Raw genomic sequence first — 137538 nt, 5'->3', positions numbered from 1 at the left:
TCCTATACACTACGAATTAGCAGAAAGAGAAATCAGGAAAACAATTCCATTCACAATTGCATCAAAAAGAATAAAATACCTAAGAATAAACCTAACCAAGGAAGTGAAAGACCTATACCCTGAAAAGTACAAGTCACTCTTAAGAGAAATTAAAGAGGACACTAGCAAATGGAAACTCATCCCATGCTCTTGGCTAGAAAGAATTAATATTGTCAAAATGGCCATCCTGCCTAAAGCAATCTACAGATTCAATGCAATGCCTATCAAAATACCAACAGCATTCTTCAATGAACTGGAACAAATAGTTCAAAAATTCATATGGAAACACCAAAGACTCCAAATAGCCAAAGCAATCCTGAGAAGGAAGAATAAAGTGGGGGGGATCTCACTCCCCAACTTCAAGCTCTACTACAAAGCCACAGGAATCAAGACAATTTGGTACTGGCACAAGAACAGAGCCACAGACCAGTGGAACAGAATAGAGACTCCAGATATTAACCCAAACATCTATGGTCAATTAATATACAATAAAGGAGCCATGGACATACAATGGGGAAATGACAGCCTCTTCAATAGCTGGTGTTGGCAAAACTGGACAGCTACATGTAAGAGAATGAAACTGGATCATTGTCTAACCCCACACACAAAATTAAATTCAAAATGGATCAAATACCTGAATGTAAGTCATGAAGCCATAAAACTCTTAGAAAAATACATAGGCAAAAATCTCTTGGACATAAACATGAGCAACTTCTTCATGAGCATATCTCCCCAGGCAAGGGAAACAAAAGCAAAAATGAACAAGTGGGAATACATCAAGCTGAAAAGCTTCTGTATAGCAAAGGACACCACCAATAGAACAAAAGGGCATCCTACAGTATGGGAGAATATATTCATAAATGACAGAACCAATAAAGAGTTGACATCCAAAATATATAAAGAGCTCACGCACCTCAACAAACAAAAAGCAAATAATCCAATAAAAAATGGGCAGAGCTGAACAAACAGTTCTCCGAAGAAGAAATTCAGATGGCAAACAGACACAATGAAAAGATGCTCCACATCACTAATCATCAGAGAAATGCAAATTAAAACCACAGTGAGATCTCACCTCACAGCAGTAAGGATGGCCACCATCCAAAAGACAAGCAACAAATTTTGGCGAGGATGTGGAGAAAGGGGAATCCTCCTACACTGCTGGTGGGAATGTAAATTAGTTCAACCATTGTGGAAAGCAGTATGGAGGTTCCTCAAAAAACTCAAAGTAGAAATACCATTTGACCCAGGAATTCCACTCCTAGGAATTTACCCTAAGAATGCAGCAGCCCAGTTTGAAAAAGACAGATGCACCCCTATGTTTATTGCAGCACTATTTACAAAAGCCAAGAAATGGAAGTAACCTAAGTGTCCATCAGTAGATGAATGGATAAAGAAGATGTGGTACATATACAGTGGAATATTATTCAGCCATAAGAAGAAAACAAACCCTATCATTTGCAACAACATGGATGGAGCTAGAGGGTACTATGCTCAGTGAAATAAGCCAGGCAGAGAAAGACAAGTATCAAATTATTTCACTCATATGTGGAGTATAAGAACAAAGAAAAAACTGAAGGAACACAACAGCAGCAGACTGACAGAACCCAAGAGTGGACCAACAGTTACCAAAGGGAAAGGGACTGGGGAGGATGGGTGGAAAGGGAGGGATAGTAGGGGGGAGGAGAAAGGGGGCTTTATGATTAGCATGTATAATGTTGGGGGGGTGCACAGGGAGGGCTGTGCAACACAGAGAAGACAAGTAATGATTCTACCACATCTTACTACACTGATGGACAGTGACTGTAATAGGGTATGTGGGGGGAACTTGGTGATGGGGGGAACCTAGTAAACATAATGTTCCTCAAGTAATTGTAGATTAATGATACAAAAAAAAAAAAACCCAAAAACAAAAAAAAAGAAGTAATTGGGGGAAAATGTGTCCCTGAGAATTTCCAGACTCCTGGCAGTGGGGTGGTGCTGTTGCCCTCATAACATGTAGAATGAGGCTTGAGCCAGTTTGTTTTAAGATTAAAGGAAAATTAAACATACAGATCAACGAAATAGAACTGTGAGTCCAAAAATAAAATTCACACATTTATGAACAAAGGATTTTTCTTAAGGGTACCAAGACAATGCAATAAGGAAAGAAGAGTTTTTTTTTTACCACATCTTGCCAGGACAACTGGATATCCACATGCAAAATGATGAATTTATAATCCTTGCTCATACCATACACAAAAATCAACTCAAAATAGATCATAGGCCTAAATGTAAGCACTAACACTGTAAAATTCTTATAAGAAGACATAGGGGTTCATCTTCATGACATTGTGTTAAGCAATGGTTTCTTAGCCATGACAGCAAAAGCATAAGCAACAGAAGATAAAATTGAGAAATTAGATTTCATCAAAATTTAAAATATTTGTGCTTCAAAAAACACCATGAGAAATGTAAAGGACTGATAAGGAATTAGTAACCAGATCTAAGTCCGGGGGAGAGGAAACCCGGGGCAAAATACCTCTAAAAACCAAAATTAGTCAAAGGGAGAAATAAAGTTTAAAACCCATTTATTGCTTACAAACTGCAGTCCAGCGCAGTCTCCCTCCCCTCCTCTGGAAGAAGCAAGCCAGCCAGCAAGCCCCTCCCCTTAACCTCTCAGATTCAGACACGCCCTCAATTGCCCAGGTAATTACCCATTGACATGTAGATGAACTTGTCTCCACCCCTGAGGATATGGAAAATGTACTAAAGCCAGGCAAGATATTCTGGAAATTTACAATTTTACCCATACCAGAATATACAAAGAACTCTTAAAACTCAATAATAAAAAGTTATAAAACGGGCAAAGGATCTAACAGACATTCCTCCAAAGAAAATATACAAAATGTCAGTAAGTATATGAAAAGATGCTCAACATCATTAGACATTAGGGAAATGCAAACCAAAGCTACATTGAGACACTACTTCACACCCATTAGGAAGGCTATAATAAAGATGGACAGTAAGAAGTGTTGGCAAGGATATGGAGAAACTGGAATTCTCATTCACAGCTAGAAGGAAAGTAAAATGGTGTGGCCACTTGAGAACATAGTTTGGCAGTTCCTCAAAAAGTTAAACATAGAGTTATCATTTGAATTAACAAATACACACCTAGGATTCTACCCAGAGAATTGAAAACATGTCTACACAAAAACTTGAATGCAAATGTCCATAGAAGCATTATTCATAATAGCCAAAATGAGGAAACAACCCAAATGTCCATCAACTGATGGATACATAAGTTGTGGTATATTCATATAATGGAATATTCAGTCACAAAAACCAGTGAGGTACTGATATGTGCTACAACATAGATGAATCTCAGAAAGATGTTGGGTGTGTTAAATGGTAAACTAAGGCATATTAAATTTTTAAGAGTTTATTTGAGCAAAGATCTATCTGAACTGGGGAGTGCCAAACCAGAAGTGGTTAGGTGTGCTCTACCAGCAGGAGCTAGGAGAACAACTTTCACAGAGAAGATGAAGAAGCAAAGCAAGGAAATTATTTGATTAGCTATAGTTTAAGCACTTGCCTTACTTGGTGGAAAAGCCTAGCTGGCTCTTTGTGATTCATTGTCTTTAGGTTTTGATTTTTTAACCTGGAAGCATTTCAGGCTTAGGTTTGGTTTGCTTACATAGGCTAAGGTATTAGAACCACCTCAGTGTAATGCCCTCACTTTTAATTAATTTTACAAGAGGAAGAAGCCAATCACAAAATAACACATATTGTATGATACATATGTATCCATTTACATAAAATGTCAAAAACAAACAAATTGATAGAGACAATGTTAGGGTCCAGGCTTCCGAGGCTTCCCCAACAAACTACACAGGCATAGAGATGTAAATTCAAGCAAAGTCTTTATTCAGCTAGCTAGCTGAGGTCCAAGTCAGCCCGATGCAGCGGGTCTCAACAAGGACCCCGAGCACTCAGAGCCAAGGGTTTATATAGCAATTTCAAAGCACTTAACTCATAGCAATTTTCTATAACTATACATTATTCTTGCAAGACATATATCCTGGGGTTAAGCAAGGGCAGGGTAAGACTACTCCTCAATGGTTAGGGAGGTTCTGCACGATAAGCTTGGTATGTAAGATTTACTGACCAAGGTTAGCTGACCAAGGGTCACAGCTGCCCACCACCCGGTGCTCATGATTAACTTGTTTTTCAAGGCCTTACCCAGGCCCAGGGTTTGTTTGTTTTTTTGCTTTTTTTTTTTTCTTTCCTCTGAGTCACACTCTCAGAAAATGGTTTCTAGGTTTCTAAGATGGCTATGCTTATGCTAATTTACTAATCTTACTAATGCTTAGATTCTACATTTCCCCACTTTCCTTTGACCATTCCAATCATGGAATGTTTGTTTCTTCCTGCTGTGTGAGTGAATGATACTGCGGTCTCAGCATTAGCACCTGAACAGCACTCACTCTTTCCCTAACAAAGGCTATTAGCCGGTTTAAGATACAGGGACCTAAAGTGAGAAGCAGTATAAAAATAAGCAAGGGCCCTGCCAGGGTGGATATCAGGGTTGTAAACCATGGGGATTTAGTAAACTAGGATTCAAATAGCCCTTGGCTGGCCTCTCGCTCTCTCTTCCTTTGATCTGGTCTCTCTCTAAGTTTAGACATTGAATCTCTTACTATTCCGGAATGGTCTGCTGTTAAGGTTTAGCTAAGTTTTATTAGTTCTTTTTCCTGACTCTTAATGCTCTCTGCACTCCTTTACAACAAAAAGTAGATTAGTGGTTGCAGGGGTGGGGGTAGCAGAAGAGGGAAGGGGAGTAACTGTAAGGGTTGGGATGATGAAAATGTTCTAAAAATTAGACTGTGGTGACTGGTGCACAACTCTGAATGTAGATTTAAAACCACTGAACTGTACAAATGGGAAAATTGTATGATATATAAATTATATCTCAATAAAGTTGTCAAAAAAATTTTAACAGGATTATTTGAAGCTGAAGGACCTGGAGCACTCTGATAGGCCTAGACCCTTGTGGAGACAGTAGTTACTAAGATGGGCTCAGCTTTAGCTTTGTTTTGGTCTATATGTGCCCCACTGTGCTGCCTTTCTAAAGATGACCTTCAGCATTCACTATTTCCTAGCCCCAGACCTGGACACAGATTACGAAGGCTCCTGGGCCCTGCATTTCTGTACCTGAGGACCTATCACTTCATTTAGTTACCTCTCAAATATGTATATGTACACTAAACTCCGTGAGCACTTTTAGGAACTCCAAGAAAAACAGGATGCAATTAGAACCCTTGAGAATTTGCGGCCTTGCAGGAGAAATAAAACACAAATAACTGCAGTTAAAAAGCAGAATGCAGTGAGTGCCACAAGGGGGTGTTGTGGGAGGCTGGAGAAGTCGCTTCTGATTTAGGAGACTGAGGGCTTTACAAGATGTGATTTAGATGCTGGCTAGGATTTCAGTAGAGGCAGGGGGTGGGGAGAATTTTAGGGGAATACAGAAAAAGCAAAAACATTAAGGTGGGAAGACAGAGGCATGTCTCGGAAACTGTTCTGAGTTCAATCCAGCTGAGGCAAGGCAAATGTAAGGAATGGAACATCGATACAATTTAGGAGCTCTTGAAAAAATAACACCGTTGTAGTTTTTACTTTTTCCTAGGAGACAATAGGAACCCATAGCGAGTTTCTGGATTGAAGGGTTTTGTTTTTTTGCTTGTTTCCAGGTTTATAGCCAGGTGTTTGATTAGAGGGACCAACATTTAGGCTAAGAAAAACTATTTACACATGGCAACATTTGCAAAGTACCACTTCAGCATATTATCTCATTTAATCTCCATAAAACCCTATGAAATATATTGGTGCCCCTCCCCTGCTTTTCAGCAATGAAGAAACTGAGGTCAGAGAAAATAGCCGACTTGCCTGGCCTCACCTGCCTCAAAACTGGGCCATCTCATCCCAGGGCCTCTCTAACAGGCAGGGGCTTCCTCACAGATCTGGGCATCAGAAAGGTGATTCTCACAGTGCTACGTAAGATGGATAGTGGGAGAATGGGGGCAGGAGGACCAGAGGCAGGGAGTTCAGATGGAAGGCTATTGCAGGACATGGGGCAATAGGTTAGGTGTGCCTGATTAAGGTACCACGGGCAGGAGTTGTAGAATGTTATTAATGAGAATAAAACTCAAAGGGACTTGGATTGTCTTTGGTGAGTCCAGGAAACCCTTAATTTGCCTGAACTCTTGGGGCTGGATCACCCAAAAACCTTGGTAACTTGATATGCTTCCAGACCTGGGACTGAACATATATACCTTATATGGAAGCTAAAGCATATGAACACAATGACCTGTTAAAAGCATTTATGAAACACTTTGTGTTTGGAGGCAGTTTGTGACTCAAACACAGGAAAACTGACCCCATTCTTTGTCATATCCTTTCTTTCTTATCCCAAACGGTCTTATCAAACCTTCTTACCATTGATGGCCCTGCCACCCAGCAAACTTGCTTCTGAATGACTGTTAGCTCTTTCCCAAACTCCAGCCCTTACGCAGAAGAGAACAGCTTGCCAGCACTTAATGTATCCAATAGCAAGCCTATAGTTTGGGTGGGGGTGACTGTGCCAGTATGCTGTGCGAGGGGCTGTATTGTTAGAATAAAGACATGGCCTCACTAGGTAGCTGACTTGCAGTGATTGAGATCTCTTTTTGGTGTGCAGGCTGCCATATGCTTGCTTAAAAATGGATGTCATAACTATATATAAATGTAGACTCCTTGTTGAGGCATGGCTCATACTGCTGCAGTGATGGATCTGTTCCTAGCCAGGCAGCTGGTTGCTTGCAGATCTTTGAAGACTGGCTTCTGCCATGTATGCAGGACAGACAAGCTGAATATTGTACTTGCACTGAGCACTCCTCTAGGTTTCCCACTCCCTACCAGCCCATTCTCTCCAGTTTCTATTTTAAAGGCTCCTTTCTAAGACAGGAGCCTTCAAAAAAAATTATTGTAAAAGTGATGTTCAGAAAATAAAATGTCACTGTTGAATAATTTTAAAAAAATTATACCTGCACTGCATCTTACTGCATGCACCCCTGCCCACTCTCCTCTCTGGGCTCTGAATTTCTTCATCTTGGCAGTTCCAAATTCTACCCATTGATCTCCCCCAACTGCTGGTCTGGATGAAATCCAAGTCCCAAGCCCTAATCATTTTTTCCTGAGACACTCTAGCCTTCCAAACTGTGTACCTGACCAACTTTTTTTTAACAAGTTTCACAAGCATGAACACGGTACCTGCCATGCACTCATTTCTGTGTCTGGGGTGAGGAGCATCTCCAACCACAGGCTCTTTGAAGAGGCAGGCAGCTGGCTGAGGGCAAGCTTGGTGAAGGCTTGGAAAGCCAACCCCTGCCAGAGAGCAATATGCCAAGGAACTAGGAAAGAAGGCACACACCCATGTCCCCATCACTCTAGTACCTCAGAACCCCCTTGGGGTTCTCTTCAGTTCTCCCTCCCACCCTCCCCAGACCGCAGGTAACCACTTTCCTGACTCTTTTCTTCATAGTTTTACTGCTTATGTATGATCTCTAAAAAATATATTGTGCAGTTTTGAGAAAGTGAGTAGCCAGCACAAACCCAGTTGCAAAGAAGGGGCAACATGGTCCAGTAGACAGAAGTCCCAGGAGAAGGTCAAACAAGGCAGAGTGTCTGCATCGGAGGCTGGCTTCAGCTTTCATGAGTGTCTACCAGGCCACTCTAAGGCTGTGGGTGGGCAAAGCCACAAAGGAGGCTCTGGATACAAGGGTTCAGGGCAGTGGAACATCCAGCAGATGTTGTGGTATAGACCTGTACAGCTTCTTGGGAAGGGGTACATGGCAGGTGTTTTTGTATTGTTTTAAACTCCTTTTGGACTCTAGTTTTTTTTCTTTTTCCATCTTTGTGCTAAAATAAACATAAAATTTACCATCTTAATCATAAGTGGTGTTAAGTACACTCATTCTCCTTGTTTCCCTCATCTATCTCTATAACTTTTTACTCTTCCCACTAAACAACTCGCTATTCTGTCCTTCCCCAACCCCTGGCAACTCCATGCTACTTTCTATCTTTAAGAATTTGACTTCTGTAAGGTACCTCATATAAGTGGAATAATATATTGTCTTATTTTGCCTGACTTTTTTCACTTAGTATAATATCCTCAAGGTTCATCCATGTTGTAGCATGCATTAGAATTTACTTCTTGTTTAAGAATGAATATTCCACTGTGTGTATGTGTGTGTGTGTGTGTGTATACACACCATATTTTGTTTATCCACTTAGGTTGCTTCTACTTTGAATAACAATGCTTTAAACATCAGTGTACAATCTCTTTGGGACCTTGTTTTCATTCTTTCTGGTATATACTCAGAAGAGAAATTGCTGGATCATATGGTAATCTGTTAAATATATTTGATGAACAGCCATACTGTTTTCCATAGTGGCTGCACCATTTTACATTCCAAATAGCAATGCACAAGGGTTCCAGTTTCTCTACATCCTTGCCAATGCTTTTCTTTTCTTTATTTTTTATAGTAGCCATTCATGTAGAGTGGTATCTCATTGCGGTTTTGATTCACATTTGTCTGCTAATTACTGATGTTGAGCATCTTATCATGTGTTTATTGGCCATTTGTACATCCTCCTTGGAGAACTGTCTATTCAAGTCTTTTGCCTATTTGAAAAATTGGATTTTCTTGTTGAGTTGTAGACCCCCTATCAGATAAATGATTTGCCAGTATTTTCTCCTAATCCATGTTTGCCTTTTCACTGTTGTGTCTTTTGACGAACACTTAAAATTTCGATTTGATCTAATTGACTTATTTTCTTTTGTTGCCTCCGCTTTTGTGTCATATCCCAGAAATCACTGCCGAATCCAACACCGTGAAGAATTTCCCCAATGTATTTTCTAAGGATCTTATAGTTAAATTTCTTAAGTTTAGGTCTTCGATCCTTTAATTTTTGTGTATGATGTAAGATAAGGGACCAACCTTTTGTTTTCTTTTTTTCTCCCAGCATCATCTTTTTGGAAAGACTATCCTTTTCCCATTGAATGATTTTGGCACCTTATCAAAAAAAGGGGGGGTTATCTCCATCCTCTCTATTCTCCATAGTTTTATGTGTCTGTTTTATTCTCAATGGTTCTTAATAACTGAGAAATATACATGGTGTCTTTATCCTTGATCATCCATTTAACCTTTATCAAATAAATATTAGTGTTTCTCTCCCATTCCTTCTCTCCCTGCTTCTTCCACCTCCTCACATCACTATTCAGCTTCAAAACTGTAATGACCATTGTAATGACCATTTCATTAGATGACAAATATCTGTAATTCCAAACTTTAAAATTTAAACATCAACATACTTCTTCCATTGGCCCTGGTATCAGTTTGTACATTTATTGGACCTGTTTCCTGGGTCATTTGCTTCATTCCTTCTTGACCAATTCTTCATTTTTCCTTCCAAAGTGCTGCATACAACACTTGAGGTAATGAAGAATTTTTAAAAGCCATAGTCATGGACTTGAACATTCATCTGCAGCTACCTATATACTGTTATATGCAGTTACATTCTGAGTGATTTTTTTCCCAGTAGTTTTTTCCATCCTCTATGACAAGTCTATGGAAAACATTTATGATGACAAGCTTCATTCATCTTCAACTCATAGGCTCTGTTGCACTCCGAAGAGCCCCGTGATGGGCCCTGTGCTTTGCAAAAGAATGATAGTTCTTTTGCAAAGCACTCTTTTCACTGCATAGTCTCTATTTCCTTCAGACTGCTTTGTAATGAATTCAGAATCAGTTGAAATATAGTGGTTTAATTATGCTCATCTATACAATAAAATATTATATATTACATTTATGAAAAAGACTAATAACATGGAATCATCATGATACATTTTAGTGTAAAATGGTGTTAACAGTATTAGAGTATTATATATTGTTTTTCCCATATTTCATATTTTATTGTGAAAAATTTAATCACAAAGAAAAAGTTGAATTTGAAGAACACTGCCTTAATCTAACATTAACATTTTGCTATACTTGTTTTATGATGTTCCTATCCATGTATCCAACCCTCTATCCATCCATCCACCTTTTTTGATGGATTTGATGCATTATAGACATCAGTACATTTTCCCCTAAATACTTTAACATGAACATCTTTTTTAAAAAATCTTTATTAAGGCATTATTGATATACACTCTTATGAAGGTTTCACATGAAAAGACAATGTGGTTACTACATTTACCCATATTATCAAGTCCCCACCCATACCCCAGTGCAGTCTGTCCATCAGTGCAGCAAGATGCCACAGATCCACTCTGTGCCTTCTCTGTGCTACACTGTTCTTCCCATGATCCCCAACACCATGTGTACTAAACATAATACCCCTCAATCCCCTTCTCCCTCCCTCCCCACCCACCCTCCCACACCCCTCCCCTTTGGCAACCACTAGTTCCTTCTGATGTAGTATGTGTTCACTGAGTCAGCTGCTATTTTGTTCCTTCAGTTTTGCTTTGTTGTTATACTCCACAAATGAGGGAAATCATTTGGTACTTGTCTTTCTCTGCCTGGCTTATTTCACTAAGCATAATGTCCTCCAGCTCCATCCATAACATGAACATCTTAAGAATATATTTGCTCTTTTGAGACAAAATTTACATGTAATGGAATATACAAACCTTAAGTGTAAAATTCTCAGAGTTTTGACAAATGCATATACCTATGTAAACTCAACCCACTACCAACTTATACATTATCATTCCTCCAGAAAAGTTTCCCCATGCCCTTCTTAATCAATCTCTGTTCTAATCACTGTTCTAATTTTTTTCAATTATAATTTCACAGAGAAAAAGAAAATCTGTGAAATATTCATACTGTTTTACCACATGCCAGGCATTGTTCTAAGTGCTTTATAAATATTAACTCACTCCTCATAGCAACCCTTTGAACAAGGTAATATTATTCTTTCCATTTTATAGAAGGAGAAACAGATATAAAGTGACTAAATACCTTGCCCAAGGCCTCACGACTGCAAAGAGTGGAGCTGGGGCCCCATAGCCCACACTCTTAACCACTCTTCAGCCTCCATGTGGACATTGTTTGGACCTATGTAAACTCCAATATGCTGATGGCAGTTACCTAGGGTGGTGGGGTTGTGGCTGATTTTTGCTGTCTTCTTTCTGCTTACCTACATTTTGTAAGATTTCTTCAGTGAACACATACTACATCTCTTGCTTGTGCACCTAAAACTTCAAGCTACTTAAAAATATTCCAGATACAGGCCAACACTACTGTTTTCTAAGTCACAAAACCACTTTGGCATAATCTCTCTCCTCACTCACAGCCAAACCCTTGAATATTGCCAGGCTGAAGTATGGCCACATTCTGTGTCACAATTTATTTTCCCAAGGTTCACCTTCATGTAATATCCATGTGATTGATCACTTCAACCAAAGAACACACAAGCATCCAGTGTCACAGGGAACTATGTCTGTTAGTTGGCAGATGTCAGCGTGGGTGGATGAGAGGCAGGAAGTGACTAATCCAGCAAGGGTTTCTGAATGTTTAGTCTTCTTGAATTAAGCATAAATTTCTCTAAAGTTTAAACGTGTTTGCTCAAGATGTGCTCTGTATTTTAAAATTAATAGAGTACTTTATGGTGCTAATAAAGATAAAATTCATTTTTCTTTTAAAAAAATTTATTTTGAAGTAATTTTAAACACATATGTACCCTTTATCCACATTAACCAATTAACATTTTGCTGTATTTGTTTTCCCATTCTCTATTTCTCTAATGCTGTCTCCTGAAATAGTTAAATTAATAGGTCATGCCTCTTTACCTCTTAATACTTCCGTTGATTTTTTTAATAAGGACATTTTCTTACCTAACAGTACTACAATGCTATTTCCATATTCCAGTTTGACAGTTATCTCAATAATGTCTCTTAGCACTTTTCAGCTTCCAAGATCCAATGCAGGATTCTGCATCAAATTAATTGGCTTATCTCTTTAGTCTCCTTAAATCTGGAGCTATTCTCCACCGACCTTTTTTTAGTCTTTCTTGACACTGTCACTTTGAAGAATATGTACCAGTTACTTTATAAAATGCCTTTTGATTTGACTTAGGTTCTCCGTGATGTGTGTTATACAGTTCATGCATTCTGGGCACGAATGTTCTATGAGCGATGTGTTCTTTTCAGTGCATCACTCCAGGAAGCACATGATGCTATTAATATGGATCTGCTGGTTAAATTGGTGACTGCCAGGCCTCTCTGTTGTGAAGTTAGTACTTTTCCTTTCGTAATTAACGATCAATTTGTGGGGAAATAGAATGCCATTCTGACCATGTGTTTACTTGATTAAAAATGCTTCTGCATTTTGGAATGTTTATTTTATTTAAAGGCTTACATATTTAAGAAAGGTATGAAAGGCTGAAAATCTGTGTAGGAACTCTAAAAAGCTCTGGGAAAAAAATGCTAATGAAATGCAAGAAAAAGTAAAGAGACCAGCATATGGGAAGAAAACTATAATGATAAGGAAAAGAACATTAAGGAGAGAGAAGAATGGTAACCAGTAAACTGAGAGTAGGAAGGGAGAACAAATGGGAAATATGTGTATATAGCTGAGACCCCTGCTGAGAAGTTTGAACCTGTTCTCATACCTCTCACTTCATCTAGTCCAAATACACCAACAATGTCATAGTTATAAAAAAAATGCTCAAATAAATATTTGTCAAATGAATGAACAATTCAGTATGACAGACTTCAGACAGAACCTGCTCAGGGCCTTTAAATCCCTATTTAATGGTATGAGTATCTGTTGGTCTCCCAATAATACAAGTGCTACATCTGAGAAAAGACTGTTAATTGTTTTTCTGAAGACACGTATGAGAAGTCTTCAATCAATATGCTTTGATATGCTATTCAGATTTATTATGCAAGAGTGGTACGTTTTATGCATTGATAGTAGCTCACCTATTAATAATACTCCTCCATAAAGCATTCCTGGCTGATGGAAAACAGGACAGCAATTTTCTACTTTCCCTTATGTTCATACAAGTCTGTCCACACAGGCTTTTCATTGTACAACAAGCTTCACAAACTATTTGCAGTCAGAGCAAGATTAAATTTGGGGCATGTGATAACAAGAAATTGGTGTGATGGAAATATTCCAGTTGAAAAAAATTTTTTTTGAAATTTGTGGTTGAGAAAATGGCTTGTCTTATAGTTTATTGCATCACAGTCATTTTTGCCTAGTTATCCTGATATACCATCTATTACCCCATTTAAGATCTAAATATTTATTTGCTTAGCTGATTCTTGGCCACAGACCCAATACCTGCATCCTCTTGGTCAGGATTCTGTGTGGATCTAGGTTTGCTTCCTATTAAGTTATTCCCAAGTTCCAAACAGCCTCTGCAAACAAAGAAGGTACAGTGCCTAGCCCACCCCAAACACTCCTATTCTCCACAGCTGGAACATCCTTGTGTCATTCGTTCATTCAAAAACGGAATTGCGTTGTTGAATTTTGGTCTGTGCCTTTAGGTGGCTCAGTTTCATTGGAGAAACCAACAGATAACCAACTACCCAGGATGCAGTTCATGTGGTAAGGAGATAAGCAAGCCCAGGAGGGGCAGGTGACTAATTCGTGTGCTCTGAATATATGGGTCATTCAATCTGCACATCAACCTTAAAAGGGAAACTTTTATCCTTGTCTTTATCAGATGAGAAGGCAGAGGCTCAGGGAATTTCAGAACTTTCTAGATTGCAGTTGGCAGTGGGACGAGGCTGTGAGGCTTGGCTTCCCTGATCCCCTTTCTCCCCCGACTCCAAGCTGCGTCCGCGCGGCAGGAAGGACCGGCAAAGGAGTTCTCTCAGCGTGCTTATGGATGGCACCGGGGCGCGCGGCGGGCAAGAGGGCCGGGTTTGGGGCAGGGGGACCGTTTGCGCGCGAGCTTCCGATCCTTCGGGCTCGTCCGTCCTCCGTTCCGCCCGCAAGCCTTCCGGGGACCTGGCTCTGCTGCCTGAGACTCGTCATTTCCAGATCCTGTCTGCGAGGGTCCTACTTCGGGGGCCACCGTGTCAGAAGGCGCGCCTCCTTCCCAGCCGTACCGGAAGCCGTAGTTAGAGTGACCCTCGCGGACGGTCTTTCGATGACGCGCTAACGAGCACAAAGGGAAGGGCTTTCTTTCCAGCGCGACAAGGAGAGCTCAGAGGTGCCCGGCCCAGGGTGCAGCAGGGCCGCAGCCGCCCGCTGGGCACAGGCGCACTCGGGGCGCAGCGGCGACGCTGGCTCAGATGCGCATTCTCAGGCTCTACGCGGACCCGACCTCCCAGCGGCTGGCAACCATGCGCGCCCGTGTCTGTGACCCCAAAACTTGCCCGCTGCAACCGAGGGGTCCCCGGGCCGTGAGCCTAGACGGGACGGGAGGTTGCGGGCGCATCCGCGGCTGCGGGCATAGCGGCGGAGTGAGGGGCGGAAGGAGGCCGCCGGCGGCAGGGTGAGCGTACCTCCTTTCCGGGGTCTCCGGAACCGCGAGGCCGCCGCCCGTCACCAGCCGGGTCCCGGGTGAAACACGCCAGCTTCGGCGCATCTGCTCATTTAGGAAACGCATTTTGAGCTCCATTCAACTAAGAAATACCAGAGCTTTGGGAACGCAGTCCATTCTTACATGCGACCAGCACTTCCTGCTTTGTTATGTTTATATTGTGAAACTAGTAACTGCTCACTGTTAAATAGTTCGAGAAAGGTGTAGGAAAAAGTAAAAGTCCCCTCTATCAATCCCTTAACATCAGGTCCCTGTAAACCTTGTGGAATCCACCCCTTGAAATTATTTCCTAGGCAAAGGATACATATACCAATAATGGAATTAAACCACGACATGCTCTTGTAATCTTCATTTTTTTCACTTAATATGTTATGGTCTGCTTTCCATCTTAATGTAGATTTGTTATATATACCATATTTACTGTATTTTTATAGGTTTATTAGGTAATGACCAAAATATGAGTGTAAGATGTATGTAGTGACTTGGTTTTGGTTAAAAATATTGGAAGCATGTGGGTACACCACAAGAATCTTTCACAAAAACTTTATGCTTTGTGTATCATTAAATAATATCTCACAGACCCATGACTCAGCCTTTCCCAATGATTATAATTGTTTTTTTCATTCATAATCTGTGTGGGTAACATAAGAGTTCCTGTGGCCAGGATTCTCACCTAGCCCTGGTTGACTAGTACACTGCACACCTGTGGGCAGTTTGACTCTATATAAAGAGCTCCGCTCAGTGCTCTGGGCGTGACACAGTGGCAGGGCTGCAAGGCTGCAGGAGAGCAAAGCAGAGGCTGGAGTGGTGGCAGCGCCAAGGACAGAGGCCCAGAGGATGGCTGCGCAGAACAGCTGTGTGGGATGGCTGTGCTGACAGAGGGGCCCAGAGGCAGAGACGGGCTTGCTGCATGCAGACTTGCTCTGAGTGAATGGGATTCTAGTGACCTGCCACCTGGAAATAAAGTTGGTTATAACCCTTTCACCCCAAGAACGTTTTGCTGTCATTTTCTTTGGTCACATTGAATCCATAGTGAACTTGCCTGGGGCTGAAACCCATTGGCAAGACAATCTGCCATTCACTCTAGCAGTGGGATTCTTATGCAGCCTCTTCACATCTTTTCTAAAATCACCTGTGACAGGTCTACTAATGGCTCCCCTGCTTTCTAACATGATCAAAATACTCTAGGCTTGCCTGACTTTTTGGATGTCCTGATACACATACTGTGATCCTCCAAAGAGTTCTGATTCTTTTTAGAGCACAGAAGGCCCAAGTCGAGTGTTCAGAATGAGGCTCCACAGGTGTTCAAATGTAGCAGACTGGGTGTGCACTCAGACTGGTGCTTGTCCCTTTGGCAATGACATATGCATCTTCTGTTGATCTTCTCTCCTTTCTCCTCCCTGCTCTGTGCCCTGGGGCAGTGACCTAGCCAGACTGAATCAAAGGGCTCCCTTGTCCTCGACTTCCAGTTGTTTTAGCCAATTGGAGGCATCAGCAGAAAATGAGTCTTCAGAGAACTCAGCTCTTCCTGGGGGCCCCAAAGGGTTGACATCATCCTCTCCAAATTCTGATGAGGACTCACTCCCTCCTGCTCAACCTTAACACAGAGGTGGTCTCCCAGTGGACTGGCTCCAGGAACAATAACCACCCCTTGCGGTTTTCCCCAAACTCTGAAACCCTTTTGTTCCTTTATTAAACTCTCCTCAGTTACCCAGCATGAGAATGCCAGCAAATGCTGGGGATCCTAACAGATATCACAGGATTCAGGGTGGTTTTTAAAAAGCTGATCTTTAAAACTTTTCTGTATTTTCCAAACTGTTCACAATGATCAATGTTTTATTTTTATGAGTTTTTAAAATGTTATCAAGAAGCATATAAATCCTTTTGCTGAGGGTCATCAAGCAGCTAGAGTTCCAGGGGCACATTTTTGGACATACTGATACAAATCATATCTAGAAAATACTCCCCAAATTGTAACACTTACCTCTTGGTGGTGGGTGTGAGGGTAGCTGCTTCTGTTCCTCCTGTATAGTTTGTATTTTTACAAGAGCATGTGTCACTTTTACAAAAATGAGACTTTAAAAATAAATTTCTGGGGAAATAAGCACATTTTAATGCTTAAAGGCAAAGGTCAAGTTTTTTTTTTCCTGTAAATGGCCAGATAGGAAATGTTTTAGTGTTTGCTGGCCAAGAGGCAGAATCGAGGATATTATGTAGGTACTCACATAAGACAAAATAAATTTCTACAAAATTTTTATTGACAAAATTGAAAATATAATACTAATAATTGAGTGCAATATTTTTTGGTAATACAGGTCTACTAATAAAAAGATATTTCTTTTTTGGGAAACAACGTGTTACTTAATTGGGGCTCAAAGTTAGTATATGAGATATTATATGTTACTTCTTTGAAAATGTTTTCCGATACAGATAGTTACTGCCAAATATTGATATATTGGTCCCCAAGCACGTGATTTTAATTAAGCATATTCATTCTTATAATAGATTCTTCTCTTGATATTTGCCTTTCAGTATGTCTTTACACTGAGATTAATCATTTCTAATTAAAGATTATGTGGGAGATTCTCAAATGATTAGTTAAATGGATTTTGAAATGTCGAACTGTCCTTTTCACTTGCACTGATGTCTGACAAACTGCTAGAATTGTAGTTTGAGCTTAGAAAATATATCTGCTCCAAACTGATGTGGGAATTGACATTTTGTTTCTTGTTTTATCTTTTGACAGCAAGGGAAGTGTATCAAGCAACTTGATATTACTTGTGATTCAAAGTTTGTTGAAATGACTTCATCACAGGAAAATTTCACATATAAATGCCATTTTGCCTTGTAATTTTAGGTTGACTACATGAAGAAACAGTATCAAGTCCACAACAAAAGTTAATTTCCAAAATCATTCAGTGTTTGATAATAGTAGTAGAGGACAGTTCTCATTTAGAAAAATTTCAATCTCAGCTCCAAGCTCAAAAAGATTAAACTGATATGGTAGAGCAAGATATTCAGCTTCTATTTCTGACAAGAATTCATAGAATTGATGATTTCTAAGTTCATGAGAGTGAACCAAGTCCACTATTGATACTAATGATTCCCTAATACATGATGGATTCAAATATTTCCCGCAAAGTATCTACCAATGAATAAAATACAATCATAGGTTTTAAATACCTTACATTTTCACAGGCTTTGTAAATTTGTCCATCTAAGCTCCACGTATATTTTACTACCTTGTAAACATATTAGCAGATTCCACTTCAGGTTGTGTGGAATTAGTGTTTTCTCAGCTTCTTTGAAATATTCTTGCCTGTAGTTGTTCCATGCTGACTATTCATAGAGTCTAATTCTTTAGCAACTGCAAACTCTGCACTGGCTTCTTGAATAAACAGTAACAAAAGTTATCAGCAGTATCTATTGATTCATCAAGCCAAGGAAAGCTACTCAAAATCACTGGCCTTGTTTTTAATTGATCATTGATGTCTCTTCCAATGTTCTCAAGTTTGAGCAGCTGTTCTCACCCAAAAGGCAGTCTTAAACAAATTTTAGGTTTTGTGAGCCAAGAGGTATAATTGAGATTACGTGGGTTCTTACTTTCTATGTACTTTTTTTTAGTGATGAAAATAAGTTCATATGGGGGAAGAGCTACCGTGCTGCCTTGCTTGGCAAGGGTAAATCTCACCTCACTGCAATTCAGTTGTTAAAATGAGTGACTACTGCTCATGTCATTTGTGCACAATCACAATTAACATGAGTGACCAGATGTTCAAATGATTTGGTTTCCCATTAATCCCACTGACTAAGCCAACAATCACTTCAAATCATGCTGAAGAAGAAATATCACCAAAAATCAGATCAAGAAATGTCCACTGATAGAGGGCTTTTTGTTGATTTAAGTATGATCTTTAAATCCATTACTAGTTTTCTAGCTTGCAGTCTTTCATTTGGTACAGCAACTTCATTTCTGTGGGGACCATTGACTTAGCAAATGTCTTCTAACCCAGTATCACTTTCAAAACAAACCTTGATTTGACCATGAATACATATTTTTAAACACATGGCTTTTAACACCATCATTTTTACACTCTGAAATATACTGTCATGTCAGAAGTAAAAAAATAATACAGAATTTCATTATCACTCTGTGGTTGCACTAAGGCATAGTAATAGTAGCCTGTGGTCTATTCTTCCTCAGGCAAGTTTATGAAAAGTAATTTTGGAACCTCAGTCATGGTCAGCCAGAAGACAGTCTTCCCTCCTCGGTCAATAAGTAAATCAGTATTTTTGAAGTACTGTTTGAGTTGTTTGGGGCCTCCCTTGCATTGCAACTGGATGAGAAGATCTGAAACTTGTTTGTCTTTGAGCAGAAGGACTTTAGTATCAAGAAATCATCGCTTCCTTTTCTTCTTGGATAGCTAACACAGTACCTAAAAGCTGGGGCTCTTTCTGATACTCTGAAGGTCCTTTTCAAGAAACCCATTCCTCTGGAACTTCTTAGTGTGTCATAAGGCTTATCCAGTCTCCATCTCACTAACAACGCTATCCTCTACGTTTAGGATTCTTATTCTCGCGTAGCTAGTAAGTTGCAAGTAAGGCCTCAAGCCAGGTCTGTTGGTGCAGTCTGGTCTTTTCCCCAAAGGGGCTGGTGAAAGACACCTGAGTCTGGACACGGGCTAGGGTTGAGGCAAATTAAGAATGCTGGCAACAGACCTCATCCCCTGTACCATCTGCACCGGACCAGCCGGAGGTGGGAATGACGTGTCGACCCAACTCCGGTCAATTCCTAGTTATACCATCCCACCGTCATCCTCACTGCAAGTGCATTCTAAATGCCAAAAGTATCCTCCACTGGGCCGAGCTGAAGCAGACGGCAGGCACGGCAGTGCCCCCTCGTGCCACCAGAGAGGGGTGAGCCGCTGCCGCGCGAGCGCCCCTTAGCAGCGAGTCTGTGGCCGCAACCCCTCCGCCGAGCACGCCAACGCGAAGGAGCCCGCGCGGCAGCCAGAGCGCGGACGACGCGAGGGGGGTCCCAGGCCCCGGGTGCTTTCCAGCAGCAGCAACCCGGCCGGATTAGGGGGCGGGGCGAGGCGGGGCGGGGCCTGGACGGCGGGAGCAGCTGCGCGGGGTTGGCGCCCTTGGCCCCGCGCGCGGACTGCTATGTCCAGGGGCCTGCCGCGCCCAGGCGTTCGAATTCTCGGACAAAATGGTGTGTTCCCAGGAGGGCAGCGGGGCCATTCCCGCGGGCGGACCCGGAGAGGAATGCGGCGCCCCCACCCCGCCGGGAAGAAAGCGGGGGCAGTCCGGCCGTGCTGTCTCTTTAAGACGGTGTTCCTAACACCGACGGTGAGTAACCTGGCCGCAGGTCCCCGGAGAAACCCTAAGGAGGAAGGGCGGATGGGAGCTCAGATCTCTGGGCGTGGAATTTGGGGAAGTTATGAATGGGAGGGCACCCCGCTTTGAGACAAAGCCCCCAGGTACTTCGTGAATTTTCACAGGGCAGCCTGAGAGGGCGGTGAGACTAAGCAGGGCCAAGTTCCAAAGGGAGGAGAGTCCCCAACCTGGTTTCAGCGCCCACACGGCAGGTCTTCACGATCTCGGTAAGCCCAGTAGCTCGTGAACCAGTCGCATGAATGCAGGAAGCTTCTGGCCTCTGTGGTGGATGGGAAGCCAGAGGAAGCCAGGCTGCTGGCTGTCAGGTGCCCTGTGCACCCGGTTCATCACCAAGGTTCCTGAGCTGCGGTGGAGCTGTGCAGTCCACGATGGGGCATCCTACAGCGCCCTGAGGACCTCAGAGAGCACAGCAGGAAGCAGTGGAAAGGAGGGTGGCCACACTGGTGGCCGTTGGGGGCTGGTGCCCGTTGGGGGTTGGCCCAGTAGGCAGGAGGGAGGAGGAGAGGCTGAGTGGTTTGATGACACAGGGGAGCAGAGGATTGTGAAGTCAGAGGAAGTGGGATATTACAGCTGGGGCCTGGGGCTGGGTGGCAAAAGGAAAGGTGTTGTCCAGGCACACCAGTGCTTTGTGCCGGTGGTAGGGAGCCTCAGGGATCAGCAGGGTACACCTGGTGCCTGTGGTGGAATGATGAGATGGGTGAGGCCAGTCTACCACAAGGGCCCCCCTCCCCATCCTACACAGGAATGAAATCAATCCTTTGTCCACACTCTGGAAGCCAAAAAACTACCCACACCATGTGTCAGGAAAGCTGTAGGGAGACTGAGTGGCACGCGCTGCTGCCCCCTCTCCCAACCTGCCTCCCGGCAGACCACCCTTGGCTGTCCAACCCAAGCTCTATGAGCTTTCTGTCCTTCCTGAGTAGTTAGCTGCCAGGCTTTGGGGTTCCAGGGCTCTGGGGAATAAGCACTGGAGAACAGATGAGTCCTGAAGATCACCACTGACCCCCACCGTCCTCCTTCTCCCAGATGCAGAGGCCTCCATGGCTGTGATAAGCCTTCTGTTCCTGGCAGTGATGTATGTTGTTCATCACCCCCTGATGGTCAGTGACCGGATGGACCTGGACACACTGGCCAGAAGTCGGCAGCTGGAGAAGCGCATGAGTGAGGAGATGCGCCAGTTAGAGATGGAGTTTGAAAAGAGAAGGCGAGCAGCTGAGCAGAAGCAGAAGGTAGAGTACTTCTGGAAGGGAGACATATCAAGTGACCAGTTAGTGCTGGGGAAGAAAGACATGAGGTGGCCGTTGCAGGCTGAGGGTCAGGAGGGGCCGCTGGGCTGGATGCTGGGAAACCTGTGGAATGCTGGCCTCTTTTGCCTTTTTCTCATCTTTGAGCTCCTGCGACAGAACATGCAGCATGAGCCAGCTTTTGACTCCAGCAGTGATGAGGAGGAGGAAATCCGCATTATGCCAGTCACTTCCTACAACTGGCTTGCCAACTTCCCCTCAAGGGAGGCCCTGGAATCCTTTTACAAACACTATGTCCAGAATGCCACTCGTGACCTGCCCTGCACCTGTGAGTTTGTGGAGAGCTTTGTGGACGACCTCATTGAGGCCTGTCGGGTGCTCAGCCGCCAGGATGCCCAACCACAGTTGGAGGACTGCCTGGGCATCGGGGCTGCCTTTGAGAAATGGGGAACCCTCCATGAGACCCAGAAATTTGATATCCTGGTCCCCATTGTCCCCCCTCATGGCACTATGTTTGTGCTGGAGATGAGGGATCTGGCCCTAGGTCACCGCTGCGGCTGTGTGCTGGTGGAGTCAGAGTGTGTGTGCAAGCGTGAGAAGCTTCTGGGGGATGTGCTGTGCCTGGTGCACCACCACAGGGACCATTCGGCCCTCTTGGGCAAGTGTAGCAGTTCCATCAAGGCGACTCTCTGCACTGGCTCCCACCTGGACATGTGCAAGACCATACAGTGGTTCCAGAACATGGTGGGCAATGCCTGGGCCCTGGTGGCCCACAAGTATGACTTTAAGCTCAGCCTCCCACCATCCACCACCTCCTGCAAGCTCAGGCTGGACTATCGTTCAGGCCGCTTTCTCTCAATCCGCTTGGTCCTAGGGGTACAACGAGAAGATACCTTGGTCTACCTGGTGAGTCAGGCCTCCGACCAGGAACAGCTCACCAGTGTGGACTGGCCCGAGTCCTTTGCCGCCTGTGAGCACTTGTTCCTGAAGCTGGTAGGGCGTTTTGCTCCAGAGAACACCTGTCACCTCAAGTGCCTCCAGATCATTTTAAGTCTCCGGGACCTTCAGAGCCTACCCCAGGGAGCATCCCGTCCCATCCTCACCTCCTACCACTTCAAAACAGCCCTCATGCACCTCCTGCTGCGGCTGCCTCTGGCAGAGTGGCAGCATAGCATGCTCTCACAGCGGCTCCAGGACATCCTCTGGTTCTTGGGCCGTGGCCTCCAGCAAAGGTCCCTCCATCATTTCCTCATTGGTAACGCCTTCCTGCCTCTGACCATCCCAATCCCTAAGACATTTCGGAATGCCGAGCCTGTCAATCTCTTCCAACACCTTGTGCTAAACCCCATGGCACATTCACAGGCACTGGAAGAGTTCCACAACCTTCTGACCCAGATGAAAACTCTGCCCTGTGCCCCATCAGCTGGTGCACATTAATGTAAAGGCCGTTAAAAAGGGAGAAGGGATATCTGATTCCTCAGGCTGAAAAAGAGTTTGTCTTTGTCAGTGGGGGCTGTGGTAGATTAAGACACTTAAAGGAGCATGTTAAGTGGTAAAAGAGGATGGGGTCCAGCCTGCAGAGCCTAATCAATGGTGGATCTTCTGAGGTTTTCTCTTCTGACTTGACTTTCATCATGACCCAGAGAGGGCCCAGGGGAAGCAGATGTTATGGGAGGATCTTGCTGCTCAAGAGTAGAGATCTAGAGAGGGCCTGTGAAGTTGTGTTTTGCATCTACACTGGAAGTGAAAGAGAACCAGAATACCTCCATTCCAGCTCATTCCTTTTTGTGAATGACTCCTAAAACACTCCTTGTAAACTGGTTTCCTTGTTGAACTGTTAGCTTAATTCATATCGACGCTGACAGCACTCTATTTTATCCCAAATACTGTGATGGTAACTTCTCATATTTTGGAATATAATTTTTCAGATATTCATTATTTGAAGATATAACCAAGATGTCTATTTTCCATTTTCTTAATTTAGCCCTATTTTCATGTGATATATGAAATAAAGCCATTTTTATGCATCTGAAAAACTCCAATACTAACCAAATAATTTATTAGCATTGGTTCACAAATATTAAGTCAATAGTCACCTGTCCCATAATTGAGGTAATTATTAAAATTAATGAAATAGCCGACACTTGAAGACCACATCGTGCTTGGAAGCAATATTATAAAACCCTTAATAAGGACAATCTTTGGGGCTCTGAGATGAAGAGTTACTGTTTCTGTGGGGAGCCACTTGTTTGTTAAATGAAAAAAAGGTTAGCTACCATGAATAGCTGTGTGTTTTCTCAGTCTGGTAATGCCTTTATATTCTCTCTTCAAAAACGACAAAGGAATTATTTGAACTACATTGGTGGTTCAAATTGGTGGCAAAAACAGGGTCATCACAATCCAGGCCCATTGCCAGGGCGGAACAGGAAGGGGCCATGAAGCAGTCCAATTCTAACAAAGTTGCAATTTGGGAGTGAGGATGGGTATATTTTTCTCTTCTTTCAAAACTTGGGGCCCCCTGAGGTGGAGTGTTAAGAAATGTGACTAGTTGTGGGTGTGGTTGTTCTGGAAATACCAATGCTGTTCCTACCCTGCCTGCCAGGAAGGTCTGCCTGGGAGCAGGACCAGGCCCCACATTTAACTTGACTGCAGGGGGTTTAGATGCTGGCCTTATGGGCTTTGGTTGTAAAATCCATATCTGCTGCAAAAGTAAACTACAAGGGTCACAGAAGCTGATGCCAGCTAATAATTTGGGGCTCCCACTGCACAACTGCTGCCGGGTTCCCAACCTGTCTGCCGGGACCTGCCATGTACTTGCTTTCAAGCTAAGATGCAATAATGGTGGTTCTATGCTGCTCAGATTTTGGTGTTTTATAGACATCCATATGCTTTTTGTTTAGAAAATAATTTGCTGCTGTTTTAGTTCCAAATCAATAAAGGATGCTATTTTCTCTGTCAATTGGAATCTGTGCAATAGCACACAAACAGCAGATCAGTGTTCTTACATGCCTGTTCCCAAGAAGTTCATATTACCCTGATCGCTTCATCTAGTACATCCTGGTATTTCTCAATGTACTTTGAACCAGTTTGCCCTGAGGTTTCCCAGTGGCATGGCCAGTAGCCAGGAAAGAATAATTCAGAATATTATGGAACACCTAAGTTACTTATTTTCATGGTGCCCCAGACAAAATATCACCCACATTAAATGATCTTAGTGGCTCCAAACAACACACAAGCTCTAGAAGGCATAAGTAGAGAGGTGGTATGATGTTCTAGGACTGTGTGCTTTCTAGTCTAGTAAGAGGCAAGAAAGAAAATGTAGTTATGAGCAGGCCGAAGATTACAAAGGGAACAGTCAACGAAGCCTGGGTGGGGCAGAGGGTGTTAAGAAACAACATAGAGAAAACAAGCAGTAATGGAAAGAACAGAGCTGTAGTGCTCTGGGAATACTCTTACAATGAAAGGGGAAGTTTCTCCAGATATTTAGGAAGCTGAGCTTCATTCTAAAACAATACCTGGTTGGCACCCAGGATGTGTATTAACAGTTATAGTAATGAAATATTTAGTGCTCATTGAGCATTGCCAATGGCCCAGGAACAGTTCTAAATGCTTCGCATCTGGTAACTCATTTAATCTTCACACTATAACCCCATGAAGTGGGTGTTTTATCCCCTCCATTTTACCTGTGAGGAAACAGACACAGAAAAGGTACCCAGCTTCCTCAAGGCCATATAGCTAGTAAATGGCAAAGCCTGGAAGAAAGTACCTCTCTTAGCACCCTTCCAGCATGGCCTTGGGACCAACACAAGATGTAGGGGTCAAAGTGCTTTGAAAAGCAAAAAGCACTGTATTAATTCTAAGATAATGGGTGGTATGTTTGGAAATTCTAAAAGACAGAAATTGTTGGCACTTAGCCCAGTCTTTAGGAGGTCAGGAATTTCGTATCACATACACAATTTAAAGGCATTTGCTCAGAGGCCAAAATGAATGCAAAGCCATTTCTACTACATGCCTGTTGAGCCCCAATGACTCAATAGTTCATACCATGAACCACATGAGATAAGCCAGCTGAATGCTGGAAAGTCAGGGCAAATTTGAAGCCAAAAGATTGTTCAGGTAGCCAACTGATAACACTATTATTGTTCCTCACCTAAACTAAGGCTGTTTGCCAGTCATTATGGGGAAGTAGAATCCTGGTGAGTGAAATGGGGCAAGGGAATGGCTCCAGCACTGTTTTTCTGGTAGGCAAGTGATAGGGGAGGGGCCCCACTACTTTGTTTTTACAGGGAGGAATTGAGTTTTGCATACTACTGATAAATCATTCAATCTTTTGGCATCCTCTGTAGTCCTAACTCCTCCAAAACAAAGATAGCATTTAGAGCCAGAGGTGGAACACCTGCCAGCAGTGGGTGGAGCTGGCTCTGCCTCCCGGCAAAATGGAGCCCCCAAGCCATCAGCTCAGGAGGCTTATTACAAGCACAGAATAGCTTCATGCCTCACCTACTGAGTCAGCTGGTAGCCTCCTTCTGCCCCTCTGCCAGCAGTTCCAAGCCAGTTCTTCAGGGGCTCCTGATTCAGTGTCTCCTACCACCCTCCCAGACCCCACTGCTCTTAGTTGGTGCACACATGGAATTCAGGGGGTCACAACCTGTTCCCACTGTTCTCAGATGCACTTAGCACAGAAAGAACAAGTGAGATGACAGGGACTCTCCTGCACACTGGGCCCACATACTCACAAGGGTTTAACCTACCACTGAATTCTTCATAAAGCCCAGTGAAAGGGGGTAATCTCATCAGTCTTTTATAAATGGGGACGCAAATGAGGCCCAGGGAGGCTATGATGCCCAATCCAGGATTTAAAATAGTCTTCCAACTTTGCTCATTCAGTACACATTTAAGTACTTGCTGTGTCCAGGACTAGCACCAAGTCCTGGGAAAACAATGGTGAGTAAAGACATGGCTTCATCCTCATGGAGATAGACATGAAAGTCACCCCAGCAGATGTTCAACTGCAAAGGTGAAATTTCTACTAAAGTCTCCAGTTAAGGACACTTGAGCAAATCAAGGAAGGCCTCCCTGAGAAGTGACATGAGCTGAAACTTGAAACCTGGAGCTATCTAGTTGAAGATGGGGATGAAGAGGATCCTGTGGAGGGTATGGCATGTGCAGAGAATGTGGACTGGGAGCTGCTGCAGTGGGGTGAGGCTGAAAGAAGGTCCAAGGGATTGGAGGGTGGGGAGCAATGGAGACAAGGTACAAGGTGAAGCTCGAGATGCTGTGGGGACCAGACCCTGCAGGGCCTTGCAGCTCACTTTATAAATTCCCAGAGCAATGGGACTTCTGAAAGATTTTAGACTTTAGGAAGTGATAAGTTCCTTATAAGTAAGAATAACAATTAGTCAGCAACTACCACCTGGGACCCAATTAGAAGGGGCTCAGAGCAGGTATGGGGCTGCTACAGATCAGCAAGAAGGTAATGTGAACAAAATGGAGAGAAGGGATTGAAGAGACTTTTAGGAAGTAAACAGAGCTCAACAATGGATTGTGTGTGGAGAGAGTGGGGGAGAGGGAGATATGGAGGATGGCTCCTGGGTGGCTGGTAGAAATTCACTGAAATCAACACCATAAACTTGTTTTCTTTCTTCCATCCCACACTGTTTTACACTGAAAATATGAAGACGGTCACTGAGAGAACAAGTTTGTGCAAAAAACAAGTAGGGTTAAAAAATGTTTTTCACAGGTATTCAACTTTTTGGTTGCCAAAGTGACTGTGGGGCACTGACGACATTTAGTGGGCAAAGGGTGTCTGGGTTACTATACAGTCCTACAAAGAGGGCAAGGGTCCTATGAGTCAATAATTGTTTCACCCTTATTGCTAATAGCACCCTTGAGGAGAAACTATAAAATGCCAGCTGTGTGTTTTAAGAAATTATAGTATTTTCTAGGGGTATTTAGGGGAATTGCCTCGGCCTTTCCTCCGGTACCACAGTTGGGGTTAGATGCTGAATGAAAACAGCCAATGCGAAGATAGGCAACAAATTACACTTTATTTAAAACCTTAAGTTTTTTTTTTTTTTAAAGCGGGGCGGGGAGATACACAGGGAACTTCCCTGCATTAAAAACAACGGCTTCATTTACAAATGTACTCATAACATTTTTACATCTGTCCTTCTCCCGCCTGGAATGCTCCTCATTCCCATGTCTGCTCCCTTTTATGTTGCAAACCCCATCCACCACTTTTACCTCCTCACGGTACAGGTCCTCACATTACAAGTCAGTATGGAAAACTGACCTTGTTTTCTGGTAGACTGCCTCTCCATTTGCAAATTCGAGAAGCAGAGCCCTCGCCCGCCCAGCTCCACTCCGAGTCCCTAGCGCCCAGTTCCGCTTCCAGCACTCGAAAGGAGAGTGTTTTTAAACTCTCGCTGGGGGAGGAGGGGCCGGTGGTCCAAAGACTCTCTGCAGTCCACTCATAGCACCTTCCCCGGAGCCCTCAATCCTGGACGGCTCACTTCCGCGCTGCTTCTAGACGGTCCTTCAGGCGAAGAGGAGCTACGCGGTCTGCGCAGGCGCGCCTCTGGCCCCTCCCACGGGGGACGTCACCGCGGCCGTTACGGCGCTCGAGCGTCTTGGCGCGCGATTTAAATACAGCTCTAGAGACGCGGAGAGCAAGATGGGACCTCCCTGCCCAGGTGAGGAGTGGTGGCGCGTTGCGCGGCGCAAAGGGCACAACGCGGAGTCGTACTCGGGGCCAGCGGGAGGGCCTGAGCGGAGAGTGCAGGTATTTTCGGCCTTGGTGGCCTTGTCAGCCGGTGGAAGGAGAGTCAGGCGCCGGGGTGGGGGAGGGGCGGGTAGTGCGCTCCGCCAATCAGGTCGTGGCTTCCGCCCGCGGCGGGAGCGCGCGTGGGGTCCGTCTCACTCCTGTGATTCCCAGAGCGGTGTGGGGTTCTTTCTCTCGAGTTCCTATGCTGGGCTGGGTGTCTCTTAAATAGGTGATTTTCCTGAAATGCATCTTAGTTCAAGGCCATGGAGGCGTTGTGGCTACCGCTGTATGCTTAACACGCATGCATTTTTACATTAATTCAATGTGTATCGAGCACTTTGAGCGAAACCCTCTGTCAGGTGCAGAGATGGAGCAAACCACAAAAGAGAGAAGATCCCAGCCTTTTGGAGCTTGTAGTATATAAATAAACGAAATGATTACAGATGAGGCTGAGTGCTGTGATGGACAATAGCAAAATGGGCCCCTTTATTAATTTCTTCATTTTTAAAAAATTTGTAAACTTTTATTCGCAGATTGTTAAGATATATCCGATGAGAACGTAAATGCCCAACTACAGGAACCAGTTAAACAATGGTGTTTTTGTGTAGCAGAATATTATGCAGCCTTTACATACCATATTTCTCCACAGTTCAGTCATTACTGGATTTTTTATCATTTCCATTTATTTTTGCTCGCTTAATAGGTGTACAGTAACGTATTAATGTCATTTTATTTTTTAAATATTAAATTTTTCCGATATGGTTTTTTTTCCTGAATTCTGTGTAATTTATTTTTTGAGGTACATACAACAAAATGCACAAATCTTAGTGTTCAGATTAGGAATTCAGGGGAGATCTTAAAGCAGAGAGTTGGGAATGTGTTTCAGGCAGAAGGCACAAAAGCCAAAAAAATAACAGGGGCAAGCAGGAAAGAGCCTGGCTTGGACTAGGACCAGAACATTGTGACTAAACAGTGAGTGCGGTAGTCCAGGTAGGCAGGGCCTTTACAGGTCTTGGTAAGAGGTTAGGAAATTTAGAGTTAAATTTGGAATATGGTAAGTGACTTACCTGAGACACAGGTGAAGGGGTCAGTAAACACTTGGATAAGAGAGTTTGACAATTAGGGGGTGATATGGACCACTCAGGGTGGACCATGGACTGAGAAATAAACTTGCACATCATCATCATACAGATCATGAACCATAGTTGTAGGTGAATGTGACAAGACAGTTCTCATAAAGTGGTGGAGATGGCAACCAGAGCACAGGAGGTTGAAAAATGAGTAGGAGGTGAGGAAGTGAATGCAGAAAGTGTTTTTAAGCTCACTAACCATTTGTTGAGTGAACGGATGCATGATGACTGGCAAGAGAGAAATCGGAGAAAGACTGTACAAAGAATTAAAGCATGCCTCTAATTCCCTCTTGAATTTCCCTCTTAAACAAGTTCCTCCTTCAGTGCTACCTATTTCTGTTAAGATCGCTTCTCCCACGGTCCAACTCCGTTCCTTACCTTGCAGTGCTCAATCTCTAAAAATGGATCTTGCCTCCTTCCTTTCCATTTTTTACTTTTTGTGTGTTTTGATCAGCTGAGAGTTATGTTAATCATACTCTTCAGCTGGTGGGAAGCAAGTTCTTGTATTTTATTCCTTTTTTTTTCTGTTTACCACTCCTGTTTTCTTCCTCTTACGTGGGCAGCCATTTAATGTTAATTGTGTATCACTTTATTTTTAATGTGTTCCAACTAAATATGTGTCATATTGTGCATTCTTTTTCTTGTATTGCCAATTCTGAACCAGCTGAGAGATACTTTCTTACCATTTGTAGGATGAAGAAGCAAATGCTCAGAACATTTACTTGATTAAAATTTCTCCAGCTATTGAGTCTGGGGTTTGAAGCCAAGCCTTCTGATTCTTAAATCTGAAAAACTTCCCTGCAACCCTCCCCCCACTACAGGACTCTCAGTTCTTCATCTCTCTTCTAATGATGATCCTGTTTCCTGCCCTGCCATCTTTGCTATAGCCACCCAATACCGTAGTTACACCCTAAACCTTGTTGTTATCAATAGCACACCACTCTGTCATCATCTTAATTTTAAACACCCCATTGCTCAATGCCACTCCTGTCTTTCCAACTCACTCTCGTGTTCCCTGAGTCCAACAGTCTTCTTGACCCAGCAGATTCTGCTTATCACTCTCCCTCACCTCTGGCCTTATTCCCCTCCTGACTTAGCTTACAGTCTGTGGACAATCAGTGTTCTCCTTCACTCACCTGTAACCCCTTGCCCTCTTCCTGCTTCCTCACACTTCCTTGACAAAAATCACAACCCTAGTTATCTCCAACTCTACCTTCTCTGCCCCAGGTCCTACTTACTCGGTGGTCTCAGTGGGACCCTAAGGGCTGCCCAGCAGTCATGCTGTACTCCCTGGTTCATCCACTCGGGCTCCCAGGTGACTGTTTCATACCTTCCTTTCTCTCCTGATAACTCTAGTACCTCCTCTTAGGACCTCGTCCTTAGCTGTTGAACTTTTGGTTTTTATTCACTTCCTATTTTACTAACAAAATAAAAGCAATCAAAAAAGAACATCCACAAGACCACCATTGTACCTGCTCCTGCACCTCTGCCTGTGTTGTCTGCCTGCCTTCCTGTTGCTGTGGAGGGCTTTCTGTGCTCTCAGCAGAGGCAGCCCCTTTACCTGTTTGAGGACATTGTTAAGCACCTTCTACCCTTTCTTCAAATGATCTCTCTGAATAATGGCCTCTAAAGATGTCCAGAACCGGGTAATGTGTTATCTTACATGCTGAAAAGGATTTTGTGGATAAAATTAAGGATCTTGAGATGGGGAGATAATTTAAGATCTTGATGGGCCCAGTGCAGTCACAATGGTCATTATAAGGGAGGGTCAGAGTCAGAAGGATATTTGATGACAGAAGCAAGAGGTTGGAGTGATGGAAGGAAGAAACCACAAGCCAAGGAATATAGGTGGCTTCTAGAAGCTGAAAAAAGCAAGGAAACAGATTCTTCCTAAAACCTCCAGAAAGAATGCAGCCCTGCTGACCTGATTTTAGACTTTGGATGCCAGAACTGCAAGAGAATAGATTTGTGTTCTAAAGCACTAAGATTACAGTGATTTGTTATAGCAGCAATAGGAAACTAATACAATTTATTTTCTTCATTCTGCCAACCTGGGTTTTTCTTTTTTCCATCTCAGAATTATTTTCTTGACATCACTTAACTTTCAACTGCCTCCCACTCAGTTCTTCATTTTATAGCATAAGTGCTGAAAACCTTGTTTCCATTTGTTGTCTCCAGTTTCTCTTCTTCCATCTTTTCTTAAATCTGTGTCTGATGGACTTTCTCCTCCCCCTGCTACTTTAGGAAAACATCACCTGACTTTTAGAAAACACCACATGCTCCTAGTTTTCTCCCTGTCTCATTAGTTGCACAATTACTTCTCTGCTGCTTCCTCGTTCTTTCCTTCTCTTTAAACTTTTGAAGTATCCTAGGATCAGCCTTCTGCTGTTCTCTATGTATACTTATTTATTTGGAGTTTTCTTCATCTAGTCTTATGGCTTTGAATACCCTCTGTATGCTATGACTTCCAAACTTATATTTCCAGCCCAGAACTTTTCCCTAAACTCTAGGCTTAAATATCCAGATGTCTACCAGAGTTGGTTAACTAGTAAACATCTCAAGGCTAGCAGTCCAGAACTGAGCCCTGATCTTGCGTCCTTTCTCCTCACACATGCTTCTTCTGTAGGCTTCCACTTTTAGGTCATGGCAACTCCCTGTTATCAATTGTTTGGGGTGACTTTGGTGTTATCCTTGATTCTTCTGTTTACTCTCATGCCCCACATTTAATCCATCAGGAAACCATCTTGGCTTTATCTTGAGACTATCCAGGGTCTGACCACTTATCATTCCTACTGCTGCCTCTCTGGTCTGAGGCACTACCATCTTTTGTCCTGGTTATAGTAGTCACCTCCTAATTGGTCCTCTTGCTTGACAGTTCTTGCTCCCTTGTCAGTCTCTTTTCAGCATGACAACCATAGGGATCTTGAAGCATAAGTTAGATCCCTTTGCTCCTCCTCTCAATCACCATGCACTCACTTCCCTTCTCATCTGCATGAAAGCCAGGCCTTACAGGGAACATAAGTATGGCTCATACATCTCTACTAGTCCTTTCCTTATTCTGACTAAATGGTGTTCCTGCTCTACCAGGCCCAGGAGAGCCTGACACCCTTGCCTCTCACTTCCGTACCCTCTCACTCCATTGAGCCACACTGGCTCCCCTCACACACGCAAGGTATGTCCCTGCCTGTGTATTCCCTCTTTTTCATTGTAGCTTCTCCCAAACATCTGCCCGTCTTGACTCTGAGGTTACCTTCTTGGTGAAGCTTTCCTAACCACTGTATTTAAAACAATCACCCATAAAATATTTTTCCAAAGATGTTTAGCCTGAATTTAACTAAGACAGACCTAATTCCAGTTTATAAGAAATACAAGGGCTACAGGAACAAGTTAAATGATATTACAAGGAAACATTCAGACAAATCCAGAATGTGGGATACTATGCAAAACTTTCACTTCCGTTTCCTAATCCTCATTTCCCTTCTGTGCTTTACTTTTCTCTACCTTACATGCTGGCTGCCTTCCAGCTTCTTATTGTGAAAATGTTCAAACAGGGAACCTGAAAGATGAAGGCAGTAGACAGCTTTATACTCATCACTATTGTTAACAGTTAACAGATCCAACAACTGTTAACAGTTTGTCATATATCCTTTATTCTCCCTGTTGCAAACATTATATCACATCACCCCTTAATTATTTCTCATACATCTCCAAAAGTAAGGATATTTTACATACCATAATACCACTATCACACCTAAGAAAATAAAAATCAGTTCCCTACTATATTCTAAATTTTCCAGTTTATCCCCAAAATGTTTATAGCTATTTTTTCTGTTTGACCAAAGATTGGCCAAAAGTTTGGACATTATTTTTGGTTATTGTGACTGGTTTCTTAATTGAGGAGTCCTACTTTTTTTTGATTCTGACTTTTTTGAGAGATGAATCCAGTTGTCTCGCATAGTATCCCACATTCTGGATTTGTCTGAATGTTTCCTTGTAATATCATTAAATTTGTTCTTGTAGCCCTTGTATTTCTTATAAACTGGAATTAGATCTGTCTTAGTTAAATTCAGGCTAAACATCTTTGGCAAAAATATTTTATGGGTGATGCTGTGAATTTCATATTCTGTCCTATCAGGAGATGAATTAGTTTCAAGTTGTGTCATTTTTTGAGAGGCTACATTTGATTGCTTGGTTAATGTGGTGACTGCTACATCTTTCTTTGTAAAAGACATTTTCTTCTTTGTAGTTAACAAATACTCTGTGGGTGATTCTTTGGAATATTCTATTTAGTTTAATATTTGTGTTTATTCTGTGCTCGCCACCCCCACCCCTCCAGCTAGAATTAGAAACTAGCCTGTCTAACTTGATAGGCCATACCTAACTCTTATCTCAGCATCTCACCTCTCTTTTGCCTGGCATGTGGTTCTGTGTCTGCTTGTGAGCTTACCAGAGGCAGCAACATTTTCCTTCCCACTTTTAGGTCCCATCTAGTGCTTTAGGTTCATAAGAGCTACATAGTGGGTATTTGTCCCAGATCAGCAAAAAAGCATCAGAAACCCATCATCCTTCAAGAAACCGAAACTATAGAGGTTCTGGCCACAGAGCTGGAAAAGATCTTGGTGGGAAGTGTGCAGTTAACTTCCACCCCTATAACAGGCCCCAAGCCCTTTTGAATATAAGAAGTATTCTCTGAAGGTTTCTTAAGCAAGTGTTCTGTTCATCACGGTCAGCCACAATGAATAACTCTTCTTCAGAGATCCGTGGCCACCCCCACAGTGTCTCCTCGCCTTCAGAACGGGTGTTCTCGATGCCCCTGCCCAGGAAGGCCACCCTCAGTACTCCTGGCACTCCAGTCCTTGAAGACTTTGCCCAGAATGATGATGAAAAGGAGCGGCTGCAGCGGAGGCGTTCCAGGGTCTTTGACCTACAGCTCAGCACAGACTCACCTCACTTTCTAGCCTCCCCCTCCAGCAGGTGAGGGGGGCTGGGCTGCCTCCCTGGGGGGCCATCTTGACATGGGTTACAAGGGTCTGGCATCTACACCACCTTGTGGATTTGGGTCTAGATTTTGAAAAGTTAGAGTGTCATGGATCCTAGCTAGAGGTTTTGCTTTTGTTTTTCATTTAGGAATACTGATGTTTCAGCCACAATTCCTAAGTTTACAAACACACAGATTACAGAGCATTACTCCACCTGTATCAAACTATCCACTGAAAATGTGAGTATCTGCTTGTTTATCAGTGAAGATTTTACAACTTGAACATAGGAAATCTAGCCTTGATGCTGTAGAGAATGCAAAATTGATGATAATTGCGTGCTTTTGTTCTCCAGCAACTCTTAATGCTGGTGTTATTCAGTATGGTTTTACTGTTTCTTATAGTCCTTTGGTGCACCCTCTGACAGATTGCCTGCCACCTGCAGTGTACCTAAACAGCATGGCCTCGGGGTTAATAATGTGAGTTCTGGAGCTGCACAGTATTTAGATAGTAGAATTGTGGAGCTAATTGTGAGCTTGTGAGCTAGCCTGGGTTGGAATCCTGTCTCTGCTGCTTACAAGCTGTGTGGCCTTGGCAAGTCACTCAGCAGTCTACTGCAGGGTCTTCTTTTGTAAGAGTAAAATAGTCCCGGCCTCCCAGAGTCATCCCAGGGGTAGCTGAGTCTCCTTGTGTGCAGCGCTTAGAACAGGGCCTGCATACAGTGAACACTCAGAAATTGTGCTGTTACTCTCTGGGCACTGGGGATGAAGATGCACATGTATGATTTAGCTGTGTCACCAAGGGCTCGTGGGAATTGATAACTGTGGTAAGATGAGAGATATTTAAAAACAGCTTCCTCTATCAGGATACCATTATTTACATGAGCCTAGACTATATAAATAACCTTTCTGCAATTTTCTGTTTTCAGAAAATCACTACCAAGAATGCTTTTGGCTTGCACTTGATTGATTTTATGTCAGAGATTCTTAAACAGAAAGACACTGAACTGACCAACTTTAAAGTAAGAAGGATATCCACCTTCTCTTGCTTCTGAATTAATAAGGATTATTTCTAATTTTTAGCATAGCACAATAATTGAACTCTACAACTACACGAAACTTCCTTGTTTAAGACATTTTATTAGATACTTTACTTTCTTACCTAAATTGATGAAATATGGAGAAGGTGTTTCTGTTATGTTTTGTTTATTCCCTGTTACTCTTTGGGGAATCTTCTGTCATTTTTTTCTTAAGGGCAAATGAATGTTCTATGAAGTTTGCCATGTTTGCTGGTTTAGCAGTTCCTTTTTATGCATCCCCTTGAGTACAGCTCTGCGTGTTTGACTAGGTGGCTGCTGGCACTCTGGATGCCAGCACCAAGATCTATGCTGTGCGTGTAGATGCCGTCCATGCTGATGTATACAAAGTCCTTGGGGGACTGGGCAAAGATGTACCATCTCCAGAAGAAACAGAGAACCATGGTGCAGGTAGGTGCAGTAGAGAACCATGGTACTTTATTTAAGTGACTTTGTTAAGGGTGTAGCAGGTAGGTATTTGAGTGATATACTGGAATAAAGTTACAAGAAATCGATGATCTCATTCTGCTGAAGGCATGAACATTTTCGGAATTGTATATGAGAAGACACTCAAATACTAGAGTTGTTTTTCCTTGAAAAAGAGAAGGACCTATGAAACCTTTTAGACTGTGTTCAGGCAAGATTGAGTAAATATTACCCCTTAAAGATCTTCCAATTTGGGGGTCTTTAGAAACTGACTTCTATTAGATACCAGGCACTTAATCTAGTTGTTTAGTTTCTCCATAAGCTTGAGGTTGGATGTGCCTGTTGCTTTGAAAGGATGGCACTTGTTTCAATTATGATCACTTTTGAGAGTTTTGAAGAATTTGAATTAGTAAGTTCAGTTACATGCTCCAAAGCAATCCTTGTAGTAACACAGTCTTACTCCTTTTAGATGAAAGTGCTGCTGAAGCAGGAACAACCAAAAAGGCTGCAAAACCAAAGAAGAAGCACTCATACAAAACCATTGAGCAGAACATAAACAACCTCAACGTCTCCGAAGCAGATCGCAAGTGCAAGGTGAGGAACTGTGCACAACGGTGTGGTCTCTGACTATTCAGAGCCTCGGGCTGACATGCGGCAGGGCCAAGCCTGCCTTGCTTGTGTTAGCCCTCAAGGGTATCTGCATTACTGTCCTCTAGCTTTACAGTGAAGACTGGAGAGGGTAAGTGCTGTTTTTCCCTCAGTATTTCAGAATGATTGAATAGAAAGATGGCAACTAAGAAATCTGATTGATGAAATATTTATTTTCTTTCATAGTATATGCAGCAGCGATGATGATCGGTAACATTTACTGTGTACTTAACAGCACTGTGCTGCCTGAAGCCTGTGACCTGTGAATGCATTTAATCCTCACAATGTCCTTGTAACGTTTTATGAGTAGGTAATTGAGGTGCAGAGCTGTTCAGTAACTTACGTAAGATGACACAACTAGTAAGTAAACTAGGATATGAAGCTAGGTGTTCTGGCTCCAGAGTCCTTCATCCTAAACAACCTTATGATCTAGCAAATCTAAGGAATCTACTTAAAAGGAATGGTACCAGAAGCCTCATTTATAATTAGCACAGTTAAATAATTACTTAAAAATTTTTAATTTAAATGTAGTTGATAAATAACACTGGTTTCAGGCATAAGGCATAATTAGATTTGACAACTGTATAGTTACTAAAAGCTCACCACGGTAAGTGCTGTTACCATCTGTCACCATATCTAGATATTACAGTATTTTTGACTATGTTCCCTATGCTGTGCTTTCATCCTTGTAACTAATTTATTTTATAACTGAAAGTTTGTACCTCTTTATCCCTTTCACCTATTTCACCCATCTCCCTACCCTCCTCCCCTATGACAAACACCAGTCTGTTCTCTATGAGTCTGTCTCTATTTTGTTGTTTTTTTTTTTTAGATTCCACCTGTAAGTGAAATAATTTATCTGTCTTTGTCTGACTTATTTCACTTAGTGTAATGTCCTCTAGGTCCGTCCATGTTATTGCAAATAGTAAGATTTCATTCTTTTTTATGACTGAGAAATATTCTATTGTATACATGTATCGCATTTTTATTCATCTATTGATGAACACTTAAGTTTCTTCTGTCTCTTGATTATCATAAATAATATTAGTAAATAATATTTAAAACAAATAGGTGTTGCTACAATTTTTTTTTTTTTTTTTGCTATTAAAAGCAATAACTCAGTGAACAGTCTCATATATACTATCTTTGCATTCTTTTGGGAGTATACCTGTAAGAAAATTCTGAATCATGGCATTTCCATTGCCCTAAAAAAATGTAGTATCAATTTACTCTCCCACCAACAGTGGGCTAGATTACTTCCTTCTCTTACCTCCGCAACATTTACAAATAGTAAGTAAGGTACACCTTACCTTCCTGCCAGTTACTAAGCTATCGCTGCTCGCAACCAGTAGGTAGAAAGCAAGCCAGGAGAGTGTGTTATTCAAATGAGAATGTTTCAGGGAGGAAGGAGTGATCAACCATGTCAAACGTAGTAACCTGAAGCCCCTGGTGAGCTTGGAGAAAGGCCCTTTGGGGCTGAAACTCAGACCTTCAAGGAAGGGGTACTGTTTGGCTGATGCTGGTGTCCTTGAATTTGGAATTGGGGCTTGTGGGCCCAAGACCTAGACCTTTGAGAGGGCGTTCTGGTTGGTGCTGGGTTGTCTCAGGGGCACACAGTGAGGCTGGTTTTTGTGAGTGTGAGAAAAAGTGCACATTGAATTCAGCTATTGCTACAGGTAGGACCTTTTGCATCTGGGGTGAAGACCTGCTGCTGGTGGCAGTCACGGGATCAGGAAGCCTACAGAACAAAGCAATTCCCTTCTTCTAGACTTCAGTCTCCCTCTAGTGCTCCCTGTTGGTGGAGGCCAACAAGTAGCTACTGGCAAAGCCTAAATGTGGTCCTAGATCCAGCATCACAGAGCAGATGATAGAGGGTCAGCCAGCATGCCTTTGTGTCTTTCTCCAGCTATCCTTAGCTATGAGTGCAAGAATGGAGTAGGCAGAGAGTTGGTTTTAACAACAGATTGTGTTTAGCTGAGTGAATGTGATACAGCTGGAGAGGGGCACTGGAGTTCAGAGCATGTGCAGGGCAGTGGTTATAATCATCGCTTATGGACTTGGGGCTGGTGAGGGGCTGTGTAAGGCCACTTGATCAGTAGATTGTAGCACCCAGTAGGGTCAAAGACTTCTTGGCATTGGAGAGAAGAGATGTTAGTGTGGAAAGGCAGGAGGTGGTTGTCGGTGAAGGGCACTTAGAATTGAGCATATGGAGAGGCTATGGTCACAGTTAATACTTCAATTCAGAGAACAGGCAAGGGAATGGAAGGCAGAGGTGGTGGGTCATGCTGGGATCTCAGAGTCCTGGAGTTCTTAGGGTGAAGCCTAAGACCTTTGAGGGAGAGGATACCAAGGAACTGAGAGGCCAGAGTACTAGATAGATTAATATATGGATATTGAAAGCACCAAAAACTACAACAGCAGTAAAGTCGGAGAATTGTAATGAGCCAAGAAGCTCATATTAAAATCTCCCCAAAAGGGGGTAGGCCAGGGATTGGAAGATGATTGTTGTAGATGGGCAGATGGTAGTAAAGTCTGATGTGTGTTTAAAGCTGATGGTTTTAGGAGTTTGGGAAGGAGAGTAGTCTAGAAGTAGCAATGAGGAGCAGAGAAGTTGCCTATCTCACCTCTCAGCCAGTGGTGTGAGAGCTGCAGGGGAAGGAGGGCCTTGGATGGGTACCGTGTTCCATTAGAGCAGTGTTCCTCAGCCTTTTGTCATTATTTTCTCCCCTTCGGAGCCTTAGATATTTTGTTCCTACCCTTCTCGAAAATAATAAGGAGTCAATTTTGTCAGGTAGGGTTGAGCTTTGGAGAGCCACAAAGTATTGTAAAATTTTTTTCACCCTCTCCCAAGAACCAGTTTTCATCCCCTTGGAAATAATAGCACCCCCACTGAGAATGAACATGTTAGGTTAAGTAGATGGAGAGAACTTTCAGGGAAGCAGTAGGAAATATAGGGAACTTTGCTGATGACTGACTGAGTCTAGAGGGCCCTGGGAGAAATATCGGCTGTTAGAGAGAAGAGGGAGATGGGGCAAAGAGGATGTCAGAGCTGTGTAGGGTTAGAGCCTGTGCAGTGGAGACTCCTGGGGGCCTTGGGGCCTTTTCTATGTGACTAGTAAGTAAATAAATAAGTAAAGGGCAATAATGAGATCAGCCTTTGTGATCTCAACAGCATATAGTAGCAGTGAGGCTGAGCTCCTGGGGTGGGGGTGGGGTAGGGGTGAGGGGCCTTGCCAGGTTCACTGGGTGATGGGCAGTTCTGCCTTGTGCTTTCTGGTGTCTCCAGCCTATGTTGGTGTGAGGACTGTGTGGATGGGCAGGGAGGGGCCTGAGGGAGGTGGAGCTACTAAGGCTAAGGTTGAAATGGGACGGCAAAGGCTGGGGGCACAGGCACTTTTGTGGGAGGGGGTTGTGTTCTTTTCCTTTAACTGTGTGTTAGCATTGACCTTGGGTATTACCAGAGTTAGAGGCAGATGATATAAATTGAGAACCTGGTTCTATCTTAGCTGTGTGGCCTGAGAAGAGGTTCTGAATCTAACTTTGTTAAACTATAAAAAAACAGGTTACATGGGTCCCACCCCCGTACGTGTTTTGTCTTAGTGAATCAGTTCATGCACAGTGCTTTATGCATAGTAATGTGTTGTACACATCAGAAAGGGAGCCATAAAATCTTGTCCTCCCTCCCCTTCTCCCTAATCTCCATGTTTTTTCCCCTTCTCAGATAATCTGCATATTTGTTTCACTGTCATTCTTGCTTTTTCTTCTGGTTCTACAGTGAAATATTCAATTCAGTATGGTTGGAAATGCTATTTTCCAAATCTGGGGAGCCTGAAGAGGCTCGTACTAACCAGCGTCTCGCATTGTTACAAACAGAAAATGAGGGCAAGCAGCACAAAATGCAGGCAACCCTCTATGCCATGGTTGCCAGATTGTGGTATGTTTATGCCAAGGGAAACCAGGGTCTTGATGAAACACCAGGTACCCCAATCCTGTAAAATTTCTTTTGTTCTGTAATCTGCCATAAATTTGTAATAGTCAAAAGCAGGGAAGATGAAAAAGAAGCAGAGATTGTCACTTAAAATTTGAAGTTTCAACTGTTTATTGAATTTGCACTCTGTTGGAGGTGGCGTGGAGATCAGAAGGCAAATGTTCTATAGGTGTGTCTAGGCCAGTGGAGATCATTTGTTTGTGTGTGAGCTGGTCTGTTTGGACACAGCTCTGCTGTGTGCAGAATGCTTGCTGTCATGGGAGATTCCAGCCTGATTATACTCTAGTTCTTTATACCACAAGAGCACAAATAGACACAATGCAAGGAAGTTAAGGCATACACTATAGGAAGTCAGAGTGGGTGGAGGTCAGAGTTTATGGAAGAGGTGAAGTTTAAACTGGGCTTTGAGGGAAGGGTTGGTATTTCCCAGGTGACTCTAGGCAGAGGCATAAGCAAAGGCCATGAAACAGGAAAGTTCTAGTTCTTTAGGGAGCTAGACAGTGTATACATTTGGCTAGAGCTTAGGATTTGTTCATAAGGCAGAGATGACCCTGGACTTTACCATCCATCTGTTTTTACCCAGGCCTCCTTTTACTGTTTCTCTTCCTTGCTGTGGACCCTTCTTTCATAAGGTCATCTACCCAAACTATGCAGTCAGCAATAATTTGTTTTCCCATTAAATTACTCAAAGATGTCAGTCAGATCACATGGAAGAACTATTGTTTTTACAAGGGCATCTTAATTTTTTTAGCTTTAATGTGGGTCAGTGTAAAGTTTCCATGTTGACTCTTTGTAATGCTGAGTCGCGTTACCTATACAAGGCCTCTAGGGGTGTGGGGCTGCAGGTGGGAAGCTGTTGACTGGTTAGCATTTGAGGAAGGGAATGGGAGTAACAACACTGGAATTTTTAGGACAGGAAATGAGAGAGACCAGAGATAAGGGTCAGCTCAGGTGAGGGCTGTATTGGTGCCAGGGGACGGGAAGGGATAAAGTGTAGGGATGCACTAGAAGCAAAGCCCACCAGGTGGTGCAGCTGGATAAGGGGAAGGACACAGGGTGGACGTGGTGGTGATGTGCTGCTCTGGGGCTAGGAAGATGGCGAGATGGGCTTATACTGGGGAGGCAAGGGGAGAACCTCAGTTCTGGTGAGTCGTACTCAGAGCTAAGGGGGCCAGGAAAACCACCATATCTGCACCTATCCAAGGCCCCCTCTCCATAGTAGCCATGTCCTAAGATATCAACAAGGCTTGGGAACCTAGGACCCAGACCATTTCTTGTCACAGGGCCACACACTCCATCCCCAGCAAACCCTCTGAGCACAGCTTCATGCCTCATCTCGAAAGGGGGCCAGGAAGTCAGTGATGGGCGAGATCTGGCCTTTATTGCAGGGTTCTCCTAGATGCATCCTGTAAGCACTGCCACCAACCATGTGCGTGGAACACTCAATTTTGCGTTGTGCTCTTCTAAATGTTAGAGATACATCAACCCATTTACTTCTCTAAACCACAGGCAAGTGGTTTATCTGTCATTCCTTTCATCAGATGAAAAACCAAATGCACAGAAAGGCTTTTTAAATGTTCCTTAGTTAATGAAAGTGCTTGCTCCTACCCTCTTTCCACACACATGAAGTACTTTGCCCAGTCGTCGTTCTTACTTAGGCCCTGTGCCACCTTTAGGGTTGCTGTCGTGGTGCTGTACCACTTCTGCTCCTTGACCCGGCCTTGGGGACCTTTGCCTGCATCTCTTGGTTGTGTTCTTCCAAATCCTTGAAAATATTTCTGTTCAGAGGGATAATGGGATCTTGTGAACAGATCCATCACACAGGCTTTTTAAGTTAGCAGAATTTGTCATGATAAAATTCTATTAAAGATAGCCACTTAAATGGTGACTGCTGGAAAGAGACCAGCAGAGGATACTGTGTGGGTATATTGTAACAAACAGATGAGCATGGCATAAGCTTGAGCAGTATACATTTACTCATCTGACACATAGGGCCTTCCTTTTGAACTGATCTCTGTTAGGGATTTTACCTGATCAGGAAGAAAACCCCTCCCTTTTGAGCATGTATAGAGACTTTTCAGTCCAGATTTTATATTTCCTTTGGCTACATCCCATAATTGTTCAGTTGCCTCCTGGTTTTGTACTCAGGTTGATCCCATGTTTCAGAAGACTGCAGCCTCGTTTGATGAGTGCAGCCCATCCGGCGTTTTTCTGTCCACCCTAAACAGCTGTGACTATAGAAGTGAGCTGCTCTTTCCTGCTGACCTCCAAACTCTCTCCACTGAAGAACCTCTTGACTTGCCAGATTTAGGTTGGGTAGAAATGACAGATTTAAAAAGTGAGTACATATAATGTCGTTCACCAGAGCATTTCAATCATCATAAAAACCATAAAACCATGGGGTATGGTAAGCCCATCATGCTATTATGTTGCTTATTTAAATTCCCCGGAAGATTCCTCTGAAATAGCAAATTGGGCATCCTTTCAGGGGAAGCCAACTTTCTTCCTCTCTGCAGCATGAAGTGTGAAACAGTAGTAGCTGATGCTCACCACTGCCCTTGATCTGTATGTGCCTCCTCCCTCAATGTCCCTGTTAGCAGCCAATTCTCACAGTCACATATTGGATCCCTAGGCCAACCCTGGAGTGTCAGAGTTTGGACTCGAGAAAGGGACTTTAAGAGACTTTCATGGAGCCAGAGAAGCCTTGTTCTTATTAGTTACTAATACAGGAGTCCTGAGGAGAAGAGGGCATTGTGAATTATTTCAGTCATCTGAGAATAGGCCGTTCTGTTGTCAGCCCCTTATATTGGCTTGACAAGGGCTTTAACCCTCCTAACCCATCAGGGCTCCCCTGAGAATGTTGTGACAGGCACAGGTGGATATGAAGCTCAGGCACGAGAATGCAATAGCTCCCTGTGTGTGATCATCTTTGTGTTAGGTGACATTGATCCTCCCAGTTGTGACCACATAGATGTGCTGCCCATTCTCCTTTCTATCCTTGTCTCGACTTTGCTGAGTATAACTGTTTTGTGCTAACAATCCATTTTCCAAGTTTATGCTTTCAACTGGAGCTCTAATTCTCTGAGGTAGGTAATCTGTAGCTAGTTTAGTTGGGGACTAAAATAAGTAACATTGGATGGTTGGAAGGTTTTTCATTTCCCTTCTATAGCATAGGGCACAGAGTCCATTTCAGAATCAAATGTCTCTGCTTCAGGCTTCTGCTCTAGTGTTTTACTAATCCCCAGAATGCCAGTATGGAGCCTACCTCTGCATGGATGTGCACCTGTGCATCTCCTCTCCCTAGAGAGCATCTGTGACACAGACATTGGCTGCCAGCCAGCCTCTCTGCCAGAGAACAAGAGATGATTGTCTTTCCTCCACTGTGCTGCTCTGGTCGCTGAGGGGTGAGGATTCCATCCATTTCTAACCCCTCTGCCATTTTCCTGTCCTCTCCAGCATCCTTGCAGCAGTGTGTGGAAGATTGCCAGATCTGCCCATCCCTGGCTGGGTTCCAGTTCACCAAATGGGACAGGGAAACACATAATGAGGTGTGGTGAGCTTTTGGACTTCTAAGGGCTGTGGGCATTTCTCCAGCAGCTCATGGTTTCAGTGAGATGGCCCAAGATAAGTTCTGCCCAGTGGGAACCAAAACTGTGGCATAATTTTTATTTAGCCAGGAGTACAGAAAATATTTCTTTTGGCCTTTGTGTAGGGACTAAAACCTGGGGGCTAGGAGTGGAGTTGTGCACTCCAATAGGAGCATTACGTAGCTCAGTGAATTTGTGGGTCAGCTTCATGGCCTCTTCTCTGCTTCCTGATGGTGAGGCAGCCCAGTCATTCCTGGGTGCATCTTATTTTTTTATAACATTTACTCTTGAACATCCCCGTGGCCTCTGGTCTCTTAGGCTGCTATCAAGCTCAAGGAATTTCCTGCTCCTTGGGGCTGAGTCCCTTGGCATAGAATTTCCTGAGAAATTGTCATGTGTAAAGCTTTCCTCTGTGTATTTTTAGCATGGCCCCCTTTAGCCTATTTATTACTGCTTCCAGAATAAATGGTCTCCATGGAAAACTGTTTAAACACTTAGTTAATGGATACAGATTCCTGTTTCATGTCTTACAAAACATGCCTAACGACAATACAGCTTCATCCTGTGCCACACAGTGTAAACTTCCTCAACGCTCTACTGTCGTGAGAACACGGGCTCTGGGGAAGTGGGGAGGAGAAGGCTGGAAACTGGAATTTAGGGAGGAGAAGGCACACCCCGGGCAGCTGCTCCTCCAACAGTGACAGTGCTCATGGGAATGAAAACTAGAGAACCCTCTCTCCTCCCCCTCCAGTCTGTGTCAGCCCTGGTGGACAAGTTTAAGAAGAATGATCAGGTATTTGACATCAACGCTGAGGTAGAGGACAGTGACAGTGGGGACTTCCTTGATGGACCCCTGGAGGACGACTTTGATGCCAGTGAGGAACCGGACCGCACCACAGCTGGGGATCACGCAGAGTTCAGGAGCCAGAACCAGCCGTGCCACGTCCACAGCTGCCAGTAAGGCTCAGAATGGTGGAAAATGTTCCCATAGGAGTTTTCCATCAGTCCCATCAGATTTCTTGCTGGGACAATCTGATTTCATCTCTGATTGGCTGGGCTGGTTTGCCCTGTCATGCATAGTGGCAGAGCCATCCTGACTTGGTGGAGTCACACCTGCCTTTGAAAGCTGGTTCAGCCACTTACTGGTTATAAAACTGGCATTGTAGGAGTTTGTGAGGATGGAACTAAAATATGTCAAGTGCTGAAAAAAAGCAGCTACCTCGGCAGTGGCTGTTACTGCTCACACCTTGGTAGCATGGAGCACACTCCTTCTCTACGCACTGCAGGCATCTGGCTTTGGCTGAATCGCTCCATATCTATTAGGGGTAGAAACAAGCTAACATGTTGTTTATGGGAAAAAGGTGGCCCTGTGTTACCAGAAAGGCAGACTGGCCATGAGCAAAGCGGGGGAAACAATAAGTAGATAAAATTGAGTTTATTGGTCAGGAGGAGAGCTGGTAGGGCTGGTCTGCAGTAAATGAAATTTTGTATTGCTCTAGTAAGCATATAAGAAGACCCAGCTTTGTTGTCCGTCATGATATGTGCTTAACAGATTAGTATTTGAATTTTGAATACGATTTGAAAGCAGGATCTCACATACCTGTAGTGCTGAGGGCCTCTAAAGGTTCTGAATGGGCCTGTGTGTAGGAGATGACACAAGATGAGAATCAACAGTCTCTCTGATAACTCCTGTGCTGGTAACAGCCTTGCAAGCCTGACATTGTGGGCAGCCAAGCTGGTTGAGTAGGGGCAATACCTTAAAAGTTGTCCAGTATCATTTCCCATTGAGGTAAAAGTCCCTTCAAGAGCTTTGCTTGATTGTCTCCAGGATAAGAGATTGCTTTCTTGAGCTCGGTTTGTTTGCCCATGTGGGAAATGATTAGATTGATGATACAGCTTCAAACTGTAGAAATTGAGGAGCTAATTAAGCATTTGGTACCTTGAGGTAAAAATTACCCATGTAGGCCCTTACACTGTCCTCTCCTGATTGATACTGTTAATACGCCTATGATTTGCCTCTGCTCCCATCCTATCTTCTACAAAGTGAGAAATGGTAGGCAGGTTGGTGGGATGAGCTCTTTTAATATCATCTTCAAATGTCAGAGAAGAACTATTTTCCTAAACAACGTGGTGACATCTGAGGAACTGATGTCACAGAGGGCTTTAGTCACTTGCATTTTGTTATAACCATAGATGGTTTGTTTTGAAGAAGTTTTGAACAACTAACTTAATTTTTCTCCCCAGTTTCAAACAGAACAGAATATTAGAATCCACCTTCCCAGGTGCTTTCAGGGCAGGGGGCTTAGCTTCCAGTCTAAGGTTTTGTCTTGAAATTCCCTGTCCCTGGCATGGTGCTGGCCTTTCCTGAGAGCTCAGTAAATCTTTGAACTGAACAGACTAGATTCTGCCATAGATAGCTGTGATATGTGGGGAAGTAGTGTCACCTTTTTTGGCCTGTGTTTCCTCGTCCATTAAATGAAGGGTTGGGATTAGATAATAGTAATGTTTGATATTTATTGAGCTCCTTATTTTTCTCTTTGTGCTGGACACTATGCCAAGTGCCCTACCTGCATTATTTAGCATAATTTACACAATATATAAAATGAAATTACTTTATCCTTGGCAACAGCCTTTATTTAGGTCCTATTATCCTCATTTTATGGATGAGGAAACAGGCTCAGAGAAATTAAGTAATGAGGTGGAACTGGATATAGCCCAGCACCTTTGCCAGTTCTGGCTGCAGGTAATGAGCTTTGGCTAGCAGTCTCCACCCCAGAGCATTTAACTGAGAATCTTAGAGGCCAGGCATTGCATCACTGTTTCTCCAAATCTCCCCCAGTGATGGTGCTGTGCACCCAGGGTTGCAAACACGTACTATAATGAAAGGTCTTCTCTAGCTCAGGGTGGAGTAGAGGCAATGATGAATTATAGATACCAACCTTATTTGTCCTTGAATGGCAAATCGGGTCTTGAAGAAAGCCCCCTCACACATTCTGGTACATCGCAGAAAGGATGAAAAACCAGTCCAGACAATGGCACAGCATACATTGACAAGGATGGGACTGATAAAGTACTTGGGTCTAAGAGCAGCCCGGACCCACTCCCTCTGCCTGCACCCATATGTTCTCGAGCTGATCTCTGTGGTGCAGGCGCTTGCTGTGGTTAAAGACCTAGTCTTTGGTCTTAAGACACCAGCTCTATACATGCAAGCATGAGGCACTCTGCTGCATGCTGAATGATAGGCAGGAACCAGCTGGGAGGAGACCTTCCACCTGCAGGTAGTAGTGAACTGGTGCTGAGTTGGAGGAGAGGCCCTGTAGTTGGGGTAGGGGAGTAGGAGAAAGAAAGAGATCCTCTAGAGGGGTTAGACGAGTTTGATGGGGTTCAGGCCTTGAAAAATGGATAGACAGTGGATTAGCTTGGTTGTTGAGGGGGAGGTTGGGACTAGTAGGGTTCCTGCCACATAGCATTGTGTATTACAAGAATTATTAAATGGCTAGTGTTTAAGCCTCCAGGGCCTTAGTCCAGCCATGGCTCACAGACTCAGGGAATAGAACCAGGCTCTTTATACCTTTGCCTATAAGTTCCCAGCCCAACTTCAACAGAAGAATATCAATAAGAATTGAGTGGGGATACTACTGAAGCCATCTTCTTCCTCCCTCTGGAGTTCACAGTGCAGTACAGTTGTTAATTAATAGACTGGGCATTCTACAGACTAAAATGTGAATTTTTCAGTACTTTTAAGATTTTAAATTAAATTTTAATAAATACACAAATATAATTTCCTGGTTTTTAGAAAAAGATTCTGTAGATAGAGGCAGTCTCCTTTAAAAGCTTTTTTAGCTTATTCTGTCAGCTTGCTATAAAGAGGGTTTATATATGTGGCTCAGTACATCATTTGAGGGACGTAAATTGGAATAACACCTTACTCACTTTTAGTAGGAATGATGACAGTGTTCTTGGAGCCCTCATTTATGGAAGGATAAGGAGAATGAATGAGAGATTATTATCTTGTGTGGCAGGAAACCTTGTATGTATGTGGAAAGATCCTGAGGCTGGAATTCAGAGACTCGTAGTTGGAATGCCAACTACTCCCAGCTCTGGCATTTTACTGGCTGTGCAGTCATATAAAAACTTAATTTTTCCCTACTGCTGTTTTCTTGTCTCAGAGTGGAACACTTGGACTTTATGAAGTGCTTTGATGCCTCCTTATATTGTTGTAAAATTAAGAGAAGCAGAAGTACTTTGATGAAGTAAAAATGAAAGGATTATTAATGATGAAATATTTATATTAGACTTACTCTTAGAAATGTGGCTCATTTGTGGGTAGAGTCTTCAGGTGCATCACATGTTGCTTTACACGTAAACACATGATTGTATTGTGTATGTTGATATGTATGTGATTGTACATGTAAAAATGATTTCATGTGTGTTACAGGGAAGAAATGATTCCTCTCGGAGACATTAGGACTATGTGTCCCCTTCTATCCATGAAACCTGGAGAATATTCCTATTTTAGTCCCCGTACCATGTCAATGTGGGCTGGCCCGGATCACTGGCGCTTTAGACCCCAACACAAACGTATGTACTTCTACGTGGAACTTGGAGAGCAGAGATGACCATCTAGTCAGCATTTCAGTCAAGGAAGGGAATGGCAGCCTCTGGCTTGGGTGTGCCCCAGTAGGTTACAGAAGTATACAGATATGCCAACCTGCTGGCCAGACAGTTAGTGGATCTGGCCTGGGATGAGGGGTCATTTAAGATTGAGACTCTGAGTGAGAAGAGTGAATGCCTAGAGTCAGGAGAGCTGGGCTTGTGACCTTCTACTACTGCCTAGTTGTCTAGTACCCATGTGACTTCAAGCAGTGGCCACAGGTAAGAAAGACCACTGGGCTCATGCAGCTACACTCTGTATAAAACCAAAGTCCTGTGCCAGCATTCTGTGTTTATATTCTCTCTTTGAAAAGTAGGGATTAATTAGCATATTTTTAATCATGTTTTAGCAAAAACGCAAATTTTGAGTGAAGAATAAAAATTAGGTGTCTGGATTGCCTTTCCTAATGCTGTTAATGATGCTGAGACCCAAATGCTATCTTGTGGTTGATAAGGCTGTCAGTGCATCTTGCAAAATGAGTATATATTTTGTCCACAGAAGTGAAGTGTTGACATCTATATTCATTTCTGCAGAAGATGCTTCCTCACAATCAGGGAACAAAAGGAGGACCACAAAGAAAGATTTTGAAATTGACTTTGATGATGATATTGACTTTCATGTATATTTTCAAAAAACAAAGGTTTGTGCTACATTTATTAACACTTGTGCTTCCTTAAGTTATCTTCATCTCTCTTCCCCTTTCACATATGATTTTTAAAACTTGATTATAAATTCAGACTTAGGGTAAATAGATGGTTTCATTTTCCCTCAATCCCTAGAAGAATTGAAAAATAGTGCCAAACTCAGTGGCAGAGAGAATTCAAGTTTAGACTATGGAGAATGTCTAGCAAAATCACTGTTTTACGCAGAGCTAGGAAGTGATGATAGACTAGTGCTGCCCAAACCTTTCCTAAGCTCCTAAAAAAAAATATTTTAACCATTCTTCAAGATGCCTAAACCACTTTTTAAAAAAAAAATTAATAGGCTGCCACTGTTCTGACCAAGTCTACTTTGGAGAGCCAGCATTGGAAAGCCACCACCCTTCCTACGGATTTCCACTATGAGACTGATAACCTTGTCCAGCTGCATCTCAAACCAGGCACCAGGGTAAGATTGTTCATGGTTCCTTCCCGCTGCTGCTGTTCCTGAACCTGGTGATGGTGTTGGAGGGGTCAGGTGCTCCTTTGGGGAAGAGCCGAGTGTGAACAGGAATGTGTGTCAGCCAGGGGACATTACAGGGAGATGAAACGGATAGGGCTGAGCTGGAGGATTGGGGGGAGCTTACAGGATGGATGCCCACTGGAGATCCAGAAGTACCTCACCTGGTGAGAACGCTGGATGGACACTGAGGCCTGCGTGCTGAAATGCTAGGGGGATAAACAAAATCTTGTGTTTAGGTTGAGGTTTCTATAGGAGGTTAGTTATTTCTTGATTCTTTCACTTTCTCATAGACATTGTAGGTTCACTAGCCAGATGCTTTCCCAGACCACGTTGCCTCCCTTGGGTCAAGGTGTAGACAGGAGCCCACTGTGGCCTGAGGGAATGCAGATGCCAAGCATCTGAGTGTGCCTGCCTCTTAAGCTTTCTGGCCCACACAGTGTGCAGTAGAGATGAACAGCAGGCCACTGGCGCTGCACCTAGTCACTGATATACTGAATATCTGCCTGAACAACATCCTCCGAAATAACTAATGGATCAATGACCAAATAAAACAGAGATAAAGCAATATATAGAGACAAATGACAATAATTCAACAACACAAAATCTGTGGGATGCAGCGAAGGTGGTGCTAAGAGGGAAGTATATTGCTATAGGCCTACCTCAGGAAAGAAAAATCCCATATGAACAGTCTAAACTCACAATTAATAAAACTAGAAAAACAAGAACAAATGAGCCCCAAGTCAGTAGGAGGGACATAATAAAGATTAGAGCAGAAATAAATAAAATCGAGAAGAATAAAACAATAGAAAGAATCAATGAAAGCAGGAGCTGTCCTTTGAGAAAATAAACAAAATAGATAAACCCCTAGCCAGACATATCAAGAAAAAAAGAAAGTCTACACACACAATCAGAAATGAGAATGGAAAAATCACTACGGACACCACAGAAATACAAAGAATTATTAGAGAATACTATGAAACATTTAGTGAAGATCTAATACACACCCTCCTTAAAATTTTCCAAAAAGTACAAGAGAAAGGAATACTTCTAAACTTATTTAATGAGGCCAGCATCACCCTAATATCAAACCCAGGCAAAGACACCACACAAAAAAATTATAGACCATTATCCCTGATGAACATAGATGCAAAAATACTCAACAAAATATTGGCAAACCAAATTCAAAAATACATCCAAAAGGTCATCCATCATGATCAAGTAGATTTATTCCAGAGATGCAAGGATGATACTGTTAGAAAATCCATCAACATCATCCACCACATCAACAAAAAGAAGACATCAACAAAAAGGACAAAAACCACATGATCATCTCCATAGATGCAGAAAAAGCATTCGACAGAATTCAACATACATTCATGTTAAAAACTCAATAAAATGGGTTCAGATGGCTAGGACCTCAACATAATAAAGGCCATATATGACAAACACACAGCCAACATAATACTTAACAGCAAGAAGCTGAAACCTTTCCTCTAAGATCAGGAACAAGACAGGGATGCCCACTCTCCCCACTGTTATTCAACATGGTACTGGAGGTCCTAGCCATGGCAATCAGACAAGACAAAGAAATACAAGGCATCCAGATTGGTAAAGAAGAAATTAAACTGTCACTGTTTGTGTATGACATGATATTGTACATTAAAAACCGTAAAGAATCCACTCCAAAACCACTAGGTCTAATATCTGAATTCAGTACCGTTGCAGGATGCAAAACTAATACAGAGAAATTGGTTGTACTCCTACAGGATAATGATGAGCTAAAAGAAAGAGAAATCAGGAAAACAATTCCATTCACAACTGCATCAAAAAGAATAAAATACCTAGGAGTAAACCTAACGAAGGAAGTGAAAGATCTACCTATACACTGAAAACTGCAAGACACTAATGAGAGAAATTTAAAAAGATGCCAATAAATGGAAACACGTCCCATGCTCATGAATAGGAAGTAATTAATATTGTCAAAATGGCCATCCTGCCTAAAGCAATCTACAGATTCAAAGCAATCCCTATCAAAATACCAACAGCATTCTTCAATGAACTAGAGAAATAATTATAAAATTCATATGGAACCACAAAAGACCCTGAAGAGCCAAAGCAGCCCTGAGAAGGAAGAATAAAGCTGGGGGGATTATGCTCCCTGCATTCTAGCTCTACTACACAGCCACAGTAATCAAGACAGTTTGGTACTGGCACAAAAATAGACCCATAGACCAATGGAACAGACTAGAGAGCCCAGATATAAACCCAAGCATATATGATCAATTAATATACGATAAAGGAGCCATGGACATACAGTGGGGAAATGACAAACTCAACAGCTTGTGTTGGCAAAACTGAACAGCTACATGCAAGAGAATGAAACTGGATTATTGTGTATCCCCATACACAAAAGTAAACTTGAAATGGATCAAAGACCTGAATGTAAGTCATGAAACTACAAAACTCTTAGAAGATAACATAGGCAAAAATCTCTTGAATTATAAACATGAGCAACTTTCTTCTGAATACATCTTGATGAAGGGAAACAAAAGCAAAAATGAACACATGGGTCTACATCAAACTTAAAAGCTTCTGTACCTCAAAAGACACCATCAGCAGAACAAAAAGGCATCCTACAGTATGGGATAATATATTTGTAAACGACATATCTGACAAGGGGTTAACATCCAAAATATATAAAGAACTCAACATGCCTCAACACCCAAAAAGCAAATAACCCGATTAAAAAATGGGTGAAGGCTGTTTACAATAGCCAAGAAATAGAAGTAACCTAACTGTCCATCAGTAGATGAATGGATAAAGATGTGGTACATATACAATGGAATATTATTCAGCCATGAGAAGTAAACATCCTACCATTTGCAACAACATGGATGGAGCTAGGGGGTATTATGCTCAGTGAAATAACCCAGGCAGAGAAAGACAAGTATCAAATGATTTCACTCATATGTGGGGTATAAGAACAATGAAAAAACTGAAGGAGCAAAACAGCAGCAGACTCACAGAACCCAAGAATGGATTAACAGTTAACAAAGGAAAAGGGACTGGGGAGGATGGGTGGGAAGGAAGGGATTAAGGGGGGGTGGGGAAAAAAGGGGGCATTATGATTAGCATATATAATGTTGGGCGGGCACAGGGAGGGCTGTACAACACAGAGAAGACAAGTAGTGATTCTACAGCATCTTACTACACTGATGGGCAGTGACTGCAACGGGGTGTGGGGGGGGACATGATAACAGGGGTAAATGTAGTAACCACATTGTTTTTTCATGTGAAACCTTCATAAGAGTGTATATCAAAAATACCTTAGTAAAAAAAAAATAAATAAATAAATAATAGATACACAGTGAAACATTAGTAGAAACTGGCTGTGGTCAATGTTGGGTAGATGCTAGCAGCAACTTGCTCTACTCTGAAAATGGAGCCCTGAGGCAGAAGAGCAGGACAGTTGCTTGTACCAACCCTTGCCCAGCCTGGAGCCGCTTACTGTGGGCAAGCTACCCTCTCCTCCCTCAAGCCGGCACGGTGAGCTTTTAAGAATGTGGCCTTAGGTGGAAATTTGCATATACACTTCTTAAGATGATAGAACAAAGTCACTGGGTCATTGCACTCCACATGCACTTTGTTTTTTTGTAATTGTTTCTTTTTTCTTTTTCACTGTTTTTCCACTTCAGTTCCTTCTGAATATTATGTAGAATAACAATTAAAAATATATTTGTGGCATTTAGTAGTAAAGCACTTTTTGTGATGTAAATGTTTCCTTGGTTTATTCCTTACAATTTGTTTTTTTTTCTTTTCCGTCTTTATTAAGATATCATTGATATGCAATCTTACACTCAGATTTTGCATGAGCAACATTGTGGTTGTTTCATTCCCCCCTTTTAGCAAGTCCCCACCACAAGTCACTACTTGTCTTCTTTCTGCTATACTGCCTTACTTGTGCCATACCTATATTATGTGGGCTAAACATAACACCTCTTAATCCCCTTATTCCTCCCTTTCTACCCACCCTCCCTAACCCCTTTCCTTTTGGTAACCGCTAGTCCATTTTTAGGTTCTGTGAGTCTGCTGCAGTTTTTTTTTTTCTGCTTTATTCTTATACTCCACAAATGAGTGAAGTCATTTGGTACTTGTCTTTCTCCACCTGGCTTATTTCACTGAGCATAATACCCTTGAGCTCCATTCATATTGTTGCAAATGGTAGGATTTGTTTTCTTATGGCTGAATAATATTCCATTGTGTATACATATGTACCACATCTTCTTTATCCATTCATCTACTGATGGACACTTAGGTTGCTTCCATATCTTGGTTATTGTAAATACTGCTGTGATGAACATATGGGTGCATATGTCTTTTTGAATCTGGGATCCTGTATTCTTAAGGTAAATTCCTAGGAGTGAAATTCCTGGGTGAAACAGTATTTCTATTTTTAGTTTTTTGAGGAACCTCCATACTGCTTTCCACAATGGTTGAACTAATTTACATTCCCACCAGCAGTGTAGGATGGTTCCTCTTTGTCCACATCCTCACCAACATTTGTTGTTCCTAATCTTTTCGATGGTGGCCATCCTAACTGACGTGAGGTGATATCTCATTGTGGTTTTAATTTGCATTTCCCTAATAATTAGTGATGTGGAGTATCTTTTCATGTGCCTGTTGGCCATCTGAATTTCTTCTTTGGAGAAGTGTCTGTTCAGATCCTGCACCCATTTTTTAATGGGGTTATTTGCTTTGTGGGTATTGAGGTGTGTGAGTTCTTTATATATTTTGGATGTTAACCCCTTTTTGGATATGTCATTTACAAATATATTCTCCCATACTGTAGGATGCCTTTTTGTTCTGCTGATGGTGTCCTTTACTATACAGAAGCTTTTTAGCATGATGTAGTCCCATTTATTCATTTTTTATTTTCTTTCCCTTGCCCAAGGAGATACGTTCTGGAAAAAGTTGCTCATGTTTATATTCAAGAGATTTTTGCCTATGTTATCTTCTAAGAATTTTATAGTTTCATGACCTATACATTCGGATCTTTGATCCATTTCGAGTTTACTTTTGTGTATGGAGTTAGACAATAATCCAGTTTCATTCTCATTGCATATAGCTGTCCAGTTTTGCCAACACCGGCTGTCGAAGAGGCTGTCATTTCCCCATTGTATATCCATGACTCCTTTATCATATATTAATTGACCATATATGCTTAGGTTTATATCTGGGCTCTCTAGTCTGTTCTATTGGTCTATGGGTCTGTTCTTGTGCCAGTACCAAATTGTCTTGATCATTGTGGCATTGTAGTAGAGCTTGAAGTCTGGGAGAGTAATTCCCTGCCCCCCACCTTTATTCTTCCTTCTCAGGATTGCTTTGGCTAATCACGGTCTTTTGTGGTTCTGTATGAATTTTAGAACTATTTGCTCTAGTTTGTTGAAGAATGCTGTTGGTAGTTTGATAAGGATTGCATTGAATCTGTAGATTGCTTTAGGCAGGATGGCCGTTTTGACAATATTAATTCTTCCTAGCCAAGAGCATGGGATGAATTTCCATTTATTAATGTCCTCTTTATTTTCTCTTAAGAGTGTCTTGAAAACTACAAGTGTCTTGTAGTTTTCAGGGTATAGGTCTTTCACTTCCTTGGTTAGGTTTATTCCTAGGTGTTTTATTCTTTTTGATGCAATTGTGAATGGAATTGTTTTCCCTATTTCTCTTTCTGCTAGTTCATCGTTAGTATCTAGGAATGCAGCAGATTTCTGTGTATTGATTTTGTATCCTGCAACTTTGCTGAATTCAAGTAATAGTTCTAGTAGTTTTGGGGTAGATTCTTTAGGATTTTTTATGTACAATATCATGCCATCTGCAAAGAGTGACTGTTTAACTTGTTCCTTGCCAGTGTGGATGCCTTTTATTTCTTTGTGTTGTCTAATTGCCATGGTTAGGACCTCCAGGGTTATGTTGAATAAAAGTGTGGAGAGAATTGGCGTTCTTGTTCCCGATTTTAGAGGAAAAGCTTTTATCTTTTTATTGTTAATTGTCATGTTTGCTATGGGTTTATCATACTTGGCCTTTATTATGTTGAGGTACTTGCCCTTTATGCCTATTTTGTTGAGAATTTTTATCATGAATGGATGTTGAATTTTGTCTCATGCTTCTTTAGCATCTATTGAGATGATCATGTGGTTTTTGTCCTCCTTTTTGTTGATGTAATAGATGATGTTTATAGATTTTCTAATATTGTGCCATACTTGCATCCCTGGAGTAAATCCCCCTTGATCATGATGGATGATCTTTTTGATGTATTTTTGAATTCGGTTTACTAATATTTTGTTGAGTATTTTTGCATCTCTGGTCATCAGGGATAGTGGTTTGTAATTTTCTTTTTTTGTGGTGTCTTTGTCTCATTTTGCTATTAGAGTGATGCTGGCTTCATAGAATGAGTTTGGAAGTATTCCCTGATCTTGTACTTTTTGGAAAACTTTAAGAGAGATGGGTATTAGGTCTTCTCTACATGTCTGATATAATTCAGTGGTGAAGCCATCTGGTCCAGGGATTTTGTTCTTGGGTAGTTTTTTGATTGCCAGTTCAGTTTCATTGCTGGTAATTTGTTCAGATTTTCTGTTCTTCCTGGGTCAGTCTTGGAAGGTTGTATTTTTCTAGACAGTTGTCCATTCCTTCTAGAGTATCCAGTTTGTTAGCATATAATTTTTCATAGTATTGTCTAAGAATTCTTTGTATTTCTGTGGTATCCATAGTGATTTTTCCTTTCTCATTTCTGATTCTGTTTACGTGTGTACAGACTCTTTTTTGTTGATAATTCTGACTTGGGGTTTATCTATTTTGTTTATTTTCTCAAAGAACCAGCTCTGGTTTCATTAATTCTTTTGTTTTATTCTTCTTGATTTTATGTATTTCTTCTCTGATGCTTATTATGTCCCTCCTACTGACTTTGGGCCTCATTTGTTCTTCTTTTTGTAGTTTCATTAACTGTGAGGTTAGACTGTTCATTTGGGATTGTTCTTCCTTCTTTAAATAGGCCTGTATTGCTATATCCTTTCCTCTTAGAACTGCCTTCACTGCATCCCACTAAAGTTGGGGTTTTAAACTGTTTTCATTTGTCTCCGTATATTGCTTGATCTCTATTTTAATTTGGTTACTGATCCATTGATTATTTAGGAGCATGTTTTAAGCCTCCGTGTGTTTGTGGGCCTTTTTGTTTTCTTTGCACAATTTATTTCTCATTTCATCTTTGTGATCTGAGAGGTTGGTACAATTTTGATCTTTTTGAATTTACTGAGGTTCTTTTTGTGGCCTAGTCTGTGATCTATTCTGGAAAATGTTCCATGTGCACTTTAGAACAGTGTGTATCCTGTTGCTTTTGGGTGGAGTATTCTCTAGATGTCTCTTAGGTCCATTTGTTCTAATGTTTTGTTCAGTGCCTCTGTGTCCTTACTTATTTTCTGACTAGTTGATATGTCTTTTGGAGTGTGTAGTGTCTTGAAGTCTCCTAGAATGAATGCATTGCATTCTATTTCCCCCTTTAATTTTGTTAGTATTCGTTGCTCATATTTGGGTGTTACTATTTTGGCTACATAGATATTTATTATAATGGTTATATCTTCTTGTTGGACTGACCCCTTTATCATTATATAATGTCATCCTTTGTCTCATGATGTTCTGTGTTTTGAAGTCTGTGTTATCTAAGTACTGCAACTCCTGCTTTTTTCTCCCTATTGTTTGCATGAAATATCTTTTTCCATCCCTTCACTTGTAGTCTGTGTATTTCTTTGGGTTTTAAGTGAATCTCTTATAGGCAGCATATAGATGGGTGTGGCTTTTTTATCCATTCTTTGACTATGTCTTTTGATGTGTGCATTCAGTCCATATACATTTAGAGTGATTATCAATGGATATATACATATTGCCATTGCAGGCTTTGGATTCGTGGTTACCAAAGGTTCAAGGGCACCTTCTTTACTGTCTGGCAGTCTAACTTAACTTGGTTATTAGGCTATTATAAACGCAATCTAAAGATTCTTTTTTTTTTTATCCCTTTTTCTTCCTCCTCCCCTCTTTATATGGTAGGTGTCATATTCTGTACTCTTTGTGTGTCCCTTGACTGACTTTGTGGGTAGCTGATTTAATTGTTTATTTGCTTAGTAATTAATTGGTCTACTTTCTTTACTGTGGTTTTGTTTTCTCCAGTGCTAGCTATTTAGCCTTAGGAGTGCTTCCATCTACAGCAGTCTCTTTAAAATACACTGTAGAGATGGTTTGTGGAGGTAAATTCCCTCAACTTTTGCTTATGTTGCAATTGTTTAATCCCTCCTTCAAATATAAATGTTAATCTTACTGGGTAGAGTATTCTTAGTTCAAGGTCCTTCTGTTCATTGCATTAAATATATCATGCCATTCCCTTCTGTCCTGTAAGGTTTCTGCTGAGATGTCTGATGATAACCTGATGGGTTTTCCTTTATAGGTGATCTGTTTTCTCTCTCTGGCTGCTTTCAATACTCTGTCCTTGTTCTTGATCTTTGCCATTTTAATTATTGTATGTCTTGGTGTTGTCTTCCTTGGTTCCCTTGTCTTAGGAGATCTGTGTACTTCTAGGGTCTAAGAGACTTTTTCCTTCCCCAAGTTGGGGAAGTTTTCAGCAATGATTTCTTCAAAGACACTTTTATCCCTTTTTCTCTCTCTTCTTTTTCTAGTACCCCTGTAATGCAAATATTGTTCCGTTTGAATTGGTCAGAGAGTTGTCTTATTATTCTTTCATTCCTAGAGATCCTATTTTCTCTCTGCCTCAGCGTCTTTGTATTCTTGTTGTCTAATTTCTATTCCATTTACCATCTCCTCTGCCTCTTATAGTCTGTTTTTAAATCCCTCCATTGTATGTTTCATTTCAGATACTGTATTTTTCAAAGTGTCTCTTGAATTTGTCCCTTAGATCTTAAATAGTTTTCTGTAGCTCTGTTAGCATGTTTACAATTTTTATTTTGAAATCTTTTTGAGGAAGATTGATGATTTCAGTATCATTGATCCCTCTTTCTGGTGTTTGAGGGGTTTTGGATTGAACAAGGTTCTTTTGCCTTCTCATAAACATACTGGATAATGTGGAATATTAGCTTTGTGTAGGCGTTGCCCTCTAGTGCCCAGAAGCTCTACTCTACGAATCTGCCCAGCACCTGGAGCAATGGTGGGAGTAACAGGCGAGCAGTGCCTATGCCTGCCAAGGGAAAAGAGCTCTTTCCTGCTTTCCCACCATAGTACCTGCCTCCACTGTCAGGGCCAGTGAGCCGAGCATGCAGGGAGCAGGCTCTTGGGTATGCTTCTGTAGGTGGGGCTGCTTCCCAGCCCCAGTGCCTGCCTTCACTGTCAGGACCAGTGAGCTGAGTATGCAGGGAGCAGCCTCTTGGTTACACTCCTGTAGCTGCCTTAGGCACGGCCACCCTCTGGCTGGCCTGGCACCATGGCAGGGACAGCAGGTTCGCCAGCAGATGCCGGCAGGAGGAAGGAGCAGCAGGGTGCATATCGCAATGGGAGGCCTCAAGGCTGCTTTACCAGCCAGGGAGATGGAGCACCTGAAGCTCCTGAAAGTTCCCAACCTACTGGGCTGTGTGTGTCAGGATGATTTTGTCCACCTGTCCCTTCTCCTGAACAGCAAACTGTGTAATCTTGCCCCTTTAGCAGCCCTCTCACTGTTAGGAAGTCTTTCATCATTCCCACCTTTCTTTTGTACCAGAGTAGCTGGTTGTGGGCTCCTCTTTCTCCGTAAGCAGCTGGAATCTCAGTCTCTCCAAGTATTCCACCTGTCTTAGCTTTACAACCCCTCTAATCTCCAAAGTACCATACAGTGTGGGTTTGTGCTCCTGGAGTAGATCTCCAGTGCTGGGTATTTAGCAGTCCTGGGCTTCTACTACCTCCTTTGTTTCTCTTCCTGCTGCTGGTAAGCTGGAGTTGGGGGAGGGCCTGGTCCCGCTGGATTGTAGCCTTGGTGTTTTACCCTTTTCCGTGAAGTCTACTTTTTTTTTCCTCCAGATGTAGGCCAGTTGTTGGAATCTTCTTCTTGATCACTCTTTTAGGATTAGTTGTATTTGCTGTATTTTCGTAAATGTGGTTTTGGGAGATTTCTGCCTCACTTCATACGCTGCCACCTTTTTCTGAACTCCCAAAATTATTTCTTATAGAAGAAAGGACTTCTGTTTCTGATTATCCACAGGAACAAATTCACTCTGTAGTATGGCAGTCTTAAAGGGTGATTCTAGTAGCAACTAGCCAGTGTATGAGGAGGGTGCATTCCCTTCCTGAAACACTTCTTGTAGTCTGTAGGCAGTTTAGAGTGCCTAGAGGAGAGTATCCTAAGGGGGGAGGGTTTAGAAATTGTGTTATATGAAGAGCAGTGGAGGAAAGTGGGCATTTCTTAATTCAGTATGTATTTTTAGATTTATATTACAGAAACATTATGTGTATTTTGGGCTGCTTTTGAAGTATATGGTTGTATTAAAATGTTCTCTATGCTTTGTAAACTGTACACACTTCCAGCCCCATTTCCCTCACCCCAAAGACACATGCCCCAGGGAAAAATCACTGTTCTCAGGGCCAGCAGGTATCTGAGGGGCTGTGGTCGCAGGTACTTCTGAAGGAGGAGGCTAATTTGTTCTGTGAGGCTCTGAAGGGCAGAACAAGGACCCACAGATGTCAGGACAGGGAGAAGAGCTGGATGTCTCTCCCTGAGGCTGTGTAAGGAGCAATGACCACCCCAGAAATGGGACAGGCTGTCTGTGAAGTGTTTGGTGGGTTTTCCTCAGAATTGCTCCAGCAGCAGGTCTATAGGCAATTTTACTTTCAGTGAAGGAACCCTTTTTCAAATAAAATTGTGTGTAGACCTAACTCTACACTAGCTGCTCTGGCTTATTTGGGATGGATGGAGGCTCCAAGCCCTGCTACCTGGGTTTTCTTGAGAATGGAGTTGTACAGTTGAAAAGTTGGTTGGATTAGATGATTCTCAGTGCCCTTATAACTCTAATAAAAGTCTGTAATTCTAGGGAATTGGTCATAAGATTATTTCTCCAGTGTAGTTATAGAAGCTGCCTTTGTAGAACTTGCTGACTGCAATTGTTCTGTCCTTCGTTCTAGTTACTTAAGATGGCCCAAGGCCAGGGGGCAGGCACTGAGCATTATGAAGAAATTGAAGACTATGATTACAATAACCCTAACGACACCGCCAACTTTTGTCCAAGATTACAGGTAAAAGGAGAGAGGAGCTGTATCCTCTCTTCTAAGCCAAAGAGTATTTCCTGCTTCCTATCTGGTTCCTATACAGCAGAAGGTTGTAGGAGATTTCCGAATCAGGTGGGGCTTTGTGGATGCCTGCCCTACTCCAGGCTTCAGGGAACTGAGCACAGCTGAGGAAACAGCCAAAACCTTGCCTTACCTTCAGCCCTATATGCAGGAAATGAATGGATATACTCCAGTAAACCAGTCCACATGTAGATAGTCTCTAGCCTGTGTTTTATTATTTTAAAGGAAATTAAATACTCCTCCTGCTCATAGGAGTTAGTATTTTGGTTGGGGAAACAAAATACTTAGCAGTGTAAAGATGATGTGGTCTAATGGGAAAAAATCTGGTGGGGCTAAGTACAGGAGACCAGGTATGTAGCTCTGATTGTTGTTCTCACATTGTGAGCTTATACAAGCCATGCCCCCATGTCTACATTTTGGTTTAGACTAAATAATCTCAATATTCCTTCTGTGATTCTACTAGTGAGATGGCAAATATAAGTAACAGAAAGAGGAAAAATATTAGGCCTCATCTGTGTCCCTATATGTGGGGAGAGGGAAAATAACTGGAAGAGTAGTTTATTGACCTTATTTTCTGACTTGAAGGAGAGTTGGGTAGTTATATTTTAGTGAAAATCCAGACTGACCAGGGCTTCTCAAACTTGTCCCTGAGAATCCCCTGGGAGGCCTATTAATAAAACACTTACTCAGCTCCACCCCAGAGATCTCATCTGTTCGCCTGGACTCAGTCCAGCAGGCCAGGACCCTTGCTACCACCATCCAACCCCTGGCATCTCCTGTGCTCATGTTGGGTAAGGGGTGCGCATCACAACTGTGGTGTTTCAGGCACGCTCTCTGTAAAGTGAAACCCTCAACTGGTTAGAAGCCACGGGACACTGGCAGTTGTGATCATTGAATTCCTTTTAACTCTCACTCCAGAGATCTTAGTGGAACTAGTAAGGTTTATGTACAACAGGAAGATAACTGGAGGCACCTAGAATCTCATTCCAGGCTTGACTCAGGTCATGGACTCTCCAGTGTTCTGCTCTTATTGTGTAATTAAAGACTGGGGCTTTTTCAAGGATATTTCTAAGCCCCTCAGAACAGCTTCTGCCAAACTTAAAGAGCTATTTTCTTGCCAGGCAGCTGACAGTGATTATGAAGAGTCAGATGACTTATTTGTGGGACCAGTTGGGACTTTTGACCTTTCAGCTTATCCTTGTCATCCACCTAAGACAACACAAGACAGTGATGATGTGCCTGAAGTCCAAGGATTAGACATCACCACTTATGGGGAGTCAAATCTAGTAGCTGAGCCTCAGAAGGTAAAGATGAAGCAAAGAATTATACTTTACATTGTTAGCCTAAGATCTATTTGTTACTGGTTGAGTGCATTGTGTTTTCTCAGTCACAGTCTTAAGCAGCAGGAGTTTATTAAGCAAGCCTAAGATCTATTTGTTACTGGTTGAGTGCATTGTGTTTTCTCAGTCACAGTCTTAAGCAACAGGAGTTTATTAAGCAAAGTGAAAGTATACTCTGGAGAAGGGCAGAGAGTGGGCTGTCTGGAAACCAGAAGCAGCCCCACTGTTAGGGTTAGGGTTGGTTCTTAAAATGGTGAAAAGTCCCTCCCCGTGTCTTGTGTCATTTAATTGACTTATATAACCTTCCTAGTGTACAGGCACTTACCCATATGTACCTAAGCTAAACCGAGGGCTGGGGGGTGGGAGAGGCAGGTGGACGGGTGGGGTGGTGCAAAACTACAGTGTAAATTTATTATAATTATAGCATGATGAGCCCTGAGGTAGTTCTGGGTCACCTTCTGGGTCTTAATGTGCCTGTGCCAACCTTTGTTGGTTGTCTGGAAGCCCTGCTGGGGCTTTTTACATCTTGTTAGGCCCTGATAAGGCAGGAGACTGAACCATAAACAAGAGGGGTTTGGGGCAAGTTCTGCCATCTGGTGACAGAAGGGTAGCTGGAGAAGGGGAGGACCTTGTCCAGCACAGGACAGACCTGTTCACCTAGCTGCGTAACATATTTAACTTGCCTCCTATATGAAAGTCACATTGGTTTGAGGTTGATTTTTATTTTTTTCTTGATTTTAACCTGTTGCTTTCCAAGTGGCTGATCCTTAAGTAAGGCTGAGGAGAGGAATGAGCTGATGTTGATTAAGTTTGTGTGGAACTAGCCATCTCTGCAAAGATTGTGCTAAACTATAGGACCAGGGGCAAAGTAGTCATACAAGTAAAGGAATGAAAGCTATACGCAGAGAGAATGGGTTTTTATGCTGATTAAGTGAGGCTAGCTGTTTGACTATGGAAAACCTTTGCCAGATTTCTATTCATAGTAAATTATTCTTTAAGCATCTATTTATTCCATAATAGGTGTGACATGCTTTGTGCTTTCCTGCACATTTGTCTCTTTAACACTAGAATTCCAGGTTAGCCTTTGTGGATTGCACTTGATCAGAAAGAAATTAGATTGAAATAAGGGACTTTATTTTAGTATGTCCAAAGAAAGCATAACTGTTTGGATTAAATAAGATTGATTCTTTATTTAAAATCCAGACTTTTGATTTTACAGTGAGTCAGTGGTGTTTATTCTGCTTTTCTTTTACTGTCACATACCTACTTCAGGTAAATAAAATTGAAATTCATTATGCCAAGACTGCTAAAAAGATGGACATGAAGAAGTTGAAGCAGAGCATGTGGCGTCTGCTGACAGAGTTCTCCAAGCAAGCACACACAGAGGTAACATGATCTGTTACTCTCCAGGTGCCCGGCATGTGGGAAGGGAGTGGCTGAGGTCTAAGGCTCTCAGTATCAGTAGCACTAATGCAGGAAGCATTCATTCAGAAACACAAGGAAGGCATCACACCTCTGAAAGAGAGATGAACAAGGGTATGAACAGGCAGTTGTCTTGCCAATGGGTTTCAGCCCCAGGCAAATTCACTGTGGATTCAGTGAGATCGAGGCATGACAAAGGAACATTCTTGGGATGAAAGGGTTTATTACCTGGTCAAGCACTAGAATTACATCTGCAGCCAACAGTCTGCAGGTCTATAATCCTCCTTCATCTTTGCCTCTGCCCAGAGGACTGGGCAGAGCTCTTTTTATAGTGACTCAGTCAGTTATTGCCCCTGGGTATGGAAGCAAGTAGCCTAGCGGTAGGCCAGTGAGTGACATCATAAAGTAGTTTAGGTTCAGGTGAGGATCCTGGCCATAGGAACCCTCACTTTATCCACAGCAGGTTACATGAAAGGTGATATAGGTGGTAAACTAGTGCATGGGCATTGTTCAACCTTGCTGGTAATCCTGGAATACAAGTGAAAACATGTTTATCGTGGTTTAAAATAACAGCATTAGCAGTGAATGTGTTTCAGTATGGAGTTGAGTTGGAGTACTTCACTGCTGGTGCAGTTCTAAATTGATAAATGACCCTTCTGGAAAGCAAATTCTAATATCTCAGATGCTGTAAAATGTTTTAGGCCTTCTCTTGCCTGAGGGTTTCAGCCCCAGGCAAGTTCACTGTGGATTCTGTGGGACCAGGAAATGACAATGGAACATTCTTGGGGTAAGAGGGTTTTTACCTGGCTTTATTCTCACGGCAATAGGTCAAGCACTAGAATCATGTCTGCACCCAGCAGTCTGCAGGTCTGTAATCCACCTCCATCTCTGCCTCTGTCCAAAGCACTGGGCAGAGCTCTTTGTATAGGGACTCAGTCAGTAATAGTTTACTGCCTATACTGTGGGTGTGGGGGCAGTAGCCTAGCAGCAGGCCAGTTATATCATCAAGTAGTTTAGGGTCAGGTGAGGATCCTGGCCATAAGAACTTCCATTTTCCCTATAGCCTTTGATAATTTTGATTTGGGATGTGTATTCCAAGTAGGAAAGTAGTAAAAAAAATTCATGTTTCTTCAGTACAAGGTGAAACCTTGATTAACTCATTCCATCTAAATGAGACTAAATTAACTAGAATCCTTCCATCCCCTCTTCCAGACCTCTTCTGCTCAGGGAATATTGTGAGCTTTCCGAACTCAACCTATTCTTTCATACCTTCTCCTGCTGGCTGAAAAGTGAAAATGATGATTTGATTGAGGACTCTGGGCAAGTTCACTCTGGATTCAATGGGACCAAAGAAATGACAGTAGAACGTTCTTGGGGTGAAAGGGTTATACCCAACTTTATTTCCATGGTGGCAGGTCAGTCACTAGAGTCCTGTCCACTCAGAGCGAGTCTGCATGCAGCAAGCCGGTCTCTGCCTCTGGGCCTCTCTGCCCATGCAGCCGTCTCAGTCTCTGTCCTCAGTGCTGCCACCACTCCAGTCTCATCTCTGCTCTCCAGCTGTGCCACCGTGTCACCCAGAGCACTGGGCAGGGCTCTTTATATAGAGTCAATAACAACGTATTGCCCACACGTGTGTAGTGAGCTAGCCAACCAGGGCCAGGTGAGAATCCCGCCCACAGGAACCTTCATTTTATCCACAGTAGTCTTGGATATCAGATAATGCTTCAGTCATGTTCATTAGGTTTTATCAACTAAAATGGAATGGGATGCAAATATAAGAGAAACGTCCTCTTTATTAAGTGGGAAGGGGGTTCTGCTTAATCTTGGGATTTAAATGACTCATGATAGCAGGGATTTTGGTTAGTTTAATTAAAGGTTTATTATTTGGTGGGGGGCTTTTTTTTTCTCTTTATGACCTTCTATTTATTAATACTTGGATCAGAGAAATCCAGAGTCCACTGTACTGGAGGGTTCTGGAATTCCAGGCTGTCTCTTAGATGGTAGGGTGCAGTGCTCTAGTTTGTCCTACTGGATCAGGCTTGCCCAGGAGATAGACCTACAGCTGGACCAGCAAAGATGCTAGGAGAGGAACACTCTGTTCTTCTAGCTGGGGCCTTGTGGGTGAGAGAGATTGATATAGACAGTGGAAAGAAGACCTGGATATCTCATCCTCATCAAGAAGACTTTACAGTTCTATGATTTGAGCTATGTTATAAGCATCACAGTACAAAGCAGGAACTGAGGCACTGGCCTGTCCAACTGAGGATCTTGCATTTGGACATCACCTGTGGGACTTTCAGTGATGAAAGTGTCCCATGCGAAATTGGAAGAGCCTAAGGGCTGAGGTGGAATGTAGCTATAGAAATCTGAAACACTAGGAATAAAAGGAGGAGGTTTGGTTGATGCTGTGCATGAGGTGGGCACATTCTTGGCCAGAAGGATCTGGTTTTTTACTTTAATGATTGTTGTTTCTGCTGCTACTTCCTCCTCTTGAATCACCAGTTCTGGGACCGAATCTTTATTGTTGACTCAGGTAGGGTGAGTTTCAAAGCAAGTTCTGGAGATTCTTATCTGGAAACATGGTATGGCTAAACAGAGCTCCAGCTCTTCATGCTATGTGTGCATAAATGAGGTGCATTTGGGGCGTCCTCCGTATCGGGTGACCAGCTGGATCCTGTGTTATCGAGTTCATGGTGGAAGCACCCATGTTGATAAAAGGGTCTGACTGGGGCTTCTCTGGGGCCATCCTGTTCATCAGGGGTGCTGATATATGGGATGGAAAGCTTGTCACAGATCTTTTTGGAAGTGCCCATTTTCAAGCCTTCTTGATGCATCTTTCTGGAAATGCTGTTTCCTTAGTGTCTGGACTTTTTTATTATGAAAATATTTAAACATTCAAAAGTAGAAAGTAGAATAGTGTAGTGAACACCCATTTCCAATAGTTGTCAATGTTTTTTTTTTTACTGTCACCCAGACCTGTGCCATCCCATGTACACACTCTCAGTTGTTTTAATGCAAATCTCCAGAAGGAACTTGCTTTGAAACTCAAAGCCTACTAGCAAGGAAGCAGCCCCCATCCTGTGTGTGTGTTTTAAGTGGAAAGCTCAAGTCTGCTTCAGATACAGACCCTGCTGCTCTTGGCTTTGTAGTTCAGTTAAAGCTATAAATGTATCATGGCTTTTTGTTACTGTTTTGTCTTTTTTTTTTCCTTACTGTTTTTTCAGAGGTACCTAGAAACCTCTTTTCTGGGATTGTACTGGTCATTGATACCCATGTTGACTGTACTTGGTGGTCAGTGTCATGGACCAGCGCTTGAGGCAGTGGGTCCCTTTGTGGGTCCTCCTTCAAAATGCAACTGAGAAAATGTTTGGGTTCCATTAGGTGTAGGCTTTTCTTTTTGGACTTACAGTTTTGTAAGTTTATGTTGCTCTCTCAAAAGTTAACTGGTCCTAAATGTCTAATCTATAAAAATCTTCATCTGTTAGGCAAACCACAGTGAAATTGAAAGAGAAGGGGATCTGGCAGAGGTGGCTGACAAGAAGATGCTTAGTGGGCTCACAAAGGACCTGCAGAAGAGGTGGGTGCCAGTGAACATGGGGGGCTCACTGCCTCTCCTCTGAGCGCCAGCTGAGGGTGCTCTAGCCTGAGCTGTCAGTGTGACAGACCCTTTGCACACAACCTGTTGTTTTAACACTTACAGCAATTTTTCTGTTCTCTGCATTGATAAATGAGTTATATGGTAAATGAGATCAGCTTTAAAAAGGTACTTTTCTGCACCAATGGCTAGAATGGAATAGGAGATATTTTATTTCCAAATAAGAAACTGGGAAAACCTGCTTATAAAATGCATCGGAAATATTTCTTTGTTTCTCCTTAGTTTATTCATTGAACTTGTGTATTCATACTTAATGAAAGAGCCTTTGTTCCTAGAATTGCAGTAACCTATCTAAATACTTGCCTCTTTGTTTTATAGCCTGCCTCCCATCATGGCTCAGAACCTCTCTATACCTCTGGCCTTTGCCTGTCTCCTACATTTAGCCAATGAAAAGGTAGGTAAATTTGGTAAGCTTGGGAGTATTCTCTATTTGTGTCAAAGTATTTGAGCTGCTTATTACATCTTCCATGGGCATCCTCATAGGAGTTCTTAAACACAGTGACCTATGCAGTACTTTTAACCCAGAGGATTAACCAGGTACCTGGAAGCAGCCTAGAGACCATCAGTTATGATTAGCCATGAAAATAATGAGGACCCAAATGGGAAAATTTTAGGTGCTGAAGTTATAATCTGTCAGTTCTTCTCTTAAAAATATGAAGTACTTTTACATCATTGGGAGTAAAAGGCTTTAAAAGCCAAGTCTAGCCAGTGTCAAAGTCCAGACACATGGGAAACATGGCAGAGAAGAGAGGGGAAAGGTGAGGATACAGAAAGATAGGGCATAAAAGCAATGTGGACAAAGCAGGAGCACTGGGAGCAGTGAGAACAGCCGGGGGATAGCTCTGCCACAGGAAGGAGACAGCAGAGCAGGGGTGCCAGCTGTGAGCATGCCATCCTCCTGTTATGCTCCATCAGCCAACAGAGCTGGGCAGCTGCGGAGCAGGTACTGAGAGAGCAGGCAGAGGCCCCTCTTCTCAGGAGTCTGTTGGTGCTACCGGGACGCACCCAGTGAGACAGCCAGCAATAGGCCCGTTCGTGGGGTACATCAAAACTTGATGTCACTTAATGTTCCCAGGCAGCTGATCCCCCAGAACTTTGGCACCTGATGTAGAGGACAGGGGGCTGGGCCTTAGTGGAAGTGGAGAGCATCACTAGGTCTGGGGTGCCTGGCTGCCATTGTGTACCACTCCTGTAGACACTGAACCTCGTCTAGGACAGGTGTCCTGCTTGGCATTGGGGGATTAGAGTTTGATGCCTGTCTGAACATAAGTATAGTCTGAGGGAATTGGCACTGGAATGGTAGCAAAAAGGGGGTGCTGGCAGACAGGTCTAGGATTTCTTATATGCCGGTGCCTCGAGCCTCACAATGACATCAGAAGCAGTGATGATTGGCTGTTTCCCAGGCCTGTCTTTGCTTGGATTGACTCTCAGCCCTAAAGGAGAGATGTTACCCCAGGGACTGGCCTGTAGAGCATAGTTGGCAACCCATCCAAGGGGACCCACCACTGGGGTCAGGGACCACTTTTCAGCTTCTAAGCTCATGACCCACTGAAGAAGAAGAAGCTGTCCATTTAACAGAAGCTAGTTTGATTTTGGGTGGGGAACAGAGTAGAAGAGCCACCGAGCCAAGACAAGTGCTGCGTGTCTGACTGTGGTGCTGACACCTGGGCCTGTGGCCACGGTTCGGGTGTTTACAGTGGAGGTACTAACATGTAACCCGCTTGCCTGCCGCGGCGGAAACCTCGTGCGCTGAGAGCCGGTGCAGATGGTTGTTGACAGGCTGGAAGGCAGTGAGCAGCAGTGGGGGCAGTGTCCTGCTCAGAAGTCAGGCAGACAGGCTGGGGGCCCAGAGCATCTCTCCGTGGTTATGGGAGGAGATCTGACAGTGTCTACTGCCGATTCCTGACACATGCTGTCAGAAGCAAACTACACGAAGGAAGACTGACTAAGAGAAGGAGACGAATAAAAAGATGTACTGTTGTCATCTTGAGAAGAAATCCCCAAGTGGCTCTGATGGGATCGATGTCTGAGGAGGAGAGCACACAAGCCATCCATCTGTCTGATGTTCCCAGTTGTCCCCTGCTAAACTGTCCTGGGGGCGGCTTGGAGTCCCACGCCCACTTTGTGGGTGAAGGTGCCAGTGGATGGTCCCACTGTGTGCGCTCTCCTCACCCACTGGCTCCTACAGTGTGGGTGCCTCCAAGGCTCAGAAGCTCTTAGCTTGAGTCCATATTCAGAGCTTGGCCTCTTTCACTCAGGTGCACCAGTCTGAGGGTCAGAGCGCTGCCCTGGGCTGTGTGTCTCCACGGAAGCCTGCCTCCTCCTGTGAGAGAGCAGCTCTGAGGCCCCCACTTGTTCCCGAGTAGCCCAAGGCTGAGTAAACCCAGCTAAGCAGTAGTCATGATCCAGTGGCCTAGTGAAGGTGGATGATGCTCTGGCTTGGTGCTGCCCCGCTTCCCCCAGTGGCACTGCCAGCTCTGTTCATTTTGCTATGATCACATCTCTCCAATGGCCCAGAGTGCTCAGCATTTGAGGAATAGGGAGGTGGCTCCAGACCATGGCCTGTTGGGCAGAGCTCTCACTCAGGTCATTACTGGGGCCTGGTTTGGGGCTACTTGAGAAGATTTGACTGGTAACATTGGCCCTGATAATTACCATGATAATCTGCAGGGATAATCCAGCAGAATGCCACTAATTAGCCAAACCAGGCAGCTTCTGGAATTGAAGCTGCAGAAGTCACATGTGGAAGGCCAGATTGGAGCTTCCCATCTCCAGTACTGGAAGGTGCACAGGACAGGGTGTGGATTGTGTGCTTCTTCCTGTGCAAGCCGGGGGAGGTGTGTAGGCGGTGAAGTTAAGCACCAAAGTCTTCTGGTGCTTGCTCAGTCCTGAGCGAAATGATTGCTTGGGGTTGTTGGATAATTCCCAGGGTGGGGGAGGAATTGAGAATAGGGAAAGGGCCTGCACAGAGAGGGACAAAGGCTGTTTTCATGGCTATCACCAAGGGTAAGGTTGGGGGCAGTGGGGAGAGGACCTGGAGGAAGCCATACAAGGACAGGGTGATAAATGTGTTGTGGCTCCTGGTGGCCTCCCCATGCAATTCCTTAGCTCCTTCCTTCCAAGGCAAACAGTTTTAGCTCTTGGGCCCTTCATGAGAGAGTTGGTTGCAGGAACCAGTGTCAGGGAAGTCTTGCTTCTTGCTTTTTTTCCCCAGCAACTGGCCAGGATTTGCAACCAGCTTTATCATGCAAATTACATCTGCTGTGACATTATTTACTTAATATGGTGCAAACCTCATTCTTTGTAGTCATTAGACTATTACCTTGATTAGACGTTGTTTTATGATTCTCATTTTCTCAGTATGCCACAATTCATGTATTTCTGATCATCCTTCAGAACCTGAAGCTGGAAGGAACTGAGGATCTTTCTGATGTCCTTGTGAGGCAGGAGGATTGAGTCGGTGGGGGAGAAGTCGGAGCAGGGGCCCCATCACTTCTCAATGACCGGACATCTTCATCTGGGTTTCACTCTGGGCTGCAGCCAACTACTGAAGTGCCTGTTAGTCTGTTGCTCTTCCCTTCTGTCCCTCACAGCCAGGGACCAGCACCTTGAAGCTCTGTCCTTTGTTAAAGTTTTTACCCTGTGTGACCACCTGGGGGGTGGGGGAGGTGGTGGAGGATAGTGTTCTTGATTATGAGAACCTGTTTCCATTCTTTATATCCATGTATAGTTTTCATCTTCTAAGTTGATCTGTATCATTTTCCACACTTTACTTTTGTAGAAAATAATTTCCCATAGGTGCTGGTCCTTAAACTGCTACCTAACTCATGTACATAAAGTACATCATATGGGCACTTAAAAATGTATATATAATGCTTAAAATAAAGTCATTCTGGATAATATGCTTGGCAAAATAATTGAGTACCCTCTAGATAAGCTTTAGACCTGGGCCTTACTAACTCAAGGTGGATGTAGTCGTGTTAGCTAGACAAGACACCCATACATGCCAGGATAAGGCAGGACACAGCTCAGCTTAAGGGCTGGGATGATTTGTCTGTGGCAGAATGGAGGAGAGAGAAATCACCGGCTGGAGATTGAGATGTTGAGATGCAGTCCACTGGGCCTTTGAATTCTGCTGGAGGGTGATGATAGTAAAAACTGCTGACATTCAGGTGGCTACTAAGTACCTTCTGTGGATAACTTCATTCAGTCTTCTCAGCACCCCCGTAAGGGACATACTGTCACCTCTCCCGTGGTACAGAGGAAAAGTAGGTACACAAAGGTGAAGCAACTTGCATAAGGACAGCCAGCTGTCAGAGCCTGACCTTGAACCAGGTAATGTGCTTTTAGAGTCTGTTCTTTGCTTTATGCTGGTTCAGGGCTTATAGATGTTGATCCAGGTGATTCTGTCCTTGGCAGGTCCTGGGCCTCTCCCAGAGCATCCTGTCACCATTCACTGGGTTTTGGATGTTGGGTCAGAAGCAGTGAAGTATATAATTCATGATAACTCCTGATAATAAAGAACTTGTTCCTGCGCTAAAACCACACAGAAGTAATCCTCTCCCTTCAGGAATGTGCTTTCCAAATTGTGTCCAAAATATTACCCACTCTGTTACACTAAGAGGGTTAGACTTGTGAACATTCTGCAGTAGAAAAAGGAAAGCCGAGTGAGAACCATCCCGTCCTGCTGGGGCCAGAGCCCCCAGCATCCTTTTGTGCCAGGTGAGTGCCAGGCCTCCTGCTCTGCTCTGTCCTGGGAGCAGAGCCAGCCAAGCCGACTCCCCTTCAGCCCAGCATGCTTCTCTGAGTGGGCTGAGTCCATTTCCCAGTAGTGGTGATTCTGCTCAGTATGGCAAAGAGGAGGCTGTGTTTGCTCATCTGCACGTCAGCTGTCCTGGAGGCACTTACTGACTCCACTGTCACCAAGCTGTTCATCTTGGATTCTTCCAGCAGTCTGGAGGCCATTGCATCTTATTCTTTTCAGTAAAAATGATCTGTGAAATAAAAGGTTGTGATTTCATTTGTATACTTTTGCAAGATTTTTATATGAGTAAATGCACAAATCAGGGAGAAAGGAAAACCTTTGTCAGATTAAATGGGACAACACTGCATTTGTATCTGTCACGAAACTGTCTTCAGTCTGCAGTGCTGTTCAAGGTGTTCTGAGCCCAAGCTTGGAGTACACTTCTAAAACCTTTTTCTTAATATTGGAGATAGTTTTCCCTGGGTGAGAATGAGTGGAATTTGCAAAAGGGTTTCCCAAAGTGGAATTCCCAAAGGAATTAAAAACATTGCAGAAGCAAAGAATGGGCCTATGCCCCTATGAACAGGCTAAGGAATCAGAGCTGTCCTCACTCTTCTCACTGAAGAAGCGGAAAACAGGCAATTGGAAGGGACTAAGTATTTGAGGATGTGAAGGTGGGAAGTCCCTTTGGCCAGGAGGAAACAAGGCCAGTGTGACAAGAAGTGAAGCTGCTGAGGCTCAACTGCAACAGTGCGTGTCCTTAGCAAAACAGGAAACCTCTCTGCCACAATGGAAGCCCAGTTTGGGAAACCATCTCTGTTCTTAGGGATAAATAAGGACACTGACTCAGGAAATCGCCTGAAGAGTGTGTCTAGGTCTGAGTTACCTCCTATGTAAACTAGAGATGGAGTCAGAGTCCAGGCAGGAGTCAAGCCAGGAACAGAACAGAAAGCTTAGTGTAAAGAGCTGTTACTAGGTACATGGAGTTGATACTGACGGGACGGGAGGGCTGTAGGTATCAGGTGAGTAGCAGCTGTCAGGAGGTCTGGGAAAACAGGGACTGAAGAGAAACACTTGGAGACTTCCAAGAGGCCTCCATAGAGCAGAAGCCCCCTGAGAAGGGCCTGCTCCCCTGGTGCTGGTGGCATCCAGGGGACACTGCGAAGCTGCTGTAATGGTTGGCAAGCTGCCGTGGGGAGGAGCTGCTGCCAACCAGGGTGAAAAGCGCTGCTGGGCACTGCCTGCCTGCCCCCCCCACAGGGCTTGGGGACCAGAAGGGGCGGTCCCTTTCCCCACCCTGCAGGCACCCTCAAGTGCCTCGCCTCACCTTGGTAGGACCTAAAAGGGAGTGGCTGGCAAGGTAGCTATGTTTGCAGAGGGCCAGGCTCAGCATCACCCAAAGGGAATAGAAGGTGCTGTGAAGCTGAGCAGAGGGTGGTTCTCAGCTCCAGGGGTTTCTAGAATTCTTGCTGGTATTTATTACAATAGTAGAATCCTTCCTACTATTTATTATGAAATAGTATTTATATTTCTTACCACCTTACATTGATTTACTAGTAAGTGCTTGACAACTGACTGAAGGTGAGACCAGAGAGGCTGGAGGAAGAGACGGCAGCCCCTCTGACTTTGAGGACAGGCTGGCCACAGCACACCAGGCTGAGAGCAGGAGCACTGGGCATGCTGGCAGGCCGGAGTGCTGCCATCCTTCGGCATTCCACGCCGTGCGTGGCCTCCTTCCCTCTTCCTTCCACCCCACCCTCTTCCCTCATCTTTTCAACTCTAGAATATACTTTAAATCTCCACTCTTGTTCCAGCAGAAACCTCCATCTCCTCTGCCCGTCATCTGGGTTTCCCTTCCAGCCTCTCTTCCCTGCTGCTCCTGTCCACTCCACTTACACTCCGTGCTTCTGAGAAGCCTTTTTCCAGACCCAGACAGGAGCCCCTGTGGCCTCTGTGCTGCAAGATGCTCCAGCCCCACCCTGTGCCACCCCTGTCCTCACCTCAGAGGGTCTTCCTGGTGAAGGCACCCAGGGACTTCAGACACCTCCACAGTGCACTGGGTCCTCCTAGCTTCCTGTTGTAATGGGCTGCTGCCACACACCCCTCCCCAGGGAGTCCCTGCTGGTCCCCCTGGGCAGGGTGACGCTGGAGGATGCCATAGATATTGCTGCATTTCTGTGGTGCAGCTGCAATGCCCTGCAGCTCCAGCTCTTCCCTTTGGATGGGCTCTGGCTCTCATGCCCTGCACTGAGCGCCTACTTAGGCTCTGGAGAGGACTCTGCAAAGAGGTCACAGCCCTGTGGCGGGACAGACGTGCATTAACAGCACGTCACCCCAGGACCAGGCACCTAGCTGCTTCTGCTCTGTTCACACCATTCCTTCCACATAGCACAGCCTTTCCTGCTTTTGCAGTTTGGCACAGACCTGCTCCCTACAAAGCCCAGCTCAGGTGGCCCCTCCTTGATGACATCTTCTCCAGCCCCCAGACTTACCCTTGGGGCTTCCAGGCACCTTAACACAGTGGGCTGGTCCAGGACAGGAGCCAAGTTGACTGGATGGGCAAATGATGCATAGCTGGCTGGGTGATAGGGGGGTGAATGGCACAGATGAATAGAAGATAACATTTGTTTATTGGGGTTGCCATACACATTTCATGGCTTAATTTATTCTCCCACAGTTCTGAAGGCGAGAAGTCCAAAATCAAAGTGCTAACAGGGCTCTGCTCCCTCTGCAGGGCCTGGGGAACACTCTTTTTTTGCCTTGTAGCCTATCAGTCACTGCAACCTGTGCCTCCACCTCCACTGTGCCTTCTCTGGGTGCCCCTCTCTGTCTCATGTACTATCGCTGGATTTAGGGACCACCTAATGCAGTATGAGCTCATCTTGTCCCTTACCTTAGTTACATCTGCAAATACCCTATATCCAGATAAAATGACATCCCAAGCTTCTGGGTAGACAGGAATTTTGGAGGGGACACTATTTAACCCAGTACAGGTGGTTAGATGAAGGGTAGGCATTGCATAGAGGATATTAGAGGCTGGATTGTGCCCCCCCAACCCACAACCCATCTTGAAGTCCTAACCCCCAGTAGCTGAGAATGTGACTGCATTTGGGAATAGGATCTTTAAAGAGGTAGTTAAGTTAAAATGGGATACTTAGGGTGGGCCTTAATCCTATGTGACTGGTGTCCTTATAAAGGGGAAATTTGGACACTGGCACACATAGCAGGGAACCCCATGTGAACATGGAAACAAGCGTCTACAAGCCAAGAGGAGAGGCCTCTAAAGAAACTAATCCCGCCAACACCTTGATTTCAAACTGTCGGCAAGCAGAACTGTGGGAGAATGCGTTCTGGGTTTAAGCCTCCTGTCTGTGGTACTTGTTATGGCAGCCCCAGCTGACCTCGTCCGAGGGGATGGCAGCTGCCCTCGCTCCCCCAGCCCACCTTCCTGCCTGTGCCTTCCTCTGTGTACACAGCTCTTTGTGGGCCCAGCCTCCCACGCGGCTCCCTCAGCTCCAACTATGTGCTTCATCCAGCTACTCGGCTTCTTTGCTTCCAGTTTCTCCAGCAGCTGGGCCTCGTGCAGAGGGCAGGGCAAGAGAGGTTGCATGAGGCTTCAGTTCCATGGCACCCAACCCATGTGACCCAGAGGGAGCTCTGCCGGTCATCACCAAGTCCACGTGGTCTGGCCGCACTGGCTGCTCTCAATGGGACACCATGGTGTGGGTCACTGCCAACTCTGTTGTATTCACGTCTGTTCTCAAAGACCTGGCCTTGTTGGCTTCTCCCCGAGGGAAGGCACAGTGAGCATGATCTCCCCCACTTGACAGATGAGTCCCCCAGGCCATACAGCACATTGGCAGCAGAACTGAGAATGACACCCAGGACTCCTGACGGGCACACCCACGTCCTCACCAGCTTCTTCCCCTTCTACCTCTGCTCTCATCTAGCCCACCCATCACAGCTCAGGGCTTGGTGGGCTCTGGGGCCCAGTTAGCCATTCTCAGCAGGCACATGCCTTAGGGTGCCAAGTTCTTCCAGAGCAGCCACCTCCAACCTTCCCCCACCACCCCTGCAGGCCCTGCTCATCGCTGAGGAGCTGGGCCCCCACTAGCGCCTGCTGCTGCTGGAGGGAACTCCACTCCTGAGACAGTAAGAAGGTGCTATTGGAAGTGGAAGGCAAGGGCCCCTTCCATCAGTCGCCACTACCCACCAGGCCCTGACCCTTTCCAGTTTCCTCAGACTTTGGAAACAAGACAGGATGCTGGGGCACCAACTGCTATCACTTACCCATTACCCAGTCCTTTTCTTCCTCAGTAACAGAACGCGGACAGTGTACCCAGATGGAGAACTTCATTTCCCAGAATCCCAGCAACTAGGTGTGGTCATGTGACTCAGTTCTGGCCAATGATAGGTCCACAGGACAGATAGAAACGTCCTTTAAAAGAGCCTGTCCTTCCTGGTTCCTTCCCACAGTCTAGGCTGTGGGTGCAAGGTGACCACGAGGCAACTTTAAGAGAGAAGTTATAAAGACAGAGGGAGTCCAGTCCTTGGTGACCACGGAACTGCCAGGCCAGCCCTCCACTGCCTATGATGTGACTTCTTTGATGGGAAAACAAAACAACAAGGTAAACTCTGAACCACTGTAACGCTGGTCCTTCCGTTAAATGCAGCTGGACCTCATCCCCACTGGCACAGATGCAAACAGGGAGGTCGCCCCAGAGGACATTCCAAGAGCAGAAGATGCTCAGTGTCACAGACAGGAAGAAGCCAATCAATGAAGCAAGGGGATCAGAAAGAGGGGAATGGTGGGTAATATTGATGCCAGGGTTCTTGTTTGCGGAATCAAAGAATGAACTTAGCAAACACCCAGGGTAGAAGAGCCACGGAGAGGCTTTTATTTAGAAATAAAGTGAGAGGACAGAGCTCCTGGCTCACGCCAGGAGGGGACAAGAGAGCCCGGGGTAGTGCATTGTCTAGGGGATTTATAGGCAGTTGAGGATTTGGGGGAACTGATAAAGGGCTTAGGGATGCGAACTTGTTAAAAATGGTCTTTGTTGGCAGGAGGAAGGAAAAACAAGGACGTGCAAACAGAACAGAGAGATGCCATAGGGTGAGAACAGACCAGACCCCAAGGTACATGCCTTATATGGAAAGGGGACAGCTCTTCCTGAATTCCATCCTTCTGATGTGCCAACTAAGACCCGGATGTCAGCTTCCTCCCTCTTGGAAGGAAAAAAGTTTCTAGTTGTCTATTATGTCACCTTTAGTCAATCATACCTCTCCATGCCCCCTAGGATAGCTTGCCCACTCCTCTCCCTCCTAACCTTTTATAAGCCCCCACCTCCCTGACCGGGTGTGACTTCCCTGGCCTGTGATAGCTGGACCGCGGAACATCACCCGGGAGTTGCACTCAAATAAACTACCTGGCCCTTTGTTGCCTCTCTTCGCCTGCTTATTTCGGCTAAAATTTATCTTACAGTCTTGGGATGTTTGTCCTTGATGAGACATTAAGTCCCTTTTAGCATGCTAAAGTGAATCTTAACACATGATTACAATGGTTAGCATAATAAAAAGATGGGCTATGCTGAGACCCTTTATCTGGGGAACATTAACTGATCTCACTGAAGAATGACTCTAGAGGTTAATGTTTAATATAGAGTTTTGGTAGGGGGTTTCCTTGCATGTAGTTACATTTCTCTGACTGTAAATATCCTGCCTTGCTTATTCCAGAGGCTTTCACCCTACTCTGACTACACCGATGGTCCCTGTCTCAATATCAGGCATTTGAAAGACTGTGGGGAAGCTGATTCTGTTCTCCCACTGCTGGTGGAAGTACAAGCTGGCACAGCCTTTCTGGAGCACAGTTTGGCAGCAGGTAGTTTATAATACAACACATACCTCCAATCCAAAAACTACATTAACAGATATTTATTTAAGAGACATACTCACCAGATGCACAGGGAGGCTTGTAAAGAATGTTGTTTTCAACATTGTTTGAAATATCCAAAGCATCCAAATGCTTACTATTAGTGAAACTGTTCAATGAACATCCCTGCGATATACTAGTATGCAGCAGCTAAAAGAATATCCTGAGGTGGAAAGAGCTCCAAGACATACTGTTACATGGGGGAAAAAGGCATAAAAAAGTATCCTGTTTGATAAAAAACCCAGAACATATTTTTTGGTTCATATGAACATATATGCATATATACAAAGTTGAATTGAATCTCTAAAAGAGATGTTGGAAGTCCTAACCCCCAATACCTGTTACTGTGACCTTATTTGAAAATAAGATCTTTGCATATGATTCAGTTAAGATGAGATCAGGGCAGGACTTAATCCAACATGACAGGTGTCATGCAAAGGGAATCACCTCACACCCATTTGGATAGCTACAAAAAAAACAACAGAAAATAACAAGTGTTGGTGAGCATGTGGAGAAATTGGAACACTTGAGCACCGTTGATGGGAATGTAAATATGTGCAGCCACTATGGGAAAGAGTATGCGGTTCCTCAAAAAATTGAAAATAGAACTACCATATGATCCAGCACTACCATGTCTGAGTATGTACCCCAAAGCTTTGAAAGCAAGGTTTCAAAGATATTATGCACCCGTGTTCATTGCAGCATTATTCACAATAGCCAAAAGGTGGAAGCAACCCAAGCGTCCCTTTGGCACAGCCAACTGGTTTATCTTGTCCCAGAGTAGAGGGAGCTGCCTGGGGCCACAGGCTGAGATCCCGTGGCTAGCCGTGTGCTGCCACCTGCTCATTCTGTGATGTGGACAAGTCACTTTCTGATGCTCTGGTCCTCAGCAATTCATGTGTGAACTTTGGGGTTTAGTGGCCCTTTTCCAGCTGGCATGGTTTTCATCTATCGAAAACAATAGCCCCAGTGTACTAGCCAGGCAAGAGTATGCTTTTCATGCCTGAGATTCATTCAGCCTCAGGGACTGCAGGTACCAGCTCCCCCAGAGGGGTCCAGGGGTACTGATGTCAGACCTCTGACATCAGCACCCACATGCTGGCTGAAAGGACCTGTGCCCCCAGCCTCTCTTGAGTTATAACAAATGGTTATTTGAAAGGACACGAGGCCTGAATGAAGGTCCCTTCTCTGCTTTCAGTGTGTGCCCAGCACTCATTAAGCAGGCCCTGCCCTTGGGGGTCCTCCCTGAATGTCCCCTAGAGCACATTTGTTCCTCTCTCTCAGCTGACCCAGACTACCCCTCACAGTAGGCAATGCGAGTCCACAGGGCTCCCAGGTGGGCTGGCACCAGTCTCGACTTGATGCACAGGGGGATCACCGTCACCTGGGGCAGCCCACTGCACCTGGTCCTTTCTCAGGGCCTGTAGCCTGCAGTGAGGTCCCTCCTGGGCTGCAGTGAGGTCCACCTGCTGGGCTGCAGCAGCCAGGTGACAGCATGGAGCCAATCTGTGTATCTCATATCCAGTGCCTTCTGCCTGTCAGACGTAGAGTTGCTTTTTGGCCCTTATGGGGAAAAGGATGGATGGACAGACAGATGGACAAAGGGACAGGTGGGGTGGGCCTGTGCCTCAGGGCCCCACATTCCTTGTGGAGACTCCCAGTACTCTCAGTAACCCTTTCCCACCCTGGGGGCGGGGATGGCCAGGCCAGACAAGTGCCCGGGATGGTGACCAGGAGGGTGCCTGACTCAACCTGGGGCTACCCAGCAGGCAGAGCCCACAACCAGGGCATAGTCAATTTTAAGGCTGTGGGGAGGGGCAGGATGGCCTGGAGGACCAGACCTGGGTCCCTGAGGGCCATGTGCATATGTGTGTTTATATGCACCTGGTCTATCTCAGAGTGTGTACACCTGGGTACTTGCCCCTGTCTGCTCACACCTGGGGCCTGTCTATGTTTGTAGCTAGGTGCATGTACATCTGGGTCCAGCTACATCTGTCCAAGCATGTGTGAGTCTGAGGGGCAGGAACCAGGCAGGGTCCCACTCTCAGGCCAGCCCATGTGAGGCTAAGTGCATACCTGATCCCAGCATGTCTCCATCTGCAGCCAGTCTCTATGGAGTCCTGACATCTCTGCTGTTGATGGTTATAGAAACATCAGTTCGTTTTACGTTGGCTCGTAAAGAAAGATATGGCCCTGGAAGTAGCCAAATTCAGCTTTCTTAATTTGCATAAAGTACTAAATGGAAACATGAATGGGAGCCTCTGGGTAAAGGCTTGGCCAATAGGACTTGAGTCTTTGACAGAGGGCTCATGTGTTGTCAGTGACTGATTTCCCTCCATTAATTACTCAGGGAGACATTGTATTAGGCAGGCTGTACTGTGGGCAACTTGAGTTTTTCTCTGTGGGTGAAAGGCTAAGTAAGGCAGGGCTCTCTCCTTTAATTTTAACTAAAATGGTTCCTCTTGGGTAGAATTAACAGTTTATATATAGGGAGGGGAGGAAAAACTTTCTTATTACCCTCTTAGGTTCTGTACCTAGGTCTTACAAATTAAACTAGCAAGCAACAAATGCTGGCGAGGATGTGGAGAAATGGGAACCCTCCTACACTGCTGGTGGGAATGTAAATTAGTTCAACCATTGTGGAAAGCAGTATGGAGGTTCCTCGAAAAGCTCAAAATAGAAATACCATTTGACCCAGGAATTCCACTCCTAGGAATTTACCCTAAGAATACAGGATCCCAGATTCAAAAAGACAGATGCACCCCTATGTTTATCACAGCACTATTTACAATAGCCAAGAAATGGCAGCAACCTAAGTGTCCATCAGTAGATGAATGGATAAAGAAGATGTGGTACATATACACAATGGTATATTATTCAGCCATAAGAAGAAAACAAATCCTACCATTTGTAACAATATAGATGGAGCTAGAGGGTATTATGCTCAGTGAAATAAGCCAGGTGGAGAAAGACAAGTATCAAATGATTTCACTCATCTGTGGAGTATAAGAAAAAAGCAAAAACTGAGGGAACAAAACAGCAGCAGACTCACAGAACCAGAAATGGACTAGTGGTTACCAAAAGGAAAGGGGTTAGGGAGGGTGGGTAGGAAGGGAGGGATAAGGGGATTAAGAGGTATTATGTTTAGCACACATAATATAGGTATGGCATGGGGAAGGCAGTATAACACAAATAGTGACTCTATAGCATCTTACTATGCTGATGGACAGTGACTGTAATGGGGTATGTAGAGGGGACTTGATAATGGGGGGAATCTAGTAACCACAATGTTGCTCATGTGATTGTATATTAATGATATCATAATAAAAAAATAAATAACAAAATAAACTACGAAAAGACAGATTAGCAGGAGAAAAGGCATACAATTTTTATTTTATGTGCCACAGGGCTTTACAGAGAAGAAATGAAAAACCCAAAGAAACATACTCTGGCGCTTATATACCATTCTAACAAAGGGTGATAAATTGTGAAGAAGTAACTAGACAAAGGAAAGGAGGTTTGGGCTCCCAAGGGCTGTAAATTGTGGAAAGGTTACTAGGAAATGTATGGTAAATAAGGGCTGTTTAGTAGGGTTTGTTATAGTCTGAAGTCTTCTTGTTACAGGAAAGAGAACACCTTTACAAATGGAAATTTACATCTTGCTTTTTATCAGAAGGGGTTAGGGCAGGGAGCTCATTCTGTGTCTGCTGTTTCTCAATCGCCTTTAGCTCAAAATAATCCTTATGCCAAACTGGCAGATTTGGGGGGACTATTCGGGGTCCTTTCAACTGCCTTAGGGGGACAAATCCCTGCAATCCTATAAACTTTCAGCACCTTTTTTATGGTATAGCAAAGCTACATATATTTGTGTCTGTTAATAAATAGGAAAAGCTGTACTGTAAAGAAATACATGTTTCTAAAAATTGTGAGATGGTATATATTAATAAAATTTGCTGGTCTGTTCATACTAGTATGTGATAGAGTTCAATATTGTCTACTTCCTAGTTTTCTCTGTAAAGAAAAGTTACAAATGGTTAAAAGTTTTAATCAATATATGTAATTTAAATAATTAGAAATAATAGGATGAAGGAAAACAACTGTGTATGAACAGTATACAAAGAAAGTAGGATGTGTTTTTTAATAAGGAAAGGTATGGGGTATGAAAGATAAAGGATGTGTCTTTGTTAAGAAGAGTAATATTATTTTAAAGTAGAAGGACTGGTTGGTTGTGCCAGAATAAAAGGAGAAAAAGGTAGGAAAACAAACACCTGAATGAATATAAGGAAATTGCAAAAGGTTTGCAGAAGAGATCTTATTTCATAGAGTCAAAGCTGAGTAAGATTTGAATGGGTTTCTTTATAAGGCTGAAAAAGGCTTAATATCAAATATACACTGGTACAAAACTAGAATTTGATCTCTCTGTTACAATGACAAAGTTTTCTTGGATTAGTGGTTTGCTCTTAATAAGAGATTTTAAATGATTCTTTTCTTTACTTTTGTGTAACCTGCCTAGAACATCAAGATCTTGTGTCTTTTTAGAATAATTTCCTGTACTTCGTTCCTCTCACTTTTAAAAGAGCTAAGGGTTTTTACATTTTTGACTTATTTTGTCTTCCCAAAATCAAATCCTAAATGAGGCTTTTTGACCTTGAACCAACTTTGGGATTTCTTGGAGGGAAAATCTCAAAGGCTTTGTTCTTTTACCTTGTGAAAAGAGAAATTTTAAGAGATTTTAGTTTATAATTTGTTAAATCACATTAAAAGGTATTCTCAAATAAGAAGAGATGTTTTGATCTTTCTTAGGGCATATTTGTATGGGTAAATATTATTAACATAAATATTTCAGAAATTGTATAAAGTTCATAGAAATTTCATGTCAGTATCCTTGCGGTCCATGATATGAATGCTATCAATCATAATTCTGGTTATTATTTTTGTTATTGTCATAGAAACAACCAGATTTTCTTGTAAGGTGAGCTCTCATCAGATCTTTAGAAGCTTACAGGTTCATGAAACTTTTAGCCCATGATCAAGTAGAACAAGAATTGATTACAGGAGATTGAATTAATTGATAAATGATGATATGGTCATTGTTTTGGAAAATTGCTATTTCTTTAATGTTCCATTTTCCAGACATAAGGAATGCCTTTTACTGAAGCTGTTTATAATTTAAAGTTTAGTAGATTATACTTTTATAAACAGAAATAAAATATTCATCTTTTCCCCTACGTGATCTCTCCAGAATTCAGAAATTAATTGAATACTTTTATTTACATGACAATATAATTATTTTCATAAGTTCAATAAGAATCTATTCCCCTTGTAACAGGAAATAATTGGAAATGTTGGTTAAATAACCAAGGCTTTGAGTGGAATGTCATATTTCAGGATGATGCATAGAATCAGTTCTAAGGAACCAAGGTTGACTTTATGGAGCCAATACTTACAAAGCCTTCTGGGAAAAATCAGCCTGGTACCTGGCTTACAGGTTTCCCAGCCTTCTGAGTGAGTAAGGAAGGTTACTTCCTAGCAGGCCCAGGAAACTCGGATTATCTTGGAGACTCAAGAAAAGAGGAATTTATCTGAACCTGTAGGTTCTGCAAGTGCAATCTGCTGGAGGGTTCCTGGCCTGGCTGCCTAACCTCTCAACCTCAAGGTTTTAAAAATATAATCTGGGATTCCTTATGTAAAGTTCCAGCAAAGCAAACTCAAAACTGCCTGTGGTCAGTTACCATTCCTGCCATTACATTTATGTAAATAATAAAATTTAATTAAACTCTAATGAGATCAGCCTTATTTTGTAAACAAGAACCAAAGGGAGATGATTACAGAGAAAATGTTTTTGTTTCAGTGGAAAACTGTAGTGCACCCTGTGGGTTCCATCTTGCACATTTTGCCAGTCCATAACAAATTCTCAGTTCCAGTTTCCCCAAATATCTGGCTACAACTCTCCAAACTAATGCCTCCAATTGTTCTCGCTTCCTGACTTGGCATCACTGAGAACTGAACCGCTGCCTTTTCCCCAAAGCCTGCAACTTCAAGCTAAAGCTGGATGACTTGACATAAACTTCAGAGAAATCACTGTCATGCCTGCTGCTGTGTGGGCCACTCAGAAACTTCACCAGGTCAGCCAACACCATCATGAAATCATGAAAGACATTCAAACAGAAGACCGAGAAATTCACTGGGTTGCTACTCCCATCGTGAGCCTAACATTTGGAAATCTTCTCAGCTGGCTGACCTCTGGACACGGAAACTGGGTTTCCAACCATTCATCTTTGTTTTTATTTTGTTTTAATAGAAATTCTCTATATTAAATGGTTCAATGTTTGTACCATCCAGCAAATACCCTGTACTACTAAGTCCAAATAGATGGTGCAGCTGATCCTTAATACACAGAAGGCAACCAGATGAGAAAATGGATTTACATTGTTTAGAAGAAAGAAAAACGTCTCTTCTTTCCTTGAATAAGATGGGGGACTGACAAAGATTCTCTCCCTGAGCAAACTAATCAGGCTCTTCTGAGCTCTTTCCTACTAGGCTTTGGCTTTTGGACTTCCATATTCATCTCTGCTTTGTCCATTTTCAACTCTGCCAAGTCAGTTTAGCCAGAATCCCCCAGTCTCCATAATCTGATCACCTTCAATATATGATCAGGTTCCTCATCCTCCACCTCCCCCAGGTGATGTCTGACCAGCCTGGTCTGTCTTCTGCAAGACTCCTGTTAGGTCAGTCAGCCAGACTCTCCCCAACCCCTGATGTTAGTATTTCTGTCCACTGACCCCACCCTACTCTGTGGCTACAAAGTCCCGTTTGCTCATTTCTGTGTGGGGAGTCAAGTGCAAACTCCCCCACTGTAAGACCCCATTGCAGTGGTCCTGATACCCATCGCCCTGCCCCTCGTAAATGTCTGCCTTACTGTTCTTTAATAAGTGTCATGACTAATGTTCTCTTTAACACAACCCCGCCTTCCTTCTGAGGGAGGGAGCCCCTTTTCTGGGGCAGGCCCAGGTACCCCTACTTGAGGAAGATGGCTTTTGATCCCCATCCAGCTCAGGGTTCCCCTATCTGCTATCTTATCCCCAGGGCTTCTTCTAGAGACACACCCATGCTTGGGCTTTGGCCCCAGGACATCATGTCTCTGTGTCCTGATGCATTTCTCAGGCCCTGCTCCCTGCAGCCTGCCATCCCCCATGCAGCCCCTCGACTCTCCCACACCCCTGCCAGAGGCTGTGCCCAGCACAAGAGCCTGGTGGGACTGGGCATGCCAGGGCCCAGGGGGTGAGATACTGGCCTGGCCCAACAAGTGTTCACATCCCCAACACAGGCTTGTCTCCTGACCCTTGAGTCCTTTGGGGAGGGTTAGAGTCTGGTTAGGCCTGGGGCAGGAAGCAGGAAGCTCATGCTTGCGTGGTTGATGGACACTTACTCACTGACCCCCCTCCAAAGAAAGACCTATGCCTCCTTAGACTTCAGATGTTGGAGGACCCCTTTGGGTACATCCTCATGACCTTGTGGCCATAAAGAGGCCCAGTTCACAGGGGCAGATGGCCAGCTCATCTGCTCTAGGAAGTTAGAGGCCTGGCAGCCCACAGCAGAGGTGGCCTTTGGTCTACATCTGCCAGGGGCTGATTGCCCAGCAGATGGAAGGTTTCCTGTATAAACACTGGAGTCAGGCAAGAGGACACCACCCTCTGCAGGTCAGCAGATGCTCTACAGAAGCCCCTGGCAATCCTTTCTGCCCTGGTGATGGGCTGGGCATCCATTTCCCTCCATCTTAGTGACCAAGGGCTTCCACTGGCTTCTTCTTCAGGGGTCAGCCCTGCCTTCCAGGCACTCGGTTCTTTCCACAGGCCTGCCCCAGGTCGACAGGGACACTCCAGGTTCCCTGTCTGGCTGGAAGACAAAGGGAAACCCCAGGAGCCTGTTCTCTTTGTGGGACACGCCTAGTGGCCTTGGCACCTGCTGAGTGTCCAGAACTTTGCCTCTATATCCTTCATTAATCCTTCCCCAAATGCTCCCCAGTGACAAGACTCCAGAGGAGGAAATGTGTTCGAAGCTGAGCCAGGGGCCTTAAATCCAAATGCAGGGAAGGAGAGCCAATCATTAGCGAGCAGCCCCTCCTCAAGGAGGTAGCTTGGATCACTCTGTCCTCTCTCCCTCTTTGACAGACACACGGATATCTTGCTGTCTTGCCCCTGAGCCCTTCCTTCATGTTGCTCAGGGAGAGTAAGCACGGCTGGCTCCTCGGCACATGAACCAAGGTAACTGCATAGAGGTTGCAAACTAGCAACTCTGGGCTGAGTATGGCTCACCAACATCTTTCAATAGGTCTGCACTGGCCCACTCAGTGCATAAGTTTGTCATTAAAAAATTGGAAGGTTTCCTGTATAAACCCGGATTTCTAGCTCTTCTTAAAAAAAAAAAAAGACTTGGTGATATTGGGCCCTCCTTTTGGCAACAAGTGTGTGGAGCAAGTAGTGGCGGCCCCCAATCTCCCTGCTACCTATCTGGCTATCTACCTGACATCGCTGCCATCTGCAGTGGCACTGCCCACCTGGCCCTTGTGGTACCTGAGTTTGCTGCTGTAGCTGGGGCCTCGTGTGGGGTGGTGGCACCCAAGGTCCTTGAGGAGTCCCCTGGGGCAGGGGTTTTAGAGCCCTTTGGCTGCCTGGTCAGGCTGCCCTGCCTCCAGCAAAGGCACCTTGCTGCAGCCAGGGGGCGGCAGCGCCCTGTGTGGAATGGCGTTCTGGACTGAGCACGGGACACAGGATTCTCCACCGCTGTCCCTGGCTGGGAGGGGCTCTGGGCAGTCTGCCGCTGCCCCGCAGGTGAGGAATATTCATTGCAGGATTTTTAAAAACAACTTTGAGGCGTGATTGACATGCAATTCAGTGCACATATTTAAATGGAAGGATTTGACAAATTCTGATATACATATACAACTGTGAAATTATTACCAGATGGTGAACAGAGCCAGTACTCCCCCAAGTTTCTTCCTGCCCTCTCCACTCCACGCCTCCTAGATTCATTTGCATTTCCTAGAACTTTGTTCTGTTTTCTCTTATTCTCCAAAATTATTTTGATATCCATCCATATTATTGCTGTTATAATAGTTCATTCCTTTTTATTACCTAGTGTAAATCCGGGGAGAGGAAATCCCAGGGCAAATTACCTAGCTGAAACCGAAATCAGTCAAAGGGAGAAATAAAGTTTAAAAGCCATTTATTGATTACGAAAAAGCCTCTGGCATCTCTCTCCTGCGGCAGAAGCCAGGGAATCCTCCCACCAACCTCTCAGGTTGATATGAGACCTCCATAGCCCAGGTAATTACCCATTGATATGGAGATGGACTACTTCTCTCCACCCTTGGAAATGCCTGTTGATATGGAGATGCACTAAAGCCCAGCTAGAGATTCTGGAAATATTGCAGTTTTACCCACATCTAGTATCGTTCCCGTGTGTGGAAATATTGCAGTTTGCCTGCCTGTCACCTGTTGATGGACATTTGGGTTATTTCCAGTCGGGGGCAATTACACATAAAGCTTCTATAAACCTTGATGTGCAAGTCTTTGTGTGGGACTCTGCTTTCCTTCCCTACAGTAAATAGCTAGGAGTGGAAGGGCTTGTCCCAGTCCTTCCTTAAAAAGGCTTGAAGCTGCGGTCTGAGGGGTAGGTGTCTAACTTAATACACCTGCAAGGGCCTGTTGCTCCGGGAGGAGGGGGTTCTCTACACTGGGCAAGTTCACTGTGAGTTTGCTGATTCTGAATCATGACAATGGAACATTAGGGGTAAAAAGGGGCTCATACGAAACTTTATTCTCGCACAGAAGGTCAAGTGCTAGACTCCCATTTGCTGGCCTCGGTCTCTGGCTCCAGCTTCAGCCACTGCTCTGCAGGCGCTGCTTCCTCTGGTCGCCCCATCTAAGCTTCCTCCTGCTCCCCAGCGCTGGGCTCCTTGCCTTCCCCAGTGCTTCCTGGCACGGGGCTCTGCAGCTTCCCTCTCCCAGCCTCCTGCTCTCTCCTGCTTCCAGCATGTGGCTTTGCTACTTCTGCTTCCTGCTCCCCTCTGCCTTTCCCCCTGCCTATCTCACTATGAACATAGATAGTAAGTCCTAAACAAAATACAGATCCACAATCTATTATTCTTATTCTGGAGTTCAAAAATCTCTGAAATCAAAACATTTTCCAGAAGTCATTTGGAGGCAGAACCTGAAGTGAAGAGAGGCCACTTCTGGTCCCTTTTTATCCTACTTAGCTTAATAGTCAAACATTTGTGGCAGAGATTTTATGACACTTGATTACAGAGTTCTTGCTGAGATTTGGGTGTTATGCAAAATATGGTGTATTTACTGTTTGCCCTTTCTAAAATCCAAAAAGTTTCAAAGACCAAAACACATTTCAGAATGGACTGTGGATCTGTATTATCACTCTGAACCCAAATATGTATACACACACACACACACACACACACACACACAGAGCTATGGGCTGAATTGTGTCCCCCTCAAATTGATATGTTGAGGCCCTAACCCCCCACTATGACTATATTTAGAGAGGGGCTGTTAGGGGTAATTAAGGTTAAATGAGATTATGAGGGTGGGGCCCTGATCTGAAAGGACTGTGGCTTTATAAGAAAAGGAAAAGAAATCTCTCAATATCCTCTCCTTCCCTCTTTCTCTCTCCCCCATGTAAGGACACAGTGAGACCCTCCAAGTGCTTGATTCTACAAACCAGGAGCAGCTTCACACCAGAAACTGACCATGAACACCCTCATCCCAGATGCCCAGCCTCCAGAACTGTAAGGAGATAAGTTTCTGCTGTTTGAGCCATCCAGTCTGTGGTATTTGGTTATGGCAGCCCAAGCCAACTGAGACATATATAAAATTTGATTATCCCAGGAATTCAAAGATATTTTAACATTAGACAGTCAAGCCTTGTCAATCACTCATAACCAGATTGGAAGGGGAGGTGGTGCAGTGGTTCAGAGCACAGGCCTGGAGCCCAAAGGCCTGGGTGAGTGCTCAGCCTACCTTGCAGCTGCAGCACCACTGCAGACCATAGACTTGAGCCCATTAAGGCCACCTCTGCCAGCCTCTCTACAGGGACAGGAGACATTCCCCCTAAGACCAGCTCCCTGCCCCTGGCCGCTCATGCTCAGACAGTCCCGTGCCTGTTTCCAGACCCTTGTAGACCTCTGCTCAGCATGCCTGCTCCAAGGTGGACTGTACTGCCAGAGGGCAGGGCCTGTGCCAAGGACCACTGTTTGCAGGGTGGCTGCAGGGTGATCCGTGGGTGGGGTGCTCATATATTTGCATGTGAGGCTCCTGGTGGTGTAAGATGAATCAAGAGCCATGTGGGTTCCAGTAAGGGAATCCAAGGAGTTTAAGAACCCTAGATTTGACCTGGTCCCCAAGGCGGGCTGAAGGCATATTTGTTAAGATAGGAGGAGAATAATCTATTTCAATAATTTGTTAGCTAGATATAACATTTTTCAATACTTAAACCATGGGAGAGAACAGAGAGCAGAAGCAGACCCGGTCCCTGTAGGAACCTGACAGATAATACAATATTCAGAGCCCTATCTACTCTGTCAGCTCAGAGACTAGGGAGGCGAGGCAGAGGAACCCAGGCTGACTAGGTCCTGGAGGGAGGACTAGGCCCCTGGGTCTGGAAGCAGCTTCTTTACTTGGAGGGCAAAGGGGAGCCTTCATTGATGGAAATTCCTCAAGATTCTTCCTTTCTTGGCTCAGATAATGTGCTCATTGAGCAACCATAACTCACCTTCCCAGGTTCTCTGGTTGATATTGAGGGGATCCTGAAAAGAGGAGACAAGAGTGGAAAGAAATCCCCTCCCCCTGAATGTTAGCACCCTGGCAAGGTGGGTTACAGACCTCAGGCCTGCATGACTGACTGGCATGGATTCTCTAACCCAGTTGACTGTGGCGCAGGTGAGGCCTGGAGGTGGGCCAAGGGAGGGCAAACCCCACCTTCAGGAGTGGGCTCAGGGAGTCTTTGAACTCTGCCATCCTGCAAGGCACGGGCAGAGCACCCTGCTCCAGCACTTACCCCAGCTGCCGGCCAACCCGCAGACGTCTAGGGTCATCTCGGGGTCTTTCTGGCACCTCCTTGCTATAGGGGCTGGGGGCCCTTCCACCCAGGGATGCAGGAGGTCCCTGGGGGTTAGGAGTAGAGGGTTTCTGGAGGGGAACCAGAGAGGGGACACATGAAATCTTGCCTCTGTTTTGGGGTCTGGAAGGCAGCTGGGTCAGAGTGGCAGGAGACCAGTTTAGTGATCCCTTTCCCACCTAATAGCCATACGGCTTTAGGCAAGACCCTCTCCTCTCTGGGCTGCAGTTTCCTTATCAAGCAGGTGGCCCAGGATCCAAAGCTGAGCCCCAGATGCACCCAGTTCCCGCCTTGTGGGAAGAGGCAGAAAGAAGGGGGAAGGCATAGGTCCCTAGTATCCACAGTCCTAACATAGAGTGAAAGAACTCAAAGGTCAAGGGGCCTTTCTGCCCCATTTGGTGCTGTCACCCCTTCTTTTGATGGATGAGACCTGGGCGCTGATCGACAAGACCAGGGCACAACAGGGCTCTCCTCGCTCTGCCAAGTGGCCCCTGGGGCTCCTGCCCAGTATGTGGGCAGATGTGTGAAGGGCTCTGGTGCGGGGTCTGCTGGGGACCAGGCTTATCTAAATTCTAGATGCTGGAACCAGTTACGGAAACCAAGGAAATGGGAAGAAATGAGTTTTGAGTTTTTTAATGACATAAACAAACACAAAAATGATAGAGTCTTACTCTTCCTATTATTGCTCTGTTTCACACATTGGAAAAGACATTTTCTTGTGAATAGACCCACAGATATTTCAGCACTTCTGATGTGGTTTTCTCAGTTTAAGGCAAGTGAAGTAAAGCTAAGATTTGTATTTTACAGTAACAAGGACATCTCAGGGGAAGTTGATTGAACAGGGAATGTTCTGGAAGCTGTTTTGGGGATGCTGAATGTACTGGTGTACACCCTTGGATCCAAATACCTCTCCCTGCTGTGGAGCACATAGCAAGGAAGCAAATCCCAAACAGAAGGAGATTTCTGCACAGAAATGGCTAATTCCAAGAGTGGTGGCAGCTGCTCACTGTGGTGCTAACAGAAATGTGGGACAGCCAGAAGACTCCACGGATATCTGGGGAGGATTCCTGGAAGGTGTGTGGACCCGCTGTTGTTTTATCTCAAGTTGGCAAACACCCAGCTATGCCAGCTCTCATCTACTGCAGACATTGCCCATCCAGCCACTGCAGTGCTCATTGCCCCGCCTGGACACGCGCCTCAGATGCCTTCTCCACAGTGGAGGCACTCGAGGCCCCCACTGAAGGATGGAGTCGGAGTGATAGAAGAACCTGCTGGCCATCCAGCTGGGAGAATCTAGAATTCATGGCCAAGTCAGACCTTGGAGACACACATGTGGAATCCCACTGCTAGCCCTGCGGAGCTGCCGTCCTATTCCCAGAACACAAGAGGTGCTCACTACCATTCGCCTAAGAGTGGAGCTCCCAGTGCCAATAACTTCCTGTCCCTTTATTAACTCCCATGGGTACCGTGCTTGTGAGTGAAGGCCGGCACTGGGCAAACCTGACTTCCTTCCCAGCAACCAGGTTATTGAACTGACCAGTGCTGGGATCCCAGGATCTGCTGCTGTGCACAGGTGGGGTGACTATTAGGAAGTAGGAGGAAGCAGCGGCTGTGTGGGGTGGGGTCAGGGGAGAAGGGAGGCAGCACTCACAATTATTACCAGGAGGGTAGAGAGGGGCAGGTGCAGTCAGCCTTTTTATTGGGGACAGGATTCTGTGGACTAGGTAGATGGGAGTGAGGGGACGGAACACTCACCGTGGTTTGGGGAAGGTAAGGGAGAATGCACTAGTGCCCCAAAAGGAGGGCCAGTGGGGAGGCTCATGGTTCTAGGGGAAGAGGGAGCCTCAGAGGCTCCTCTGTTCCATGAGATGGGGGCATTCGCTGTAGGCCGGGCAGTGGGGGGCAGACAGCCAGGACCAGAGGGGCTCTGTCTCAGTGGCTCCATCAATGGGCCAGTTTCGGGGAATAGGGGGCTCTTGAGATTGCAACTAACACTTCTCAAAGGTCTTTCCTATGAACACACTTCTAACTTTTTTTAGAAATCAAGATGGCGTCACATCTGTCAGACAATCAAAATGGACTTGAGTGGACACTAGGAAGATGGGGCCCAACACACCATCACTCCAATGTGAACTTGAACTTTAAGCCGTGCTAAACCACCATGCCTCAGGGACTGATGTGACCAAATTCTGCTGTGACTGCGACCTTCAGCCTTTCAGAATACCAGCTGCAAACTAACCTGGTAGTTCTCAGGTTTCCCCCTGTGGATCCTTACTTAATATGCATCCTCACCTCTCGCCAGCACCAATCTTAATTTTTGACAAACAGCTTATGTGATTTTCCTTAACCCTCTGGGTTTTGCCTTCAAAAGCCTCCCCCATTTTGTCGTCCGGGGGAACACAACTCAAGCGCCTCTTGAATCAGTGTCTCCCAGGCTGTAGTCCTAACCCTGAACGAAACTGTGTCAGTTTAGCCTGACCAGGATCTTTGCTTCAGTTCCTGCAGGACATCCCCAATCCCAAGGGCTCATTCATGATCACCCACCCTAAGGCTTCCCATCACCCAGACCATAGGGTTTCTGTCTTTACAGCAGCCGAACTGCCAGTGCAGAGGGTTAACAGCCAGGGCTTGTGAGGGCACACCAGCCAAGCCACTCCGAGCTCAGCCCTTCGTTCTGTTTCCATCCAGATGGTGTCAGTGTTGGGCTGAAGAGTGACTGCAGTCTGTGCCTGCAGGTGGCCCAGACTAGACTGTACACAGGGCCTCAGCCGGAATTTTTTCCATTCCCTCTCTGCAGGGTGCAGGGGCCACCACAGGAATAGGGGCCTGGGCATTTGGAGGATCTACACCCTCTCTAGGGCCTGGTGGTGTCATGTCTCTAGAGACCATGGGCTGGCAGACAGGGTGCTCCCCTGATGCAAACAGGCACCTTGTGTAGTCAGAGTGAGGGGGTGTGCCATGGCAGGGGGATTTAATGGAACGTACTTTTAACCCATCCCTCGTTAGAGAGGGAAGTTCTTCCCAGGGTGTGCTGATGTGCTGCTCCTTCAGCAGAAGCTCTGCCTGGTGGTGAGCTGTTCGCTGCTAGGAGCTGTTGTTCTATGGGGGCATAGTGGGGTTTCCGCCTTCCAGAATTGGGGTCAAAATCTTATAAGCACCCTCCCCTTTTGTTGTCTCTGCTGCAGCCCAACCCATCCCTTCTGAGTCACAGGTACATAACTCAAAGGTAGCCCTGACTTTCATCTGCTTCTCTAGGATTTCCAGCTACTCCAGGTTGGTGCACTGCTCTGACTCCAGTTCCACATGTGCTTTTTCTTTACCAGGTGGTATAAGGGATGGAGGCACATAGCAGGTGAGGAATTAAAGTCCTCCAATATCCCCCAAGCCCTACAACGGCTTGTGCCTCTTTCACGTTCTTAGAGATTGGCTAGGCCTGCACCTTGTCAATAACAGCTTTTGGGACAACATACATCTAACTCCACCACATGACTCCCAGAAACATCTCGGCACTGCCTGAGCCTTGCGTGTCTTGCAGGCACACTGCCCGACCTGTCCCTCACAGGCGTGCCAGCACAGTCTGCAGCATCCTGCAGCAGAGGCAAGTCCTCACATGTTAACATGACACCACCCATGCAATGGGCCCATTTTCCTGACGTGAAGGAGAGCAGAGACAGGTCTCAGCCTCCATCCCCATGTGGCACGCTGTGCAGGCGGCCTTGGGGAAGCACTGGATCCACTCTTGCCCCTCCTGTGGGAAGGCAAATTGACCTTGTGACTCAGTGGCCAGGGCTCTAGGGAAAAAAGCGTTCACCCAAGTCCACTCCTAGGACCAAGGCCACAGTGTCTACAATGGGGGCAACACTGAGCATAGCCACCTGCATGACGGACATCACCTTGTTTAATTCTTGCTAATCCACCGTTATCCACCATGAGCCATTGGCATTTTTTACCAGCCATACTGGGCTATTGAAAGCCCCATGGGCAGACTGTACAGTCCCACTTGGAGCAGCTGATTGGGTGGCTTCTCCTGTTTCCTTCTACCCCCCAGGTAACTTATATTGTTTGACAGCTACCCCTCTGTGGGGACGGTAGACTTGCCAGTGCCCAGCTGGTGTTTCCTCTCAGCACTGGTTTGATTACTCTAACCCAGAGGTGGAATTCACCAACAGAGGTCTGCAAGGTTGACCTTGTAGGAGATCAACGTCCAATATGTTCTCTGGCATCATCTAATTTTCTGATTGTTTATGGCAGGGACAAGTTCCATAGGATTTACTTCTTCATAGGTGAGAGAAAAGGTCAGGCAGGGGAATTAGTTACCTTTCATATAGCCATGTTTCACTATATGCCCTTCTAGTCTCTTTGACATTGACATACAACTTCATTTGAATGTTAACTGTACAACACAATGACTTGTCATCTGTATACATTGTGAAATGATCACCACAATAAGTTTAGTTAACATCCATCACCTTACATAGCTTGTATATCACTTTTATAATTTAAACAAAATAAAGTGTTTCGTTTCTATTAAAATTTTCCCAAACGTGTCTACTGGGTGTTAGGGCAGAACTTCTCTATATACTTATGTCAAAGACCTGGTTAAATGAAAGAGATGTTTCGTGTGAGGGTTATCTCTGTAACCTAGAGCAGACCCCCTTTTGGACGGAGAGGCAGAATATTTGGGTTCAAGCACCAGCTCTCTTCTGCAAAGGCTTTGTGGCCAATGGCCAATGGTGGGCCTCTCTGAGCCCTCCCCTTGCCCGAGGTCAGCCCTAACTGTAGATATGCAGCCATGTGGCTTTAATCCTCCCTGGAATGAGCTATCCCCTGTCCCCAGCCACCTGGTGAGAAGAGAGCTGCCCTCTGTCAGCATTCCCCAGTACCTCCCTTTTATTTTAAAATATTCTTTATTGATGCTTCCCCCAGGGCTGTGGGAGAAATGGGGGTGATCTGCTGGCAGGAGACAGTGCTGAGGACAGTCCCTGCTGGCCTCACAGCCCACTTGTCACAGCCTTGAGGGCAGCCCAGAGCCCCACCAGGCAGGGGCAGAGGGCAGGGGCCAGCTCCCCTAATCCCTTGGTGCCATGCCCCTACCCCAGGGCAGCCCAGGGCTGCTGTTTCAAGGGCCCAGGCGGGAGGGCAGTAAGGACTTGCCCTGCTGGCTGGAAGCACTTCTTTCCAGCAGCTGGGGCACCCTGGGCACCCGGGGCCAGGTTGGCAGGAGTCCTTTCCCCATCAGAGGGGCACCCAGGAATCCGGGGATGTTGCCTGGTCCCAAAAGGCTCCCACTCAGCAGCTGAAGTCAAAACCAGGACATGGATAGACATAAACGTGTACTCTGAATATGTTTGTATTGCCTTTTCCTTGAATTGCATGTTCATAGAGTCATGAAAGAGATTTTGCCTTATGGGTCAAATTATTTATTTTTATAATTTGCATAAGAAGAAATGCTTTACCTATTGCTGGAAATTCTATGAAGTTTTTATATTGATCAAGCTAATTACATCAGTCAGTGATGTCATAGTTAAATATTTTGAACCATAATAAACATAGTTTAACTCAAATACAAGCATAATTTCTGTAACATATTAACCGGCACCATCATCTATAATAACCTTACATGGCAAAACATCCAAATTACTGTTGCGTGTTAAGAGTTACATTTGTTAAGAGACTGGTAAGAAACGTACTGTTTGATTGATTTACCATTGTGACTGTTTCTTTGATCCCTGTCCTGTTTTCTTACTATATTTGTTTACATTTATCTGCAACTCTCTTTTCCATTCTCTCCGTAGGCAGCCATGCCCAGTGTGTTTAATGTCTATCCTTTTGCATGTGTTTTTGCCAATGTGTGTTCTGTGCACGTATTTTTAATTAGTGTAAATAATGCTGCATTCCATATTTAACTCTGCTTCTTACTTCATTCCTGGAGCATGGAGTGTGTTTTTAAGATCCATTCATGTGGCTCTATGTATGTATAACCCGCTGTTTCTGCCAGGTCTAAAATACTGCATATTTACCCCCACCACATTTTATTCTTCACTCTTCCAGGGGTGTACTCCCACATTGGTACCAACTTCCAACTGATGCTGGGGATCTTGTTTGTGGAGTAGAAGAATGAACTTAGCAAACACCCAAGGTAGGAGAACCAGGGAGAGGCTTTTATTGAAAGATACAGTGAGAGGACAGAACTCCTGGCTCATGCCAGGAGGGGACAAGAGAGTCCATAGTGGTGCGTTGTCTAGGGGTTTTATAGGCAGTTGAGGATTTTGGGGAAGGTGAAAAAGCTTAGGGGTGTGGACTTATTAAGTGGTCTCTGAATATTTAGAATTAACTTAACACAGGGAACTTCCTGCTCTGATTTCTCCCTGAGATACCGACCAACCGACCAACCGTCTTGATCTAGGAGCATATCAAACACTGCCTGCCCAGCCCCCAAGATGAATTGGGGTATTGTTTGCTAAAGAGCAAGTTAAGAATCTTACTTCTTAACTTCCTGGGTGTTAAAATGAAATCTTATCTTTAAGGTGGAATCATTCCTGCTTTTTACTATGTTGTTTGCAGCTGGGTCTGCATGCTAAATTAGTTGCCCAGATTGCATATCACCTCATCAGGTCTGAAGGAGGAAAGACAGCACATAGGCCTGGGCCTTTAGCATGCTAAAGTGAATCTTACACATGATTACAAATGCTTAGAATAATAAAAACATGTGCTACTCTTCTTTATCTGGGGAATATTAACTGATCTCACTGAAGAATGACTCTAGAGCTTAATGTTTAACACAGAGTTTTGGTAGGGGGTTTCCTTGGATGCAGTTACACAGCTCTGACTGTAATTATCCTGCCTTGCTTTTTCTGGAGTCCCTCACCCTATTCTGTCTAAGCCCATGGTCCCTGTCTCAGTATTTCTAGTGCTCAATGGCCACATGTAATGTTTGTCTGGTACAAGTCTAGAACACTTGCATTTTTGCAGAGAATTTCATTGGACAATGTGTTGTAGAAGAATGTCCTAGATATTAAAGTCCAAGAAATTTCAAAGTCTCCCTACCATCTGCATCAATATTTTAAAATTTTTAAAGGAGGCCCTTGTTGAACAGAAATCTTTAAGTCTGATGTAACCAAGAGTATAGGTTTTTTCCTTATAATTTCTCCTTCTGATGTTTTGTTTAAGTCCTTCCATACCTAAGTGACAGAAGAAATTATCTTACATTTTCTTCTATTAGTTTTATAGTTTTACATCTTCATTCCATCAGGAGTACAACTTTTTATATGGTTTTAGATGGGACTCAGTTTTATGTTTTTCCTAAACAGAGTCAATTATTCAACACCAAATGCTAGATGATCAGCCCTTTCTGCTTTTCATAGAGTAAATACTCATTATACACAGGTCTGTCTCTCATACCTCTATTCTGTTCCATGTTCTGTTTAACTATTCTTGTTCTAGAACCAAATTGTTTTTAGTTATGTATCTTATACTCTGGTAGGAACTTTTAGCTACTTGTAGATCTTCAGTCTTCCGGATCAATTTCAGTTGTGTTAGTTTCCTAGGGCTTCCCTAACAAGATACCACAAACCTGGTGGCTTAAACCAATAGAAATTTATTGTCCCACAGTTATGAAGGCCAGGCTGAAATCAAGGTGCCACAAGGTCATGCCTGGAGCCAAAGGCTCCAAGGAAGAATCCTCCTTGCCTCTCTCAGCATTTGGAGGCTGCTGGCAGTAAGTGTTCCTTGGCTTGTGTCTGTGTCTCTCCAATCTCTGCTGCCATTTTCGTGTGACCTAAATCCACCAATCACTGGATTGAGGGCCTATGCTAATCCAGTATGACCTTGTCTTTTTTTTTTTAATTAAGGTATCATTGATATACAATCTTATGATGGTTTCATATAAACAACACAGTTTCAACCTTCACCCATATTATCAAGTCCTTACCCCATCTATTGTGGTCACTGTCTATCAACATAGTAAGATGTTATAGAGTAATTAATTGTCTTCCGCCTGCTGTACTGCCTTCCCCGTGACCTACCTATAATTTTATAGTGTCCCTTAATCCCCTTCTCCCTCCCTAACCCCTCCCCTTTGGTAACCACTAGTCCCTTCTCAGTGTCTGTGAGCAGTATGACCTCATATTAACTCATTACACCTGCAAAGGCCTTTTTTCCTAATAAGGCTACATTCTAGGTTCCAGGTAGACATAAATTTGGGGGGAAACACTACCTAATCCAGCATAGTGAAATTATCAAGGTTTTAAAAATTCAGCCAGAAATTGAATTGGATTGTATTGAATTTATGGGTTAATTTATGAAAACTGATATTTTAATATTAAACCACCCATTCAAGAGTATGGATGTCTCCTCACTTCTCAGATCATCTTTATTATGTCTTATTATTATTATTATTATGTCTTTATTAACATTTTAAAGTATTTTTCACATATATCTAGTGTATTCTTGGTTAATCCCTTGATATACTTTAAGTTTTGTGATATTAAAAATTGTATCTTATGTCTTAGTAAAACTTTCAGTTGGTGATTGCCAGCACAGGTTGACTTTGAATCCAGCAAGATTTTTAATAGTTGCTGAAGATTCTTAATAGTTCTAAAAATTTGTCTGTTGATTTGGTTTCTCTAGGGAGATGTCATATCGTTCACAAATAATGATAGTTTCTCTTCTCTTCCAATCCTTACCAATTTTATTTTTTTCTTTTCTTAATGCTTTTGGTCAAAACTGTTTCTGATCTTCAAGAAAATCCATGTAAAATTTTCCCATTAAGTATATTATATGCTGCAGGTTTTAATATTAAAACCTTTAAGTTCAGGAAATTACTTATTTATTCCAAGTTTGCTCAGTTTTTCATCACAAATTGTGCTGAACTTTATTAAATGATTTTTCCTACATTGAGATAATCATATCAGCTTCTACTTTAGTTTATTGTTGTTTACACAGGTAGGTTTTCAGATGTCAAACTATCTTTGTGTTTCTGCAAACTATCTTTGTATTTCTGCAATATCTACTGGATAATCCGGTCCTCGGGCCCCGCCTCCAAGCCAGATGCCTTGCACAGGCATCAAGATTCGTTTTGAGCCAGATGGCCCTGAGTGCCGTATGGCTCCTTCCCTTCCCGTGACTTCAGTTTTGTTCCTGAAAAGGCGTGGCCATGAGGATGCTGAGGGTGCCATGGTAGGGCATTGCCCAGGGCCACGCTGCAGAGGTGTGCTCCTATCTCCTCCTTCCAGCTGGCTCCCAACCTCGTCGGGGAGGCACAGGTGGTCCCCAGCCCACCTGGCCGCCTCAGCTTGGGCCCTGAACATCCCCTGCTTTCCTTCCCCAGAAAGCACACAAGCACGCTTCCCCCTTGTTTCCTTTCAGGGTGCTGATGCCTCTGACTGGATTTGGTGCAAAATCCATGACGAGACCGTGTCCCTCTCAGACACTCAACTTCCTCCAACTGTCCTTTGCCAGCCTTTGTTGGAGTGAAGGACCTCAGAGCCAGAGAAAACCACTAGAGGAATGCAGTCACCAAGGCAATGCCAATTAACATCCGACGGAGGTGTGGTCCTCCAGACAGAAGAATGGAATGAAAGTGAATAAAAAGAACAGTGAAGATGGATGTTAACTCTACAGCAAACTCAGTATCCAGTGCTCACCTGGTTCAAAGCTCACAGTATCCTATGAAGGAGGCATTATCACCTGCCCCTTTTTAAGGTGAGGAAATCAAGGCATGGAGAAGTGAGGTGATTACCTGTTTTCTCATCTGTAAAATGGAGGTGATGATAGGCTGTCCTTCAGAATGTTGGTGAGACCATCAAATACATGAAGACCTGTAAAGTGCTTAGAACCACTAGCGGGCCAGAGCTGGGACAGATCTGAAGCATCCTTGGGCAGCATCCCAGTTTGGAGATTTGTCTCAGTGGCGCTAGCTCACCTATCACATGAGCACACTGACTTCAACCTTTCTCCTGCTGGAGATGGAAGCTGAGGGGGTTGGGTCCTCCCAGAAGCAGATGCCAAGACACAGTTAAACATACAAGGTGTTTATTGGGAGAAATGCCTTCAGGGACAAGGAGAGTGAGCTGAGAAGGAGGTGAGAGCCATCAGAAGGGTTTCCAGGCCTGCCATCGGTGTAAAGAAAGGGTAGGAAGGTTGGACAAGGAGCTGGGGCTGTGGGACAGCTCTAAAAATGGTTTAATACATCAGAAGCACCATTAAGAGTCCCCCATGCCACAGGACTGGGCCAGCGCCAGCACCCCTGCCCATTAGATAAGGCTGGGAGTGGCAGAGGGAAGCCGGGCTGTCAGTCACCCACATGCCCCACAGCAGAGGTCCGAACAGGATGTTTCTGTGGTAGCCACAGGCATTTGGGTCATTTCACATTTATCTCAGTTAGCTTTACTTGAGGCATAGTAGGGACCATGGGCCCACCCTACTGACATGGCTATATTCACTGGTGCTGACAGAATCAAGTTTCTGGGCCTCATACATTCACTGAGGTGACGAGGCTAGCCCCAGGCCTCTCAGGGGCCAGCCCCCAAGTCACCCCACTAAGGTGATGCACACTGTCCTGACATGTCTTTGTGGCTGGGAGAACACTGATTTGCTATGCAGGGATGAGCCCCTTAACCACCAGGGTCCCTTCATCACAAATACCAGAAAAGGACTCCACCTTACAGTAACCCAAGGGTCTGATTCCCTTTTAGCTGAGGGTCATATCCTCTTCGGTCTCTATTTTGGGAAGGAAAGGGACAGTCTGTTTTCCTCAATATCATACTTGGGCTCTTCCTTCCTGGAAACTCAGGGCTCTTGGGATAGTCATCCCTGGACTACACATACTTTGAAGGAACAAGTGAGGAACAAAAATGCAGTCGATCCTCTTTTCAGCCAGGAGAACCCAAGAGGAGCAGAGGGAATCAGGAGGGGTCCTGGAGAGGAAGCCAGCATGAAAATTAATAAAGGGACACCTCACGGTCATGGACTCAGGAGGCCTGCAGGGGAGCTCTCACATCCACCACTCCTCATAAATCTTAGACCTCACCAGAAGAGATGGACACTGTACTGTTTTAGCTACTTTATTCCCCAGCAGGAGGAAGAAAGTTTTCCACCTTCCACCTCCCTGCAATGGCTCAGCCAATGAGAGACTGTCACAACTCAGCCAATGAGAAGCCACAATAAGTGGGACTACCAGTTTCCTCCAACGGACTTTTTGCTTAAAACAGTCCTCCCATGTTGGCCATTTCCTCTATAAAAGAGCATTTATCTCTTTTGTTCTCTGGACATGCCTGTGGTTTTGCTGTAGCTTTCATGTCTTGAATTGCAATTCTCTGCTATTTTGGAATAAAACTGTTTTTGCTGGTAAAATCACTGACTTTTATTTTGGAAGTTAACATTACATGGTGTCAGAAGTGGGATCCAGTGATGATTCCCAACAATTCCAAGACTGGTGATCAAACAGGTACCATTGAGATCTCTGCTTTCTTGAAGACCCTGGAGTTTGAGGGTAAGGTTTCTCTGGATTTTGGGCTGTACTATCTTTGTGTTTTTGAACTCTCAGGCTTTATTCAGGATCTGCTTTAAGGCCTTGTTCTTCCTGAGAGTACTCATTTGGATTTCAGTCCAATTCCTTTCTAGAATCTGACTATTCCTGTGGAACTAGCCTTAAGTCCATAACCTTTTGGGGATTGGACTGTTCCTGTGGAACTGTACTGGTGAAACTGTGGGCCTTCAGTCCTGTTGAGGATTAGACTCTTCTGATGGAACTGTGTCTGTTGGAACTGTGCAGTAGCTTTGGTCTGACTTCTTTTGGAACCAGACTGTCCCTATTGAAACTCTGCTGTTTAGGAATTTTTCATTTGCTCTAGAGAAAAACCTCTAAGAAATTATGTTTAAGTCATCAAAATGTTTTGTGGGTGCCCCCTTACTTCTGGGACCCTGGCTGGTTTTATATTTAGAAACTATGGTTCTGCAGGCACTCTAGAAAGCAGTATGGAGATTCCTCAAAAAACTAAAAATAAAAATACTATATGATTCAGTAATTCTACTTTTTGGAATTTATCTGAAGAAAATAAAATCCCTGCTTCAAAAAGATATACGCACCCCTGTGTTTATTGCCACATTATTTACAATAGTCAAGATACAGAAGCAACCAAAGTGTCCATCAGTAAATAAATGGATAAAGAAGATACACAATGAAATATTATTCAACCATAAAAAAGAAAGAAATCCTGCCATTTGCAACAACATGGTTGGACTTAAGGGTATTATGCTAAGTGAAATAAGCTAGTCAGAGGAAGACAAGTACCATATGACTTCACATGTTTGTGGAATCTAAAAATGAAACAAAACAAAAGGAACCAAATAGCAGCAGACTCATGGATACTGAGAAGTGACAGTTGGCTAACATGGGGGAGGGGTTGGGGTGAGTGGAAAGGGAGGGTGAGAGGGATAAAGGGGCCCAAAAATCTGAATCATAAGTTGTTCATGGGGTTGATAGCCTATGTTTCTGTAACATTGACAAATAGTAACTGTATGTTGACAAATAGTAACTGTACTAGTTGGGGTGAGGATTTAATAATGTGTGTAACTGTTGAACCACTGTGTTGTATGCTTGAAACCAATATAATGTATATCAATTATACGTCAATAAAAATAAATAAATAAGTGCTATATAATGAGTCATAAGAAATATATATTTGGTCATTCATATGACCAAATATATATTTCCCAGGTATATTTGGTCTTCATTCACAGTTCCTGAAAACATTATGGAGTCTTAAAGTTGAAACAGGTGTTCTGTCAGGTTAATGAGAGACTTTTGGACCCTCACCCAAGGGCAGGCCTGGAGGCTGAATCAGCCAGTGGCCAATAATTTAGTCAATCATTACTATGCAGTGAAGCCCTCATAAAAACCCCTGAGAAGAGTTTACTGCTCTCTCTCTGCTCAGATAGATCCTGCTCCTTGGTCCTAGAGAGCTCCCACGGTTGGAGGACCAAAATGCCTCCATGTGACACTGGGACAGGCCCCAAGCTCTATAAGGATAGAAGCTCCTTCATTTGGGACCTTGCCCTGTGCCTCTCTTCATCGAGCTGTTAACTTGTATCCTTTATTAAACTGGTAAACATAAGTGTTTTCCTGAGTTCTGTAAGCCATTCTAGCAAATTAATCAAACCTAAGAGGGAGGTCATGGGAACCTCCAATCTGTAGCTGGTAGGTCAGAAGCGTAGGTTGGGTGTCTGGAGTGTGGTGGCTGGGGTGAGGGGGCAGTCTTGTAGGACAGAGCACTTAACCTGGGGAATCTAGTGTTGTCTCCCAGCAGATAGCATCAGAATTAAGTACTCTGATGGCCTCCTGGTGTTCGAGAATTGCTTAGTGTTAGTATGTGTGGGAAGACCCCCTCCCACATACTTACACATATTGGAATTGGGTCCAGGAACCCGAATGGAGTTACACTACTATTACTGCTGTGTATAATATTGTTATTGTAATATATAAATGTAGGGAAAAAATACACCATTACATTTGGTGTCAGAGGAGAGGGATTTATACAATTAGTCACACAGGTTAAAAAGAACAGCATAGGCAATATAGTGATAATATTGTAAAAGCTTTGACAGATTATAATTATATTTATTATGGTGAGCGTTTTGCAATGTATATAATTGTAGGATCACTATGTTGTACAACTGAAACCAATATAATATTGCATAATAACTGAACATCAATAAAAAAATACAAATGTTAAGAAATAAAATAAAGCTATTGTTCCCCCTCACATGCATTTCTGTCTTGCCTGAGGGTTTCATCCCTGGGCAAGTTCACTATGGATTTTGTTGAGACCAAGAAATGACAACAGAACATTCTTGGGGCAAAAGGGTACATACTCAGCTTTATTCTCTTGGTGGTAGGTGAGCACTAGAATCACGTCTGCACCCAGCAGTCTGCAAGCCTGTACTCCACCTCCATCTCTACCTCCGCCCAGAGCACTGGGCAGAGCTCTTTATATTTTGACTCAGTCAATAATAGCTCATTGCCTAGGTTGTGGAAGCATTAACCTAGCAGTGGATTAATTACATCATCAAGTAGTTTAGGTTCAGGTGAGGATCCTGACCATAGGAAATTCTACTTTCCCCATACTAACTAAATGGACCAACTTGACCAAAAGTAATTTAAAACACCAGTGGCTATTATGGGGAATCTCTGATCTCCCTGTGGATAATGTGAAGGTTCCTATGGCCAGGATTCTCACCTGGCCCTTGTCAGCTAGCTCACTACACATGTGTTGGCAATACATTGTTATTGACTCATATAAAGAGCTTGCCCAGTGCTCTAAGCAATACAGTGGCTTGGCTGCAGGCAAGCAGAGACGGCTGCGGGGGCAAAGAGGCCCAGAGGCAGAGACAGGCTTGCTGCATGCAGACCCGCTCTGAGTCTAAATCCCCTTCTTCCACCCTCCCCTTAGTGGATGGGATTCCAGTGATTGACCTGCCACTGTGGGAATAAGTTGGGTATAACCCTTTCACCCCCAAGAATGTTCCACTGTCATTCCTTGGTCTCACTGACTCCAAAATGAACTTTCCCAGGGCTGAAACCCATTGGCAGGACACTCCCCAAATTTGTTTTTCTCAAAATTGAATTAGAAAGCTGTGGCTCAAAGAAAAAAATACTGAATGGGATGCCGATTTTAATTGTTACCTTGAGGTTTCCAAACGTTTTCAGGATTCTTAATTTGCCTCTTTGCTGTTTCTAAATTAATGAAGCAAACAAGCAATTGAAAAAAGCCAAAATGGCTCCCAAGACCTCTTTTCCCCTCCCACATCTTTTTTACTATTATTATTATTAAGGTATTATTGATAACACACTCTTCTGAAGGTTTCACATGAAAACCTGATGTGGTTACTACATTGACCCCTGTTATCACGTCCCCCCATACTGCGTTGCGGTCACTGCCCATCAGTGTAGTAAGATGCCACAGGGTCACTATTTGCCTTCTCTGTGCTGCACTGTCTTCCCCATGATCCCCCCACACCATGTGTACCAATCATGATACCCCTGAATCCCCTTCTCCCTCCCTCCCCACCTGCCCTCCCCCACCCCTCCCCTTCGGTAACCACTAGTCCCTTCTTGGAGTCTGTGATCTGTTGCTGTTTTGTTCCTTCAGTTTTGTTTCGTTGTTACATCCATCATTTGGTACTTGTCTCTCTTTGCCTGGCTTATTTCACTGAGCATAATATCCTACAACTCCATCCATGTTGTTGCAAATTGCAGAATTTCTGTCTTTCTTATGGCTGAGTAGTATTCCATTATGTATATGTACCACATCTTCTTTATCCATTCATCTACTGATGGACACTTAGGTTGCTTCCCTATTTATTTATTATAAATAGTGCTGCAATAAACATAGGGGTGCATATGTCTTTTTGAATCTGAGGAATTTTATTTTTTGGGTAAATTCCTAGGAGTGGAATTCCCAGGTCAAATGGTATTTTTATTTTTAGTATTTTGAGAAACTTCCATGTTGCTTTCCACAATGGTTGAACTAGCTTACATTCCCACCAGCAGTGTAGGAGGGTTCCCCTTTCTCCACATCCTCACCAGCATTTGCTGTTCTTAGTCTTTACGATACTGGCCAACCTTACTGGTGTGAGGTGATACCTCATTGTGGTTTTAATTTGCATTTCTCTGATAATTAGTGATGTGGAGCATCTTTTCATGCACCCCTCCCACATCTTCTTTGTCTACAGACAGGTGGGAGCCACCTCCTGCTTAGGTCCCTCCTCTGGTGCCATTTTTCTCTACTCCATCTGCATTTTCCCCATCTCCTCTATTTCTGCCACTGCCTTATTCTAATCCTCTTTTCCTCTGAACTTCTCTCTGTTCCTTCCCCTTCTGAGCCTATTAAAACTTGTCCCTTTAAAGTCAAAGCTTCTGAGGATCTAAATAAACCCCAAGTTTCTTACATTCCCTGGACTAAGGCTGAACTGTGAGTCATAGTTAAAGAGTTTCCTAAAGTGACTGAGGACCCACATGAGTTTGCTGAGGAATTTAACAGTTATTCAAACTTATCGACTTGGTTTTTCAGGTTGTATCAATTAATCCACATGCTTGTTGCTGACCGCCAGGCCAAGAATTGGATGGAACTGGATCAATGGGAACATCCTGTAAGGGACGTGGACAAATAGACCCCTAACTTTTGGCAAGAAATGAGAACACTCGCTGGAAACCACCGAGCAGTTACAACAGCTTTCCCTAAGTCTGTTGAGTAGTATGACATTCAGACCTGCCGACAAAGCCTGATGCACCTTTTCATGATGATTGCAATTGATTTCAGATTGTTTTCAAGGGAAATTCTGGTATTCCTTTAGATGTTGAATCCACCCAGATAGCCTTTAACTCTGGTTATTAATAGGCTGAACCTGGGTCTTTCCCTCTTAGTTAAAAGGACCAGGATAGAATGGGAAACTACCTCCACTCCAGATGTAGTTAATTTGGCAAGCCAGCTTGTTCCTCCTCTAGATGAGCCTTTTAAAAGGAAGATGGCTAAAATTCTTAACTTTCAAATCCAGGAAATGAAGGCCCCTAAGAAATGAAACAAAAGACCTCCCAGTTCTTGCCACTATTGCAAAGAGACAGGACCTTAGGAGAGGAAAAGAGAGACTGTTACAAATTGAAGTGCTTCAGGTGCCTTCAGCCCCCTCGCCAGCGTTTCCACCGCCCTGCTGATTCCCAGTGATTGGCTCTGAGATGCTACAGGCCTCTCCCCAGTCCTCCTTGTTAATTGGCTTGGAGAAACCATTTCTGATTGGGAATAAATCTCTCTCTGTTCTTGTTAACCCTGGAGCTATATTTTCCTAGCTCAACCCCACCGCTTTAAAGCAGCCCTGGCCTCAGAGCACTAAAACACTTCAAATAGTGGGGTCTCAAATAAACCTCAACACTTCCTGTCTCTGAACCTGTTGCCTTTTGTTTAGGCCCTTTGAGAGATACACATCTTTTCTCCTTAGTTCTTCCACCTCTCTCCATCTATTGGGCCAAGATTTCTTAAAAATGTATGTATCGTGGTGGAATTTCTTCCTCTGAAAAGTGGGGAAATAATTCTAGAATGTGACAGTAGTAATCAACATAGTTAACCAGGGGAATTAAGCATCTTTTATTTGCTCTGTTTTGATGGCTCTATACCTGAGTCTGAGGACACTGATCACTTGTTCCTACTGGATCAGCCAACATCCTGCTTATAAACAAAATCTTCAACTGATATTGGCAGAGCCCACAGTGCACTTCCCATCAAGATTCAAACAGACCACTCAAAAACATTCCCCCAAATTAATCAATACCCTATAAATAAAGAAGTCCTTCAAGGCTTTGAGCCCATAATAGAGGATTTCAAGGGCCTTATCCACTGCACAGTCCCTATGATACACCTACTGTACCTGTGAGAAAACCCAGTGGCTGAGGATGGAGGTTTGTTCAGGACCTCAGAGCAATAAATAATATTGTTATCCCTCAGCATCCTGTTCTTCCTGACCCCATAAGCTGAACTCCACTCCAACCGAGAGCAGATTTTTCACTATAATTGAACTGTGCAATGCATTATTAGTATTTCAATTGATAAGGATATCCAATACCTTTGTTTTCACTTGGGAAGAATGAAAATACAACTGGACAGTCATGCCCCAGTGTGGGGAAATGGAAGTTCCTCACCTGACATTAAACTACTTGATGATGTGATTGGCCTACTGCTAGGCTAATGTTTCCACACCTGGAGGCAATAAGCTATTATTGACTGGGTTGCTATATAAAGAGGTCTGCCCAGTGCTCTGGATGGAGGTGGAGATGGAGGTGAATTATGGACCTGCAGACTGCTGGATGCAGATGTGATTCTAGTGTTTGATCTCCACCATGAGAATAAAGCCAGGTATAAACCCTTTTACCCCAAGAACATTCCATTGTCATCTCTCCATCTCACTGAATCCATAGTGAACTTGCCTGGGGCTGAAACCCTCAGGCAAGACACCCAGGGTTTCAGAGAGTTCTTACTTTCATAAACCTCAAAAAGTTATTTGGGTAACATAAGTTTTCCACAGACTCTACATAGTTAAAATACCCAGATGACTCACTTCTCTGCTCCCCTTCTCAAACCTCTTTATAGGAAGATGGTGCCTGTTCACCTGTTAAAACTTTAGGCCTTTAAGGGGCATAAAGTCTCCAAAGAGAAATGGCAGTTCGCTCAAACTCAGGTTCCACACTTACGGCATCTGGTATCAGAATAGGACTCCATTTGGATCCAGATGAAACCCCTCACAGCTTCTTAATGCTAACAGGTCACCTTTTGATTCTCTGTAACAATTGATATGAATCTCCTCTAACTAGTGCAGATTTTTCATGGTTTACTGACAATTCTTACGTAAAGGATGAATATGGTAACTATCATGCTGGGTATGCAATTGCAACTACTTCTGAAGTCATTAAAGTTTGGCTACTACCTTTGGCTACTTTGGCTCAATGAGCTGAGTTATATGCCTTCACCTGAGCTTGTACTGCAAACTTCTTTTTTTTTACATTACATCTCCAGGACTTATTTATTTTATAACTGGATTTTTTTTGTATCATTAATCTACAATTACATGAGCAATATTATGGCTACTAGACTCCCCCCATCACCAAGTCCCCACCACATACCCCATTACAGTCACTGTCCATCAGCGTAGTAAGATGCTATAGAATCACTACTTGTCTTCTCTGTGTTGTACAGTCCTCCCCATGCCCCCCCATACATTATGTGTGCTGATCATAATGCCCTCTTTTCCCCCTTATCCCTCCCTTCCCACCCACCCTCCCCAGTCCCTTTCCCCTTGGTAACTATTAGTCCATTCTTAGGTTCTGTGAGTCTGCTGCTGTTTTTTTCCTTCAGTTTTTTTCTTTGTTCTTATACTTGCCATATGAGTGAAATCATTTCGCACTTGTCTTTTTCTGCCTGGCTTATTTCACTGAGCATAATACCCTCTAGCTCCATCCATGTTGTTGCAAAATGGAGTATTTGTTTTCTTCTTATGGCTGAATAATATTCCATTGTCTATATGTACCACATCTTTATCCATTCATCTACTGCTGGACACTTGGGTTGCTTCCGTTTCTTGGCTATTGTAAATAGTGCTGCAATAAACATAGGGGTGCATATGTCTTTGAAACTGGGCTGCTGCATTCTTAGGGTAAATTCCTAGGAGTGGAATTCCTGGGTCAAATGGTATTTCTATTTTGAGCTTTTTGAGGAACCTCCATACTGTTTTCCACAATGGTTGAACTAATTTACATTCCCACCAGCAGTGTAGGAGGGTTTCTCTTTCTCCACATCCTCATCAACATTTGTTGTTTGTCTTTTGGATGGTGGCCACCCTTACTGGTATGAGGTGATATCTTATTGTGGTTTTAATTTGCATTTCTCTGATGATTAGCAATGTGGAGCATCTTTTCATGTGTCTGTTGGCCATCTGAATTTCTTCTTTGGAGAAGTGTCTGTTCAGATCCTCTGCCCGTTTTTTTTTTTTTTTTTGAGAGGGCATCTCTCATATTTATTGATCAAATGGTTGTTAACAACAATAAAATTCAGTATAGGGGGGTCAATGCTCAATGTACAATCATTAATCCATCTCAAGTCTAATTCTCGTCAGTCTCCAATCTTCTGAAGCATAACGAACAAGTTCTTACATGGTGAACGAATTCTTACATAGTGAATAAATTCTTACATGGTGAACAGTACAAGGGCATTCATCACAGAAACTTTCGGTTTTGATCACGCATTATGACCTATAAACAATCAGGTCAAATATGAATATTCGTTTGATTTTTGTACTTGATTTATATGTTGATCCCACATTTCTCCCTTTATTATTATTTTTATTTTTATTTTTAATAAAATGCTGAAGTGGTAGGTAGATGCAAGATAAAGGTAGAAAACATAGTTTAGTGCTGTAAGACGGCAAATGTAGATGATCAGATGATCAGATGTGTGCCTATGGACTAAGTATTAATCCAGGCTAGACAAGGGCAGCAAAACATCCACGGATGCAGAAGATTTCTCTCAAAGCAGGGGAGGTGAGGTTCTGAGCCTCACCTCTGTTGATCCCCAAATTCTCACCTGATGGCCCCCCTGCGACTGTGCCTGTCTTAGGTTGTTCCTCCCTTGAGGAATCTTACCCATCTCTGACTCTGCCTGTTTTTTAATTGGATTGTTTGCTTTTGTTTGTTGAAGTGCATGAGCTCTTTATATATTTTGGATGTCAGCCCTTTATCGGATCTGTCAATTTTGAATATATTCTCCCATACTGTAGGATAATTTTTTGTTCTGTTGATGGTGTCCTTTGCTGTACAGAAGCTTTTCAGCTTGATATAGACCCACTTGTTCATTTTTGCTTTTGTTTCCCTTGCCTGGGGAGATATGTTCATGAAGACATTGCTCATATTTATGTCCAAGAGATTTTTGCCTATGTTTTCCTCTAAGAGTTTTATGGTTTCATGACTTATATTTAGGTCTTTGATCGATTTCAAATTTACTTTTGTGTATGGGGTTAGACAATAATCCAGTTTCATACTCTTACATGTAGCTGTCCAGTTTTGCCAACACCAGCTGTTGAAGAGTCTGTCATTTCCCCCATAGTATATCCATGGCTCCTTTACCATATATTAGTTGACCATATATGTTTGGGTTAATATCTGGACTCTCTATTCTGTCCCACTGGTCTGTGGGTCTGTTCTTGTGCCAGTACCGAATTGTCTTGATTACTGTGGCTGTGTGGTAGAGCTTGAAGTTGGGAAGTGAGATCCCTCCTGCTTTATTCTTCCTTCTCAGGATTGTTTTGGCTATTCGGGGTCTTTTGTGGTTCCATATGAATTTTAGAACTATTTGTTCCAGTTTGTTGAAGAATACTGTTGGTATTTTGACAGTGATTGCATTGAATGTGTAGACTGCTTTAGGCAGGATGGCCATTTTGACAATATTAATTCTTCCTAGCCAATATCATAGGATGAGTTTCCATTTGTTAGTGACCTCTTTAATTTCTCTTAAGAGTGTCTTATAGTTTTCAGGGTATAGGTCTTTCACTTCCTTGGTTAGGCTTATTCCTAGGCATTTTATTCTTTTGATGCAATTGTGAATGGAATTGTTTTTCTGATTTCTCTTTCTATTAGTTCATTGTTAGTGTATAGGAAAGCAACAGAGTTCTGTGTATTAATTTTGTATACTGCAATTTTGCTGAATTCAGATATTCTAGTAGTTTTGGAGTGGAGACTTTATGGTTTTTAATGTACAATATCATACCATCTGTAAAGAGTGACAGTTTGACTTCTTCTTTACCAATCTGGATGCCTTGTATTTCTTTGTTTTGTCTGGTTGCCAAGGCTAGGACCTCTAGTACTATGTTGAATAACAGTGGGGAGAGTGGGCATCCTTGTCTTGTTCCCCATCTTATGTGAAAAGCTTTCAGCTTCTAGCTGTTAAGAATCATGTTGGCTGTGGGTTTGTCATATATGGCCTTTATTATGTTGAGGTACTTGCCCTCTGTATCCATTTTGTTGAGAGTTTTTATCATGAATAGAAGTTGAATTTTGTTGAATGCTTTTTCTGCATCTATGGAGAGGACCATGTTGTTTTTGTCCTTTTTGTTGATGTGGTGGATGATGTTGATGGATTTTTGAATGTTGTACCATCCTTGCATCCCTGGGATGAATCCCACTTGATCATGGTATATGATGATCTTGATGTATTTTTGAATTTGGTTTGCTAATAGTTTGTTGAGTATTTTTGCATCTATGTTTATCAGGGATATTGGTCTATAATTTTCTTTTTTGGTGGGGTCTTTGCCTGGTTTTGGTATTAGAGTGACGCTGGCTTCATAGAATGAGTTTGGAAGTATTCCATCCTCTTCTATATTTTTGAAAACTTTAAGGAGAATGGGTATTATGTCTTTCAATATGTCTGATAAAATTCAGCAGTGAATCCATCTGGCCCAGAGGTTTTGTTCTTGGGTAGTTTTTTGATTACTGATTCAATTTCATTGCTGTTAATTGGTCTGTTTAGATTTTTTGTTTCTTTCTTGGTCAGTCTTGGAAGATTGTATTTTTCTAGGAAGTTGTCAATTTCTTCTAGGTTTTCCAGCTTGTTAGCATATAGATTTTCATAGTATTCTCTAATAATTCTTTGTATTTCTGTGGGGTCTGTCATGATGTTTCCTTTCTCATTTCTGATTCTGTTTATGTGTATAGATTCTCTTTTTCTCTTAATAAGTCTGGCAAGGGGTTTATCTATTTTATTTTCTCAAAGAACCAGCTCTTGCTTTCATTCATTTTTTTCTATTGTTTTGTTCATCTCATTTTTATTTATTTCTTCTCTGATCTTTATTATGTCTCTCCTTCTGCTGACTTTGGGTCTCATTTGTTCTTCTTTTTCCAGTTTCAATAATTGTGACTTTAGACTATTAATTTGGGATTATTCTTCCTTCTTTAAATAGTCCTGGATTGCTATATACTTTCCTCTTAGAACTGCCTTTGCTACATCCCACAGAAGTTGGGCTTTGTGCTATTGTTGTCATTTGTCTCCATTTATTGCTTGATCTCTGTTTTAATTTGGTCATTTATCCATTGATTATTTAGGAGCGTGTTGTTAAGCCTCCATGTGTTTGTGAGCCTTTTTGTTTTCTTTGTACAATTTATTTCTAGTTTTATACCTTTGTGATCTGAGAAGTTGGTTGGTAGAAATTCAGTCTTTTTGAATTTACTGAGGCTCTTTTTGTGGCCTAGTATGCGGTCTATTCTGGAGAATATTCCATGAGCACTTGAGAAGAGCATCTTTCTGCTTTTGGGTATAGAGTGCTATAGATGTCTATTAGGTCCATCTGTTCTAGTGTGTTGTTCAGTGCCTCTGTGTCCTTACTTATTTTCTGTCTGGTGGATCTGTCCTTTGGAGTGAGTGGTGTGTTGAAGTCTCCTAAAATGAATGTATTGCAGTCTATTTCCTCCTTTAGTTCTGTTAGTATTTGTTTCACATATGCTGGTGCTCCTGTGTTGGGTGCATATATATTTAGAATGGTTATATCCTCTTGTTGGACTGAGCCCTTTATCATTATGTAATGTCCTTCTTTATCTCTTGTTACTTTCTTTGTTTTGAAGTCTATTTTGTCTGATACTAGTACTGCAACTCCTGCTTTTTTCTCCCTATTGTTTGCATGAAATATCTTTTCCATCCCTTGACTTTTAGTCTGTGCATGTCTTTGGGTTTGAGGTGAGTCTCTTGTAAGCAGCATATGGATGGGTCTTGCCATTTTATCCATTCTGTTACTCTGTGTCTTTTGATTGGTGCATTCAGTCCATTTACATTTAGGGTGGTTATCGATAGATATGTACTTATTGTCATTGCAGGCTTTGGGTTCGTGGTTACCAAAGGTTCAAGGGTAGTTTCTTTACTATCTAACCATCTAACTTAACTCTCTTATTAAGCTGTTATAAACACAGTCTGATGATTCTTTATTTCTCTCCCTTCTTATTTTTCCTCCTCCATTCTTTACATGTTAGGTGTTTTATTCTGTACTCTTTTTTGTTTCCTTTGACTGCTTTTGTGGATAGTTGATTTTATTTTTTGCCTTTAGTTAGCATTTGTTTGTCTACTTTCTTTGCTGTGATTTTATTTTCTCTGGTGACATCTATTTAACCTTAGGAGTGCTTCCATCTAGAGCAGCCCCTTTAAAATATCCTCTAGAGGTGTTTTGTGGGAGGCAAATTCCCTCAGCTTTTGCTTGTCTGGGAATTGTTTAATCCCTCCTTCATATTTAAATGATTATTGTGCTGATTACAGTATCCTTGGTTCAAGGCCCTTCTGTTTCATTGCATTAAATATATCATACCAAACCCTTGTGGCCTGTAAGGTTTCTGTTGAGAAGTCTGATGATAACCTGATGGGTTTTCCTTTGCAGGTGATCTTTTTTCTCTCACTGGCTGCCTTTAATACTCTGTCCTTGTCTTTGATCTTTTCTATTTTAATTATTATATGTTTTGATGTTCTCCTTGGGTCCCTTGTGTTGGGAGATCTGTAGGCTCCCATGGTCTGAGAGACTGTTTCCTTCCCCAGCTTGGGGAAATTTTCAGCAATTATTTCTTCAAAGACACTTTCTATCCCTTTTTCTCTCTCTTCTTCTGGTGTCCCTATAATGTGAATATTGTTCCGTTTGGATTGGTCACACCGTTCTCTTAATATTTTTTCATTCCTTGAGATCCTTTTATCTCTCTCTGCCTCAGCTTCTTTGTGTTCCTGTTCTCTGATTTCTATTCCATTAACAGTCTCTTGCACCTTGTCCAGTCTGCTCTTAAGATCTTCTATTGATTTTTTCATTTCTGTTATCTCCCTCTGGACTTCATCCCTTAGCTCTTGCATATTTCTCTGCAGGTCCATCAGCATGGTTATAACTTTTATTTTGAATTATTTTTCAGGAAAGTTGTTTATATCTATCTCACCAGGCCCTCTGGGGTTGTCTGAGTGATTTTTGACTAGACCAGATTCTTCTGCCTTTTCATGGTGATAGAAGTGGTCACACGCAGGTGGTGTGTGTGTCAGCTGGGAGAACAAAGTCCCTTCCTGCTTGCTGGTTGCCTTGCCCTTCTCCGCTGCCTGTGTTGGTTACCTGCAAACCGGGAGCAGTCTCTGGGATAATCTCCTGACCTGCTGTGGTTGGGGCTGCCCTTGGGAAAGCCTAGGGCCCTGCGGGGGGTGGCAGACACACTGGGTGTATTCTCCTGCAAGATCGGTGCCCCTTCATGCCTTCCGGACCTTGGTCTGGCTTCCTCTGCCTGTGCCGGGCATCTGCGCATAGACAGCAGCCTCTCGGTCTGTCCCAGTTTGCTGCGCACTGGGAGGAGACTCTGTGTGGTTGCTGTGATCGGGACTGTTCTCCGGCTGCTCCACAGCTGTAGCGGGTCAGCTGGTTTGCTTGCAGCACCAGCTAGGGGGAACGAATGGCAGGCTGCTTATCACTGAGAGTGGCTTCGGGGCTGCGTTAACCCCCAGGGTGTTAGGGCACCTGAAGTTCCTTAAGGTTCCCAGCCTGCTGGGCTGAGTGTGCTGGGACGATTTTGTCCAGCTGTTAAGCCCTGTAACTTTAAGACTTTAAAAAAGAACCCACTGTGAGGACCTGTTCACAGTCTCTGTCTCAGATTTTACTTTTCCGTTTCTCTAATATCCAGTGCACCATGCAGTGTGTGTCTATGCTCCTGGTGCAGATCACTAGGGCTGGTTATTTAGCAGTCCTGTGCTTCCACTCCCTCCCTACTCTGATTCTTCTCCTCCCGCTAGTGAGCTGTGTTAGGGGGAGTGCTCAGGTCCCACCAGGTCACGGCTTTGAATCTTACCCTTTTTGTGAGATGATGAGTTCTCACAGATGTAGATGTAGCCTGGCTGTTGTACTGTATCTTCTGGTCTCTCTTTTAGGAATAGTTGTATTTTCAAAAATATGTATGGTTTTGGGAGGAGATTTCTGTCACCCTACTCATGCTGCCATCTTGAGCCCCTCCTATTGCAAACTTTTATACTGATAGTTGATATGCCTTTATGGTAGCTCACTGGAAATAACCAGATTTCCTTACCTCCAAAGGAGATAAATTTAAAAATGGCTCCTATTTCCAAAATGTATTAGATGCCATACTTTTGTTAGTGGCTCTGGCTATTATTAAGTTTCTTGGACATTTGAAATTCAACTCCCTGGAGGCCAAAGGAAATCACTTCATGGGTATTTCCACCAAAAAATACTGCTGTTAAAGAAGCCAATAACCAAACTCTTATCATGTTCCAAAGGGATGTTCTCCCAAATGATAGTTTGGGAAATTCACAAGAGATACCCAACAAATGGCCACAGACAGAGAAAAACAATATTGGAAATCTAATAATTATTGTTTGGATAAAAGGAGAGAGCTCTGGTTTAGACCAAATAACAATCTGGTCTTACCAGGAATTCAAAAATTCCTTCTACTTACCACTGTATATAGTCTACTGACAAAATGATAGTGTTTTGCCTTAGCTTGTGGGTCCTGATTTCAATTCTCTGCCATTCCCAAATAAAACCACCGTTGTTGGTAAAATAACTGTTTTATTTTTAAGGTTAACACCAGAAAGATGGTTGGACCCAGGAGGAGGGTTGGAGAGGGCTCTCACTGTCAGCTCTCCCATCTCAATCATTATTTGCATCCAAACTGACCCCTTTTTTGTTGGGGACTTCAGGGGGTGGGGAGAGTGGTGTCTACGAGGTGATACCATCCCTGTCAAACCATAAATGGCACAGCTTGAGGCAGAAGAGTCCCTTGGCTGGGGCCTAGTGATTCAGGATCTAGTCCTGTCAGCACCATGGACTGCTGAGTGGCCTCAGGCAAGCCAGACTCAGTCTCTAGGCCTCAGTTTTCCTGGCTACAAAAAGGGAACATTAGCATCTACTCTAGCCACCTACTTCATGCAGACCTGTCCGAGAGGGACCAGGACCAGAGGTTCACAGAGTCACTACCTCCACACTCACAAGGGGCCCCCTCCTCCTCCTCCTCCAAAGAAGGGTTAGGGAGAGCAGGACAGCTGGCAGATGGGACACTGATGTGGTGTGCAGGTCCATGGAGGGATGGGACGGCACCTCATTCCCTTCATTCTGTCATCAGGCTCAAAAATCCCCTCTACTGTCCTCCCCAACCTATGCTTGTGGGCTTCCTCCCAGTGGAATTTCCTGAGCAGCTTCTCAGCAGCAGGAGGCCCCGCAGAAGCGCTAGGGGGAGGGGTATCAATCAGGCCGTGAAGCTAGTGGAGGCGCCCCTGAAGGTCAAAGGTGGCCTGGGAGTGTGCAGGTGAGATGGCGTGGGGGGCGCCAAATGGACAAGGGGCATGGTGAACCTTGTCCCTTGCAGGGAGGGCTTGTTATTGCCCAGACCCAGGTCTCCCACCCCAGTCAGGAAGCCTTATCTGAAAGTCACCTGCATAAGGGAGTTTTTCTCCAGTCTCCAGGAAAGCCCCTTTGCAGTCCCTGGACCCAGTTTGGGTGGCTTCCTGCTTAAGCAAACACTGATAATCCTCAGTGGTACTTTTACTTTCCTTTTACCTATGTATTAGCCTCTTGATAATGAGTCATTTCCACTGCTTTGATCCAGTGGCCTGCTATCGCCACAAGCTCTACATCTCAGACTTCTGGGAAAGTGAAACCTGGCAGCCTGCTTCTTTCCCAGGTTCCTCACCAGCAGGGCAGGTCTGCTGCGGCTCCTTCTGCGGTCGCCCCCTGCGGCCAGCTGGGAGGGCGAGGGCCCCTCAGCCGACTGCTGTCAGCTCCAGCCACCTTCCCCTTGGGCTCCTTTCGGCTTCCTGTGCCTTCTGCTTTAGCCAGTGTGGCTCCGCACAGTTCCCCCTACACATCCTGTGCTTGTCTGGCTTTGCGCGTGCTGTGTGGATTACCCAGCCCTCCCCTCCTCTCTCAGAATAGCTTGTCCTGTAAACCCAGTGCAAATGTCGCTTCCTCTTCGAAGCCTGTCCTGCTACCGGGGCTAATACTGCCTTCCTCTTTTTCTCCCGCTAGTACTTCTCTATGGCTATTTTGGGGTGCTTTCTTCTGCATAAATTTTAAATTGAGGTATAATCCTCATGCCATGAAATCCACACCTTTAAAGGATGCGGTTCAGTGGTTAATATATTTACAAAGTTGTGCACCCATTAGCGCAATTTTAATTTCCTCACCCCCAAAAGAAACCGGTACTCCTTAGCAGTCACTCTCCACTACCTCCTCTCCCTAGCCCCTGGCATCCACTAATTTACTTTCTGTCTCTCTGGAGTTGCCTATTCTGGACATTTTGTATGAATAAAATCATAGAGTATATGGCCTTTTGTGACTGGCCTCCTTCTTAAGAGATGGATGTTTTTGAGGTTCATCTACCTTGTAGCATGATTGGCACTTTGTTCCTTTTTTATGGCCAGACAATGTGCCCTTGTATGGATACACCACCTGTTGTTTATCCATTCATCAGTTGATGGACTTTTGACTTCATCTCCGAGGGGCTATTATGAATAAGTCTATAGTGAACATTCAGGATCTGTTGGTTGGTTGTTGGGTTTTGGTATGGACAAATTTTTTCACAGACCCATATTTTCATTTCTCTTGGGTACCTACCTAGGAGTGAAATTGCTGAATCATATGGTAACTCCATGTTTAGCTTTTTGAGGAACTGCCAGACTGTTTTCCAGAGCAACTACTTTTGCTCTTTTAACCAATAGGAAACTCATTCTCATTGTACAGAAACTCAAAACGTTGTAGCTAAATTAAAATTTCCTCTCAGGCCCCTCTCCCCATCCCAATCTTTTCCTCGAGATAATCTCTCTTTCCTTCCACACACTTTGCTATGTATTTACCAACACACACCCATATATACACATTTTATATATTTTTACATACATGAGATTATGACATATCACATTCTGTATGTCAGAAGTATGGTGAAATATATGGTGCCAAGTATTGCCCCCAGGAATACCCTTACAGGCACACACCCTGTCCATTGTTTTAATCCAGTAACTTCCCAGGTCACCCATGTGAGTGACATAGAGTAGTTACTGCTGGGGCAATAGGGAATGAACACTTTACATTTTAGTAGATAATGTCTACAGTTTTCTTGTTCAATCAATTTCTATTCTGTTGGTATCTCATCGCTGCCTTGATTTGCATTTCCCAGACTCTGATGAACGAGATCATCTACTTACATGCTTACTGGCCACGTGGATTGATTTACTTGCATGTAATCTTAGTTACTTCCATGGGGAACTATTTGTGCTTTTCTTATTGGTTGTAGGAGTGAGTGCCTTATATGTTTGGACATCAATTCATTCTCTATCATTTATATTGAAAGGCTACTTCCTATCCATTAGCTTGCTTTTTAGTTTTATTTATGGTATCTTTTGGCATACAGAAGCTTTTTAAGAAAATTATATGTAATCAAACTTGTCAGTCTCCTCTTAGTGGCTCTTAGATCTTGTGTCTTGTTTTGAAAGGCCATCACTACTCTGAGGTTAAACTATCTCCTCTATTTTCTAATTTTTTTGTAGAAATATGAGCCTGTTCTTCTAGTACACATTGCAAAATATCTTGAATACATCAAATGTAGTCTATCTGACATGATCACAAAAAATTATGCTACCAGTTAAATAAAATTAATTGTATCAAGAGATACATGTTAGACATTTGCTCAAAAATTACATAAAAATCCATTGAGATTTAAATATTGGTTATTAAATGAAAAAGTCATGTGTTATAATTCTGCAAAGATATAAACCCCAAGGGAACACAAGCTGCAGTAACAAAGGAACCCCACCATTTCAGTGATTTGTACAAGAGATTCATTTCTTACCCACATCATGGGCCATTGCTATGATTCCTGGTTAGTGTCACCTGTCTTGTATTTCTACCATCCACTAGAATCTCGGTGTCCTCTGCACCCAGAAAGCATGTGGGAGAAGAAAGGATGGAGCCTCAGCCCAGAAATAGCATGCTGCTTTCTCTCACATTCCTTTGGTGAAGGCTTAGAATGTAGTCCCAGGCTGGGCAGCTGCTGCCCATCAACAGTTCTGTACTTGCACTCGCTTTGAGTCTTGCTGAATACCCATGCATTGTGGGTCCAATAGAGCTCTGTACTCATGGGCATTGGGCAAGTTATATGCAAATGAAACAGCTTGGAATGGCCACTACATGGATCACATATATCTCCTCTGCTCACTGTGTGCTCCATTGTCCTGTTAGACCTCATCATATTTGTATTATTTCTCTTGTTCTTCTTTCCTTCCTGATGCTGCAAGATTCCTTATTTGTTATTGATTTTCTGTTTGGGGAACCTCCTTTTGTCATTCCTTTTGGTCTGCTGGTGACAAATTCTGTTAGTTTTCCTTAATTTGAGAAAATCTTGATTTCCTCTTCATTCCTGAAGGATCATTTTTCTGGACATAGAATTCTGAATCGATGGCTCTTTTTATTCCCCTGCACTTGAAAAATATTGTGACACTTCCTGCCGGCCTCCATGGTTTCTGATGGCAAATCTGCTGTCATTTCTATTGCTTTTTCCCTGAAGGCAAGGTCTTGTTTTTCTCTGGCTGCTTTCAAGATGTTTTCTTTGTCTTAGTTCTTAGAAATTTGATTATGATGTGTCTCAGTGTAGATTTCTTTGGATTTATCGTGTTCTGGCATTTGCTCAGCTTCTTGAAACTATAGGTTTACACCTTTTGCCAAATTTGAAGAATTTTCAGCCATTAATTCTTCAAATACTTCTCAACACCACCTCTCTCCTCTCCCCTGGAACTCTGATGATGTGAATGTCAGATCTTTACTTACTGTTCCGCAGGTCATTGAGGCCCTGCTCTTTGTTTTCTGGGTTGTTGTTTTTTGTCAGTTCATCTTTTTCTCTGTTGTTCATATTGGCCATTTCTATTTTTCATCTTCAAGTCTCCTTTTCTGTTGTTATTGGTTATTATAATTTCTAGTTCTAAAATTTCCATTTCATCCTTCGTTATATTTTCTATTTCTTTGTTGAGTCTCAATTTTTTCCATTTGTTTCAAATGGGCTCATGAATGCCTGAAACATTTTTATGATGTTTTAAAATCCTTGTCAGATCATTTTAACAACTGTGTCATCCCTGTGTTGACATCTGTTGGTTGTCTTTTCTTATTAAAGTTAAAATTTTCCTGGTTCTTGGTATGATAAGTGATATTTGATCGTATCCTGGACATTTTGGGTATTTTGTTATAAGACTCTGGGTCTTTTTAAAAAGTCCTGTATTAGCAGGACTCTTCTGACACCATTCAAAAGGGGAGGCACTGCCAGATGAGGTTGGAAGTCCAGGTTTCTCATTTGGCCTCTGTTGGCATGCCAGGGAGGGATGGAGATTGGAACACTCCAATTATGACTGGGGTCTTCTGATATTTTTATAGATTTTTTTTTGTTTTATGTTACTTTTATTGGAATCATAATCAAATACATTAAGGAGCCAAACTGTTCTACAAGGCTGGTTTCAAAAAGAACAGTCCCTGCCTTCATTCCTATCATTTTCCCAAAGGAAGCCACTTCTAAGTCCTTTGTTTACACTTACTTCTATATTTTTTTAATAACATGCTTAGGTTGCTAGCTTGTGAGATTGAAGTTTTAGGAATTAATAGAGGCTCCTCACTCTGAAGGATGTGCACTTAATCCTCTCTCCATTCTGTCTCCCACACCACCATACAACGGAACACTCCTTCCATCCATCAGTCCTTCCCAGAGGGTCACATAATTTAGGTGGGCCAGTAGTCAATATTTACATTAATATTGTATAAATACATTTCACAGTCAAGCCAAGGCATGTGTATACCTTAATCGACTATCTTTTCCTGAACTACCTTTAATTTCCTCTAACAGTAGTAATCATCTTGTATTTTTCCTTTGCCTCCCTGGAGAATAAACCTGTAATATTCTGACACAGTTGGTAAAAGCACTGATCCCCAGGATTAGAGGGCCTAACTTCTTCTTAATTATACATTTAGTAAGTTCTCCTGTTTCCAGGTCTTTCTTCACTCTTACTTGCAGAGATACTGGGTGTCCCAATTCCTGGAGGTTTGGGTAGAAACATCGTTGTTTCTTAACTTTCCCCAGTGCTGGTGGAAAAGTCAGTTCCCCGGGCTAAGTCCATCCAGCTCCTTTCCAGCCTCACAGATTCTGTGGCAGCGGCCTCCTCTTTTTTTTTTTTTTTTTCTTTTCTTTTCCTTCTCTTTTGCCCTTGTGGGTTTTTGCCTTGAAAAAAGAAATCCCCTTGCTGTCTTGTCAGTTGGTTTTCAGGAAGGAGCAAAAGTAATTTTTGTTCAATCTATCATCTGTATCTACAAGATTTTAAAAGTTTAAGCTCTTCAATCCATCTGGTATGTATTTTAGTGAATGGGATGACTTCATTTCTTTTTCTGAACGGGTAGTCAATTTTTCCAAAACATTTCATTCAATAATCTGTTTTCTTTCACTAATTTGAAGTGCCACCTAATTTATCATATACAAAACTAAATATTCTTTCACACCTGGGACTGCATCTGGATTTGTATCTGATCTGTTTATCTTTCCTGAAGAAATCCACAGAAATCAAAGTATTGTTTAAATAACTGTTGTTTTATAATCTTAATTCAAAATTGTCTTAGTTATTTTTAAGCATTTAAACATCTATATTGATTTTAGAAACAGTTTCCCAAGGTCCATAGAAAATCCCAATGAGCTTTAGATTGAGACTGCACAGAATTCATGGATTTATGGTGTTCTGGAAAAAAGCGATATCTTTACCATATTGAAAGTTTCACCCATGAACATAGTATACAGCTCTTTTATTTTTGGTCTTGTTTATGCTATTCCATGGTGACTTGAATATTTTATTACATTTATTTCCAGCTATTTTACAAGGTTTATTGTCATTACTAATTTATTCTTGACTACTTTTGTCTATATGTTATTGCTATTATTAACCAAAACCTATAAATTTTTTAATTAAGCTTGTAAACATTTTAGGGAATTGACTACCTTTTCAAAACCTTCTGGAGTTATTTATTAAAGTTTTCTACTTTTTGGGCCAATTTGGGTAATTTATGTCTTCCAAGCAAGTCATTTATTTCTTCTAGGTTTTCATGTTTGTGTAAATGTATTGGTATTCATTAGATTTTCTTGTTAAATCTCCATATTGTTAGGTGTAGCCCCATTGTGTTGGTGTGCTAAGTCTAATTTTATACTGCACTGTGTTTGGTGAAGCATTCCTGGTAGGTCGAGTGTGGGCCACTTCCTGCTCCCAGTTCCCCCATTCTGGGTTTGAAGTGTCCCTGGAGCTGTTCCCACCCTTTGAAGCAGTCCTCTCCTCTGTGTAATTCTGGTCCATGTTTTCCATCTTGAGTCTACTCTCCTCTGTTTTCCATCTTTTATAATGTTTTTTTATCACTAGGTTTTCCCTATATTGTTTTCTAGTGAAGATAGGGATTTATTTAGATCTTTTATGAACAATTTATAGAGACTTGGAGTAAAAGGAAATACTTCATGTGCTCCGTCTCTCTTGAGCAGAAAGTTGAAAAGCTTTTTGTACAGACTATTTGAATACTTGCCACATTGTACTATAATTTTTATACCTCAGTTTGACTCCCAAGGACACAGAAAAGGCTCTGCTCTTATGGGATAGCTTCCACTATCTGGTGCTTAATGTCTTTAAAATTAGCTTGATGAATGAATGAAGAAATGATTGAGTCAGTGTGTTATAATGAGGATTCTAATTCTTGTCCCATCATTTATAAGATCATTCTTCCTCCCTGGGCCCCAGTTTGCCTACCAACATGATTGGAGGAAAAGGTTAGAGATCAATCCTTTCATTTCAGTCTGAAGGAATTCTTTTAATATTTCTTGTTGGCCAAATCTGCTAGCAATCAATGTTCTGTTTTTTGTTTACCTGAGAATGCTTCTTCGTTTTTTGAAAGATAATTTTGCTGGATAGAGAATTGTTGGTTGAAATTCTTTTTTCCCAGCACTTTCAAGATATCATTTCATTATTTCCTTGATTATTGATGAGATGTCAGCTGTTACTGAGGATTCTTTGTATATGATGAGGTTTTGTTCTTTGCTTTTCTTGTTGCCATTGAAATTCTCTGTTTGGTTTTTGACAGTTTAACTCTGATATGTCTCAGTATGGATTTCTTTGGGTTTATCCTACTTGGAGTTTGTTGATTTTCTTGGATGTGTAGATTAATATTTTTCATCATATTTAGAAACTATTTGGACTTGACTTTTACAAATATTTTTTTCTTCCCCCTTTTCTCTCCCTTCTTCTGGTATTCCCATTATATTTATGTTGGAACATTTAATGTCCCACAGATCTCAAAGGGTTTGTTTATTTCTTGTCATTTTTCCCCTATTCCTCAGACTAGATCATCTCTATAAATTTACCTTCAAGTCCACTGATCCTTTCTCCTGCAGCTCAAATCTATTGTTGAGCCACTCTAGTGAACTTTTTACTTCAGGTATTGTGCTTTTCAACTCCAGAATTTTTACTTGGTTGTTTTTATAATTTCTCTCTCTCTATTGATAGGTGTGATTCCCACATGTCCAACACCTAATGCAATGGTGTATTTCTTCCCTACATATATGTATAACAGTAACAATATTGTACCCAGCAGTAATAGCAGTACAACTCCATTCAGGTACCCAGACCTGATTCCAGTGTGTGTAAATATGTGGGAGGGGGTCTTCCCACACAAACTTACACCAAGCAATTCTCAAACACCAGCACGGTGTTGGAGAACTCAACTTAATTCTGATGCTATCTGTCTGGAGACAGCACCAGATTCCCAGGTTAAGGGCTCCGTCCTACAAGACTGCCTTCCACCCCTCACTCAAGACACTGGTCATAAGCCCCAGGGAGTTCTCTGTGCTGACCTACCAGTTACAGATTGGATGTTCCCACGACCTCCCCCTTAGGTCCGATTAATTTGCTAGAGTGGCTCATAGAACTCAGGAAAACACTTAACGTTTACCAGCTTAATAAAGGATGTCATAAAGGCTACAAGTTAACAGCCAGATGAAGAAATATACAGGACAAGGTCCCAAATAAAGGAGCTTTTATCCTCATGGAGCTTGGGGCCTGGCTGCCATGTGGAGACATTCTGGTTCCCCAGTCATAGAGACTCTCGCTGACCGAGAAGCAGGTCCAACCGAGCAGGGCAGGCAGAACACAGCAGAGAGAGACAGCAGAGACTTCGGCAAGACTGCTGGTTTTCAAGACTACTGTGGACCTGGGGTAAGAGGGATGGGAGTTAAAATTAAAACCCCTCTGTTCTTGCCAAAGTTGAGTAGTTTCTCTTGGATAAACCCTCTTCAGATTGTTAGCCTTTGGTTAATACCCAAAGCTCTGGAAAAGCTGATTTTTACAATCTTGCCAATACTTTTGTTGCTTTTCTGGAGGAATGGATTTACAGAAGTCCTTACTCCACCATCCCAGAAATCCCACCTCAGATTAGAGATAATTTCTAAGATTAGGTTTGCCTGGGTGTTAATTGATAAGGAGGTGTTCGCTGGGAATAGGATTAAAGTACTGCCCTGGACATGGAAGAATCTGAGTTTAAACTCTTAAAAGATGAAAAAACTTGTTTTAGGATCCATAGGAATCATTCCAAATTATTGTGGTGATGTGGTGGTCCTTGGTAAAAGTCAGTGGGCTGTTAGGATCCATACCTGGCCCCACTGATCCCTTGGGGGCTTCCTCTGGGAGATGTGCCTTTTCCAGGGGAAGGGAGCTGCCATATTTTTAATACTTCCTCTAAGCTACAAGTTTCATACTCACTACCTTCTCACCTTACCAGCAAGAAAATGATCTTATTTCCACTTTACAGATGAAGAAACCGAGGCTCACAGAAGTTAAGTCACATGATCAAGGTTAGAACATTCTTAGGTGGAGCAGATGCAATCCTACTCCAGAGTGAAAGCTACTCTGATGCCCTCAAACCCAGCGTCCTGACCCTTTGGCTGGGCAGGGAGGCAGTCTGTGGAGTCGCCCATCATTAATTTTGAGCACAGTAGGTTGGAACCCCCCTTTTAACCCTCTACCCCAGGCAACACCTCCCCACCAGTCAGAGAGCAAGAAACAAGAGCTAAGTAATAGGTATGGCTTGACCCGTCATAAACCCATGCTGACGTCGGTTCTCAGGTCAGCTCTTCCCTTCAGTCAGGAGCCAGATCCCAAAATAAGCATCCCTCTCCCTACCCTCAAATCGAGGGTGGCAAGAGCAAAGCCTGGTTGTGACTTCAGGGCTGGGAGCCTAGGACTATCCCTCTCCGTGCCTAGCAAAATGAGTCCACTGGCTTGAGTGCACAGAGCTCCACCCAGTCTACTGCAAGCCCAGAGTATGTCTGTTGGGGACAGGAGGGCATGTTCCAAATGCCTCAGTATCCTGACCAGCCCAAGCTCCTCCCACTCCCACTGACTGCAACAAAGGGGACATATTCTTTAAAGTTTGTCTTTTACAATGATTTTTTATTTCAACATTTCAGAAATTGGCAATGAAATAAACACAGTGACCACAGTGAACTCATATGTGTTGAATCATCCTCAGATGCATGATCTCACTGGGACCTCACAGACACCCAGCAAGGCAGGCAGGTGGTTAACAACGGATCCACTTTATGGAGGTCTTATTGGCAGGACCAGCTTCCGCACGGCACTGTTAACATTCCACCCAGATGCCTCCCTGCATCTGGTTCAGACTTCTCAATACCTCAGGGTGGGCAGGGCTTCCAACAGACACACAGATATTCTTAACTTCCTCTGCTGTAAACCCAGAGGCCGGGTCTCCCCATCTCTGAACAAAGGCCCTTCTCATTGACACTCATGGGTTCTTGACTCTGAGCACCATGGGACTTATGTATACCAGGACTGCTAGGCCTGCAGTGGCCATCCAAAAGCACTGACAGGGCCCAAATGAACTTGGAGCTAAGCAGAGGGACCAGAAGTCCCCTGGCCCATCACTGAGCCACTTTCTACAGCTACGCTCCCCATTAGAGAGACAGTTTGGGTATGGGCAGAAAGAGAGGCTCCTCTCAGCTCCACTGGCCCCAGCCTGGTGGGGATGGGGGATCACCACCTCCCTCTTGCTGCTGAGATTATTGCTGACCAGCCTTTCTGACTTTCTGAGTGCACCTCCTCCTTCTGCCGGAGCCGAGCTCAGAGCTAGGCCCAATCTGCCACCCCCACCGGGAGGCCTTTGCCAGTCCGCAGAGCAGGACGGTTTCATGCAGAGGTCACCCTCTTAATACCACAGCGACACACAGGGCATTTGGCTGTGTCCCAGAAGACTCGCCAGGCGCAGGAGCTGCAGAAGAGTGTGTGACCACAGGGCACAAGGCAGCTGTTGGCAGCACGGTGGAAGCAGATGGCACACTCTCCTCCTGCTGTGTCTGGGAAAAGAGACAGCCCATGATGGGGGTGCATGGGGCAAGGGGTGGGCAGCCTACTGGAGGACAGAGAACTACACAGTCATATTCTGAAGACTATTATGTCATGAGAAAATGCTCACAATGAAAATAGTACTAAGATAACCATAATGTACATACATATATTTCATAAAATTCCAATTTAGAAAAAAGGAAAACAAAGCATAATCAAGTCTCCATATATGTATATATATATATATATATATATATATATATATATATATATATATATGACCACAAAATACTGGGAGGAAATCCACCTTGGAGTTAATGGATGATTTTGGTGTTTTTTTTTTTTCTTCCTTCTTTATCCTTTAATGTTTATTTTATTTTATTTTTGGAAAAGCTTTTACTATGAACATGAATTGCTTGTTAAAGCAAGAATAAAATAATGTTATCTGTTCATGAATGTGCTCTTGTAACTTGTAAAGTCAGCCAATGTTCTAGAAGGCAGAGCTATTCATTTCCTTTTAGGTTTCCAGCAACAGAGCCAAATCTTGGGGCGTGAAGCCTGTGGGAGGCTTGATGGGAATCCGAAAGACTTTACTGAGTTCCTAAGGCTGGGACTCCCTCTGGCACCCTGGTTCTGGAGTCCTGGGAAGTCGGTGTGCCCCAGGAAGCCACTCACCTTCAAGCTCAGACACAAGGTCAACATAGAGGTCCCACGGCGTGGTTGTGCTGAAGGTGCCGCCTGTGGGGAAGGCGCTGGCTGTGGGGTCTAAGGCAGAGAGGGAAACTCAGGGTTCAGGGAGCAAAATCAGGGTGCTCCCTCCCCACTGAGCCCCTGGGGCAGTGTCCACCTCCTTAATTTTCTGGGTTTCAGTGCTAGAGTTCCCATCTAATCTTAGGGCCCTCTCTTCACCATCCCTTCCCCAGGTTAGCCAAGCAGAGAATTTGTGGGTTATAGACTCTCTTTCCCAAACTGCCCTTCCTTTAGACATCTCCTCTCTGTCTTCCTACTATTACCTAAATAGAGACCCTCAGTGTTACCTGCACGTGCATGAAAATCCACCGGGAGGCAAGCAAACAGCGCATGGGCCCACTCCAGACCTGCCAGGTTAGGTGTTCTAGGGGAGAGGCTCCAGCAGCTGTGACACATGGTTTTTAAAGCCACGGTGCCTGGTGGGGAATGGACGGCTTGTGTGCAGGCCCATGGGCCACCAGCACAGGGGCACCAGTCTCTTTTCAATGTGTTCCTGAATCTACTCACTCCCCCCAAATCCACTCTCATTTCAGGTGTCGAGAGAGTTGTTTCCCCACCGCCTGACTGAACTCAGGCATCCTGTCTCCAGTGAACTACTTAGAAAGCTCAGCTTCCAAATTTCTCCCTTTATGAAACGTGATTGGCTCTTTAACAGATGTTTGGGGTGCTAGTCATTATCTTATCATTCTTTAGGGACAAGGTGCCCTCCTTATGCCTGGGACTTGTCCCTCTGGAGTCCCCAGAGCCATCTTCATATCTGACACTGGGCAGGAGCTCATGAAATGAACGAATGAACATTTCCCCCCGTGGCTCTGGGCAGGGGCAGAGTTGCACCCGAGCCTCTCCCACAGGGGCGGTGTCTGGTTCCCGCGGGGTGCCTCACCCAGCAGCTGGATGGCCTTGGTGGTTCCGTACACGTCCATCACGGCCCAGAGCGGGGCGCCCATGCGCACGCCCTTGCGCAGCAGGAGCTGGGGACCCGCGTTGATACTGGCGAAGAGCCAGCCGCTGCGGTTCACCCAGAAGCGGATCACGTTCCCCGGGAACACCCAGTGGTTGGGCAGCACGGCCGCCCACGTCGGGCTCAGCTGCTCCAGGTCCGGGCACAAGAAGGGCGGCAGGCTGAGCGCAGGCACGCGCGCGGGGTCCAGGCGCGTGAAGCCCACGCGGAGGCCGCCGCACCAGCAGTCCTCGTACCACAGTACGCGCAGCGCCACACGCTCGTCGGGCTGCAGCGGCCGCTGGCTGAACACGATGCCATCGTGGAAGGTGGAGCGCCGGCGTGCAATGCAGTGCAGCGCTTCCAGCTGCACCTGCGCGCCCTTGGCTTTAGCGTGGAAGCGAAGTGTCTCTCGAGGCGCCTCGGCTTCTGCGGAGGGTGGGGTAGTAGGTGAGTGCTGACCCGGCCCCACCGGCTCCCCACGAGGCTCCCTCCTTGACCCTTCCTGGGGTGGGGGTCATTTCTACCATCACCAGCATCCCGGGGCCACTGTCCGCCCTGGCCCTCATCCCTGGGACCCCAGAGACCTGCCTAGAGCCGGGTGAGGAACGTTCTTCGCCTGTCTGAGTCCTGAGTTTCCTCACGGAGTCTCCCTCCCAAGCCTCTGTGCCCCTCCTGCAGGGATATTGTCAAAATGAAGGGAATGGATACCTGTACTGATCCTAATATCCTGTAATGGTTTTTGTCATTAAATAGAAAGAGCAGGTTGTAGAAAGTAGATGTAATATGATTCTGGTTTTGTTGGACACGGGTATCTATATATTTAACATGTACATGCATATTCCATCTGCAATAGCCCGAAAGAAAATAGCTCTGCTGATTGTGCTGGGCGCTGGAGGCCAGTCCCCGTGATTTTCCCACAGAGAACCTGCATCACTTGTCAAGCCCACAGCCTCCAGTGAGGGTGACTTTCTTGTTCTGGGAGAGAAAGGGGCTTGTTGGCTTCCCATGGGGTGGAGATGGGGGGAGGCTGGAAAGGGGAGGTCCCAGGTCAGCCCCTCAGAATCATGGGCTGGGCCCAGCCAAGGTCCAGAGGTGGGCTTTGAAATTAGGGGACTTCCTGACCTGATTCCACTTGGCAGCCAGGCAGGGAAAGTTCCTTACTGGGCAGCCCTTCCTTCCAACCCCCAGGCCTCTGGGAGGCCTGGAGGAAACTGGTGAGGAAGCTGCTGAGCTTCCTGCCTGAGGACTGCTCTTAGCCAGCTCCCCAGACCTCATCACTCACCCTTCCCCCATTCCGGCCCAGCTTTTACTGGGTTGGAGGAGGGAGGCTGGAAAGAAAAAGGTGTGAATTCAATCAGAACTTGAGCCTGACCCCAGCCTGGGGGGGAGCAAGTCTCCTCCCCTCCCAGATCTCATTAGTTTTCCCTGGGCCCCTGTCTCTGATGACTCACAGGCCCTCAATAAGCCAGCAGGGCACATGCTAGGGAGGGTCAACCTGGTCAGGCACGGGGGATACTCTCGAAGTCACCGTGGATCTGTCCTTGATGGACTCAGACCAAAGACAAGCCTACTGTGGTTCCCTCTCCTGAGGCATCAGGGACAAGCCCTCACCCTGGCCTTGGAGGCCTCCGAACTTGCCCTCACAGGGCTCTGCTATCCAAGCTCACCCCGCCCTCACCTGAGCTCTGCCCATATTGCCAACCCTTCCCAGAATATGCTCACCCCTCCTCCCTGACAGGCCTGCCCAGACCCCCATTCCTGTTCCTTCCGGCTGTGCACAGGCTGGGGGAAGTCCCTGCGTAGACAGATGGTGACCAGGAGCCAGAGTCAAGGCCCGACATCGGATGGACCTTTGTGCTTACTGCAGGGTCCCTGAGAGGCTCGGTGCAAGGCAAGCAGGTCTGACACCCAGATTCTAACCCCAGCTCTGCGGCTGCCCGAGGCAAGCGACTGCCCCTGTGGCTCTAGGGTCTCCTGACCCACAGATGGGACTGATATGCCTGCCCAGCCAATGCCTGGAGTCTCAGGTACCTGCCTGAGAGTCCTGAATGTGAGGAGCTCACTGCCCAGTGGGCAGGCGTCAGGCAATGTCTGATGCCCTCCTCCCACCCTGACAGGTGGATTCAAATCAGAGACTCTTTGCCTCGAGGCTCTTAGAATCCAAGTGATTTAGGGTTAGCACCCTGCTCATCCCCATCTTCATCACTGCCCCTCCAGCCACCAAGCCTCCCCAGGTGCCAGGCACCTCCTAAACCCTTACAACCTCTTTTACTCCCCCCCACCATCTTGTACTCAGAGGAAACTGAGCGGGTCGGGGGGATGAAGTTGCTGCAGCTGCAAGTGGAGGAGCTTGCCCAGCTCCTCGCCCTGCTCTCCTGTACTGCCTCCTTCATGGCACCACCATCGCCTGGAATCCACACACGGTCACCACAGTAGTGGCAGCCAAGGCGGCCTGGTTCCTCCCCCAAGCCCCAGGCCCTGGGTGCCACCTGCTGCTGCTGGTGTGTGAGCCTTCAGTGCTGCTAGGGGGCCAAGGCCGAGGCTTCAGGCTCTTTGCCTGGGCAGAAGCAGGGTCCAGAGATGCAGTCTGGATCCCTGGTGGTGAAAGATGGTGTCCCCCCACCTCCCATAAGGGAAAGCTGCGGTCTCACGTGACACTCACAGACAGCTATTGTGCCTCAGGTGGCCTTTTGGTCTGTGCTCCTGGCAGCCCTGTATGCCAACAGGGTGGCTTGCACTGGCCCTGGCCTGTGGATGAGGAAACTGAGGCCCTAGGGGAAAGTGACTTGCCCAAGGTCCCGTGGATCCCTCTGCTTCTTGCATCCCCAGTCCAGGAACCAAGCTCAGGGCCCCCACTTACCAGCGGGGGAGGAGAGCCAGGCACCCATCAGCCAGGGGTCCTCAGGCACAGGTCCCTGAGTCTGGAAGGAATTGGCAGCAGAAGGCCAGTGGACAGGTTTCCAAAGATTCAGCAGGTCCCCTTATTATGGGCAGGGATCATGTTACATAGTTGATGATTAATTAGATGTTGCTGTCACGGGTTACAATATCTAGGGAATTTCCTGATGATTTCTCCTGGCTCACTGCACACCTACTGCAGCTGGCTGGCCCCGTGGGAAGCAGGGACTGAAGAGATGGCCTGGGTAGGTTTTAGGGTAGACTTCTCTCAGTTGTTCACAGCCCGGCTGTGCATTATGATTGCCTGAGGCACATTAATAAATACCTCTACCCAGACCTGTCCCCAGAGACTGATTCCAGTGTGCTGGGTGGGGCCTGGCATCATTTAATTTTAAAAAGCACCTGGAATGATTCTAATGTACAGCTGGGGTGGAGATTCACTGCTCCAGACCCCGGCACACACAAGGTGCTTACTCAATGTTGCCAAAGTAGTCTGAATTGAATTAGCTGCATGGAGGACCTGTGAAGCGGCCCAGCCTGGGTTTTCCAGCAAGAGGGGAATGGGGAGGCAGACAGGATGGGAGAGGTATCTATTGCTCCCCTAGCTTTGCTGGAGCCAGAATTCCACTTTCAGAATCTACCACAAATGCAAATGGTCCCATAGGAGGTCATACCAAAGACCTGGCTCCCTGTATTGGGGCAAAGAAGTCAGAGATCTGCCCCATCCACTTCCATAGGGAACTGAGGCTGGTGGGGGCAAGTGGTTTGCTCCAGCCAGTGCTTCTCACTTTGCAACATGCAGGAATCTCCTGGGGATTTCATTAAAATGCAGATGATTCAGAAGGTCTGAGGGCCATGTCTGCTTTTTTAAGGATTCTGCTTTTCTAACACGGTACTTCTGTGGACCCCACTTTAGGTGGCAAGACCCTAGTTCATTTGGAGCTGGTAAGTACCTGGGCCCTCCACCTCCAGGCTAAGCCCTTCCCAAGACCCTGGATCAAGGCCATGATCGGTGACTACTCTGAACTCGGCTAAAGGGAGATTCCCCCCTCTATGAGAATTCCCCCACGCATATCCCTGGAGGGACTAGGACAGTGGTGCTATTGACTGAGCTGGGAGGAGGCAGGGTGGGAAAGGGGGGGGGTTTGGAGACCCAGGTCCGGCATCCTGTGTTTCCTTGTCCCTCCTAACACCCCCTGGGTCCTTCCATGTGTACAACAGGAAGCCAGAATGAATTAGTCTGTGGGTCCCTTCCAGCCCTGACAGGCCGGGCTTTTGGTCTGGGCAATGGAGAGGCAACAGAACCTGGGCCCAGCTGACTTCAGAAGATAACTGCAACCTTGGACCTTCTCTTTCACACCTGCCCCTGCCAGGCTCCCTCAGTGTCTCCTTTAGAAGCAGCCTTCCCGAGGCCAAAGGCAAGCTGGCGAGAAGTCAACCACAATGCCAAGCAAGTCCAAGGTTCGTGGTCCTGCTGGCCCAGCCAGGTCCAGGCTCAGGGCATCCCTGTGTCTCTGGGCAGTACTAGGGCCCAGAGATCCCTCCTCCCCCTTCCTCTCCTGCAGATCCACCTGTATCTCTGACTACTCTGGGCGGTGGCCAGAAGGCTGGAGCTAAGGGCACCTGGTTGATAAACCATATTCCTATAAAAGAAGTAATTATGGAATCTTATCAGGGAAATTAGATCTCGAGCATCAGCCTGGGTGGAACATTACCAGGTAAGCTGACGACAGCAGGCTGAGGCGCTGAGGTCTCAAAGATGGGACCTCAGTGGCAGCGAGCACTCTGAGGAACTGAAATCCTGCCTTAGAGCTGACATCCATGGGACGGGTGTCCCAGGCAGAAACCCCATCACACATCCCCATTCTTGATTATTTGACAAACATGATTGTTCTAAGTCTAGTACTTGCTAATTAACTTGCTAATCCTATGGTGGCTTCTGCAAAATATTCTATTGTAACCATTCCCATTTTACAAATGGGGAAACTGAGGCACACACAAAGAAGTGAAGAGACTTGTTCACAATCACAAGGCAGTAAGTGGCAAAGAAGATGTGGCCCAGGCAGTCTGGCTTGACAGCTGGTACCTTAACTGCTGCACTGTGCCTCCTAAGACAGGCCACTTTGCACCCTTCTGAGTCCTTAGCTGTAATAACGTCCTGGCCATTTGACTGTGCTGACACACAGTAAGGGCTTTATGGATAGTTGCTGACTGGGCACCCCATGCTGGAGACTGCGCCCCTCCCTCTTGCTCCAGGCCACCACCTCAGCAAGGCTGTTGTAAATGTTTATTCCAGGAAGGGAGGGACTGGCCCTTTGGAGGAGGGCAGCTTCTGATGGTAACTGAGGCAGCCCCTGGTGGCTATATTCAGTACTGCAGGATGCACTGTGGTCCTCAAAGCTAAGAAGGGCGCCACCTGTTGGGGAGGTCCTGGGATGAGGCTTCTGAGGCCTTCTGACCCCTACCGTATTATACTTGCCCAAACTCAACTGCTCCCCCATAGGGCCAAAATTCGGAGGGCAAGGGGCTGCCATGCATGGAAACCAACCCATGGAACAATCAGGATGACGCACACAATAGGTGGTTGGCAAGGATCTGTGAGTGCAAAACAGTTCAGTGTGGCAGTTTCATTAAAAATTGCCCATCCACCTACCTATGATAGCAATTCCACTCTTGGGTGATACCCAACAGCCTTAGGTATGGATTTCCAAAAGACAGGTACATACATGATGTTCAGAGGAGTGTGATTCATGACAGCCCCAGACTAGAAACAACCCTAACATCCATTGTGCTGGATGCTCTGATGTGCTGCTCAGATCCTACTTGAGGAATGAAGCACATGGTCCCCCAGAGGCTAAAGTACTGCTCTCAAGTGTTTAACTGAGGTTCTTGTCACAAGTGCCCCGCAGTCCAGCTCTCCTGTCCGGTTCTATTTCCACAGGTGCTGATCCTGGAAATGCTCCCTAATAATTCTGTCTCAGGGGCTGCTCCCTAGGGAACCCAACCTCCAAGAGCCACCAACAGGAGAATGGAAAAGTGAACTGCGATGTAGTCACACCATGGAATGAATGCTCATGGCAATAAAAATGGACAAATCACTTTTATCCACAACAATTTGGTTAAACTCACTGATTTAATGCTGATGAAAGATAAGACCCAAACAGGACCCTCTGTGCTTCTGAAATATAAAAACTGGGTAAACGAATCTGTGGGGTTAGAAGTCAGGATGGTGCTCACTTTGGGAGTTGATTACCGGGAGGGGTACAAGGGAGTCTCTGGGTTGCTGGAAATGTCCTCTGTCTTGATTGGGTATTGTGTATACAGAGGGTGTGTATACATATGGAAAAATCCATCCAGCCCAAATCGCATGTCAGTTGCACCTTAATTTTATTTTGGCTAAATTCCCTTTCATCCCTAAAGCTGTTCTGAGAGAGCTGATGAACGATGGAGCACCCACCTCCCTCCAAAAACCTGACCTTCCACCAGAGAGCTTGGTAGCACTGCCACCTGGTGGAGACAAATGGAATTGACTTCTGGTCAGATACCCAGGAGGGAAATAAATGGTCCCCCATCACAAAGGCTCCCACCTGTGTCCCCCACCCCACACTTGCTCTCCTTCCTGCCCACTTGCTTTCTGGCTATGAACTCCTAAAAACTCTGGGGGTTCACCAAATTCTCCAGGTCAATAGTTGGACCCCCATCCTGGGCCTTGGGGGCAAGAGGTCAGGATAGGGAGGCTGGGGTGTGCCAGCAAAGTAGCCATCCCCTAGTTAGGTCTGTGCTGTCACTTTCACACTGCTGCCCCGTTCAGATCTTCCTGGTCCCTGATTCTGCTCCGGGCTCCCGCAGCTCTTGTCCCACTAGCACTGGAGCACCCTCCACGGTGTGAGTGTGGAGCCTGCTAGAGAGGGGAACCGAGGGAGGGGAGCACTACTGGGGACCCCTGTGGCTGCTCAGAGGTAGGGGAGCTTAGAAGGGGGGAGGCAGGCTCTCTCCCTGTGCCCCCTAGTCCCACACACCTCTTACGGTGCCTGTCCTGGAAGACTGTGACACCTGCCCCAAGGGTGTTTTGTGTGTTACACAGGAATTTATCGAGTACTTACTACATACCAAGCGTGGCCTAATTTCTGGGTGAGCAGCGATTGAAGAAAACCCAATCTTTGTCCTTAGTCAATTCAAGTACACTCTGGTACTTAGGTAACTCCTATAAGAAATCCAGACTGAGGCCTGGGAAACCCATGGGTGCGGTAGGGGTCATTATGCCCAGGGAATGGATAAAGGTTCTGTGGAGTGACAGGTATAAAAATTGATCCCTGAAAATTAATTAAGCTTTCAACAGCAAGAAAGGCAAGAAGGGCATTCCAGGAAGAAGGAACTGCATATACAAAGACACAGAAATATAATTGTGCATGGTACTGTCTGGTTGTGTCAGTTAAGATTAGAATTGCATATAACAGAAAATCCAAAAGAATAATGGCTTAAACAGGAGGTATTTATTTCTTTTTCAAATAACTTGAAAACAGGCAGTCTAGGGTAACTGGTATTGACAGCTCTATTGCCACAGGGACCCAGGTTCTCTTGGCTTTTCTGCTCCACCATTCTAGCACTGGCCTCCATACTCAAGGTCACTTTATGGACCAAAAGAGTTGCTGGAGCTCCAGCTGGCACATCAGCATTCCAGGCACCAGGAAAGAGAAAGACCCCAAAGGGCATTCCTCTAAGTCAGTTTCCTATTAAGACAACTTACTGGAGGGCTTTTGTAGCACTTTCATTGATATTTCATTGGCCAGAAATTTGTCTGTGGCCACAACTAGTTGCAAGGGGAGCTGAGAAATGTAGTCTTATTGGGGGAGCAGTTAAAAAGTGGGATTCTGTTATTAAAGAAGGAGAAAATGGCTATTGGATAGGCAGCTAGCACTGTCCAGCCCAGTGGTAGAGTGAAGCAGTGGCCCTCCAGTCTGTAGAGAGGGGTGACAGTAAGGAACTAGATCACAAAGGTCAAAGGAGAATTTGGATTTTATTCTACAGAAAATAGGCAATCACTGAAGGATTATGAGCAGCAGCCTTGTATCAAAGGGCCAGGAGCAATCTGTTTGCGGAAAGACCTCACAGGTGGAATGACAGAAGTGAGGCAGGATGGAATGCGGCACTGTAGGAGAGCCAAAGCTTACCTGGTCCAGACGAGGGACACAGACCTGCAGAGAGCAAATGTGGGAGGGATACCATGAGCTCAGGATGTTTGAGTCTGGGCAGCTGCAAGTCATCAAGTCAGATGGCTCAAGGGCACCTGAGAATCGAAAAAGAAACTGCTTAGGTGAAAGGATAAGGCTGGGGGTATGGATCTGGGAGTCACCAGTTGTACAGTGTGGGCAAGACCAGCCAGGCAGTGGCACTGTTGTTGAGCTGGAGGAATCTGATGGACCTTCCAGAGTTTCTAGGCAAGGAGGACAATGCAGTGGGTAAGTGCACCAACTTTGGAGCCAGCCAGAGCTGGGCGTGAATCCTGACTTCACCACTTAATGGCTATGCACCCCTGAGTCAGCTGATTGCCCTTTCTGAGGCTTAGCTTTCTCATCTGCAAACTGGGAATGAAGTGACCTACCTTGAGGGCTGATAGGATGGAATGGGTGAGTGTTTAGCACAGGGAACTGCACTTGTCAGTAAATATCAGTTCTTCCCATTAAAGGGGTAACCCTCCCCTTATTGGAGGGGACCTCATGCCTTTCTTGGGGCCGTGGGTGTACCCTACAGTTTTCCCACAGTGGGTGGGACTCCAGAGCCCTGCGTGGCTCACTGGGGAGTA

The 137538-nt window shown here is 44.2% G+C and overlaps 3 protein-coding genes, 2 long non-coding RNA genes and 1 pseudogene across 30 annotated transcripts; 4 read left to right on the top strand and 2 right to left on the bottom strand.

The window, feature by feature from the left end:
• Window positions 1-16897: 16897 nt before the first annotated feature.
• ITPRIPL1 (ITPRIP like 1) lies at window positions 16898-23296 on the top strand. 4 transcript variants are annotated; one of them, XM_017660044.3, is made up of 3 exons: window positions 19783-19968; window positions 20126-20222; window positions 21043-23296. In XM_017660044.3, the coding sequence occupies exons 1-3, from the start codon at window positions 19783-19785 to the stop codon at window positions 22695-22697; spliced, it is 1938 nt and encodes a 645-aa protein (XP_017515533.2). In that variant the 3' UTR covers window positions 22698-23296. The 4 variants fall into 4 exon arrangements, with proteins under 4 accessions (XP_036850557.1, XP_017515532.1, XP_017515533.2 ...); XM_017660042.3 differs by having other exon boundaries at window positions 19812-19968; window positions 20121-20222; XM_036994662.2 differs by lacking the exon at window positions 20126-20222 and having other exon boundaries at window positions 16898-19968; window positions 21049-23296.
• A 4352-nt stretch (window positions 23297-27648) lies between these two features.
• NCAPH (non-SMC condensin I complex subunit H) lies at window positions 27649-71292 on the top strand. 3 transcript variants are annotated; one of them, XM_017660046.3, is made up of 18 exons: window positions 27649-27952; window positions 33908-34127; window positions 34281-34371; window positions 35058-35150; window positions 35477-35615; window positions 36100-36224; window positions 42415-42604; window positions 43723-43814; window positions 44605-44810; window positions 48292-48434; window positions 49041-49147; window positions 49492-49614; window positions 60811-60921; window positions 62097-62279; window positions 63588-63701; window positions 67223-67314; window positions 67711-67786; window positions 70789-71292. In XM_017660046.3, the coding sequence occupies exons 1-18, from the start codon at window positions 27934-27936 to the stop codon at window positions 70846-70848; spliced, it is 2184 nt and encodes a 727-aa protein (XP_017515535.1). In that variant the 5' UTR covers window positions 27649-27933; the 3' UTR covers window positions 70849-71292. The 3 variants fall into 3 exon arrangements, with proteins under 3 accessions (XP_017515535.1, XP_017515536.1, XP_036850564.1); XM_036994669.2 differs by having other exon boundaries at window positions 27905-28041; XM_017660047.3 differs by lacking the exon at window positions 49492-49614.
• LOC108396941 (arginine-fifty homeobox-like) lies at window positions 64106-67011 on the bottom strand (annotated as a pseudogene).
• Window positions 71293-76574: 5282 nt separating the features above from the next.
• Window positions 76575-77572, top strand: LOC140849482 (uncharacterized). Its single transcript, XR_012131402.1, has 2 exons — window positions 76575-76764; window positions 77201-77572. It is a non-coding gene; the product is annotated as an uncharacterized lncRNA (long non-coding RNA).
• A 48648-nt stretch (window positions 77573-126220) lies between these two features.
• NEURL3 (neuralized E3 ubiquitin protein ligase 3) lies at window positions 126221-131976 on the bottom strand. The gene is made up of 4 exons (XM_017667178.3): window positions 131698-131976; window positions 128778-129263; window positions 127820-127909; window positions 126221-127155 (listed from the first exon to the last, which is right to left on the bottom strand). Exons 1-4 carry the CDS (start codon window positions 131723-131725, stop codon window positions 126989-126991), a joined length of 771 nt encoding a protein of 256 aa, XP_017522667.2. The 5' UTR covers window positions 131726-131976; the 3' UTR covers window positions 126221-126988.
• LOC108401318 (uncharacterized) lies at window positions 129148-134849 on the top strand. 21 transcript variants are annotated; one of them, XR_005054881.2, is made up of 8 exons: window positions 129148-129284; window positions 129691-129792; window positions 130619-130736; window positions 131134-131338; window positions 131892-131980; window positions 132652-132747; window positions 132957-133453; window positions 134677-134849. It is a non-coding gene; the product is annotated as an uncharacterized lncRNA (long non-coding RNA). The 21 variants fall into 21 exon arrangements; XR_012133015.1 differs by having other exon boundaries at window positions 129691-130736; window positions 132652-132680; window positions 133109-133196; window positions 133301-133453; XR_012133009.1 differs by having other exon boundaries at window positions 129691-130736; window positions 132957-133196; window positions 133301-133453.
• The last annotated feature ends 2689 nt before the right edge of the window (window positions 134850-137538 follow it).

Source organism: Manis javanica, chromosome 1, assembly GCF_040802235.1.
Source record: "Manis javanica isolate MJ-LG chromosome 1, MJ_LKY, whole genome shotgun sequence".
NCBI lineage: Eukaryota > Metazoa > Chordata > Mammalia > Pholidota > Manidae > Manis > Manis javanica.
The sequence above is the reverse complement of the archived record's forward strand: the minus strand, read 5'-3'. Positions and strand labels throughout refer to the sequence as shown.

Coding starts and splice junctions, on each gene's coding strand:
- ITPRIPL1 (XM_017660044.3), top strand. CDS start 19,783: ATGTCCAGGGGCCTGCCGCGCCCAGGCGTTCGAATTCTCGGACAAAAT. Junction 19,969..20,125: donor CGGTGTTCCTAACACCGACG/GTGAGTAACCTG, acceptor TTCACAGGGCAG/CCTGAGAGGGCGGTGAGACT. Junction 20,223..21,042: donor GGCAGGTCTTCACGATCTCG/GTAAGCCCAGTA, acceptor TCCTTCTCCCAG/ATGCAGAGGCCTCCATGGCT.
- NCAPH (XM_017660046.3), top strand. Junction 49,615..60,810: donor ATCTCAAACCAGGCACCAGG/GTAAGATTGTTC, acceptor CCTTCGTTCTAG/TTACTTAAGATGGCCCAAGG. Junction 62,280..63,587: donor TAGTAGCTGAGCCTCAGAAG/GTAAAGATGAAG, acceptor TACCTACTTCAG/GTAAATAAAATTGAAATTCA.
- NEURL3 (XM_017667178.3), bottom strand. CDS start 131,725: ATGGGTGCCTGGCTCTCCTCCCCCGCTG. Junction 127,910..128,777: donor CAAGGCCATCCAGCTGCTGG/GTGAGGCACCCC, acceptor TCTCTGCCTTAG/ACCCCACAGCCAGCGCCTTC. Junction 127,156..127,819: donor CCTTGTGTCTGAGCTTGAAG/GTGAGTGGCTTC, acceptor CTCTTTTCCCAG/ACACAGCAGGAGGAGAGTGT.